Below are 108,807 nucleotides of genomic sequence, written 5' to 3' on the forward strand. Positions count from 1 at the left end.
CTCTCTCACACACACACACACACACACACACACACACACTTCCTTCTGGTTTCTCTGCAGAACCCTAATACAGGGTATGAGACCAAAACTTTTGGGAATCACTGCTTCATGAATATGAATTCTGATTTTTCTTAGATTCATACCTTTTCAATCTATTCCCTTTACAGAGTAAGAAACTCACCCACAGAGCATACCCAGCATTAGCCTGACAGCTGTAACAGAAACAGCAAGTGTACCCCCTTTGCTGAGACCCACAGATGAGCACATGTCCCCTGTGTGCATAGATACTTCCAACGGCTGGTTTTCAGAAAGATGGGGATGGGGTGGAAAAAGTAATCTTATTCCAGGGCCTGGAAGGCAGGAGTAAAAGTTGAGTTGCTGTTTTCCCTCCCATGCACCAACAATAAATTTGTTAACACTGTAGCTCAATAGGATGTCAGTGTTCTTCAGTCTCAAGTTGAGGAAACAGGAAGGCTGGGGTTATGGCCTTAGGGAGCTACACTGAGATTTTTCACTTTCCTTATTCAATAGGAAGCAACCCTCTGCACCAACACGCACATCCTTGCTGACCGCATCACATGAAAACACAGCGCTTCATCAGCAGTCACTTAAAGCAGACCCAAGGAGGCTTTTAATAAGTTAAAGGGCTCCTGACATGCAAGAAGCCGTTAAATGTAAGTCAGAGGTACCTCTTTTCTCTTTCTCTCTCTATAGAAAATATGTACTAAAAAATGTGTATAAAAAATATTTCCAGGGAAAACCAATTCCAATTCGATCCAAAAAAGTTATTTTACTCACAGCTTCTTTGTATGGCCCTGGTAAGGGACCTGGTTGGTCCGTCACCAGCATTGCTGCCAAGACTCAGCCCCTTCCCAGGATGCACCTGCTGACACTCACCACAGACACTGTTTCCTCCCAAACGTGATGACAGTGGCTACACCTAAGCATCTGCATCGCTGTCTTCGAGACTTTGGAGTTCTCAAAGGTACTTGTGGGAGGAGGGGTATACCAGCCACTTCATATTCAACTTCGGAAAGCTAGAGAAGTCAGTTAAATAAGAACCCCACACATGTTGACAAGGTTCTGTCGAGGACTCCAGGCTTTCTGTCATAGTAGGTCAATCTCATTTCAAAGGCGGCAGCAAAACCACACCTACTCCTAACAACAGCGGAGCACAGAACTGAATTAGGGATGCTGATTGTCAGCTAAAAGGTTCCGAGAGAAAGACTGAACCTGGGGTTTTCCTGACAACCCACTCATTTACTAAGCATCTCCTACAGCATACACGGACATAAGCCCCTTAAAATCAGAGTCCATGAGAATACTTTTCGTTAGAAAATAAATCCCATGATACATCAGTATAGAGTACATTGACTATACTTAGACACTTTAAGCTTCATCCTCATGTGGGACACTATGGAATTAGCTAAATCCATTCTTGAAGGTTAGTTTCCCTGTGGAAAAATGGTCTCTTCAGGGAAAAAAACTTGGGCGGAATACATTACTGAGATGTCACTGATTCAAAAAAAGTGAAGGGTACATGTGACGATATCAGATAAGGTAGCATAAAAATATCACTATGCCATGTTACATAATCTCGAAAGGATATACACACATCAGATCAATAAGGCTAAGTTAAAATATTGCCTTTATGATTAAGGTAACTTATCTCTACAAAACACACATCTCAAATAGGAAAATAAAGAAAAATGGATATGGTGAGATTTTAAAACTTCTTCATGTTATTTTTCTGACTCAAGGAAAGGGCAATGCTGCAGTGACTCCCAAAGGATGAGGCTCACCTGGGACGTGACAACGCACTAGGCTGTGGGGGCCTGCACGGGAGGCTACTGCCTGGGAAAGTCCAGGGCAACACGAAGTTGATGTCTCCCAGCACAAAAAACACCCTGAAGCACCCCCAAAATGTACTCATCCCAGTCCCAAGTGGAAGAATCCACACAAACCAGGAACTTTGCTCATGCTGAAGCCACGTGCTCTGGAATTGATTTGTGTTGACTGCCACAATTGATCCAAGTAAAACTGATTCACAACTTGAAGCAGAGGAAAAAAATAATGGCAGTGCCCCTTTCAAACAGCAGTGCCCACCACAACTGTTATTCCAAGCTCTAAAGTGTGCTGTGGAGGACCTGGAAGTGGGTTTTTTCCCCCTGAATCATGAAAATAGATGACATTTGTGGTGGCTTTCAGCACAGAAGTTCCTTTTGAATTGAACATAAGCATTTACCTCTGCTACCCGCAAAACCCAGTAAGACACGAAATGCTTTTTTAAAAAGGCATAGACCCACAAGAACAAAGTGGGAGAAAAGATACTAGTACCCATATTATAAAAGGGGAAATCAGAAAGAGCAGCCTCTGTCTCTGCATACTCAAGGAAAGCCAGACCCTGAGAGGGGGGGCAATCCCACAGGGAAAAACACATCCACCTGTCCCCAGGCCCCGGGGACAGAAGTGAGCAACACCAGCCATGCTGAGAACGGTGGTAAATAAGGGACAATCACTGAGAGTCTGTTGAAGAAGCAGTTTGACTCACTCATAATGAAATGCAAATTAAAACTACACTGAGATACCATTTCTCACCTATCAGATTGGCAAAAATCCAAAATCTCAATGACATACTCTGTTGGCCAAGCTGAGGGAAACAGGCTTCTCATGCATGGCTGATGAGAGGCAAAATGGTGCAACCTCTAGAGACAGGAACTAGGCAATTAGGCAAAAAAAATCACAAATCCACTCCCTTTCCTCTAGCAATCTCTTTCATGACTCTATCCCAGTTATATACCAGTGAAGGCCCGAGAAGAAATACGCACAAGGCTGTTCATTGTGGTACTATGGCAAAAGCAAAAGTGAAAACACCCAAAGTACTCTGCAAGGCACTGGTTAGATAAATTGCTTCATGCACAAAAGGGAGCACCAGGCTGCTGTGAAGAAATGAGAGCTCCATGTTATATTACAGGTTGAAGAGGTTTCCAGAATATATTAAGCTAAAAACTAAAAAGGTAAAATAAAATGTATCTGTTATGTTTCCATTTGTCTAAGAAAGGATGTTCGTATAATAGGCCTCACTCTGTGGCCCAGGCTGGAGTACAGTGGTACCATCATGGCTCGCTGCAGCCTCGACCTCCCGGGATCAACTGATCCTCCCACCTCAGCCTCCGAAGTAGCTGCGATTATAGGTGCGTACCACCACACCTGGCTAATTTTTGCATTTTTGTATTTTTTTGTAGAGATGGGTTTTGCCACGCTGCCCAGGCAGGTCTTGAGTTCCCGGCTTAAGTGATCCACTCGCCTCGTTCTCCCAAAGTGCAGGATTATAGCTGTGAGCCACTGTGCCTGGCTGGAGTACAGTGGCGCAATCTCAGCTCACTGCAACCTCCGCCTCCCAGGTTCTAAGTGATTCTCCTGCCTCAGCCTCCAGAGTAGCTGCGATTACAGGCATGCACCACCACGCCTGGCTAATTTTGTATTTTTAGTAGAGATGGGGTTTCACCATGTTGGCCAGGCTGGTCTTGAATTCCTGACCTCAGGTGATCTGCCCGCCTTGGCCTCCCATAGTCCTGGGATTACAGGTATGAGCAACTGCACCTGGCCAGCCTGCTTATTTTTTAATAGAATAGACCATACATTTTTAAAAAACATTACCTATTTTGGAAATTCAGAAATATGTATTATTTGAATATACCTTTATTAAAACTTGATGTTTGGTACTATGTAAATATAAAAATATAGCCATTTTTAAAACAATGCCACAAATTGGTGGTAAAACTAAACAAATATATCTGATTATGTATCCAGCTGGGGGCAGAACAGCCATACAGAAGAGCTGTGTTTGCACTCCCTAAGGGGATATACCCCTAAGGCCAACAAAATCTTAAACTGTTTCAAGAATCACATTGATGGTGGCAGTGTCTGCAATGTTACTCTTAGACTACAGTGAGTGTATTGCTGAACCGAATGAGTAATCACTTGGGTGTCACTGAGAACTCAGACTTTTGGCTCAGTTAAAAGGATACAAACAGCTAAGACCAATGAAGTTAAGTTAAAATTCTCAAGTCCTAAATTTGAACTGGAATGATCAGTATGAACTCACATGTTTATCCTAAAAAATTTTCATATAATTATCATAAAAATAATTCTATATGTATAATTGTATATATGTATACTTTTTAAAAGTACACTTCTATAATCTTCTAGCTCTGATTACTGAAAAGGCCTAGAAACAATGGTCAGCGACCAACCTGTTAGCAATAACACGCCTAGAGGTCAGATCATGGTCTCCAACTGCCATTTTCCACTCAAACAAACCATAAGTCCTCGGAGAAACAGTTGATTCTAGGCCTAGTGCACGAAATGTACAAGAGGAGCCTGGGGCTACTCAACACACCAGGAAGCAGGGAGGCTCCCAAAAACTGCTTGGGTCGTATTATCAGGCCTACAGCCCAAACTGAATGAGCTCTCACTGGCCAGAAAATACGGGCTCCAATAAGGACAATAACTACGATGGACTGAAACTCATCAAATGCCAATAATTTTAACAATTCTCATTCGTAGCTTTTTGAAGATGCTCACTATTTTTGAATACTGGTAAATAATTCCCCTTGTTTCCTATACAATCTATACAAAGAAGCAATCAAACCAAATATTCCAGCTGATAACAGAGAAATATAATACTCAGAGTATGACTTTTTGCAAACCTTTATGAATTAATAGATCTAGGTAATTATCATCGATAGCTAATAACATCACAAAAAGAGAGGCTATTGGATGGCAGTCACATCCTAAGGGAGGAGCCAATATTCCCGATGAGGAACCCTGTCAAACAAAACCAACCTGAATTTAATCAAATCGAGAACTACAAACTACGATAAAGATTTAACAACAACCCTCAGGAAAAACAGAGACAGAGTAATGTGTTAAATGATGCTGCAAGGATGCAACTAGCATCAAGGCAAGCCCACAGGACAAACACAAAAGTGTACAAAACAAGTACCAGCAATGTTTTAGAACGACAGAGTGGAATCCACAAGAAACATAAGACAGTATATAAACCTTATTTGGATCTCATTCAAGCTAGCAAACTGTAAGAACAGATATCTATCGACAAATTTGAGATATGGGATGATATTACACAATTTTTATCATAATTGCTTATTAACACCGTTAACATCTTATTTATACAACTGTTTTTAGATGTAATAACAGTACTGTGGCTGTATTTTTATTTGATATCTGAGACTTGCTTCAAAATCGGCCAGGGATGGGACAGTGGATGAGGGTAAAAATAAATCTGTCATGCAGCTGATAAATGTTCCACCATAATAAAATTAAGAGAAAGTAAAGATATAAACAGAGCCTCAGATCCCCATGCCCTCTCTGGTAGGCAACTAGAGATTTATTTTCCAGGGCATATGAGACAGAGGCTCTCTGAACTGAGGGTGCAGCACCATACTGAAAACAGGGGGTTAGTAAACACTGACAATGTTGAATAAGAACAGCCCGTACCTCTTTCCCCTCACTCTGGCACCCAGAATACTGGCTGCTAGGCCGACACTTCACCATGGAGGAGATTGGAACAAAAACAATCTGGCTAGCCCAAGAGAAAAGACCTAAAACTACCAACATGAAGCGTTTTCTGATTAAAAGATCTAACTAGGCTACCCTATTATGACCATATAGTTGACATGGTCAAGAGTTTCATTCTGCTTTTTAGTGCCCTGATCTTAAAAATGAGCAAAGATGACCAGATACTCAAGGAACGCCTCTAATACGAAACAGAGAGATCAGATAATACAAGCTGGGAAAAGAGAACATGGAAGCAACAAGACTACAACGGAAGTTCCAGGTGGAGAGAAAAAATAGAAGGCAAGACAGTGGTAAGGAAATCAGAGAAGTCATTTTTTAAAATTTCCTAGAATGCGGCCGGGCGCAGTGGCTCAAGCCTGTAATCCCAGCACTTTGGGAGGCCGAGACGGGTGGATCACGAGGTCAGGAGATCGAGACCATCCTGGCTGACACGGTGAAACCCCGTCTCTATTAAGAAATACAAAAAACTAGCCGGGCGAGGTGGCGGGTGCCTGTAGTCCCAGCTACTCGGGAGGCTGAGGCCGGAGAATGGCGGGAACCCGGGAGGCGGAGCTTGCAGTGAGCTGAGATCCGGCCACAGCACTCCAGCCTGGGCGACAGAGCGAGACTCTGTCTTAAAAAAAAAAAAAAAAAAAAAAAATTTCCTAGAATGCAAAGATGTGACAAACGGCACTGAGTAACACAAAGTGCACAATGTTGAAAAACAGAATCACCTCAGGGCACCTCCCAGGGAAATTCACATCAAGAAAAAGATTCTGAAAGTTCCAGATAAAGAGGTGGGGAAAAGATTAAGGATCAAAATGGCATTAAACTTCTCAGCTGTTGAAAGATAAAAGATAATAAAACAATGTCATCAAAAGTAAGAGGAAAAATTATTTCCAACCTAGAATTCTATACCCAGATAAACTAGCAAGCAAGTATAATAATAGCATTTTTTCATATTAAAGATTTCCCAAAATTAACTTTCCATACAACCCATTTCTCAGGAAGCAACTGGACCATGTGTGCCACCAAAACAAAGGAGTAAATCAAGAAGGAAAAAGAGATGCATCCAAGAAAGATAAACTAAGAGAAAAGCAACTTCCACTTCTGTTCAAGATGGAGTAACAAGGATTGCATTTAACTTCCCACTGTAACCAACTAGAAAAATGGACAAAACAGGGCCCAGCACAGTGGCTCATGCCTGTAATCCCAGCACTTTGGGAGGCCGAGGTGGGCGGATCACGAGATCAGGAGTTTGAGACCAGCCTGGCCAAGAGACCAGCCTGGCCAATATGGTGAAACCCTGTCTCTACTAAAAATACAAAAATTAGACGGGCATGGTGGCGGGCACCTATAATCCCAGCTGCTCGGGAGGCTAGGGCAGGAGAATTGCTTGAACCCAGGAGGTGGAGGTGGCAGTGAGATGAGATCATGCCACTGCCCTCCAGCCTGGGCGACAAAGCAAGACTCCAACTCAAAAAAGAAAGAAAAAAGAAAAATGCACAAAACAATTAAATAGCTGCTTTCAGACACTGGGTGCAAGCATGCAGGACTGTGAGCCCTGTGGTCACCCTGGCTTTCAACCAGAGGCATTTGTGGGCCATGAACACAGCGAGAGGGACCACAAACAAAGCCTAGAGGTCTCATTAACTTGAGGAGATGGCGACCCACGTTTGTGGGATGCTGAGGTGGCTGGAGCTGCAGGGCAGAGTCCCAGAAAGGAGAAAGCTGGGGAGAAAAAGGGCTGAAGAATCTGAAAAGGGGTAAGAGGCCATTATTGTGTAAAAGCTAGATTTTAGAAAAATAAAACAAAACTATCAGGAAGTTGTAAGACAAACAGTTCTGAGAACTCACAGAAATATGCAGTGGCTCGTGGCTGTAATCCCAGCACTTTGGGAGGCCAAGGCAGGTGGATCACCTGAGGTCAGGAGTTCAAGACCAGCCTGGCCAACATGGTGAAACCCTGTCTCTACCAAAAATACAAAAAATTAGCAGGGCGTAGTGGCACACGCCTGTAATCCCAGCTACTCGGGAGGCTGAGGCAGGAAAATTGCTCGAACTCAGTGGGTGGGGGTTGTGGTGAGCTGACATCGCATCACTGCACTCCAGCCTGGGTGACAGAGCGAGAGTCCATCTCAAAAAATAAAAATAAAGAATTCACAGAAATGTGAGAGACTCTAATCAGCCAGAGTAATGTCCTTAGTCATTCCGCAGGTCATTCAGCCAGGATCATAGAGGGTTCTCACCTCAGTAGTAGAGCTGAAGTTCTGGTAGAATAACGGCTGCTCTAGACCTGACAATTATGTTTAAAAACAGGCCTCAATACCACTTCACAAACACTGGGATAACTGTTATCAAAAACATAAAACAAAATCCCCAAAATAACAAGTGTTAGCAAGAATATGGAGAAATTTAAACCCCTGTGCACTGCTAGTGGGAATGTAAAATGGTACAGCCACTGTGGAAGAGTATGGCAGATCCTCGAAAAATTAAAAATAGAAATACCATATGATCCAGTAATTCTACCTCTGGATACATGCCCCCCAAATTTAAAGCACACCTCAAAGAGACACCGGGCCACCCATGTTCACTGCCACATTATTCACAATAGCCAGGGGGTGGAAACAAATCAAGTGTCCATGGATGGATGACTGGATTAACAAAATGTGGATTAGCCATACAATGAAATATTATTCAGCCCTAAAAAGGAAATGCTGACACATGCTACAGTAGATGAACCTTGAGGATGTTACACTGAGTGAAATAAGCCAGCCACAAAAGAACTGATATTTTATGATTCCCCTTATACAAGGTGCCTGGGGTAGTCAAATTCATGAAGACAGAAAGTAGAATGGTGGCTGCCAGGGGCTGGGGGAGGGAAGATGGGAGCTAGTGTTTAGGGCGACAGTTTCCGTTTCAGAAGACGAAAAAGTTCTGGAGATGGATGGTGGTGGTGGTGGTACAATAATGTGAATGTACTTAATGCCACTGAGCTGAAAGTGTAAAATAGTAAATTGTTATATATATTCTACCACATTTTAAAAATAAATACTTTTTATTAATACGAAAAAAGGGCCTCAAATGAACCAAATTGATTCATATGTAATGACCTGCCAAAACAAAGCCCAGAGCTGTTCAACAATGTAACATTCATAATGTTCTAATAAAAAATTACTAGAATTATCTACTTTCAAGATTTTTCCTCTTCACATCATGGTGAAGTAGCAAGGGACTGAATTTACCCTCCAGTTTTACCAAACAATAAACCACACAAATGAGTTTTCTGACATTGGATAACAGGCAGCAGGACTAAGGTTCCTGAGGGGACGAAACAAATGAGGTAGGTCCTACAGTCACATCAGGTACTCTCTGGAAGCAGTTTCTAGGCAGGGAGGAGAAACACAGGGTCTGGTGGCCTCATTGTGTTAAGAGAGAGACAGAATGGAGTTTGGGAAGGTCAAGAAAGCTAAAATCTACAGGGTAGTATACCCAAGAAAGGGAGCTAAGAAGAGAACCATTTAAAGATCTGCAGAGGGTTCACTTGAGTCTTTGGCTGAGTTATGAACTGTGCAAACAGGAGAGAAAGAACTCAAGACCAGGGAAAGAATAACCAGGCTGGTGTAGACAGAATAGTTCCTGGAGACCATACGGGGCTAAGAACAGTTTACATACTCACTAGTAAGACTAGAAGGACCTTGCAATGTATGGGAGAGTTGGCCAGTCTTTAGTACCAAGAAGGGTATTTCTTTCGTACCCAGAGGGTATTGCTTTAGTAGTAGGAATAAGCTAGTCTTAGAGTAAAGGTTGCTCTACACCGACACTAACAAAGCTTAAAAGTAATCCTCAGAAGGATCCAACTGATTCCAGGTAACTTAACCATATGCCAGAACAAACTCTAACACTGTTTAAAGGCATACAACAAAAGCCAGCAAATGATATAAAATGTATGCCATCCATCAACTATTCAAAAATCTATTCAAAAATGTCCACTAATTCAAAAATTACTAGAAACACACACACACACACACAAAGTAACCAATAGCTAGGAGAAACCAGAAAAGATACAGACCAGAAATGACTGAATGAATAGACAAGGACATTAAAACAGCTATTATAAATATGTAATATGTGGTTTTAAAAGGTAGAGGAAAAAAATGAACTTAATGAGGTGCTATTAAAATGACTCAAAAGTAGCTCCTGGGAATGAAAAATACACAAAGAGGAAAAAACTGGAAAGAAAAAAAAGAGCACAAAGAAGCCACGGAAAATACCAAGCAGGATAACACACGTGTAATTGGAGCTAGGAAAGGGGGAAGGTAAGGGAAAGGTTGTTGAAGAAAGAATGGTTGTAGATTTTTCAAATTTAATAACTAAAACCCAACACATTCAAGAATTCTAATGAAACCTAAGCAGAAGAAACATGAGGAGAACCACACCCAAATACATCATAATCAAATTGCTAAAAACCAGTGACAGGCTGGGAGCGTTAGCTCACGCCTATAATGTCAGCACTTTGGGAGACCGAGGCGGGTGGATCACTTGAGGTCAGGAGTTCAAGACCAGCCTGGACAACATGGTGAAACCCCATCTCTACTAAAAATACAAAAATTAGCTGGGCTTGGTGGTACATGCCTGTAATCCCAACTATTCAGGAGGCTGAGGCAGGAGAATTGCTTGAACCCGGAAGGCAGAGGTTGCAGTGAGCCAAGATCACACCACTGCACTCCAGCCTGGGATGACAGAGCAAAACTCCATCTCAAAACAAAACAAAACAAACGAAGAAACAAAAAGTGATAAAGAGATCATGAAGGCAGCCAGAGACACGAAGGTGGGACTGGCAGTAGGATGCTCATCAGTAATCAAACAAGCAACAGTAAAACATGCTTAAACTCCTGGGAGAAAAATATCAACCCAGGACTCTCTTTCTAGCAAAAATACCTCAGAAACCAACCTAGGCAAGATGGCAAACCCATCCTTTTTTTTGAGACAAAGTTTCGCTCTTGTCACTCAGGCTGGAGCGCAATAGGGCAATCTCGGCTCACTGCAACCTCTGCCTCCTGGGTTCAAGCGATTCTCCTGCCTCAGCCTCCTGAGTAGCTGGGATTACAGGTGCCCGCCACCACGCCCAGCTAATTTTTGTATTTTAGCAGAGACGGGGTTTCACCATGTTGACCAGGCTGGTCTTGAACTCCTGACCTCAGGTAATCCACCTGCCTTGGCCTCCCGAAGTGCTGGGATTACAGGCATGAGCCACCATGCCCGGCCAAAACCCCTGGCTTTACAAAAAAAAAGAAAAAACAAAAAAAAAGCCAGATGTGGTGGTACATGACAGTAGTTCCAGCTGCTTGGGAGGCTGAGGCAGGAGGACTACTTGAGCCCAGGAGGTCAAGGCTGCAGTGAGCCACGATTGCGCCTGGGTGACAGAGCAAGACACTGTCTCTAAAAAAATTTTTTAAACCTTCAAAAATGAAGGCAAAATACTCTTCCAGATAATCAAAAGCTGAGAAAACTCATAACTAGCAGATATATGCGACAAGAGATTATTAAAGAAAGCTCTTTAGAAGAAACAAAATGATACCATATGGAAATCTGAAACTGCACAAAGGAAAGAACATTGCCAGAAATAGTGAATATGTGGATAAACTTAAAAGACAATTTTCTCTTATGTTTAAATCTTTTAAAAAGTTAAATAACAGTTTAAAACAAAAATAATGACAATGAATTTTGGGAATAACATATGTAGATGTAAAATTTATGACAATGATAGCACAGTGAACAGAAGGAGAAATGGAGGTAACCTGCTAAGTTTGTGTGCAACTCATAAAGGGATACAATATATTTTGAAGGTAGATGAATTAGTTAATAGATGCAGGCCAGGCGCGGTGGCTCATTCCTGTAATCCCAGCACCTTGGGAGGCCGAGGTGGGCGAATCGTGAGGTCAGGAGTTCGAGACCAGCCTGGCCAAAATAGTGAAACCCCATCTCTACTAAAAATACAAAAAAATGAGCCAGGCATGGTGGCGGGCACCTGTAATCCCAGCTACTCAGGAGGCTGAGGCAGAAGAATTGCTTGAACCCAGGAGGCGGAGGTTGCAGTGAGCCGAGATCACACCATCGTACTCCAGCCCGGGCAACAGTGCGGGACTCCATCTCAAACAAAACAAAACAAAACAAAAAACCATAAAAACAATTTGACAAAATTTTAACACCAACTCACAGAAAAAAAAATTCTCAGAAATTTTTTTCTGAGGAATGGAAAAGGCACTTGGTCATCCTGATAAAATGTGTCTATAAACAACCTACAGTTCATTGAGCCGTGGAAGACTGAATGCTTTGCTATGGAGAACAGAACGAGGCAAGAGTGCCTGCTCACACCACTTTCAGTCTACGTTTTACTGCAGGTTCTCGCCGGCACCAAAAAGAAAAGCAATAAAAGCATCCAGACTGGAAAGGAAGATGTAAATGGCATTTATTTTTAGATAACCTGATCATCTGAGTAGAAATATGACAGTCTATAAATAAACTACCACAAGTCATAAATGAGCTTAGAAAAGCAGAATACAAAGTCAACATACAAAAAGAAACTGCCTTCCTCTATTCTAGTATGAACAATTAGAAGTTGAAAATTTTAAAATACTACCATTTACATCAGCTCCATAAAACACAAAATACGTAGGGATAAATTTAATAAAACATATGGAAGACCTATATCATGAAAATGACAAAATATTGAGAGAAACTAAACATCTGAAAAACTAGACCATGGTCATGGATCAGACCACTCGACACTGTTGAATGTCAATTCTCCCTCTGTCCGAGCAGCTTAGCAGCCCAGCCTCAAACCGTGTTTTAAACTTCTTTTTTCTTTTCCCTTTTCTCTCCCCCTTCCCAGTCTCAAGATACAACTGAGATAAACTGCATATGTGTTACCTTTCATCTTGAAATACAGCCTTGGAATGTGCTGTGAACCTCCACTCCCTTTCATTTTTATTTTGTGAAACAGTCTCGCTCTGTCGCCCAGGCTGGAGTACAGTGGTGCGATCTCCGCTCACTGCAACCCCCATCCCCTGGGTTCCAGTGATTCTCCTGCCTCAGACTCCCAAGCAGCTGGGATTACGGCGTGAGCCACCGACCCTGGACCCTCCACTCTTTCTTTTCCATTCTATGCTCCCATGCTGTACGCACATTTATTTACCCAGATGCTAGGTAAGCACACACCATGCTCTCTTAGGCCATTTATTTGCTTAGAAGCTTCAGGAGGCGGGTCCTAGAAGGGACTAGGCACCTCCAACAAAAGATTACTTCGAGGCCGGAACCCTCTCCTGGCTGAAGAGTGACTACAAGATTGACTGTGATTAATTTATAACCCAGTAGGATCCACAACGGCGCCAGCCCCTTCACCAAATGGGACAATAATTCAAGAAGGTCCACTGAAGCAAGTCACGCCACCTGGCACCTCTTAGTCCCCCCTGCCTCTTCTGCATTCCAAACCCTTTCTGTAAAAACCCCTGCGTTCCCTCCAAACTGAAGAGTGGAACTGCTCTTCCCCTTGCCTGCACAAATAATAAAGGAATATCACTGTCATCATAACTTATCATTTTGCCTTCTTTCCATAAGTGGCCGGACTCTTTTTGCGAGTTAATCCCCAACTTGATCTGTAAATTTAGTGTAATCACAATCAAAATTGTACTGCATGTCTTCTTCTGTAGAAATTGACAAACTGATTCTACAATGTATACGAAAAGGCAAAGAAGCTAGAAAAGCCAAAACCACACCAAAAAACAGCCAGCCAATTGGGGACTTGCAACTCACAATTTTAAGACACAGGTACAGCTCAAATAAAAAGGACCCTGGGAATTGGCGTGAGGATGGCCATAGCTCGGTGCACAGAACAGACTCCAGAAAGAGCCCACACACGCACAGCCAACTGCATCTTGACGAAGATGCAAGGTGATTTCACGGAGAAAGAAAGGGCGCAGGAACAAATGGATAATCATGTGGGGAAAAACAAAAACGACAAACTGAGCTTGGACTCCACATCCAAGATTCACTTAAAATGGATTACAGATCTAACCATAACAGCTAAAACATAAACTTACACAGCAGAGCTTCTCAACATCACACCATTGACCACTGGGCTGGAATGACTCATTGTTGCAAGGGCTGTCCTGTGCCTCCTACCTGAGGCATTTTGTGGAAACCCGGCCCACCAAGACACCTGTGCCACTGACAGAAAGGGGGGCAAACTCATGCCCAGCTGAGCCCTGCTGGTCTAGATGAAGGGCAGGTCCAGAGATGTGTCATGGAGTTCCTTGATAAAAATATTACTTTCTAATGGTGCAGGGACTACTAGATATCCATATGGCATAAAGAAAGAAATAAATATTTACCTCATACCATACATAAACATTAATTCAAAATGGACCACAGACCTAAACATAAGAGCAGAGCTTTTAGTTTCGATATGGAGATAACAAAAGCAGTCAGAGACACCAAGGTAGAAACAACTGTAAGATTCTCATCAGTTAACTATGCAAGCCAAAATAAAACATGTTATTTCACACAGGACAACAAATAAACATGGTTTTTTACATGTCTTTCTATATAGAACACAAAAAGCACAAACTACAGAGTATAATTGATAAACAGGACTTCTTCAAAATTAAAATTTCCTATTTAAGACACCATTTAAAAAAATCAAAATAGGGCTGGGTGCAATGGCTCACCCCTGTAATCCCAGCAGTGAGGTCAGCAGTTTGAGACCAGCCTGGTCAACGTGGTGAAACCCCATCTCTACTAAAAACACACACACACAAAAATTAGCCAGGCGTGGTGACATGCACCTGTAATCCCAGCGACTCGGGAGGCGGAGGCAGGAGAACTGAATGAACCCAGGAGGCAGAAGTTGCAGTGAGCCAAGATCGCGCCATTGCACTCCAGCCTGGGTGACAGAGCGAGACGCAGTCTCAAAAATAAAATATAAAATAAAATAAAATAAAATAAAAATAGGAACCACATACTATAATACCTAACCCTAATAAAAGACTTGTATCCAGAACAACTAAAGAAGGCTTAAAACGCAACAAGACAAACAATGCAATAATACAACAAAAACAGATGAGAGACTTGAGTTGGTATTTCGCCAACGCAGATACGTGAGTGAAGTGTGCAGCATCAGTCCTCAGGCAACGCAAAGTAAAGACACCACGAGTTACCACTACACACCCAACAGAATGAAGATAGAAACACTGAAATAACCACTGTAAGGGAGGATGTGGAGGAACTGATGGGAATATAAAATGTTACAGCTATGGAAAATAGTTTGTGACATTTGTTAAAAAGTTAAATGTAGATTTAACATATTAACCAGAACTTCCACTCCAAGAAACTGACCCAGTGAAACAAGCCCACACAGACTTGTATACACGAAGGTTCCCAGAAACTTTATCTGCAATAGCCAAACGACCATCAATAGGGATAAACAGCCAAAGGGGAATCAATAGGTGAAGGGTAAATAGCCAAACCACCACCAACAGGTGAACAGCCGAATGACCCTCACTAGGTGAATGGCTAAGTCACCACAGTGCGGATGAATCTCAAGACTGTGACACTGTGGGGCCAGGTCCCAGCAGCCGTAACAAACTTCAGAGGTTTGTGATGCATATTAAAGCTGAAAACCACTGATCTAGACAATCAGAATAATTTTTTTTTGTTTTTTTTTTTGAGACGGAGTTTTGCTCTGTAGCCCGGGCTGGAGTGCAGTGGCCAGATCTCAGCTCACTGCAAGCTCTGCCTCCTGGGTTTACGCCATTCTCCTGGCTCAGCCTTCGGAGTAGCTGGGACTACAGGCGCCACCACCTCGCCTGGCTAGTTTTTTATATTTTTAGTAGAGACAGGGTTTCACCGTGTTAGCCAGGATGGTCTCGATCTCCTGACCTCGTGATCCACCCGTCTCGGCCTCCCAAAGTGCTGGGATTGCAGGCTTGAGCCACCGCGCCCGGCCTTCAGAATAATTTAAATTACAATTATTGCTGTCTTTGGCCACCCAACATCTATTTATTTTTTTGTTCTGGGATCTCTCCCCTTGAGTCTTGGTGAGTGGTGAAGAATGTCTCCTGATGCAGGGAATATTTAAATGTTTAAAGTGGTATTTGCTTTCCCGGCCATGCGGCCAGGATTCTGCCAGTCTTTGGCTGAGGAGTGCCACAGCAGGGGTGGGGCCACCCGGCCCTATTTTAATTTTCTAAAATGGTGTCTCCCTACCTCTCTAGCTGGGTGCAGAAGTGACATTGGTGTTGGAACACTGCAGGCGAATTCTGAGAGCAGAAGTGCTAATTAAAATGTCAAGTGCCTGGTGGCAATCACAGGGATTCATCCTCAGACTAGCTGAGAGTTATGGCTTTCAACTGTCAAGACTGGCTCTCTAGTTCTCCCAAATACACTGGGGGCTTAAACAATGTAGGCTCAAGAATGTAGCTCAAAACCGTAGATCCTCACAGTCCAACAAGGCAGTGACAGCTCCATCCATCACAACCCCATTCCAGGCAGAATGTAGGAAAGGTAAAGATACACAGATAACTTTCAAGGTGCCCATGACAACTTCACTATTATCTTATTGGAAGCACCTGGACACATGCCCATATGTAGGTGCAAGCAATGCTGGTGAATGCGGTCTTTATTCTGGAAGGGCATGTACCCAGTGACAAAATCAGAGATAGTATTTCTGTGGAAAAAGAGGAGAATGAATAACAGGGGAGAGACCAGCCATCTCTCCCTCACATACTCAATCGCCAGTCTTAAATTTGCACAAATTCTTCCAAATAAATGACTTTATCAACACTGATAGAACTGTATTTCTGTTATCAATGTCATTCACTAATTCAGAATATGGTTTAGTCAGCCAAGATGTCTAGAAAGTAATTTTCAAAATTATCTGAATTAAGCTGTAGTATTATTCCACTCCCCACCTTCCATTTCTCAGATCCCTTGGCAAAACCTTACCCTGAATGCTCATAACTACAGTAAGTCGTCCACTTCTTGTACCGTCTTGGAGAAATACAGGCACAGAAACACTGGCATTTCTTTACTTTTTTGCCCAACAAGCATGAAATTTAAGCTGCACTAATTTCCAACCAACTATGAGGTGGTCCACGAGGACCCACAGGATTAACCGTGACACAGAATCTTGGACTGAGAGGGCCAGGAGCATGGGGCCATGAAACAATCAGCATCCACACGGTGGGCGAGAGGTCAGGGCAGCATAGGAGGCTGTCAGCACCACTGCTACCAGAACAGCTCTCAGAAAGAAAAGACCCGAGTAACCGTGGTTTGCCTTTAGGCTAAGCTACTTGGTGTCTGTGCTGCTCACGTTCACAGCCACAGGACCCATCTCAATACCCCACACAGCCAACATGAAGGTTGCACATAGAGACTGCTGTGGGCCCTGCCCCGTGCTCTCCACTCAGGGAACATGCTGGGAGTCCCTCCCTGGGACACCGCACCTCACTCCTGGCCATAAAGGTGGGCTTTAATATTTTCTTTTCTTTTTCTTTTTGAGACAGAGTCTTGCTTTGTCACCCAGGCTGGAGTGCAGTGACGCGATGTCAGCTCACTGCAACCTCTCCTTCCTGAGTAGCTGGGATTACAGGCATTCACCACCACACCTAGCTAATTTTGTATTTTCAGTAGAGACGGCGTTTCACCATGTTGTCTAGGCTGGTCTTGAACTCCTGACCTCAAGTGATCCACCTGCCTCAGCCTCCCAAAGTGCTGGGATTACAGGTGTGTGCCACCGCGCCCAGCCCCTAATACTTTCAAATAAACAAATGGATGTTGTCATTGCTTTATTACTCATAGTTTCCAAGCAATATTACATATATAAAAGTCATTTTAAAAACAACCAGGTTTGCTAGAAAAGTGTTTTTTCTTCGAATCATGGATTTCCACATCATTCATACCTGGAGTCCTTTATATTAAATATATTATTTACGCAGGCACTAGCAAAAATTGAAGAAGTTTTGAGTTCTCTACTCCATAACCTCCACCTTCCCACACTCCCACAAAAAAAAATCCCGCCCTTTTGCTATTATATGGGTTATTAACATTAAAAACAATAGGAAAATACACAGGAATTTCATTTGGAATCCCTTTTCCCTATTTTACATGTCTGGAGATGTTGGCTTGGTTATGAATTCAAAAGTTCTCCCAGAGTTCTTGATGATGATTCATAGAGAAATCTGAAACACAAATAAAGAAATATTTAGCTACAGAAAAAAAGTGACCAAATTATCCAAATGTACATTTTCAAAACTATAATCTAAATACGGTTTGCAGCCAGATGCATTTTAAAACAAAGTTGAAATAATCTATAAATGTTTCATTAATTGTTTCTCTTATGTAAAATGGAGTCAGAATCCCCACAGGAGTCAGGACACACGGCACTGGACCACAGGCTTGGGTTGACGGTGGACACCAAGCTCTGCCAGGCAATAAAACGTGCGCACTGGGCAGTGTGCCATGCTGGTGGGCAAAGAGGACATGGGCTCTTCCTTTCCAGCACCCACAGTTCTGAGCCTATTTCTCTATTATACAAGAAAACAAGACAAAAACTATGTGACCTACTAAGACACTCTACTACCATGACATGTACCTACTACCTCTAATAACCTGAGGCCTTTAGAAAAACCTCACTTTCCCACTCCCCTGCATCCCTGTCCCTCAAGGCGAGACTTTCTCCTCATGTCCTCCCCAGCCCCACCTAGGCCGCGGCTTTGGCTGAGATCACTGAGTACTTTCCCTGCCAGACGCTGTCCTCACTTCCCTGGCAGTGTGCCTATTTTAAGAATCACTATTAGACAGGTAGCATATCACTGTTCCTTAAATACACGTATTTACAAAGTGTGTGGCTCACCATGACTTCCCTTTTTTATTGTACCACAACTCCTACTTGGTTCCAATGCATGCTTGTTTGATTACAGTGCACTCCGAAGTAGTCTCCTCAGAGAAGGAATACAGAAAAGCTCATCTCCGAATTCCTCCTAGACACGAATATATCTACCCTCCACTCCAAATGATATCTCAGCGAGATTTAAAACTCTTACAATCCTATTGTCTTCCTGTGTCCAGCACTGCAAGTGAGACTCACGTCTACCTGGTCTTCCCCTTTGCAGACAGACTGCTGTCTACCACAGCGCCCTGTAATGTCAATGCAAGTCACATGCGTCATTTTACATTTTCCAGTAATCACATTGAAAGAGATCAAAGAGTACAATGGATCAAGACCTTGTTTTTACTTATTTTTTTAAGCAAAATTCATCTTCATATATTTTATTTAACCCAATATATCCAAAATGCTTCAACTTGTAATCCATATAAAATTACTTGTGACATAGTTCACATTCTCTTTTCCATACCGTCTTCAAAACCTGCATGCACTTTCTGTGAGGGACACACTCAGCTTAGACTCACCAGGTTTCAGGTGTTCAGCAGCCACTGTATTGGCCTGCATGAATCTAGAAAAATTTTAAGATTTTCTCTTTATTCCTGGAATTTAGGAATTTTATCCATAATTATTTAACTGTGATTTTTTTTTCGTCAATCCAGAATTTAGTGAAAGAAAAAAGGGAATCTGTATATCTTTCTTTAGCTCTGGGGAATTTTTTCCTATCACTGTTGAATCACTGTTTCTCCTTGATACTAGGTCTCTCAGGCCTTTTCCCCCTCTCATGAGGAGAGGTCACCATCCTCGTGACCTCTCCTCATGAGTACTTATGTTCTATGTTCTGAGACATCTCTCCAAATTGACCTTTCTGGAATTTGACTAGCAACAGCAGTGTGTCTGTGACACATTAGCTCTAGACTGTCCTTTTGGGGTTACAGTCGACTCTTCTTCAAAGACTCTTATTACTCTCCCACCACTATCACTCTGGAAGTGCCTGGGCCACCCTCGGTGTGGTTGTTTCTGCCTGCGTTGAACTAGGGGCGAGGGCACAGCTATGTGGAGGCCACCACACAGTGACACAGGAGACTCTGGGTGCCCCATAGCTCCTTCACTCTCCCAGCCTTGCTGGGCCTCTTCTAGACCTGCTGCCTCAGAGTCTCCTGCCCATTCCCTGAGTCCCCCAGGAGAAGAGAGTGCTCTCTGTCCACAGTCCAGGTTCTGCCCACCTGTCAGCTCAGCAACTGCTTGGCTCAGCAACAATGCAGCCAGAGTCCAGACAGAGAGGAACAGGGCCCAGGAAGCCATGAACCCTCCAAAATCTAAAATTAATTTTTTTTTTTTGAGAGAGGGTCGTGCTCTGTCACCCAGGCTGAAGTGCAGCAGTGAGATCACGGCTCACTGCAGCCTTGACCTCTCAGGCTCAAGCAATCCTCCCAGCTCACCCTCCCAAGTAGCTGGAACTATGGTGCACACCACCACACCCAGCTGATTTTTTTTGTAGAGATGGGGTTTCACCATGTTACCCAGTCTGGTCTTGAACTCAGTTCAAGCAATCTGCCTGCCTCAGCCTCCCAAAGTGTTGGGATTACAGACACCATACCTGGCCTAAAATTAGTTTTTAATTACTCAAAAATAATATTGTCTCCTTAAGTGAGCATGAATTTAAAAATACTTCAGAGAAAAATGTTAAAAGTACAGTTAACCCTCACTGTCTGTGGGAGATGTGTTCCAGGACCCCCCAGATACTAAAATCCACAGATGCTCAAGTCCCTGGTGTACTGTTTGCATATAGTCTACCCACATCCTCCTGTAAGCTTTAAATAATCTCTAGACTACTTACAACACCTAATACAAGGTAAATGCTATGGTAATAATTGTTATACTATATTGTCTATATACTATATTGTCTATATTGTTATACGATACTAATAGTTGTTATACTATATACTACATTGTTTATACTATATTGTTATGCTATATTAGGGAATAATGACAAGGAAAAGTCTGTTCATATTCAGTACAGGCACAACCATCCATTTTTGTCCCAAATATTGTCAAACTATGGTTGGCTGAATTTCCGAACGTGGAACCCATGGATACAGAAGGTCAAGTGTTCTCATTTACCAGGTAGTAAATAGCTACTCACACTGACCTAAGTCTAGACTGGCAACAAGAATGACTCTTTATCGTTCTCCTTTAATAGATAAGCTAACTGAGGCAGAAGTGTTAAAGCAAACTGCCCATGACTACTCAGCTGGGAAGGGCAGTTTGGGTTTAAACCCAGGTCATTTTTCTCCTGCTACTGGTACACTACTGCAACACTAAAAAGATATTCCACTATACTTCAAATGTACTCATTCTTCTGCTACCTGAAGAACTGAACACACTATGAAGACCAGAGAAATAAGACCTACTAAAGAACAAAAGGAAGGAATTTTAAAGTTGGAAGGGACAGTGACAAAAGCTTAGACAAAAAGCTCCCTGGGCCAGGTTTCTCCTTGCACACACAGACCAGACGATGTGCAAGTCCCCTCAGCACTAACGTCTGTCAAATGTGTCAAATACGAGGACTCGAAACTTTGCCACCTTTCCTTCCGTCTATGTCAGGTTAGGGTCACATGTTGGTGATCACAGCCACAAGAAATACAGGCAGAATCAATTTTCTGAGAAAAACAGTAAGATAAAAAGACAATGTATGTATTTATTAAAGGGTGGTTTTATATATAAATAGTTTTAAATTACCCACACCAAGTTCATTGGGTATGGATGATAGAAGCATACCATTAAATAAGCTATAAAAAGCATCCAGCCCCAAATTCGTTTTAAAAAAAGGACTGTTAAAATTAAAGCAGAATAAAATTAACTGGTATTCATTTATCAATACCTGATAACAAAAGTGAGGCCACTTTTTCAGGGAGTACTCTTTTCCTTCAAGGTTTAATGTTGGCACTTACATTACTGTACTATTAAAGTTGCCTGCAAGTACAGGCACAATTAATATTGGCAAGTAATTTGCTTGTAATATGATTAGTGGGGAAAATTCATGAGGTAACACAAACCTTAAGAAATATATTATTTATATTTGTAATTTATTTCAAATTATAAATTTATTACTATCTTGATACTATTTATGAAAGCAATAAACTTAACATACTTGACATTTAAATGCACCAGTGCACTGGCAAATGCACATTGTTTCTCCTCGGAAAATGTCCAGTTTACAGGACGCTATACGGGACGAGGCAATGAAAATGCAACGAGATGCCAATTTTTATTTAGCACCCAACAGACCAGTCAACAGAATACTAACCCTGAAAACTAGATTAGTTGTTAAGAAAATGTGCACTTTTAAATCAAGCTCCACTGCCTAAAATATTAATTGGAGCAAGGGGTTCCCAGACTCTTAAAGATGTTTACTTGCTTTAATGTCTCTAGTGCAACATTAAATCAATAATATTTTAAAATACAATCGTAAATCTTAATTGTTTATCTTCCATTAGATTGATTTTTCTTGTTTCATCAATTTGTCAGATTGATTTTTTTAGACACTGGTTTCTCTATAGTTTGCTTCTTGCATATTTAAGTAAGAGGCCAATATTTCACAGTCCCAACCTATTTATTTTCTAGGATGTTTCCTTCTTAAAGGGAGGAGCTCTTTTTTTCATCTGTGTATCAGCTTAGTAGAGAGGATGGCATGCAGGTGAAGAAATAACGGAGAAACAGCCGTGCGCGGTGGCTCAAGCCTGTAATCCCAGCACTTTGGGAGGCCGAGACGGGCGGATCACGAGGTCAGGAGATCGAGACCATCCTGGCTAACATGGTGAAACCCCGTCTCTACTAAAAAATACAAAAAACTAGCCGGTCGTGGTGGCGGCGCCTGTAGTCCCAGCTACTCGGGAGGCTGAGCCAGGAGAATGGTGTGAACCTGGGAGGCGGAGCTTGCAGTGAGCTGAGATCCGGCCACTGCTCTCCAGCCTGGGCAACAGAGCGAGACTCTGTCTCAAAAAAAAAAAAAAAGAAAAAAGAAAAAGGAATAACAGAGAAACAAAACACTCTGTCCCCAGTGTTCTGTTCATGTCCTTTTCCACATTGTAAGTTCTGAATTTCTCAGGTCTTCTCTTCTCTCAATGTAACTAACACAATTCAAGTAGCCTGAAACTAAGTATAAGTGGAAATGGATGGCATTCCTAACAAGAAACCAACCTTCCTCTTCCCTTTCATCTTCAGAATAGTGTACACTATTCTATATCCAAATAAGCCTTGCTTGGCAACATTATTTCTTTTTTTTTTCTTTTTCTTTTTTTTCTGAGACGGAGTTTCACTCTTATTGCCCAGGCTGGAGTGCAATGACTCCATCTCGGCTCACTGCAACCTCTGCCTCCCAGGTTCAAGTGATTCTCCTGCCTCAGCTTCCCAAGTAGCTGAGATGACAGACATGTGCCACCATACCCAGCTAATTTTTGTATTTTTAGTAGAGACGGAGTTTCTTCAGGTTGGTCAGGCTGGTCTTGAACTCCTGACCTCAGGTGATCCGCCCGCCTCAGCCTCCCAAAGTGCTGGGATTACAGGCATAAGCCACTGTGCCCGGCCAACATTATTTCTAATAAAGAAAAATGCTTGGACTTTTGAGGTTGTTACTACATCCTGTGAAAACAATTTAACATTCTTACAGTTGGTAATTCTGGTCATCTTGTTTAATCTTTGTGTCTAATGAAACATTTACATTGTCACTTATTTTCTGAAATGCACAAGTGCTCCTCTGTCATCCCCAAATCAGACCACTGCCCTAAAAACAAGCTCCTAAGACCAATAGTTTGTTTTCTTCTTCTTCTTCTTCTTTTTTTTTTTTTTTTTTTTTTGATACAGAGCCTTGCTCTGTCACCCAGGCTGGAGTGTAGTGGCACAATCTTGGCTCACTGCAAGCTCCGCCCCCCGGGTTCACGCCATTCTCCTGCCTCAGCCTCCCGAGTAGCTGGGACTACAGGTGCCTGCCACCACGCCCGGCTACTTTATTGTATTTTTAGTAGGGACGGGGTTTCACTGCATTAGCCAGGATGGTCTCCATCTCCTGACCTCGTGATCCACTCACCTCAGCCTCCCAAAGTGCTGGGAGGGTTTCTTCTTAAAATATATAGTTGCAAAGTCTAACCTGATTAAAACTAGCATAGTGGACACTCAATCATTTTTAGAATAAAGTCCATAATTGAATACATTTCATTCACTCAGTCACTAGAAGCCCAAACCTACCCACCTGCTTTAGTGCCCAGTTCAACGTCCCATTACCATGGGGTGCTGGAAAACCACTGGGGAAGGAGGGGACTTTCTCCAGGTTTCTGTAAGGCCCCCCTTTCTCCAGAGGACTCTGACAGCACAAGTAGCACACCAGACAACTATCCCCACAAGCCCCCACCTGATCCGAGCCATACACAGGAGCCTGCAGCACTCGAGTAGGCTTTCCAGCTCTGGCTCCAGCAGCTCCCCCAGCACCTCCCCTGGGATGGCTCCACATCCCCCCGGCCCGCCACCCACCCACATGAGTGGATGTCCTCAGGTCCCACCAAAGGCCACTAGCAATTTCTTCCATGTAGGAAGCCAGGTCTCCCTCTGGGGGTGGGGGCTCCTTCCTTGAGGGCGCTCACCTAGGGTTGGAGGTGTTCTCTTCATCTGCTACTCCAGTATTCTCTAGAGTTCTCTTTAACTCTCACTAGCCAATAACCCATCGTGCCAACTCCCTATAAAAATCCCTGACACTCAGCCGGGCACGGTGGCTCACCCCTATAATCCCAGCACTTTGGGAGGCCGAGGCGGGCAGATCACTTGAGGTCAAGAGTTCAAGACCAGCCTGGCCAACATGGTGAAACTCCGTCTCTACTAAAAATACAAAAATTAGCCGGGCATGGTGGCGCATGCCTGTAATCCCAGCTACTCAGGAGGCTGACGCACAAGAATTACTTGAAGCTGGGAGGCAAAGGCTGCAGTGAGCCAAGATCGCTCCACTGCACTACAGCCTGGATAACGGAGGGAGACTCTGTCTCAAAAACAAACAAAAAAATCCCTGACACTGAGCTTTCCCTATCCGAATCATTGCGTGGTTTTGGTCTCTTCCTGGAACCTGACAAACACACAGAAAAACATTGTTTTTTGTTTGTTTTTGAGACAAGTCTTGCTCTGTTGCAAGACTGGAGTGCAGTGGCACAATCTCAACTCACCGCAACCTCCGCCTCAAGCGATCCTCCCACCTCGGCTGCCCATGTAGCTGGGACTATAGGCACATGCCACCACACCTGTCAAATATTTGTAATTTTTGTAGAGATGAGGTCTTGCTGTGTTGCTCAAACCGGTCTTGAACCCCTGAGCTCAAGCCATCTGCCCACCTTAGCCTCCCACAGTGTTGGGATTACAGACGCGAGCCACCATGCCCAGCCAACATTGTTATCTCAGTACCCGACAAAGTGGACTAAAGACAGACCCTTTATTAAAATAAAAGGGTCAATTAATCAAGAACATGCAGCAGTTCTAAACTTATATGCACCTAATAACAGGACCATAAAATATGTAATGCAAAAGCAGTCCTAAATAGGACACTTGGACAAATCCACAAGCATAATGAGAAATTTAACCCAAGTCTCTGTAGAATAAGCAACAAAAAATCAGTAAATACATAGAAAAGTTGGGGTAACACAATTAACAAATGTAAATTGATCAGGTGGCACTCCACCTCTCTAAAACACACACTCCTATGCACAAGCACTCACAAATGCTGTATGTGACCACAGAGCCAGTCTCAAACGTACAATAAAAAAAGACAAAAAAGAAATGGTGTTAAAAGCCACAGTAAACATAAACATCATATCAGGTATAAAACCACACACACTTTGGTCTTCATCTGGACAACACCCAAAATTAGACTGAGGGTTGGGGTGGGCTGATACCTTCACACAGGGGGAGAGGGGCCATGTTCAGGAGGTGTATTCTTTGATTTAGGTAGTGACTGCATTTTTTTTTTTAAGACAGGATCTCACTCTGTCACCCAGGCTGGAATGCAGTGACGTAATCTCAGTTCACTGCAGCCTCAACCTCCTGGGCTCAAGTGATCCTCCCACCTCAGTCTCTTGAGTAGCTGGGACCACAGGCACATGCCACCATGCCCAGCTAATTTCTGTATTTTTTGTAGAGACAGGGTTTCGCCACATTGCCCAGGCTGGTTGCGAACTCCTAGACTCAAGCAATTCACCCGCCTTGGCCTCTCAAAATGCTGGGATTATAGACGTAAGCCACTGCACCTGGCCTGTGACTGCATTTTATGACAATTAATTCAGTGGTACACGTATTATTTACATTCTTTTCCATATGTATGTCTCAACGAGTAAATTCTATTCCATTAAAATTAATAAACAATGAATGAAAAATCACAAGCCATTTTGTTAATACATTTAAAAAACTAGATTAATGCAAGAAATTGTAAATTACCAAAATTTATTCAGGCAGTAATAGAAAATCAGGCCTGACTAATAACATAAAAGAAATAGGGAAAAGTCATCCCAGAATTCTGGGGGACATGTTGTTCCACAGCATCGGATGTGATTTAAAGGGTTCCACAACACTGAAAAGGGAAAAGTTACCTTCTAATGCTGACAGCAACTCACACTGAAAGCAAAACTGGCAGAGGTCCTACTAAAAATAACAAAACCAAAACTAGAGAACAACCAACAACCATAGAATCTTATCTGAAACCTAATGCAAACATTCTCAAATAAGATATTAGCAAACAGAATTCAAAAATGAGGCTGTTTTGATAGAACGAAATATCCAAGAACTGTGAGACAACTGTAAAAGGTGTTAACATGTATAATAGGAATTTCAGAAGGGAGAAAGGAAGAGAAGAAATATTTGAGACAATAATAACTGAGAATTTATCCAGGAAGCTCAGAGAATACTGAATAGAATAAATGCTTAAAAAAAAAAAAAAAAAAAAAGAGAAAGAAAATGACCCCTAGGCATATCATATTAAACCTACAGAAAATCAAAGAAAAAGTACTGAAAGAAACCAGACAGGGAAAAATACACCTTATCTACTGAGGAACAAAAAAGAATTATATCCTACTCCTCAGATACCACACGAGCCAAGAAGAGAGTACAGGGAAATGTTTAAAGTACAGAGAGTGGCCGGGCATGGGGGCTCACCCCTATAATCCCAGCAATTTGGGAGAATGGCCGGGCACGGGGGCTCACCCCTGTAATCCCACCAGTTTGGGAGGCTGAGGTGAGTACATCACTTGAGATCAAGAATTCGAGACCAGCCTGGGCAAACTGTCTCCACTAAAAAGTACAAAAATTAGCTGGGTGTGGTGGCGACATGCCTGTAATACCAGCTACTTGGCAGGCTGACGCACAAGAATCATTTGAACCCAGGAGGTGGAGGTTGCAGTGAGCTGAGATCACACTACTGCGTTCCACCCTAGGCAACAGAGCAAGACTCTGTCTCAAAAAATAATAATAAATTAAATAAAGTACAGAGAGAAAAAAATTCACCAACTAGAATTATAAACTACACAACATTATCCCTGCAAAGAAATAAAGAATAAAAGACTCCCTGACAAACCAAAATTAAGAGAATTCGTTGCCAGTAGACATGCCTTGAAAGAAGCATTAAAAGAAGTTCTCTGGAGGGAAGGAAAAGAATATAGGTGTCAGGATATTTGGATCAACACAAAGAAAAGAAAAGCATCAAAGAAGGAGTAAGTGAAGGTAAATACTTTTTTTTTTTTTATTCTTAAATGACCTAAGATGTAGTTTGTTCGAAATAATAATAGCAACAATATATTCAATTATATATGCTTGTCTGCTTATACCTAAGCAAAATGAATGACAGCAATGATACAAGGAATGAGAGGCAAGGATTAGGATTATTTTGTTATTATAGGGTACTCACCCTACCTGCAAAGTGGTATAGTGTCATCTGAAAGCAAACGTGGATTAGTTATAAATGAAAACTCCAACTCTAAAGCAACCACTAAGAAAGGTTAAAAAAAAAAAAGTACAATTGATATGCTAGTAAAGAAAATGGCATCATAAAATGTTCAGTTAAAACCACAAAAGACAACAAAGGAGTGGAAGACAGAGACAGGAACAAACAACAAGGGGAACAAATAGAAGACAATAACAAATCTAGTGGATATTAATCCAACTATATCATTAATCACTTTGAATATGGTATATATGCACCAATTTTAAGACAGATTGTCAGAGAAGATCAAAAAACATGACCCATTTATATACTGTCTATAAAAAAAAAACTTTAAAAATAAAGACACATATAGATTAAAATTAAATTAGCTGGGTCTGGTGGTGTGTGCCTGCAGTCTCAGCCAGTTGGGAGACTGAGGCAGAAGGACAGATTGAGCCCAGGAGTCCAGGAGTTAGAGCCCAGCCTGGGCAACATAGCGAGTCTTCATATCTTGAAAAAAAAGGAAATGAATGGAAAAAGATATACCATGCTTACTCTAATCAAAACAAAGCAGGAGTAGTAGTATTAATTTCAGGCAAAGGAGAATTCACAGTAAGAAGAATTATCAGAGATAAAGAAGAGCATTACATAAAGAAAAGATAGTTAACAATCATCAATGTGTGGACCCAACAACAGAGCATCAAACTATGTGAGGCAAAAACTGACAGAACTGCAAAGAGCAACAGAGAAGCCAATTATTATAGCTGGAGACTATAACACCCTCTGTCAGATCCAACAGGTAGAAAATTAGGAGGGACACAGTTCAACCCAACAACATTGTCAATTGGATATAATGGACATCTACAGACTACTTCATCCAACAACAGTAGAATACACATTCTCCTCATGCTCACACAGAACACTCACCAAGACAGAACACATTCTGAGCCATAAGACACACCTCCACGCATTTAAAAGATTAGAAATAATACAATGTCTGCTCTCAGGCTACAGGAATTAAAACAGAAATCAGTAACAGAAAGCTGGAAAAATCCCCAAACACTTGAAGATTAAACAACGCAACTAAATAGATCAAAGAGGAAATCACAAGAGAAATTTAAAATATTTTGAACTAAATAAAAATGACAGCACAGTTTATCAAAAATTTGTGGGATGAATAAAATGAAAGCAAGAATGATAGAAAGGCCAAACATGGTGGCTCACACTGGTAATCTCAGAACTTTAGGCCACAGGAGGATTGTTTGAGCCCAGGAGTTCAAGAACAGCTTGGGCAAACATAGTGAGACCCCACCTCTGCAAAAAATTTTTTTCATTAGCCGTGCCAGGCACGCTTCTGTAGTTCTAGCTACTTGGGAGGCTGAGATGGAAGGATCACTTGAGCCTGGGAGGTTAAAGCTGTGATCGTGCCACTACACTCCAGCCTGGGTGACAGAGCAAGACTCCGTCTCAAAACAAAACAAAACAAAACAAAACAAAACAAAAACTGATGGGAAGAAAAAGGACAAAAAGAGAAATAGAAAAAAAAATTTTAATGTGGGATGAAGCAGTGCTTAGAGGAAAATTTATAGCATTGAAAGTACATATTAGAAAAGAAGAAAAGTCTAAAATCAATCATCTAAACTTCCACCTTAGGAAAACAGAAAAAGAAAAGTACATTAAATCCCAAGTAAGAAAAACAGAAACAGTAAAACCTAGAGCATAAATCAATATACTTGAAAATAAGAAATCAACAGAAAAAAATAAACAAAACCAAAAGCTAGTTCTCTGAAAATATCAATAAAAATCGATAAACCTCTAGCCAGGCTAACTAAGCTCTTCAGCTTCCAGAGTAGCTGGGATTACAGAAGCGTGCCACCACACCTGGCTAATTATTTTATTTTTATTTTTTATTTTTATTTATTTATTTCAAGACGAATTCTTACTCTGTTGCCCAGGCTAGAGTGCAGTGGCGCAATCTCAGCTCACCTGCAACCTCCACCTCCCAGGTTCAAGCAATTCTTCTGCTTCAGCCTCTGAAGTAGATGGAATTACAGGCACCTGCCACCACGCCCAGCTAATTTTTGTATTTTTAGTAGAGACAGGTTTCACCATGTTGGCCAGGCTGGTCTTGAACTCCCGACCTCAGGTGATCCACCCACCTCGGCCTCCCAAAGTGCTGGGATTATAGGCCCAACGTTTTTGTTTTCAGTAGAGGTTTTACCATGTTGGCCAGGTTGGTCTCAAACTCCTAGCCTCGTGAGATCCACCCGCCTTGGCCTCCCAAAGTGCTGGGATTATAGGAATGAGTCACTGTGTCCAGCCTAATTTTTGTATTTTCAGTAGAGATGGGGTTTTACCATGTTGGCCAGGCTGGTCTTGAACTGCTGGATTACAGGCGTGAGTTACTGCGCCCAGCCTACAAACCAAACTTTCTAGTAAAGTGAGCATTAAGTGTATTGTGTCTATAGTACAAGCCGACAGTCTATAAAAAGCCACACTTTGGAAGTTTATTCACAAATTAGCAGTTTCTGATTTGGAAAACCTTTCTCCAGAGGAAGCAACTATGGAGAGTGGTTTATTTCCCAGGCAAAGGTGAATTTCCTAGTGCACAGCTTTACAACGCTTCACCTACTTAGCTCATAAAATAGCGAGAAAAAATTATTTGTGGTTGATCTAAAAGTCAAACACAATCCAAAACAGAGCCTACAGTAAAATGCAGAGTTAATAATTCAAACAGCAATTTTCACAGCAGCAGAAACCCCAGCCGAATCAACAGCCCTCAAGTAGTACACTGGTAGCCTGCAGCCCCAAGCAGTACACTGGTAGCCTGCAGCCCTGCGAGTACACTGGTAGCCTGCAGCCCTGCGAGTACACTGGTAGCCTGCAGTCCTGCGAGTACACTGGTAGCCTGCAGTCCTGCGAGTACACTGGTAGCCTGCAGGCTCTGCGCAGCAACGGGCTGGCCAGCAAGGCGGAAATTACACACATTCAGAGGCTCTGGAGGGACCGCCCATCACCATGTAGGTATTTGTCCGCGAGGTGTCTATCCCTGGGAAATGACCATGGTTTCCATAATGCAGCAACCACCAAAAATAATGTCTGATTTTAAAACCATATAAAATACGTTTGTATGCCCTCACTTTTCTACAGCAGAATTTTGCAAATGACAATTTCGTGTTGTTTTTGAAGACAGAATTAGCAAGTAAATTAAACATAAGCTAAAGGTCTTTGCCAACAGAAACGTTTTTCTCCTTACAGTCCCTAGTCTCCTAACCACCTGGTGTAAGCAGCAGAAATGAAAACACAACCTCATGCAGACTCAAAGAATAATGAGCAGTTCTAGATGATCACATCTGGTGAATATCTCTGCTTTACCTTTCAATGCTATCCTCTTCCAAAGTAATTTCCATGAATGTCTTTAGTTTTCTGTGAACAGTGGCTGCAACCTCCCTCACTTTTGAACTTTTATGTTTACCTGGAAAAATTATATTAAAAGACAGAAAAGATTTTAACATCACTACACAAAGACAAACACTCCGCTACACACGTGGTACAACTTCCCTAAGCTGGGCCTCCCTATCTTCCCTTTGAGGTAACCTACATACTGACCTGTGGAATAGTAATTCTCCCTTCTAAACAGATGTTGTAAAGATCAAACAAACATTTACTGGGAAGAATAGTTCAAATGGACCTCACCCCATGAAGCCATTAGAGAAAAGATTATGTCCATGCCAGTAAACCAATCCTGTTTCAGAGTCCTTCCCCTGTTTAACCATCGCAGGTAGTTAAGGATGTATTAAGGGCAAGGCACCTGGGAGCATCCAACATCCGTCCTCAACGTCCTCCTGGTGGTGATCTCAATGCAGGGGGAGTCCCTGAGGGAAGTCTTTGCTTATGCCCAACCTGGGTCAGACTAGTCAAGGAGTATTCTTACCAATCTGCAGATATTCTGTCCATTTAGGCTTACAGGGAGAGTTTGTTTCAATAGGAGCACTCCCTAGCTACAATGTGCCATCTTTGAAAATGATTTCAACATTAGTAAAACTGAGCAAATCACACAGAAAGGTAACGGCAGTCAGCCTGCAGGGATGTTACTACATTTTATACTGAGCTAAGCATCTTATATCTATCTCCAATTATTTTTCCAGTACTCTTTGAACTGCTAGGGATATTCAGAATAGGCAAGACTAAGGCTTACGAGAAATAGTAGATAGATCAAATATAAACACCAAAATATCCATCAACCAAAATAAATTCAGATTTTAAGATACAGGTAACACATCAAATCAATAGAAATTCAATGGTGAGGCACAGAGAGGAATACTTAAATGGGTCCAGTGGCAAAAGGTGAAAATGAACAGGACCTCCACCACTGAAGAGTGAGCAAGCCGATACAAAAACAGATGCAGGGTGGGCTAAGGAGAGGAAGCCAAGTGGACAGCACTGTGTCCAGCACATGAGAAGGCAGGGAGTGGAAAGGCTGGGGGACACCTGAGCTGGCCAGGAGTAGCCGAGTGCAGGGGCTGATCCCCAGCAGCCCATGACAGCACCTGTGAGGTACACCAGCCACCTTCCAGATGACGGGGGGGAATGTAACCAACCTGCATTAATAACCAGGATAATATGCACAGCAGCCGTGAGGCACACAATGCCTTCAATATCATCAGAGGCCACACACGCCTTTAATTCATCCAAAAATGACCTGCAAAACAATCAACAAACATCAAAATTACTGTATCGTATAGAACCTATTATAGCAAAATAAGTACCACCAAGGTTCAACCACAACCACAAACCCCAGTTTGCAGGGGACATGGGAAGCTGACTGAACTCGCCCCACGCTTTTCATGGAGAGTGTGCCAGATTGTGCAGTGAGACATTAAAACCAGAGGATGCTGCTGGGAACAGGGATACTGTGCTGAGTGAAAAAGGTTACTCTGTATACCCTCAATGCACACAGAAAAGATTTAGTATGTTGTTGAAAGATGACTCATAGCTGCTAAAGATGGTGCTTTTAAAAGTTTTCACTGAATGTATCTGCTATTAAAATTCGACAGGTACCAGACATCTGTAAAGCAACTCCCTCTGTAACCTGTTAGCCCTGCATGCACCACAGCAAACCCTGCAATTCTGATCAAGTGACATATGGACTAGAAAATGAGTAGCAGCTGCGTGTTCAACGAACATGGCACCGGTATTTAACCTTGTCAAGTGTTCTGAAAGCACACTTGGTAAGAAGTATTTTACTAAACATTAACATTCTATGTTCTCCCTTAACTGAATTTCAGTTATGAGAAGCATAACTAACCAGAGACTATTTAGACGAATATTCTTTACAGAAAGTTAGAATTTTTCTGTGTAAGTTTAATGTAAATATTTCTAATTACTGATAAAATGGAGAGAAAATTATATGAAACATTTTTCTCATAGAAAGGAGTGTAGCTTTGAAAAACTTGAGAGTAAAAGGAATAGAACAAAAGCTGCTGAGGGTTACAGCCACAATGAGAGTTTCAGGACAGTAAAGAGAAAGTGATTACCTGACCACATTTGAAGACTTTATTATTATTCCTATTAAACACCTTGAAAATGGTGGAAGATCAGAAAGATGCTCTGGAGGAGTAAGCTCTTCTGTGTCAGAAACCTAAAAAAGTTCCAAATCAGCAAGTTGTAAACAGAGACTAGGCTACTCACTTGTAAATTACCCTGCTTTGGGTTTTCTTCAACACCCAAGAAAAACGTGCCAGAAATTCAAAAGAATTATTTTTATTAACTGTTGGAATGTCTACAATAATTATGAATAATCTATTATTATAAACATAAGTGTGCTGGGCGTGGTGGTTCACACCTGTAATCCCAGCGCTCTGGAAGGCTGAGGCAAGAGGATTGCTTGAGGCCAGGAGTTCAAGATCAGGCTAGTCAACATGACAAGACCCTGCCTCTATAATAAAATTTTAAAATTAGCCAGGCATGGTGGTGCATACCTGTAGTCCCAGCTACTTGGGAGACTGAGGCAGGAGGATCACTTCAGCCCAGGAATTTGAGGCTGTAGTGAGCCATGTATCATGGCAGTCCAGCCTGGATGACAGAGATCCTGTCTCAATATGACAAAAAAAAAGATAAGCGAAGGTGCTTATTCAGTGAGACAAAAATAAAGAAAAACAGACATGCTACTCAATGAGCCTTTCATCAAAAAGTCTTTATCTTGTTATTGTCTACTGTAAATAATGTGCTTTTATGCTAAACACATTTAACCTTTTATCCTGTCTAAACTGGTGTTTCTCAGTCTCAGCACTACCGACCTGACCAGCTCGTTCTTTGGGGGATTGGGGGGCTGTGCTAGGTGCTGTTGGAGGCTGAGCAGTATCCCTGGCCTCCACCCACTCCATTCCAGGGGCACGTTGCCCACCCCCTCACCCAGTTGTGCCAAACAAAAATGTTCCTATACACTGTAGTGTCCCCTGCAGGGCAGAACCCCACAGTGAAGTACTGTAAGTTTAGAGCCACAAGGCCACCTGCCTGGACCTGTGCTCTTAATTATCAGCCTTGTGAGCTTCGATGAGCCTTTCACCATGGAGGAATGAATTCCACAAGCTCCTCAGAAAGTCCAGAATTCCTGCTCCAGGTGGAAACTTATGCCTTTGTTTTCCACCTGTAATAGCTGAGGCATGAATATGCCTATCCCACCCCTGTATCTCTCCACCACTGTGTTTGGCTTGATTCTTGGCTATCTTAGGAGATTTCATTTAGGGATGACTAGACAACACTGCTTTTTTTTTTTTAAGAGGCACAGTCTCACTCTGTTGCCCAGGCTGCAGAGCAGTGGCGCAATCACAAATCATAGCTCGCTGCAGCCTTGAACTCCTGCTTCAGTCTCCTGAGCAGCCGAAACTACAGGCATGTACAACCATGCCCAGCTAATTTTTAAACATTTTTTAATAGAGGCAGGGTCTCACCATGTTGCCTAGGGTGGCCTCGAACTCCTGGCCTCAAGCCATCCTGCTGCCTAGGCCTCCCAAAGTGTTGGGATTATGGTGTGAGCTACCATGCCTGGCCTAGACAGCACTTCCAGTAAGTCTTCCCACACTTCCTCTGCTAGTATCATAATACAAATTTGAAAATTTAAGTCAATCATCACTATATATCAAATAGCACTGTTTCTCATGAAACTATTTTACATCTTAAAGTGATTGCTGTAAATGCATTTCTTAAACAGTGAGACAAAAGACTATTGACAGATTAAAATAAAAATAACAACAGCATAAGGGATGGGAGAACACAACTGGAGATTCCTACCATGCAATAGACAAGCATAATTTCTGAAGGTACTGAGACAAGTTAAACATGCATGCTGAGATCTCTAGAGAAACCACTAAAAAAAAATTACACAAAAGATAATATAAAGTCAACAGAGATAAAATGGTGTAGTAAAAACACTTGATTCATCAAAAAAGTGACAGGAAAGAAAAAAAACCAGAAAGACTAACAGAACAGACAGACTGATAGAAAAGAAACAATTAACATTAACTTAAACCCAAACCTATCAATAAATTCATTAAAGTCAAATGGACTAAAAAAAAAAAAAAATAGAAGGGACTATAACCACGCCAAATAGAAGTCAGAGGTTGTTGGACCAGATTTTTTTAAAACCCCACCCAGGTGGGGTTTTAAAAGATATGCTATGCAAACACAAAGCACAAGAAAGCTGCTTTGGCTATGAAAATATCAAAGTAGACTTCATGAGGAGTCAGAGCCAGAGATATTTCACAGTAATAGGAGTCAATTCATCAAAAAGAAAAAGCTCGGCAAATGGGCACAGCTATGTTCCAATAAGACTTTATTGATAAAAAACAGATGGTGAGCCAGGCATGACCCATATGCCAAACATTTTTTAAAATCATTTTTAGCTACATAGCTCTCCGGAATAAACAAATCCTAGTTTTTATTCTATTGTGTAATCTAGTAATTACTTTCCAAACCAAAATGATCTCCCTTCAAGCTTTAAGGAAGGCTTTAAATTCTATTTGATGTTTTAGAATTTAGTTAACATCTTTTTATTAGTCATGATTTTATATTACAAAATTTATGATTCATGTAAATATTAAAAATGCATATAATTCAATGACCTTCCCTGTCAGATTTTATCTTTTCATACAGAGAAGGTCTTTTCTCTATATGAAAACGTGATTTTTTACTTTTCTTAAGAGGTGAAGAGGAAAAGAACACCCTGAATATTCCATGTGGGAAAACACCACTTTTCGTTTTGCCTTGAATTATCATCCTGATTATATCACTCTTTAACCAAATAGACTAATATCTTCTGTATTAATAATGATCTTCAATTCATCTACAGCTACTGGTAGGAAAATAAGATAGTAATAATGAATAAATTGTCTGTTTAAACTGATATTAGCTACATTTTTTTTTCTTTGAGACGGAGTCCTGCCCTGTTGCCCAGGCTGGAGTCCAATGGCATGATCTCAGCTCACTGCAACCTCCGCCTCCCGGGTTCAAGCAATTCTCCTGCCTCAGTGTCCCGAGCAGCTGGGGTTACAGGTGCGTGCCACCATGCCCGGCTAATTTTTTGTATCTTTAGTGGAGACAGGGTTTCACCATGTTGGCCAGGCTGGTTTCAAACTCCTGACCTCATGATCCACCTGCCTCGGCCTCCCAAAGTGCTGGGATTACAGCCATGAGCCACTGCGCCCAGCCTAAACTGACATTAGAAGGTTGACTATCCTAGCTTAGAAATGAAAAACAGGTGGGGGAGGCTAATAATATAACATGCAAAGATATGTAAACTATTCCACAAAAGCAGTCCCAGAGTAGTCTTGTATTCTACTCACCACTGATTACAACTACTTCTATCCTTTTAGGAGGGAGAATAATCTTAAGAAACTTATCAATTCATTTCAATCTCCTGAATGTAGCATAAAAGCATGTTCAAATGTAAGGACTACATTTCTGTTTTAATCAAGAGTGATAACATCCTTGGTACATGTTTCACAATAGTCACATGAGTCTAAAATACTAACTATCAAACTCTGAGGTGTAGCTGCTAGGAAAGTACACCACTCACTCAAGTTTGAAAATTCTTAAAAAATACTTTGAGAAACGTAGAGAATGTGCTGCTAGTAGAAACACCATCTTGTGTCATCAATAAGAGGCACAGCAGTTTCAGGATTAAAGCACTTCACCTTCCGTAGCTGGTGACTTATCTCAACCACAGGTCCAGCGATCAGAGTAGAAAGTACACCCCGGTGCACAGGGGTGTCCGTGTGCCAAGACTGAACAGCAGTGATGAACTCATGAAGAGGCCTCTGAACAGAATAAAGCAGCTACAAGAAAACACATACATCACTTTTAATGACTAAAAACCATGGTTTTGAAAAAAACAAAACGACACTTTAAAATAAGTATCTTACTATCCTCCCCCAGGACTCGAGGAGTCACTGATGTTGTTTGCCTGCTACCAATGCCCAAGACATTCCATTCCCAGGCTGACTCAAACCTCCCACGCACCACTGCCAGAAGATGATAGACGGGACCAAAGCCCACTGGGAACTTCCCCTAAAGCCAAGAACACCGCTCAGGAATAAGGAGGCAAAACATCAATGACATTAAAATAAGGCATCAGCTATGAGGCAACATATGCTAACTACAGCTACACAGGTTTGATGGGAAAACTAAAGGTTTTGGCACAAATTACATTACCTAAAAGATCACAGACACTTGAAACGAATTCATCAAACACAGGAACATTTCAAATTAATTCAAATTGAACTAGACTAGAAAAAGTATGGCCAACAACCTTCAATGACCTTTATCAGCAAAGGACACTGAGTCTTCAATATTTCATAAATAGCCTCCCATTTAAGCATTTTTAAAAGTCTTCATTAAAAAATAATAGTTCATTGATATTTTTAAGCTGCTACTTAGAAAAAGTAATGGCTCTCTCTGATAACAACATCATGTGGTACGAGAACTGAAACTGACATGACATTATTTTTAGGATGAAGCAAATCTGGCATACAGGTTTTTTATATGAAGTGCTTATACAATAATCTCACTTCACATCAGCTTTCAACCAGCAAAGGGAAGCCACGGGCCCCTTCAAGGTCTGTGACTCTCGTTTCCAACCTAGAGAAGGTTAACATAGGACGGGGAGGTAACTCATGATAGAAATTATCATTTCACCTGGCAAGATGTCTGTCACTCTACAAGTATCAAAATTCTTTTTCAAAAGAAAGGTATATTTTATTTGGAAAACTCTGTGATATAACAATTATGCACTCAGAACCTAGAGCAATCAGTCCTCTGCTTCCTGTCCTGCCGTCTGGTCAACCTGAACTCATGGGATCCTGTTCTAAGACCACTGAGTAGAATCTAACAGCTGGAGCTCCCGCCCTTCCTGCCTCCAGCCCATGCACAGGGGTCACCATCTCTCTCTCAGTGTATCCGCCACGGGGGACTCCCACGCCGACTCCATCTCTCTCAGCGCACCTCGCCACCAGGGACCTCCCACACACCACTGCACGTCACCCGAGCGTGAACAGCACAGCCAGGGCTCATGCATCTGTGTGGGTGTACCCAGCCCTGAAAAGTCCATCTAGCGAACCCGTCCTGGGGAGGCCTGAGTACCCGAAGGCCTTCTTCCGGTTGCTTCCTGAAGCTCCGTGCAATACATTCCAACATTTTCTGAAATACTTTCTGGACTGTGTCCAACAGTATTGCAACTTCTTCATCTGAATCTGTTTTCTGAATCAAGGAACTTCCAGTTATCTCTTTCAGAATGTCAAGAAGTAATGAAACATAAAAAAATCCCTTCACTAGAAAGAAAATTGGAATATATCAGTTTTCTAATCACACAAGTTTGTTGAAATCATTACACATTTCTCACTTAACACATGTATACAATGATAACAAAAAAGAGATTATTACACTTTGGTATTTGGTGAGCCAATACCAAAAGCCAGGCTGATCAGGTTAACCTAAATTCTAATCAAAATAAATAAGTAAGTATGACATTTGTCCAATTTATAAAACTGATACCTTCAATAACAGTAATAGTTATTAGACTTAGTCACTAAACTAAAAATTGTGTTCCTTGCACATGTGAACACACAGAAGTTCAGCAGTGTGGCTCCTTCAACACCGGAATTAGAGAACAGTTGTTGGTTCTGTTCTATTTTTAGAGAACAGATATACCTATATAATGAAACTGGCTACACTGGAGATCTAGAATTCTATGTATAATTAGCTCCTCCAAAAAGTAAATTTTATAAATAATAAAAGTAGACTCAGTCCTCATGGGAAAGTAATTCCTAAATGATAAGTGAAGTTTACAAAATAAATAATTTTGACTGTTTCAATCATTAAGCTTAAGTATAAAATGCTGTTTTCACAATAGAAGTGAATTATAAAGAATTAAACAGGCTGGGTATGGTGGCTCACGTCTGTAATCCCAGCACTTTGAAAGGCCAAGGTGGGCGGATCACTTGAGGTCGGGAGTTTGAGACGAGCCTGGCCAAGATGGTGAAACCTCACCTCTACTAAAAATACAAAAATTAGCTGGCCGCGGTGGTGGGTGCCTGCAATCCGAGCTACTCGGGAGGCTGAGGCATGAGAATTGCTTGAACCTAGAGGTGGAGGTTGCAGTGAGCCGAGGTCACGCCAGTGCACTCCACTCTAGCCTGGGCGACAAAGCAAGACTTGGTCTCGAAAAAAAAAAAAAAACATTAAACAAAAAAGCTAAAGCAAATAATATTGGTCTATTTGATATTTACTCTTAAGCTTTGGAGCTGTTAAACAAATGATGGATGATTTTGCTTATAATTAAAGATTAACTAAGACACTGCCCAGTACCCTGGCTCCAGTGTTCTCCTAGCATCTACTTTCAGTTGCAACGTCATAAAGAGAGATACACTGGGGGGATCCACACACACAGACCCCTCTAGAATCTGCCATGAAGATATAGGCTATGGGAAAGAGACTACAGATGGATCCACTAGAAATTGGACTACCAACTTAATCTAATTCTCAAAACTTAATGTTGAATTTACTAAATGTTATCATTTTCAATCTCTTCTAGCAAAATAACTAGGCTTAAAGAAATGTCTACATCAAATGTTGAGGCTTTTACAGATCTCAGTAAGAATCAAATGCAACACTGGGATATTGGGATACTCACTTAAAAACCATCCAGAAACTGGTTTACACAGCAGTCGGCTACACCACAGAAGCAGTGGGGTGGGAGGCTGGCCGTTAGGGGTTAAGGAGTAGGGGTTAAGTAGTAGGGGCTAAGAGCTAGGGGCTAGGGGTCAGGGGCCAGGGACCAGGATCCCAGCTCAGCAGTACTCCTCTTTACCAGACTGTGATCAGAAGGCCAAGGAGATATGGAATGGCCCCAGGTACACTCCCCCTGGGTTGGCCCCACACCCTTTCCCATCATCATCTGATGTGACTCGAAGGCTGTCCTCTCACTCACTGTTGCCATGGGTTACCCTGTGCTAATCCTTTCCTTGGGGTAACAGCAACTTCCAGGGGTCCTGGTGGGGTACCACTTAACAACTTCTGACTCACGCCCCCACCCACGGAGCACATGGCCAGAGCAGAGCCAAAAGGTGATGGTTTCCCACACAGATGCCAGGAAATAGCCACTAGCCCAATCCACAGGGAAAGTCGGCCTGGCAATGAAGCTGACCACAAGGAGAGGCAGAATCCCAAGGACCCTGTCACAAACTCTGGATGCAGTTATATCTGACCCAGAGACACCTTTGAATTTCCTGGCTGCATCACCCACAAAAATCCCTTTTTTGGTATACACTAGGTTGCATTATAATCAGTCACTTAAAAGTGAGAGTTCTGAGTTAACACAGTAAAGGAGGGAGGGAGGGAAGGACTGGTTCTGAGTATTTATTGCTCTAAAACAGCCCTGACTGTACCTGTTTGCATGATTCCAAGACTCCGCTGTAAAAGTTGCATCTGAAACTGATGGTCACCAAGGCCTACCATAACAACATCTTTACACACAGTCAGGTAGGTCTGTAAGAGACAGACACAACTTAGCAACAAAGGCCATTTAAAAAAAGGGAGTAAATCCAGCCTCACAAAGCTTCTCCTATCCATGTGCTAGTTATCTTACAAAGTAGATTTTTACAAAGACGTTTTATAAAGGAATTTTCATAAAGATACATTAATTCTTGCTGTTTTCATAATAAATCTAGAGACATATTTTATGTAATTCCACAAACATAATTGAACAGCTGTTACATGTAATGTGTAAAATTACACTAAAAGTATGAAGTTTATGCTTTGCGAAAAGATAAACCCTAGAAAGTTAGATAAATGTTACTGTAAGTTTTTAAGAATAACACTCATGTCTAAAATTACCACTCTAAAGTAGAAAACGAAATACTGAAACATAACAAACTTGGTAAAGAGAAAGGTTTCTGTGTCTTCAGACTTCTAACCTGGATAATTTGCTGATAAATGACCCTACGAAGCTTCAGATAGTCTTCTTCTTGATCTTGAATAAAAGATAAAATTTTGCTTTCTAACCAAAAGCCAGTGTCTTCCAAAATGGACAAATACACTTTTCCTTCTGAGCAGAACTGTCCAAAAACAAGAAGATAAATCAGTAACAAAAAGATCGCTGCATATCATCCTAGCAGAGGGCCAGGAACAGGCGCACCTTGTGTTGAAGATGGATGCTCAGCCGACAGTGGAGGCCAAAGGCTCGCAGGGCAGCCGCTTCACCGAAGCCACGAGGCTTCCCACCCGGTGTCTGCAGAAGTGACTCCAAATCTGCCTGGAACAGAAAAAACCCAAGGGCCACATGCTGACTGACAAGGCATCACCACACCCCAGACAGCAAGAACAATGGGAAGCACCTGATCTCAGGCGAGCTGGAAAGACCCCCGCTCTGGAGAAGCCCAGTCTCCGAGGACTCTGTGCCTGGACGTGAGGTGCTGGGTGGCGTAGGAAAATGTACAGCCAGGTGAGCGGGCTCAGCTCACCGTCCACAGCCCCTGCCCTGCACACAGCACCACCCGTCCCCTCCCTGCCTCGTAACCAGGCCCGTCCTCCCCATCTGCCTGGCTCTGCTCTGCTGAGGCTTTGCTTCTGGTACAGTCACACTTGAGGGCAATGTAACAGGGTGTTCAGAGGGCTGGCTTCTGGAGGAGAGGAAGAGATGACGGCCTTCGTGGGACAGCTGGGAACATGATGGGTTCCCAAGAAATGTTCTCCAAACATTCCCAGAAAAAACTGCCAAGGACTGCAGGGACTGAGTGTCCACATGAAAGGGTGTGTGACATGTCTCCTGCAGAGGGTGTGTTCTGAGAAACTCGGGCCATCCTCCTGAGTCCTAGCGCCCTAGCAGGTGCAACAGAAATGCAAGATTTCTAAACACATGTCAACTGGGACTTGACTCCCAACCTTGCCCCGGCCAGGCTCCATGCCTTGTACCAACTGAATGAGGTGACATGATCACTCTCAATTCTGTTGCAGCCAGAACACTTGTATAGCACTGGAAATATGAAACCTTCACATCTTGATTTGCCACCACCACTATCATAGAAGACCACTCAACTCTCAGGGCACAGAGTTACCTTTGACGTTTCAAGGGCTTTCAAAAGATGATTAAGTTTCTTCCGAGGAGCAGAGAGCAAGCACTCGCGATTCTTTGGATGAGTCAGCAGATACTCAATGTAGACCAAAGCCAATTCAGGTTTGACTGGGCGTGTGTCGTGGATCTGCACCCTACGTTTAGAAGCTGTGTTGCTCTGAAAGAAGAGAGACACTGATAATGAAAACACATGTCCCTAGAAAAGCATATCATTTCTAATGCACAGTTATCCTCACTCACCTAATTTTAAAGAAGCATGATGTTAACCTACCTTGGCCTGGGCATGCTCTGTGGGCAGCCAGTTGTCCACAAGCTCCAGAATGTGCCCCACTTGCCCCCAGGAGCAGAGGCAATCCAACAAAGTGCAGTAGCTCTTGTCCACAGCGCCCTCCTCCTGGCTTCTCAGCGTGGAAATCACACCACAGCTGACAAGGTCAGATGGAAAATCAGGTCGAGTATTTCAACAGAAACTCCCCCACTTTGTCAAAAGGTGAGGAAAACCAAGAAGCTAAAATCTGACGGTGCATAAGCCCTTGTTATTATATTAGCACTTTCATGCTCTCCAAGGTGGGAATAAATACAGTTTCTCACAGTTGCTACACAGCTGCATCCCACCACAAGACCTGAGATCAGCTCTGGACGCTGAAGGAGCAGGGCACAGCAGCCACACAAAGCCCTCATCCTTCTGTTTCTGTGCCATCTGTCACATTCTAGAGCAAGAGTTTCTACTCTTGAAGAACAATTTTTGTTTAGCATCAAAATACTCCTTTTTCTTCCATAAATATGAATAAACATAATTTTTACTGAGATAATCACCAACATTGTAGAGCTCTAATAAAAAATATTATGTGAGACACAAATGCAAGCCACAAATGTAATTAAAAATGTTCTAGGCCGGGCGCGGTGGCTCAAGCCTGTAATCCCAGCACTTTGGGAGGCCGAGACGGGCGGATCACGAGGTCAGGAGATCGAGACCATCCTGGCTAACACGGTGAAACCCCGTCTCTACTAAAAATACAAGAAAATTAGCCGGGCGAGGTGGTGGGCGCCTGTAGTCCCAGCTACTTGGGAGGCTGAGGCAGGAGAATGGCGTGAACCCGGGAGGGGGAGCGTGCAGTGAGCCGAGATCGCGCCACTGCACTCGGGCCAGGGGAAAAGAGCAAGACTCCGTCTCAAAAAAAAAAAAAAAAAAAAAGTTCTAGTACCCACATTTTAAAACACAAAGAAAAACAGGTGAAACTAATTTCAATAACATAATCTTATGTAATCCAATCTATCCAAAATCATTTTAACCTGTAATCAATATTTCACACTCTTCTTTTTGCACCAAGGCTGACTCCATGTGTATTTTGTACTCACAGCATATCTCAGCTCAGATGGCCAAAGCCCAGGTGCTCAGGGTCACATGTGACCAACGGTGGCCTTGTGCTCCAGAACCTCCCACACCAGGTGCTAAGAATAACCCCGACTTAAAGTGGAGTACCAGTTTCAGTTCCACATGTAGAGTCTCTTCTTTCATCAGTACCAACTGAGGGCCCTGATATTTTCCCTACCACAGGCAGAGGGAAGAAGCCACAATGAGCTGAAAGCTAAATGTTTTGGTCTGCTGACATGAAGTAATAACTCAGCACAACAATGGATAGGATTGCTACTTCACTACCGCACCGAAGAACAGAGCAAATACCTGAATGGAGGGACAGCAGAGGCCGGCATAAAGGACATTAGCATGAATAAAGGGATCTTGCAGCGATCATCCTAAGAGCAAAAGGAGAAAAACAAACCAAAGCACATGTGAACACTATAAATTCTGAAAGTGTCTCTACGTAAACTCTAATAACTTACTATCAAAGCTGCTCAAGAAGAACCATGGTAGTTCTTTCCATGTTCAAAGGGAAAACTTAAACCAGCCTCATGTTTGAGGGGCACAGAAAATTACTTGATAAGTGTTACAAAAGTTTTATATAACATTTTACTACTTTGCAAATATTTATTAAGCACTTGCTATGTACCCAGTGCCAATCTAGACCCTGGGAATATGCCAGTAAGCAGGATAAACAAAATCATATGCTGTCACGAATTGAATCTACTTTAAAAAACAACACTGATGAAACAAACAAAAAAATTAACTCTATGCACTTGGTATCCTGAACATAAATCTCAAGAGAAGGAAACTATTCAGAGAAAATGTTATAAAACAAAATCAGAATATCTTGAGGAAGACAGTATAGTTCAATGGAAAATGCAGCAGGGCATGGTCGCTCATGCCTGTAATCCCAACCCTTTGGGAGGCTGAGGTGGGAGGACTGTGTGAGGCCAAGTTACAGGCTACAGCAAGCATTCACTCCAGCCTGGGCAACAGGGCAAGATTACATCTATTTAAAAAAAAAAAAAATGTCCAGACACAGTCACTCACCCTGTAATCCCAGCACTTTGGGAGGCTGAGGCGGCTGGATCACCGGAGGTTAGGAGTTTGAGACCAGCCTGGCTAACACGGTGAAACCCCGTCTCTACTGAAAATTCAAAATTAGCCGGGCATGGTGGCAGGCGCCTGTAATCCCAGCTACTCGGAAGGCTGGGGTAGGAGAATAGCCTGAACCCACGAGGCAGAGGTTGCAGTGAGCCAAGATTGCGCCACTGCACTCCAGCCTGGGCAACAAGAGTAAGACTCCATCTCAAAAAAAAAAAAAAAAAAAAGTAAGCTTTAAGGCTACTGAGCCAAATCCAGACCCAATCAGATTCTGTAGCCCAACAGCCGACATAGCACAGAGGAGAGGAGTTAAGCTCTCAGAGTCAGTTTCTTCCTCCGCAAAACGAACACAGGACTGTTGGAAGAACCAAAGTGAACTACACCACACAGAACCACAGTATAATACTTAGAGTGTCCTCAGTGCTTAGTAAACTGCAGCTATATTATTATTACTGAAACAATAAGTAAAAGGGGGTCCATCTACCCTTCATCAAGAACACTCAATAAGAGATACTCTTGGCTGGGAGAATGAGGACATGGTGAATCCTAAAAAATAATAATAATTTTCCTGAAAATATATATGAAACAGAAACAGACCAAAATCAAAATTTGATTAGTAATTAATCTGCATTCACAGTGACCCCATCCTTACCCCCAACTAACAATAAGGGAAGAAAATATCTCGTTAATGTTACAAGTATACTAATAATGATGGCCAATTCTATCTGTGTGGCTCACCCATCATCTCTTTACTTAGAGAAGGAAGCAATTTTCCCTAGTGGTGGAGAGACCTCCTATAGACATACTAAGAATTAACTGAATCCCAAGACCCTCTAAGGGTTTCCAATACCCCAAGGCCACAACTGCCCTGTCCGCCAACCCACCTGGTGTCCTATATGGGCTTCTGTTCATATTCTGAAATAATGCTGGCTTCTCAGCCCCAGGTCATTATTTCAGCTTTCTTTCTTTCTTTTTTTTTTCTTTTTTTTTAAGAGGCAGGGTCTCACTCTGTTGCCAGAGCTGGAGTGAGTGCAGTAGTATGATCATGGTTCACTGTAGTCTCAAATTCTGGGCTCAAGCAATCCTGCCTCAGCCTCCTGCATAGCTGGGACCAAAAGGCGCAGGTCATCAGGTCCAACTAATTTTTAAATTTTTGTAGAGATGAGGTCTCACTGTGCTGCCCAGGCTAGTCTCAAACTCCTAGCCTAAAGCAATCCTCCTGCTTTGGCCTCGCAAAGTGCTGGGATTAGACGCGTGAGCCACCACGCACAGCTAACGAGCTTTACCATTTACTGGTAAATGATGGTTGGCTGTGTCCGCACCCAAATCTCCTCCTGAATTGCAGCTCCCATAATTCCCACGTGTTACGGGAGGGACCCGGTGGCTGATCACGGAATCGCAGGGGTGGTTTCTCCCACACTGTTCTTATGGCAGTGAGTCTCAAGAGAGCCGACGGTTCTGTCAGGGCTTTCCCTTTCTGCTTGGCTCTCATTTTCTCTACGCCGCCAGGTGAGCCATGCCTTTTGCCTGCTGTCACGATTGTGAGGCCTCCCTAGCCATACGGAACTGTGAGTCCATTAAATCTCTTTTTCTTTATAAATTACCCAGTCTCAGGTATGTCTTTATCAGCAGCATGAAAACAGACTAATACAATTTGGCAACGAATACAATTTGCTTTCATGGACAGGCCATGCTTTCACGTCAGAGGCAGAATGAAGCTCAGAGCCTTGAAAGGGTTAGAAAAACTACGTGGTCCAAAGTTACATAAGTTGGTAGAAGAAGAGGCAAGAGTAACATTTAGGAAGAGAAATGTGGTTCCTAAGACCTATGATCTTTCTATATTTAAACTACACTTTCTTCAGAGTTAAGAATATATTTGCATTTTTACATGTTGTTAGTCTATTTTTAAATTTAGTTTTGAAATATAAACTTCCTTCAGAAATAAAAAGTCAAGGAATGAGACGGTCCTGCATGCAAATAGAAATCACACACAAAGAAGAGTGGTGGGGGTGGGAAGGGTTAGCTAAAGGATTCAAAATTGCAGTTAGATCAGAGGAGTAAGTTCAAAAGATCTATCCTATAACATGGTGACTACAATTAATAACGATATAATATATTCTTGAAAATCACTGAGAGCAGATTTTAAGCGTTCTCCCCACAGAAATGGTAAGTACATGAGGTGATACTGATTGGCTCCATTTGGCCAGTCCACAATGTGCACATATTTCAAAACATCATGTTGAACACAATAAAGTATACACAATTTTTGTCAATTCAAAATAAATTTTTTTAAAAAAGAAATCACACACACAACTGTTTGCCCCAACACACACAACTCAAATACTTCAGGGACATATTTGTTTACTGGGTGGCTTCAGGTACCTAAGTAAAACTGCCCACAGAACTTCAGTACTACTGTACCTCCATGTTCACAAAATTCTTTCTTAAACCCCTGCAAATCAAATTAGATTCTAAAATAATGTCACTGACAATTGGAGGCAGAAGAATCAAGTGCTTACCCAAGACATTTCTCGGGTGCTTAGGATATGGAAGCAGACAGAGACACAAGGTCTCCACCCTCAAGAGGGGCGAGAGAAAGAAACTAAACTGCAAGGTAGACACTAGTCCAACCCTCTCATTTTACAGGTAAGAAAACAGATCCAGGGAGGTAAACGTGTTTGAGAACTTTTGCTAAATTCTAAACAAACATAACCTTAATATACCTTACTTACAAGCACAGTTCAATCAAGACTTACCTTAAATACTTTCAGATACTCTGGAAGCACAGAGGCAAACTTGTTAATGGTGTAAAGTTTGGCCTCTTTATTATTTTCCATACTTCTGTCAATACTTTTCCAGAGAATCACAATGATTTCTAGTAAACCTGCCATGCACGCAACATCGTTTACTGACAGTGTTTTGTCCAGAACCTAAGATAAAAATAATTGTATTGTGAGATAATCTAATCATAACAACTACTAAAAGATAACAGCATCTCAGAATTAGAGCTCTAAAGCAGAAATGTAAAGAATATCAGTCTTACTTTCATGTCTTTTACTCTCTACTTTAGAGAATCTCCTAGGGAGGTAAACTTATTTTTGAATGCCCACCCAGGATATAAATTCCAAACTAACCTTATATCCTTTAAAGAAACAGTTATATGAAGAAAACTCCTCTAAAAATGAAAATGTATGAACTATTGTCTCCATCTAGGAACATAACACCCCATTAAAAAACATGCCTTTTCTTTCACTGTATCTTCTGCTTTATTACAAGACATCACTTTTCACCACAAATCTCGATGCAGGGGGAGGGGAATGGTAAAGCCTACCTTCCTCCAAGGTGACTGCTACTGAAACTCAGCCGCCAAAACCCAGCCTATCACATCACAGAAAGGACACAGTCTCTTGTTGGCCAACCCCACCCTACAGGCAGGCAGAACACAGCCTGAGAGGCTGGAATAATGACTGACTATGATCGACTACCACTAGATCACGGGCTTCTTTAGTTTGTTTTTAAAAAAATAGACCTACTTACATTTTCCTGAACATATGCTGGTAGTGTGCAGTAATCACCTGAATGTTCACTTTAAACCACAAACGCACTCTAACAAATTCCTCTTCTACCCAGAGCCAGCAGTCCCACGCTGTCAACACTGCAAGCCACACACAAGTGCATTGTGGCTGCGTGCCAGTAAGTGGACATGCCCACTCACCAGCACAGACACACAGCCAGACCTGCCAACCATCCCTGCTGCGGAGGCCTGTCACGCAACTCTAACGTATACTGAGGGAAAAGCCCTGAGAGAAGAAACTCAAAACTCCACCAACACCAAGAGCAGAACCAGCTCTGAAGCTCTGAACACTGGCAGCGAGGGTGCAGTGAGCCCAGGGAGGTGGCCTGCCCAATGGCTGTGAAGACGGAAGCCGCCCTCACTCTCGCTGAACTCTTCTCTCTATTCCACATCTATTTCCTGTATGTTTTTGGTAAGTTCCTTCTGAACAATTTCAACCCAGCATAACTGACTGTGGGGCTGGGCTGGTGGCCCATCAGGGTATGGTGGGAGACGGAGGAGAAAGCACCCTGGGGCACGAGCAGAGCCTGGGTGAGCCATCTGCTGCCCCTGCTAGGAAGGCCACAATGGGGTCAGACCCGGAAGCACTTGGCTCAGGACCAGCTGTTAGGGGAGCACACCAGCACTGTGCCTCAGCACAGGGCAAACTGTTTTGTGATTTTCTTTTACAGTCCAGTTTCTTAATATAGTGGGCATTGCAAAATGACCCCAAAATCTTACTTTAGATGTCCACAAGCATAGAAGTTTAGAAGCTTAAGATAATGCTTATAAGTAACAAGTGTGTCTAAGTCTTAAACATTATTTTCTTCTAATATAATTGGTTACTTTGGATTCTGAAGAAACTGTCCCTTTAATAAATTATACTTTGAAAAATATGAGAGTACCCAGAATCCACTCCAGCTATGCTACACCCAGAGTTGCATTAAAACACACAGAGACATTTAAGGTAAGGAAAATCTGGGACAAGATGTGACTGGTAGGAATTTTTCTTCTGTATTAAGTCCTACCTGAGCTCCAAAATAAACTACAAAGGATACAAAGCAGTTCTTTCAAAAACATTATGACCTTCCAAAATAACTTGTTTAATTAACAATACTAAAGGAACAAAGAAAAAAGAGGAATATTCCTAACAAAACGGCCTGTGGGAGTGATGCCATTGATGCACTATCTGCCCGGCCTGGCCCTGCTCTACTCACAGTCGCGTTCTCCTTCTCCCGGCCGTCCTCCTCCTCCTCCTCCTCTGGAGGCTCGCTCACTGCCCTCTGGATACAGGCATTTAAGCAATGACGAATAACGTGAATCAGCTTTGCTGAAATGTTTAGGATAAACAAGAATTAACGGATGTGTTTCTTCTACAAAATTAACTATCTGATAGTGAAATTATAATCCCAATTAGTTAAAAGTACTATTTTAAGGGAAATTATTCAGAAATGCATTAAAGTATGAAGCTTATTCAATTGACAAATACTGAACTTTGTAATTTGTATTATGCTTTTGGGGGAAAACATAACAAGAACTGAGACACAACAGCGCTCCCTACCTATGTTGGTGCAGGCGGTGTGTTCGTGGGCGTACTGATAGAACCTCCTGGCAGCAGCGTGGTTCATCTGCACCAGGGTGACACAGCGCTCACACCAGACCTCCTCCGGCTGATTCACAGGCAGGAAAGAATTAAAGATGAGGCTCACCAGGCGCCGAGACACAGGTCGAGAATCAGTTTCCAGACGAACCAGAATGTGCTCCATGGGGCATATTTTCCAAAACTGTACAAAAACCACATAAGCAGAAGGAAATAATCAATTGTGCCTGTAACCCTGGAAACAGCTTAAAAAAATTTTCAAGCATAACCAAAAAAGGAAATATTTTTATATTCAAGAAAATTCACTTCAAATGACTATACCAGAATCTGTGACTTTCTGTAGAGAAATTAGAATAAATAAATCTGTATTTTAAAAGGTACTGTTATATAAGGCACCCAAGTATAAGGTTGCTGAAAGGCTTAATTAAAATTACTTAACACCATGATTAACACACAGGAAACTCTCCAATGATAGCTATGATTGTCAATTAATATTTTTTTAATTTCTTAAGTACCTTGGCCCATTAATGTGAAAAGTGAGTAAAAACATATATAACGTTTTTGACGTGGACACTCCGTCTCCTATCTAAGAGGCAGAGGCATCACTCCTGAACTCCTGGGGCTGTCTGTCCCATCCAGTGACTCCTTCTCTGACATAAGCCCGCCCAGATCATCATGGACCCCCACAGCCTAGTCTCATCTCCCCCAACCCATCTCACACACAGACAACCTGCAAAAATCAGAACTGATCATAGTGATAGCGTCCCTCTTCTCAAAAGCACCCGAAGCACCTACAGAAAGCAAGCACCAATCGTCTGCACAAGAAATTCATGACAAAGAAAAACGCAGAACAAGACAAAGCAAAATTGAATGGCACCACATCAAGCCCTGCCTCGGGCTCCTCACCTGCATGGTGGGCAAAACCCTCGACCTTGCATTTTTCTCAAGGACCTTGCTCCAAGGACCAATCCTTCTTTCCAGTATTTTCAATTGGATCTTTCTTCTTCACATCATCCCAACTCTTAGAACAAAAACCCACGCACAAAACTCAACCTGAGGTTCCCATCTCCCGGATGCCACCTTCCCTCTCCCTTGTCAGTCGACCTGCTCCTAAGCGTGCCTGCATCCCACCTCCACCTCCAGATCCCACTTCCCAACCCCGTCGACACTGCAGTCCACCCTCACTGAAGTTGTTCTTGCCAAGGTCATGATCTCATACGGCAAATTCAAATAGACATACGTACGCCCTCAACTCAGACAAAATCTGCAGCATCCGACACTGTTATTACCACCTCCTGAAGCGCCCTGGGGTACTTCCACTCAGGCACTTCTTGGTATTTCTGAAAAAGTTACTGTAGTAAAGACAATAATCCCAAATCCCACACTGGGCAGTTTACTCACATTCTAGTGTTGGAAAGACAGAGCAGTACCCCGCACAGGACAGTGGACAGGGCCAAGGTTCCCAGTTCTCACCTACAGCCACAGGGACAAGAATCTTCTGCCAAACCTGACTGAAGTCTTGGAAATTAAGGGCTGGAGACTTCTTACCTAAGAGTGAGAGGTTGTGCTGTCACGGTTTAAGAGAACAAGAGAAAAATACTAGGACTGATATTCTGACCAGAGAACAACTCTGTCCACCTCCATCCTGAACCCCTTCTGCCTGTCCCAACACATGAAAGCCTCCTGGCCACAGGCTCCAGCCCCAACAGGTGGTTACTTCTAAGAGTGAGGCATCAAGCCCTGAACACTGCACCAGCAGGAAACACCAGCAGGCCTGCAGGTGACAGTGCTGTTGGCAACCAACCTGTCTGGAAATGCCGGAGGACGTCAAGCACAGAACCAAGTGCCTGAGCCACGATTTACTGTATTTTTGCAACCACCCCCAGCATAGATATTAGTATCCCCACTTAACAGGTAAGAAGCAGGCTTAGAGCAATTAAGCACAAGATCATAGCACTTTCATCTAGTCTGCCACGCTGCCTTTCAACATCATACAAAAGCACGGATCAGAGCTGCACGGCCCACACACTGCTGTAGAAATAGAAGTAGACTCATTGGCTGGGCACAGTGGCTCCTGCCTGTAGTCCCAGCAACTCAGGAGACCAAGGCAGGAGGATCGCTTGAGGCCAGGAGTTTGAGGCCACCCTGGGCAACACAGTGAGACCCTGTCTCAAAAAAAAAAAAAATTAAAAAGAGGATGATGCATTGTAGGGAGAGTGTTGACACCTCCTGGCCCGCTGGGCTCAGCCCAGCAGCCCAGGCCTACCACAGCTAACAAAGGAAACAAAGAGAAGGTATAACTCTCATTCCTTCTAGAGCTGCATGTACAAGACCCTCCACTGGGCCAGCGCGCCCATTACTGAGGTGTGCACGCCAAGCCCGGCAGCCTGATCTCATGCTGCCAGGTCGTTCCTGCCCATAGACAATGCCCTCCAGTCAGCTCCAACAGCTGCCCTCTGGCCAGTCAGACTGCCTCTTGTACGCATGTCATTCTGTAACCTTAACTTTCAAGGGAAATTAGCTTGCATGCCTGTCACAAACCTTTCCAGAGACCTCACAACCAAATGGCTCTCTGCCTTGCACTTGCAGAGATAAGGACTAAAATGCAAACATGATGCCTTCTTTCTCTGCTCTGACACCCAAACTCCCTGGTGGGCCAGAGACCCTGTGTCCCTCTGCCTTCCTTACCCACTACAGTTTTTTGTTTTGTTTTACTGAAGAGTTATTCTTTTATTGTTTATAAAATAATGGTACAGTGGTTTTTAAGTGCTTATCTTTTAGAGATACATTCTGAAACACAAAGAAAACAATATGATGTCTGGAATTTAGTTCAACATAGTTTGGCAGTGTGCCTGGATATGGTTTAGATAAAGCAAGATTGGACACAGCAATAATGGTTAAAGCTGGGTGATGGGTATGTCTCATTCACTGTATTAGTCTCTCTGCTTTTAGATATGTTTGAAAATCCAAAATAAAAAATTAAAACAAAAAAAAATTCATAAAAAGTTGTTTTTCTCCAATAATTGCCTTAAAGTCTACTTTGTTTTCTGGGTTTTTTGGTCCAACTTTTATTTTAAGTTCAGGGGTACACATGCAGGATGTGCAGGTTTGTTAAATTCGTAAACGTGTGCCATGGTAGTTTGTTGCACAGATCATCCCATTACCTACATATCAAGCCCAGCATCCATTAGTGATTATTCCTGATGCTGTCCCTCCTCCTACCCTCCACCCTCCAACAGGCCCCAGTATGTGTTGTTCTCCACCATGTGTCCATGTGTTCTCATCATTTAGCTCTCACTTATAAGTGAGAACATGTGGTATTTGGTTTTCTGTTGCTGCATTAGTTTGCTGAGGATAATAGCTTCCAGCTCCATCCATTCCCTGCAAAGAACATGATCTCGTTCCTTTTTATGGCAGTATAATATTCCATAGTATATATGTACCACATTTTCTTTATCCAGTCTATCATTGAAGGGCATTTAGATTGGTTCCATGTCTTTGCTATTGTGAATAGTGCTGCAATGAACATAGGCAAACACGTATCTTTATAATAAAATGATTTATATTCCTTTAGGTATATACCCAGTAATGGGATTGCTGGGTCAAATGGTATTTCTGTCTCTAGGTCTTTGAAGAATTGCCACACTGTCTTCCACAATGGTTGAACTAATTTACACTCCCACCAACAGTGTAAAAGCACAGAACTACAGTTTTAACAGGCTGTTTCAAAAAACACCATCAAAATTGCAGCCAGTATTTTTATTAAAATTGACATGCTTGGCCAGGTGCAGTGGCTCACGCCTATAATCCCAGCACTTTGGGAGGCCAAGGCAGATGGATCACCTGAGGTCAGGAGTTTGAGACTAGCCTGGCCAACATGGTGAAACCCCATCTCTACTAAAATTTTTTAAAAAATTGCCAGGCATGGTGGCACACACCTGTAGTCCCAGCTACTCAGGAGGCTGAGTCAAGAGAATCACTTGAACCTGGGAGGCAGAGGTTGCAGTAAGGCAAGATTGTGCCATTGCACCCCAGCCTGGGTGACAGAGCAAGACTCTGTCTCAAAAAAAAAAAAAAAAAAAAAATGACATGCTTACTCTACATTCTTTTAAGAGATAAGGTCTCACTATGTTGCCCAAGCTGGTCTCACACTTCTGAGTTTAAGTGATCCTCCTACCTCAGCCTCTCAAAGTGCTAGGATTACAGGCATGAGCCACCACACCTGGCTATTACTCTAAAATTTACATGAAATGCAAAGGACCTAAAATAGCCAAAGAATTTTGAAAGAACAACAAAGCTTGAGAATGTACACTGCAAGACTTACCATAAGATCCACACAGAACAAATGGATCAACAAAACAGGACAGAGTCCAGAAAAAGACCACACATATGGTCAATGATTTTCAACAAAAGCATCAAAGTAACTCAACTGGATATGACACTGGGTGTTAATACCACATTGGTCACTCAAAATATCCTTTGTTTTCTTCTAACATAAAAAATTCACAGATCAAAACTCATAACACACAAAGTAATAGGTACTAAATGCAGTGACAAGATCCCCATCATTGGCTGGGCACGGTGGCTCACACCTGTAATCCCAGCACTTTGGGAGGCCAAGGTGGGCAGATTGCTTGAGCCCAGGAGTTTGAAAGCAGCCTGGGCAACATGGGGAAACACCATCTAGAAAAATTAGCCAGACACGGAGGCCACTCCTGCAGTCCCAGACACGGTGGCCACTCCTTCAGTCTCAGACACGGCGGCCACTCCTGCAGTCCCAGACACGGCGGCCACTCCTTCAGTCTCAGACACGGCGGCCACTCCTTCAGTCCCAGACACTGCGGCCACTCCTGCAGTCCCAGACACGGTGGCCACTCCTTCAGTCTCAGACATGGCGGCCACTCCTTCAGTCTCAGACACGGCGGCACACTCCTGCAGTCCCAGTCACTTGGGAGGCTGAGGAGGGATGATGACGTGAGGTTGCAGTGAACCGAGGTCACACCACTGCACTCTAGCCCGGGCATCAGAGTGGGACCCTGTCTCCCCCTCACCTCATCACCCCAAGCAACTGGCACTAAATTCTTGTTCTCTTCAAAGGATATTTTACCCATATCTGAGCAATATTTACATACACATTTGTCTCCGCTTTACTCAGCTGGTAGCACACCAGAACCACATCTACACTATACTTTTATACTTCTATATCTTAGAGGCCTTTCCAAGGAAGCCCCACAGAAAGTTCCTCCTTGTTCTTTTCATGGCCACATAGCACCACCTCTCTTAAGAACACACAAATCTGTCTGGCTGACCCTGCACTCTGGCATGTCAGGCTGTTTCTGGATCCTGTGCCATAACAGAACAGCACTCAACGTAAATTTCTGAGAACTACTGTGTGGAGAAAGAAAGCTCACAATGGTACCAAAATAATAATGAAGTCAAGAACATTATAAGCAACATTCTTAGCCAAAAGCCAAAAGCAGAACAGAACTAGAGCTGAAAAAGAATAATCACTTCAGTAGTTTATAAAACGTCAAAACGCACATCTCTCATAAAGTGGGTGTCTCCTTCCTTCATTCTGTGTGGGGGCGGGGGGTGAGGGGTTGGGGGTGGCTCATACTCGACACTCTCCAGAAGTGCTCACCAGGTGCCAAGCATCCAAATATTACACCAAATATCTCAGTGAAAACCTTCACACATGATAAAAATATAACGGAAGGCAGGGGGTGCTTACATTAATGTCTTTCAAAAAGAAAACACATTGATAATATTTCTAGAATCTTTGATAAAAAACACAAAACAACATTTGATGACAGAGATAACTGGTCAAATAATATGTTATCAGTTTAAAATGTGGAATTAAAACTACTTTCTTTCTGTTTGATGAACACAAGTCCCTATTTCATGTCTTAGGTAAAGAAGCCCTATTCATCGTACCTTAGCAGCCCTCACAGCTTTGATCTTCAACAGCATGTCCACAAAAGCCACCCTCACTTTCTCCGAATTGTCGTGGAGACTGTATCTGAGGGCTGGCAGGAGCTGCTCTAACAATGGGTGGCTCAGTTTGTTGTCCAAAATCATTGGCAGACACTGCAACACAGAGAAAGATAAACAGTTCAAAATCAGAACATGCCAATGAAAGGTTCAGGTAGGAAAACTTCATTAAAGAAAACATTCGGTTCCATCTTTACTAGAACTACTAGTGAAATAAATATACCTACGGAAAATAACACTTTTTCTAGAACTATTTCATATAAAAGGCATACTTTTAATGAACTAGTATAGGCCCAACCACTGCTATTTGATCCATTCATTGTTTTGTTCAAATAAGATTAAAGCAATTATAAAAGAAATCTTTAATGCTCTCTTCTTAGCTAAATTTTAGAGGATTTTTTAGTTGAAAGAAACACAGAATAACTACTGGTCATGTGGTCTCCAAAGGCACCAAGTCCAAGAACTCTGCATTTCCTGACTCGATACTGCATGAGGATTGGAGGGAACAGAGCCAGTGTGTGTGACTCAAACACACTCTCGGCTGACTACAGTGCCCATGTAGCAGGTGGTGCTCCTCCACAGGCCAAGGCTCAGCCTGGCCCCCAAGCTCCAGCACTGCTTAAGCTCTACGGCCTTCTCCATCTAGTTTCAGGAGAAACTATATATATATATGTATATATATATTTTTTTGAGACAGAGTCTCACTCTGTTGCCCAGGCTGGAGTCCAGGGGCACGATCTCGGCTCACTGCAACCTCTGCCTCCCAGGTTCACGCCATTCTCCTGCCTCAGCCTCTGGAGTAGCTGGGACTACAGGCACCTGCCACCACGCCTGGCTAAATTTTGTATTTTTAGTAGAGACAGGGTTTCACCTTGTTAGCCAGGATGGTCTCGATCTCCTGACTTCATGATCCACCCGCCTCGGCCTCCCAAAGAGCTGGGATTATAGGCATGAGCCACCGCACCTGGCCACATATATTTTAACGACGATCATTTTTTCAAAAAATTTCAGATATATACAGCTCTTCTTCCAAAGCACTAAAGGGCAGTCTGATTTGAATCATCTGCCCCACCTGTGTCCACAGCCGCCCCTTGATCCTGCCCTCCCACTGGACACTGGCCACCGGCCACCACCTACCTTGCCAGTTCCCCCCATCCCACAGCCCCTGTAGCCCCTCCTACAACACTGTGTTCTCCTAATTCTCCTTCAGCTTTTCTGGTCTTTCTTCTGTAGATTCTCTGCTGACTCTTCCTCTACTCCAGAGCCCACCCATCCCTCCTCACAGATGACTCATCTGGGCCTGGGAGGCATCTCAGAGTGGCCCTGCAAGGGTTTCCTCAGAAGCATGAAAGCACCAGACTGTGCTCAGAAGGTAGGACCGAGAGAAGACTGGCCAGGGAGCTGTGGCCACTTTGGGTGACAGCAACAGGAAGGAGCAGGTGAACCTCAGAGAACTCCAGGAAGGGAAAGACAGGACTTGGGTGAAGGAGGAAGAAGCAAGAAGAGCACACAAGTGAGTGACTCAGCAGATGACATCACCACTTCAAGGAGAAAAAGAGGAGCAAGGGGGAGAGAGGAAAACAAAGAAAACTCTTGGATGGCAGCAGGTTTGGAAAAGATGGTAATGACTCAGCAGTGGAGACAGGGTGGCAGCTGTAACATGCTGCCAAGGCCCCGTCAGAAATGAGGCACTCACCCCAGCTGTCCTGGGGCCGCTGAGCTGCCCTCACCATCAGCATGTGTGGGGACGGCCTCCTGAAGAAAATGCCTTCCTCCTGGGCAGCCAGTGTGCAATGGTGGATCAGTATGGGCCCAGTCTGAAGGGCTCTGCTGGCTCTAGAGCTGCCTGTGGGTCTGCACGAGGCTTTCCCAGGCTGTGTCGTGGTTTAACGTCCCTTCCCCTCCAGAGGTTGTGCACCCCAGGAGCACTTCCTAATCTGCAAGCTGTGGATAATCTTAATCGCAGAGCTACCTGTTGGTCACCTGAGCAGAGCTCTCAAGAAGACGCTTGTCTGTAAACTGGGACCAGCTGCAAGCAAACTGCAATCAGAGCAAGGTTGGAAACCAGATCGCCAGGGTGAGCCCATCACAGTGCAAGAAGCACATGGGTCCCTGACTCCTCAGCCAGCACTTAAAGAGTAAGAGCATTCAACCACAGACAAAGAGGAAGAAGAGGCACTGACGTTGTACAACATCCAGAAGCACAAGGGAATGGTGTGGGGATGAATTCTGCTCAGAGACCAAAAAAGTCTAGTGAAGTGGTCATGTGAAACTAACCTTGGCTAGGAATGCTTTACTGGAGTAGTGGACATAGAAGATGCTTTACAGTGGACTGGGGAATGGCAGGAAATGGAGATAGACTGTTTAGGTGATCACTAAACTAAGACTCTTTTGAGAGTAAGAAGGTTGTTCCTAACAATTACTGCAGAGCAACAGGCATGAGCCCAAAAGTCTGATCACTCCACAAACACAGACATGCTCCTCAGAATATCTTTCTGCAATGAGGAGAGATGGGGGAGCCTCTGCCTCAGATGGAGATGTGAACATGCTTACAAACCTATGGGAAGGATACTGCTGAGAGGGAGAGGCTGAACATGCAGAGAAAAAAAAAATTTTTTTTTGAGACAAGGTCTGGCTTATCACCCAACTGGAGTGCAGTGGCACAATCTTGGCTCACTGCAACCTCTGCTTCCCAGGCTCAACCCATCCTCCCACCTCAGCCTCTCAAGTAGCTGGGACTTACAGGTGCACACCACCATGCCCGGCTAATTTTTTTTGTACTTTTTGTAGAGACCAGGTTTCACCACTCTGCTCAGGCTGGTCTTGAGCTCATGAAACTCAAGCAATCCACCCGTCTTGGCCTCCCAACGTGCTGGGATTACAGGTGTGAGCCATTGCACCTAGTCCAGAAAACTTTTCAAATAGAGAAAATAAGCAAGCAGGTTCCTGAGAAGTGGGGAGGAAGATCCACAGGAGCCCCCACAGGGGCATGGCCGTGAGGCCCAAGAGCTGCTCTGAAAATGTCTGTTTTGCACATGAGGGAAGAGGAAGTCACCTGCTGTGCTCAGGGGAGTCAGAGCTTCTAAACAGTTGATTCCAGTAGCGGGAAAGTGAGATCAGTTCTTCTTAGGCCATCTCACAGGCCCTCAAGAAATTCTCTGAATTGGCCTCTCTGAGCGCTTTACAGATTTACAAACCCTCTCTCAGAGAGCATTTGTTATTGCAGACTGGGTAGCTCCCTCCCTCTGGTTCATTCCGCATTTTCCCACCAAAGCCAGGGGGAGAAAAGATCAGTGGCCACCCCACTACCATCCAACATACACATTACAATTTCTATAAACCTAAGACAGTTCAGGTTGCTTAGAAAATAAAATGTTAGCTTCTCTTGCAAGGTTTGAGCTATGATTGGCGTTGGTGATAGGTGGGAGATACTGAAAAATTACTTAAGTGAATCCAAATATATTCTATGTACCAGATTCTATGCAAAGTATATTTCTCCAAGACATCACACAAAGAGACAAAAGAGAATAAATTCAACAGTACTGGGACCCCTTCTCCCCTTACACTAAAAACAACTATTAGTTCAAGTAGTCATTTTTTGTAGAAAACACTTCTAATTTGGTTTTTAAAAAGCTTACTCTGGATATACGACAAGTCAAAAATGTTATCTCTGTGGAGTAGGATTACAGGTATTATTTTAATCTTCTTCTTTTTCTGTTTTTCTAATTATTCCACAAGAAATAAACATTACTTACATAATTTAAAACATCTTACCTTAAAGACAGAACAACGAACATCAGCTGAGCTCATGTCAAACGCCAGTTCCCCAGTCACCTTCTTCAGGAGGTCAATCAGGATGGTCGGGGGCATCATTTCCCAGTACTTAGAAGTTATTTTACAAACACCAAGGATCCCTGTGGAACGGACCATCGGATAAGGATCTTCTAAAAGGCTCTATAAGTAGGAGGGGAAAAAGGCTTAAAAACCTTGACTTAATTCCCGAAATCAACATCTGCTTCACACATGAGCACTTCAGGAATTCGTAACTTAGAGAAACTTTGAGCACAGAAACACTGGACACATATGGATTCCTAGACCTGAGACTACTTGCTATCACTTCTAAAGCAGAGTATTTAAGATCAAGCCAGAAACATGTGGTGCCTTATTTGCCACATCCCCTGACAGCAGTGCCTCAAAACCAGCTCTGTCATCCAGTGAGATCTGCACACTCAGCCGAGCACGGCAGGCGTTCAGATAAGGCATGGCCCATGTACACCACGCTTTTGAATTCTAAAATGCTGTAATGCATTTTAGAGCCAGGAATAAAATAATTCTACCTGTAATGAACTAATCCAGGCCATGATCGTCAGTGGTACTAAAAATTCAAAAGGAGACAATGAGGCAATAAGTACCCCGATGGGAGTACTCAACATCACCAGGGAAATAATCTCACGAAACAAAATCCCAAATACATGATTCGGATCAACTCTCTCATTTAACCACCAATTTACAGGAAACAGAAAGGGCAGAGGGACACACTAATGGCATCACAGGAATGGGTTCCATAAAATCCAGACTGCTGGGAACGTCATAGAATAATTTGCTTTCTTCAATGACAACAAAAATAGCAAGTTTTAAGAAAACAAAACACAGAAAGATTATAGCAAGAGAGCTCATGGTCCAGGAGACTTAAGCAACATGTCAGTTAGTCACAGCACATGGGCCTTAGCTAGAGAAACATTCAAACAAAATGAGAAAATGGCAGCAACGAATGGGTACCCAAAGACACTAAGGAATCATCGTTAATTTATCTTTAGCTGTGATCATGGCATGATTTAAAAAAAAAAAAAAGATTATCTTTTACCAATACCTTCTGACCCATTTAGAGCTGAAATGATATGATGTCCCAAATATGTTTCAAGACAGGGGAAGAAGAAATCGGATTGGGATTAGTCAGCAATGAGTAAAACTGTGTTGTGGGCACACAGGGGTTATTACTCCAGTCTCTTTTTTATTATGCATGACATTTTCTATTAGGAACGTTGAAAAACACAACAGAATTCTTACTACTTTAATTAGAAAAAAAAGACTTCAAGTTAATATTAAGCATTTACCCCATCTCCTCCCCCAAATTTGACCAAAATGATCAATTTCTATTAGCAATAATAGAAACAAAAAGACTGAGAAATTTCTATAAGAAAGGGAATAAGGAACAGATTCACGGAGAAAAGAGCATAAAAGGTTGTAACCTAGACATTCCTAGGTAAGGGTGCTCTAAAGACAGGAGGCTGTGACCTCAGAGAGCCCACATCAGCCCCGAACCCAGAGCCCAGGTTACAGAAAACAGAGTTCGTGACAAGGGCGGCAAACAACCCCTGGTGAGGCACACAGGCCAGCAGCAGTTCAGGAGCCAGGATGTGCCTCCAGGATAAAGTCTTACAAATGGTTTCTAAACCAAGTGTGTCATCTGCCAGGAAGAGTTCCTGAAAGAGATACTGGGCAACAGACAAAGAACAACAACAAAAAAAGAACCAGCAATAACTCTAAGCCTCCAGAAAGGCAAAAGAAGGAAAAGCAATGCCACCCAGAAGGAAAGGGCCCTTTGTACTTGGGTACCGAGGGGTCACCTGCCTGCCTGCTCTTCCTCCACAGAAACTAAGGGAAGCCCACCTGCTGTTGCACTCAGCCCATTTAGCAAACCTGAGGCACAACCCTACACAACTAGAGAAGAACACTTGCTAACTACCTTACCAACCCAATCCTTTATCCAAACTTAAGAATGGAAAAGATGACTAGTCTTTTAAGAAAAATCAAACAGGAAGAAAAAAAGATGATTAAAAAAAAAATAGAAAAGAACTTTAGGAATCTGAGGGCCTGTTCTTGGGATTCAGAAGTTTTTATACATTTTGTTGTCTATGAATTACTTTCAATAATAATCTTTAAAAATAATAAAAATATATTCTGGACAATCACCTTACAACCACATCCTCTCCCGGCTCAGTGTCCAGACCTGTTTGCAATTACACCATCACCAGATAAGCACTCAAAATGATAGCACATGACTTGCAATGCTGTTTCTGTCGCATCTCTTCATTTAAAAACATTCAAAGAGTCCTTTTCTTTTTTGAAACAGGGTCTTGCTCTGTCACCTAGGCTGGAGTATAGTGGTGCAATCTCAGCTCACTGCAGCCTTGACCTTCCAGCCTCAAGCGATCCTCCCATCTCAGCCTCCCGAGTAGCTGAGACTATAGGCACGCACCACAGTGCCCAGCTGATTTTTTTTTCTTTAATTGGTAGAGATGGGGTTTCACCATGTTGCCCAGGACTGCTCAAGCAATCCTTCTTCCTCGGCCTCTCAAAGTGTTGGGATTACAGGCATGAGCCACTGCACCTAGGCCCTTTTTTATTTAAAAAAAAAAAAAGGTTCTCCATATTACTCAGGTTTAAGAAATTCCAATAGAGCAAAAAGCATGAGAGAACAGTTAAGGTACACAGAGGATACAGGAAATAACCACTGCTCTTACTTATCTATCAGATCACCTCCTTTGTCCCCTCCTGAAAGAGCCTAATTTCCATCTAAAGGTTGAGTTAAAGCCTCAAGAGGTGCAGCACCAGGGACAGGAGCTCTCAGCCAGCTTTGGCGAACAATGCCGCAGGCCAGACCCAGCTGGTACCTGCTCCTACACAGCCCACAGTGCTAAGAATGGTTCATATTTCTTAATGGTCGGAAAAAATGAACAAATTATCATTTTATGGCATGTGAAAATTACATGAGATTAAAATTTTGTTTTCCACAAAGTTTTTTTCTTTTTTTTTTTTTTTTTTTTTTTTTTGTGAGACGGAGTCTCGCTCTGTCGCCCGGGCTGGAGTGCAGTGGCCGGATCTCAGCTCACTGCAAGCTCCGCCTCCCGGGTTTACGCCATTCTCCTGCCTCAGCCTCCCAAGTAACTGGGACTACAGGCGCCCGCCATCTCGCCCGGCTAGTTTTTTGTATTTTTTAGTAGAGACGGGGTTTCACCGTGTTCGCCAGGATGGTCTCGATCTTCTGACCTCGTGATCCACCCGTCTCGGCCTCCCAAAGTGCTGGGATTACAGGCTTGAGCCACCACGCCCGGCGTTTTTTTCTTTTTTTAAAATAAGAGTCAGGGTCTCGCTCTATCGCCCAGGCTGGAGTGCGGTAGTATAATCATGGTTCACTGTAGCCTTGACCTCCTGAGTTCAAGTGATCTTCCCGTTTGAGGCGGCAGTGAGTGACGATCACACCACTGGACTCCAGCCTGGGAGACAGAGCACAACTCTGTCTCTAAAAATAAAATAAAATAAAATAAAACTTGAAAATAAGGAATCTTAAAAAAAAAATTGTAGATAAATATACATAATGTACACAGCAAAATACTAATGACTTCATTTAGGGATGTGTGTGTGTGCATGAAGAAGTATACAGATACTTATTACGCTTTTTCTTTTTTTTCAGACAGGGTCTCACTCTGTCGCCCAGGCTGGGGTGTAGCTGTGTGATCATGGCTCACTGTAGACTTGACCTCCTGGGCTGAAGCCTCCCAAATAGCTGGGACCACAGGTGTGTGCCACCACACGGGGCTGTTTTTTGTTGTTGTTGTTGCTGTTGTTGTTGTTATTTTAACTTTTTGTAGAGACGAGGTCTCACTCTGTTGCCCAGGCTGGTCTCAAATTCCTGGCCTCAAATAGTCCTCCCACCTCGCCCTCCCAGTGTTGGGATTACAGGTGTAAGCCACTGTGCAGGCCTAATATACTATTACTTCAACTTTCTGCATGTCAGGTTTTCCATAAGTTAGAAAATAAAAAGAAAAACAAAAGGGAACATTTCAGAAGCACCACAGGCGACAGCATTACAATAGCAGTTTGCTGTCACTGTTTCCTAAAACTGTACCACTCAGGACAGTAGATAATACGCACTGCTTAAGTAAGCTGTGTTAGGAAATACAGACTAAGTAGATGAAAAGAATCCACAATACTCCTCGGAAATAAAGGCCGCATCTTAACATCTTAACACCTCACCTGAAAAGTCAACTGCCACAGGCGTTATTTGTAGGCTTGCCCTGAAATATAACCAGCGTTTGCTCATTATGCTACCCGACACCTTTATGATAGGCGATGTCACAAACACACTTACAGAGAAAGACACAGAGAAGTTAAGTGGCCTGCCCAAAGCCACATTCCTATTAAGGGAGAGTGGTGGAATCTGACCCCAGAGAGCAGGGGGCTGACACCACAGCATGTGCTTTACCCACTGTATGACGCCACCTCTCCACTGGGGAAACAACAGGCACATGCATAAAATGTTTAAAACCACACGCAGTAATAAATAATTAAACGTCCCCAAAGTAGAAAAAGACACCATGGGTCCATGCTGCTGCAGAAGGCCCCAGGGAGAAGTGGCCTCTCTCTGAAGAACAGTCCAGGTTTAGAAACCATGTCATGTGGGAGCAGAGCTCTGGCTGTTACAGGGGAGGTGGGGACACACACAAGCAGTACATGCCACAGCCTAGACAAAGCTGGTATCTGTAGGAAGCTTGACCACCGGAAGTACGTACATAGAGCTCTTCAAACTGTTTCTGAATTTCACTATCCATTTCAATAGCGTGAAGGTTTGGATCCCTAATAGGAAATGCTTCAACAAACAACAATGCAGCATTTGATCGAACTTCAGAGTTTCTGGCCTATAATAATAAAAGAAGAGTATCTCAGAATCCCAGAGTTAACATGCGAAGGCTTAAGTACCGTGTTCCCAAAGTAACAACTTAATTATCTTGATACAGATTATTTTCAAATTACAGATAATAATAACATTTAAATTGACCAAACATTACTCAGTTCAACGTCAACAGATACTATGAAAAGATCAAGCTTCCTCACTTCAGAGCCCACTGCATGTCACTAAGTGGTCACCCCACATCCTCACTAAAGATACCAGGTTGTCTGCACTAAAAGTCATTGTGTGTTTGTTAGATCTCAAGGACTTGGACAGCCCAGGACAGCACGGCAGACCACCCACAGCCTAAGCTGGTTTGCTTTACGGCATGTCTCTAATCTCCTTCCCTAAACATGGTTACTTAAAAATAACTGTGTAGTTAGCACTAAACCAATCCAGGTTTCCAGTTAAATGAAACCAAGAAATGCTTTTAATAAAAGAAAAAAACATTTGTTCAAAAATTTCACAAAGCATTCAGTCTCCAGCTTTATCTTTACTATTTTATTGTAATTTTGAATTAGAGTTTGCTAAATTCAAAAGCACAAGTAATACATTCTAAACACGGATAAACTATTTAAAATGTATACCTTTAATCCTCTCCAAAGGATGGGTTTATATAATCTATAAAGCATCTCCTCTACTCCCTGCCGGACTTTCTTTTGATGGTGAAAGTAACTCAGAACCTAAGGACCAAAAAAAAGGAAAAGGAAAGCATTAACAAAAAAATACATTAATTAAATTAAATTAAATTAAATGGCATTTGGAAAGAGCAACAGGGAGAATTGTTCTCTCTACCACAGTAGGTTCTGGCTGGCACCCACATGTCATGACAATTCTTTAGCAGGAGTAACTTCGATAGATGTAGGAGAGCAGTAAATGCAGTCAATCACAAGAAAGAAATCTATGGCTGAAATAAAAAGATTAACGGCTTGGGCGATAAAATGGTTTGGGTTCTAGTTTCTGCTATTCTGCCAACAGCTGCATAACCTCAAAAAACGACTCGTTTAAACCTCTGACTTTCAGGATAAAATGGAAAAGGGGAGCACGTAAAGGAGATTCCTGAATGGTTCTAAGAACTCATGCTTGTTCCAAAACACTAACTAAACCTCTTTATTATCAACACCTGGTAACTGTTTCATAACTTTGTAACAAGGAGGTGTCATACTTAATGACCTCTCACTGTACAAGATTAATTTAGGTATCAAGTTCCTCCCAAAACTTATGAAAAAATCAGAAAACGATCATTCTTGTAGCTTTCATTCTTCTTTTCCTACCCACTTCTTTTCCAGTCAGAATCTTCCCAAAATTCTTTGTAGACTCATGTGCCTAATAACAATCAATTTTGCCTTACTTCTCTAGTCACATCTTTTGGGGCTAAACTTTATTAATGAAACAAGAAAATTTTGAAAGATTAAACAGGCTATAAAAGAATAGCCTACACTTTAAGTGAGCTTGTATCAACTTTACCCTAGAAGAGCTACAGTATGGGGATTATTTTTTTCTGATTATTATTTTGGAGTTTTTATTGATGGTGATAAGTGACATTAGTCTATAGTTTGCTTTTTGTGTATAACACTATCAAATTTTGATATCAACAGTATACTTGCTTCATAGAAAAATTTTCTAAACAGCTTTAGAATTAATTCACATGCCACAAAATCCACTCTTTTAAAGTATACAATTCAGTTATATTTAGAGCTATGCTACCATTGTTACTATCTAATTCCAGAACATTTTCATCAACAATATTGAGATTTTTAATTTCAAATGACGTCTGAAGCACTGCCTGAAGCCTCTTTCAATATCAATAAAATGACTTATCATATAAAATTAATAGTTATCAAAAAAACAATTTGAGGAAAAAACTATAATGTGTTATAAGTTGTGACAAAAACAATTACTTGGAGTTGAGTAACACATTTCACTTGAGTGAAATCTAATATTCTCCCTTTAAATTCTTTTTGTGTATTTTTCCATAAATTTATCAAATAGTGATATCTATACTTACAATATCTTAATTACTCAGACTACCACAGCAGAAAGTAATATATGAAAATACACATGGTTTACATATAAACTACATATAGTTTACATAAACATAAATATAGTTTGCATAAATACATGTAGTTTATTATAATGCAAATCTACTAAATAAAATTTGAAACACCAAATCATTTATGTGAAATAAATAACCCAAACTGACTACAACTAAATAAAGCCACATTGGGATGGGGGTGGCAGGTGGGTAGGACAGGGAGGTCACTGAATGAATGTATTTATCCTAAATATATGCAATCACGATTTTTAAATCCTCTGGAAAACTCAGTAGTCTAGATAAATCTCTGGGTTCTTTATCCTTGTGTAACCGAAATTAAATCACCAATAATGCAAAGAAACGTTTTCTTATCCACTCAAAATTAATATAATTAGTATATTTACATTCTATAAATACAAGTAGTTTCACTATACAACAAAACAAAGAAATGGGTAGTCTTTATTCACTTGTTTTCTTGACATATGGTTGCCAAAACTAACAGCAAGCAAACAAGGCATCCCATGGGTTACAACACTGATCAACAGCAGCTGCTTAATTTAACCAAACACAGCAGACCAGATTTTCCCATTCCTCCTGCCAGGATCCTTATGATCCATCAAACACCTATCAGTGTAGTAATGACACTGATGATAGAACCTTACCTAGTCAGTCCATTTACAATTATTAATATAAAGGTAAAGTTAATATCTGAATTCTGAGATTACCTTTACAGAACAAAGTATCAAATAAACAATCAAAACATTTATTCATTTGGTTTGCAGAACAGCAAAATTGGAATTTAATAAGTAAAATAATAAAAATAATTTCAAATACCCTCTAAGATCTTTGGAAAAAATGATAGTGGCCATTAGAAACTAATAATTCTGGAAAATCTCAAGACAGAGAATTGAATTTAAAGTCATTCAAATATAATACTGACCATCTCAACAATACACCTTTGCTTTCCTCATTAAAACTTTGGTGGCAAGAATAAAACTGCCAGACATCAAATATCAAGGTTCTGAGAAATCCCCCTAATTGATGTCTGTGAAAGTTTAACTTAATTTTAAAATGTAACCAAAACAATTATCTGAAAACAAAACAAGAGGAAACATTATTTCAAAAACTGTTCACAATCTTACCTCCCGCACTTTGGAATGCACTGGAGACCTCCTCGGAAGGTGTATCCCATGGAACATGAAGTCCTGGATGCAATCATTTTCAATCGTCTGAAATAACAAATGCAATGCAAAGCACCTGGTGTGTGTGTGTCCTACTGACGACCTGACAAGCAGTGCAGCATTGGAGTACAAAAAAAGTCTAATCTGTCCATCTTACATTTCATGAGGAAAAAACCTGGATCATTTTGTCCAAGCTTTCTTATTTTAAGTCCATGCTTCTTAGAATTCCTTCGGTTTTCATATATTAAGGAGAACGCTTCACTTCTCTTTTATTTGATGAAATATCAAATCTGTGCCAAATGGCAAGGTAAGCTTCCACCTACCACTCAAGGGTAGTTCAAATCAGACAAATTTCAGAGACCGAGTGCATGGTGAGTGTGGAGTCCCCTCTTCTGACTCATCACTGACCTGGACAACCTTCAGAAGACTGGATTTGTTCCAACAGCCTCCACAGAACAAAAACAGAACTACCTCTACGGTGGAAACTGTAAATAAGATATTTCAGGGCCACTACTGAGAAGGGCTGAGCAAGGAAGGTGTGGGAAGCCCTTCATCAGCCCCATGCACTCATGGTACTCAGAGTGCAGCAACTGGGGAAAGGCCTAGCCTCTCACCGTAGCAAAAAACCCCAGTGGACCCTATAGTCTGTACCTGTACTCTGTGCCCACCCTCACACATGAGCGGGATTTCTATGGCTTTGGGGAAGGACCTAAGGAAACGCTCCTAGGGTTAATACTAATACAAACCAGAGTTTGTATTAGTATACAATACTTGAGCATCTGCAGATGCTCAAGTTCCTTTTCTCCATTATATTTGAAAATATTTCCTTCACCTGAAGTCACTTAGCATCACTTAATGTGGGACAACCACACGTTGTCTGACTTGCAATGAAAGATGAGATACACAGCACTACCTGGGAAGTTATTTGTGCCATAAAAGTTGAATCCAAATCTTTAGCGCTAACTACCAGAATGCTGACATTCTACAAGACAACTCGTTCAGTTTCCTCACATACCAATGGCATAGATTTAAAAAAAAAGAAAGGAGGGAGGAAGGCTCTAGAGTAAGTGATTTTAATGGTATAACAAGCAAATGCCATGTGGGCAACTTCTTTTTTTTTTTTTTTTTTTTTTTTTTTGAGACAGAGTCTCGCTCTGTCACCCAGGCTGGAGTGCAGTGGCTCGATCTCAGCTCACTGCAAGCTCCGCCTCCTGGGTTTACACCATTCTCCTGCCTCAGCCTCCCGAGTAGCTGGGACTACAGGCGCCTGCCACCTCGCCCGGCTAGTTTTTTGTATTTTTTAGTAGAGACGGGGTTTCACCGTGTTAGCCAGGATGGTCTCGATCTTCTGACCTCGTGATCCGCCCGTCTCGGCCTCCCAAAGAGCTGGGATTACAGGCTTGAGCCATTGCGCCCGGCCGTGGGCAACTTCTTGAGTCCTAATTCAAAAAAACTCTAACGAGACATTTTGAGATCACTGGAAAAATTTCAGTGTGGCTTGATTATTTTTAAAAATACCAAGGATTTACTGTGACATTTTTAGGTATTACAATGGCATTCCATAAGCACATTTTTGAGAGATGAATAAAGTAGTATGTAGAAATGAAATCTCATGTCTGGAATTTGCCTGAAAAACTTAAAGAGAGGGAGGGCAGAGAGGAATGGAGTGAGACTGAGAAATACACATTGTTGGTACCAATTTTGTATACATCTAGTCAAATAGTTTTTATTTTGTTTATTTTTTTGTAGAGACAGGGTCTCGCCATGTTGGCCAGGCTGGTCTCAAACTCCCGACCTCAGGTGACCCACCCGCCTCAGCCTCCCAAAGTACTGGGATTACAGGCGTGAGCTACCGCGCCCAGCCTACTTTTGGTTTTCTAGAAGTCAGTGATAAACCTTGGCAATACAAATCAAGTGTAAGTAGTGCAGAGGAGCAGAGAGGATGGAAGTAACTCCAGACATGGGGCAGCCTCTATGCATCCTGCAGGTTTCTCCCTCTGCCCTCAGTGCAGGGCCTGCCCTCCAAAGAGGAATGAAAAGTCTGGAGAGAACACAGGGTTGTGAGAGGCTCCTTTCTGACCTGGAGTAAAAATTTTATTCTCAGAGAAAAACAAAATGATTGAGAACCTAGTATAAGAAAAATATAAGTGAAAACAAAGATACTTTTTTTGTCCAAAAGGGTGCCTGGATGTTGAGTTGGGATTGTGAATTACATAGCCCTATCTTCATAACATAAATACTATGTATTCACCAGAGTTACCCATAATCAAAGAAAGTATCTTCAAATTCTCAAAAATAATGTAACTAAAAGAGGTGACTTGAAGTTCCTGAATGGCACTATCCAACAGAAATTGAATGCAAGCCACAGATGCAATTTTAAATTTTCTAGTGGCTGCATTAAAAACAGACAAAAGAAACAGGTAAAATTACTTTAATATTACACAGTCATCCCTTGGTATCCATGGGGGGTTGGTTCTAGGACCTCCCTCAGATACCAGAGTCTGCGGATGCTCAAACTCCTCATGTAAAGTGGAGTAGTATCTGCATATAACCTACACACCCTGTACCCTTTAAATCATCTCCAGATTACTTACAATACTTAATACAAAATGTTATATAAATAGCTGTGACACTGTATGTTTAGGGACTGATGACAAGAAAGAAAAAGTCTGCACATGTTAAATACAGATGGATTTTTTTCCCAAATATTTTTGATCCTTGGTTGACTGAATCCATGGATGTGAAACCCACGAAGAGCCAACTACCACATTTAGCCTAATACATCCAAACCACTATCATTTCAACATTCACTCAACATTTTTAAAAAGTACCAAGATATTTTATATTCTCCTTTTTCCATATGAAGTCTTTGAAATCTGGTATGTTTCTTAAACTTACAACACATCTCGATTCAGACTGGCCATATTCCAAATGCCCAGTGAGCACATGTGGCTAGAAAGACCAGGGTCAGAGCTCCCTCCCACCTGAAAGGGCACAGTCCTACCTCCCACAAACCACACATCTTAGCAAGTGACTGGATTGCCCATCAAACAAATTTTGATTATTTGGCTTTATTTTGACAGGGTGCATAAACATGGATCTTAAATAACCCTTCTTTGACTACTTATTTAGTAACTGAAATATAATAAAAATAAGTGTTAACATTTAAAAAAATGAAAATACCTCCAGTATTTTCCCTGAAGCCTTTTTCCAAGCTCTGAAATAAATTTCTGCAATGTATACCATCAAAGACCTATATTAAAAGATCAAAATAGTTATAATGCAAATTTAAAGAATTATACTTTCAACATGTATCATTTCAGTTACTTTCCAACCATAGTGAAGAAGAAACTCAGTTTTAACGAGTGTTTTGCAAATTATCTACAGAAATAGGTTATCTACCTGTAGCAAAAAGTAGAAAATGGAGAAGGTTTTGGGAAAGGAAACTGAAATGACAAACTATTTCCTCCTCAGTCAAAGCTTACCTAAAACTTTACTATTTTCTGTGAAACTATGAGTGCATAAGCCCAGAACCAAATTCTAAAGTCAAAAATATTTAAATATAAATAAATTGTCGACTTGGAGTCATGTTGGACTTTCCACGCTACCAATTCCTCAGGTACAAGAAGCCCTAAAATACCAGTACCAACTTAAGAATCATAAGCTTAGAAATCTATTAGTTCACTGGATGCAGTGGCTCACGCCTGTAATCCCAGCACTTTGGGAGGCTGAGGTGGGCGGATCACAAGGTCAGGAGATCAAGACCATCCTGGCTAACACGGTGAAACCCCGTCTCTACTAAAAATACAAAAAATTAGCCAGGTGCAGTGGCAGGCACCTGTAGTCCCAGCTACTCAAGAGGCTGAGGCAGGAGAATGGCGTGAACCCGGGAGGCGGAGCTTGCAGTGAGCCGAGATCGCGCCACTGCACTTCAGCCTGGGTGACAGAGCGAGACTCCGCCTCAAAATAAAAAAAAAACTATTAGTTCAACTCAGATATTCTGAAGATGAGGAAATATGAAAAAGCAATCTAGTATACAATAGGAGCTTTGCAATCAGAGATCCAGAATCAGACCCCAACTTGGTACTTACACAGTTGCCTGACACTGGGAAATTTAGAAACCAAAACCTACCTCAAAAAAGAGTTGTGAGGATTAAATTTTAAAATGCAGACTAAGTAGTCAGCACTGGAGCAAATGAAGTACTCTGCCTTGTGCCTGGCAAACAACAAGCATACACTTGACATCTCCATCATGTAGGGAGTGGCAGAGCATGACTGCAACATTCCCTGCTGCTCCTGCAGATTCCACAGGCTCTTCCGAGAAGCCATACCAGTCAGGCCACGTTCAACCAAAAAGCACACACTGTATTCAAAGTACCATGGACGTGGCTTTATTATGAGCAAGACTAAGGTTCAACTGGAAACTATTTTAACTATTTAAAGAACGACCACAAATTAAAACCTCAATGTCAGTGGTCAATACTGGAAAAGAATGATTTCCTATAAAAGGAAAAAGCGGCCGGGCGCGGTGGCTCAAGCCTGTAATCCCAGCACTTTGGGAGGCCGAGGCGGGTGGATCACAAGGTCAGGAGATCGAGACTATCCTGGCTAACATGGTGAAACCCCGTCTCTACTAAAAATACAAAAAACTAGCCGGCGCGGTAGCGGGCGCCTGTAGTCCCAGCTACTTGGGAGGCTGAGGCGGGAGAATGGCGTGAACCAGGGGGGGCGGAGCTTGCAGGGAGCCGAGACCCCGCCACTGCCCTCCAGTCGGGGAGAAACAGGGAGACCCCTTCTCAAAAAAAAAAAAAAAAAAAAAGGAAAAAGCTACCCAGTGATACAATGGTATATAATAAATGACATATTTCTAAAGCTTCTAATCCATTACTATAATTTTAAGAAGTCAGACCAAATAGAATCTTTCAAAGCCAGATTAAGCAGCACGAAATCTTAAGTACTTTTAACACTTACTTTTGTAATCCCTGTAATTGGTTTTTAATGGTCCCATGGATCATTCTGACAAAGTTTATATTCCAGTTGAAGAGAGAACTAAGAAATCTTCTTCCCTATAAATAAAAAAAGAGGATATAATGTTTAAATTGCAACCAAATAAAAAGTTCCAAATAACAAACAATTCTTTGAACGTCTAGTAAGCTAAACATTGCTATTGCTAAAAAGGAGGCACGTGTAATTATAACTAAGCACACGCAGGAGCTGAGCTGTCTGTGGGGCCTGCACAGCCAGGAGCCACACAAGCCTCCTTCCCCAGGGCCGAGCAGCCACTACACTGAGCGCCTCTGTCCTCAAGGACCACAGGTGCAGAGATGGAGACCACAGACAGTAACCATGGGTGCATAAACATCTCATTCTAGCTCTGTCATGGATGGCTACATAGTCTCAAATGAAAGAAAGCTTTAAGTCTAGCATAAGTGGGTGGGAATGGAATTGAATAACCCAGTTCATTTCACCTTCTCATTTGTAAATGAGAAAACTGAGGACTCATATAGTTAAAAGGTTAAGTGTCTGTCAAGTCAGAATTTCCAAATACACAGTCTTCAAGTCATAAATACATCATGTGATGATAATTTATATGTATGCTACTAGATTATATACCCGAACCTAAAATGCATACAATATGTATACTCTATTATAGAATGCACAAAATACATCTATCAAGAATTCTCTCAGTGAATACCACCTTTATCTCTTATCAGCACACCACTGCACAGAACTGGAATCCTACAGAAATGCAATACATTTTGATTCAAATGCAGGGTAACCATGCTTACAACAGGCAAGTTAAAAAAAAAAAAGAAAAAACAGCAATATTCACTAGAAGTAATCTGCCAGTACAGTACAAGATGTTTATGGTTTACCCAGAATGACTGGAAACTGACCTGACCAAATTAATGATTGATTAGGAAACTACGTTTAGATATCTTAAATTCAAAGGAGACATCAATTTTTTTAAAAGGGTAGGGGTTATAGCACATACATACATTTATGCCTGTTATATATCTGCACACATATATAAGTTAACAAGTACGATTCATCAACTCCTTATGTATAAGTCAACATAAAGTAGTTTATTGTTTGAATCCATCATTCATTTCTTCACTCTCCCCACATTTCGGGACAATCCTGGAGACGGGTATGGGGCACAGGCTGTGTCCAACATCTTTGTGATAATGACGGTGCTGACACAGCAAGGACGGCACAAGGCAGCCCTCCCCAAGGGTTCCTACCCTCCCCAAGGGTTCTTACCCACCAGAGTCTGGGCTGCAGTTTGATACATATCACCTCATCTGTTCCTCACAACAATCCTGTGAAAGAGTAACTGTTGCTCCTATTTTACAGAAGAAAACACTGAGGCTGAAAGGCCTGGCCAAGGTCACCACCTATACAGTGAACAAGGACCCTGGGAGCTGAAAGTCTCAGTCCTAATCACATGGCCCTTTGTCTAGCAGACCGCAGATGGCTCGCCAGGGTCCAGTTCTGTCTCTTCCGCTAAGCAGCTGTGAGACCTGGAGGAAACTTACTCTGTACCTCAGAGCTGGTCCTCCTCCTCCTCTGAAGCCCTTCTCCACCTCCTTCAGGGAGAAGGAATGACTTCCTCCTTCCGCCTCAGAGATGTGCCTGCTGTGCCATGAGCATCCAAAAGCAAAGGCTTGTTCTAGTCTCCACTGACCCCGCCGGAGCATGTAGTCGACGCTCAGTAAACAAATGCAGAAGACCCCTAACACAGAAGAACTATGCGAGCCTCTCTGCAATTCTTAATTCTCTAGTAGCCATATTAGCAAAAGTAGATTAATTTTAATAATATATTTCATGTAAAGCAATATATCTAAACTAGTGTCTATTATATTAAGTATATAACAAAAACTATTAATGAGCTATTTTATACTCATTTCTTTCACACTAAATCTTCAAATCCATGTGTATTTTATACTTATGGCCAATCTCAGTTCAGATGGGTCCCGTTTCAGGTGCTCAGTAGCCTCGTTTGGGAGTTGATCCCAGGACGGGCAGTGCAGCAACAGGCCAGAAGCCTCTCTGGATTTACAGGACGGGTAGAAAAAAGAAATGGAGGATATTATGGGATGATAGTTTTGAGTACATGGCAATGAAAATGGAATTAGGGCAGAAGGCCAGATCTCAATCATAGAGAAGTGCTTTCTCAACCTTATTTTTAATCATTCTTAATTTAAAATGCAAGTATGGCTCCCCAAGGATTCACACAGCCACCTGTTACCATCCAATTTAATGCTGAAATAAGCAAGGACTTGTAAAATGTTTTCTCTAGTACCGCCATGCAGTAAAAACGATGTGCGGTAAAAAGCTCCTGGTAGCTAAGCTGACCTTCATGGCACCACCACACATGGTGCAGACAGGAACCATGTGAACACAGGAGAAACATCTATTAAGAAGCAGCTCACAAACAGATCAAAAAACAAACGCCTATTTACCTCTTCTTTCTTGATATAATTAATACTTATGAAGCACTCAAGTAACATATCTTTAATTTCTCCACTTTCCTCCAAATCATAATCAAAGCAATATAAAGCTTGATGGATACGCCAAAGCCGACATATGTCTGCACCCTGGGAATGACACAAAAAATGTTATACTTTTTTTAATGAACAGTAAAGTCATATTTCAAATCAAGTATATTTTATATCAGAAATAATGGTAATTCTAGTTGATTCACCAAAGATTAAAAAATAATGACAAATAAAAACAGATTTTAAAATTTGCAAATGCCACCTGTAGCTCTACAGAACGTGTTTTTAAACACAGGGAAAATAATAAAAAATCTAGCAAGTTCAAGAACTTCCTCGATGAAGATTAAACTGTCCAGTGCAGGAGACACTAGCCACATTTCACTGCAGAGCTACTAAAATGCAACTAATGCAACTGAGGAACTGAATTTTTCATTATTTTTAACTTTAAATTTAAATAGCTTTCTGTGGCAAGTGGCTACTACATTGACTAGCACAGGTTTAGAATGTTAGGAAGACATTTAAAAATAAATGTCTAGGTGGTGCACTCCTGCAGTCCCAGCTACTCGAGAAGCTGAGGCAGGAGGACTGCTCGAGCCCAGGAGTTTGAGGCTGCAGTGAGCTATGATCATGCCACTGCACTCCAGCCTGGGCAAGAGAGAGAGACCCAGTCTTTAAAAAATAAAAAGTGAACACACTGTCTTAGTCTCCAGACTCCTCCTAAGCAACATGACAAAGGCTGTCTTTCCTGTGTCTTCCTTGGCAGGCAGGCCTTTCTCCCACCAGGTAACACACAAATCCTGAATAGAACTCTGTAGTTTTCGTTCAGACTCAGGTAATGCATATAAAATACCTAAAATACAGCACAGAAATTTTCCAATTAGTAAGGCAAATTCTTATTACTTCAGATTCAACAGTTTAGAGTATTGTGACTTTATATATTATTTAAAGCTTTGCTAAGTAAATAATATTAGTTTATGTTTAAAACTTGCCAAAGATTTATATACATTAATTATAAAATGCAAATAATGTTAATTAAAAAACTGTTTGACAATTGTTATAAAAAGACCCTCAACAGACATAATAGAAAAGAGATTTTTGGAACTGGAAGTCTCAGAGAAATCACATCACCAATTTTAGAAAGGCAGACGCTGAGGTTAACCAAACCTCAGTGTAACAACAACAATGGTATCTCTGTTAACACCAGAGCCAAGACCGGTCTATTAACCAATCAATAATCCACTACTGTCCCTCAATGTGCCAGCCTCAAATTTTGGCTCAGAGGTGAAAAATAGTCAAAGCAATTACCATAATGAATACAAAAACTGCAGTGCTTTTATTAACAGAAAAGCTCAATAATTAAATTAATAATACTAATGCTCATAATTGTAATCTGTAGGTATCTGAATGTCATTACACTAATATAACACTCCTGAATTAACTGGGAAGTTGATAGCAACTACAGTGTTAGCACTAATCATTTTACTAGTTACTTGCAGACCATACAAATAAACTGATAGTAAAATTCACAAAGCATTTGGGAGCTATTTTCATTATGATTAGGGGTGACTTTTTAATAAGACACTGTATTTTAACTTAAGAATTCAGAATAAAACAATGTACTATAAAACAGATACATAAATCCAAGTGATGTTAAGAATAAGAAGCTTGATGAGATACTTTATCACATGAAACTACACTTGCACAGTGAGGGATGAGGGTATGTGAAAAGTTTTCTTAAATATCATTAAGATATTTTTACATCTTTTGTAACTAAAATTTTATATATTTCATAATCAAATATTTTCATTAACTTAGACTACTGTACCTCCTAAATTAATAACCAGTTTTACCGTTTTGTTAAAACTTGAAAAGTACCATCATTCAAATTTCAATACAGTAAAACTCCCCTAGGAGTCAACAATTACTCCTCAGCTTATGTTCACAACATACTTAAAGAAAAAATTCAATGTCACAAATTCTTAGTTAAGTTGACACTATCTAGCAGTGGTAATCACATAATCAGGCATTTTCCTAGAAAGAAGTTCTTGATCACCGGTCCAGTAAGTCAGACTTCCCTGAAAAACCTGTAAACAACAGCAGTTATTTGCTGAGTACTGCCCATCTCACCATCTATAACATGTGAATGGAGCTTAAACTAATTAGGCCAGATGCAATGGCTAATGCCTGTAAGACCAGCACTTTGCCAGGGCAAGGTGGGAGGATCACTTGAGCCCAGGAGTTTGAGACCAGCCTGGGCAACACAGTTAGATCTTGTCTCTACCAAAAAGCAAAACAAAACAAAACAAAAAGCACGGGCTTGTGGTACCAGCTACTAAGGAGGCGGAGGTGAGAGGATAGCTACAGCCCCGGAGGTCAAGGCTACAGTGAGCTGGGATCATGTCACTGCACTCCAGCATAGGCAACAGAGAGATTCTGTCTCTAAAAAAAAATGATAAATATAAAATAAATAAACTAAGTATTCAAGACAGCCCTTAGGTAAGTATGCTCCTATTCTAACTGAAGAAAAAGAACTGGACTGCAAAGCTATACCTTTATACCACTTCTGCTACTAAATTCAACAATGCTCATGAAAACAACTAGTTTCCTTTTACAAAGTATCATTTCAGGCCAGCAGCAGTGGCTCATGCCTGTAATCCCAGCACTTTGGGAGGCCGAGGCGGGCAGATCACCTGAGATCGGGAGTTCAAGACTAGCCTGACCAACATGGAGAAATCCGGTCTCTACTAAAAATACAAAATTAGCCAGGTGTGGTGGCGAATGCCTGTAATCCCAGCTACTAGGGAGGCTGAGGCAGGAGAATCGCTTGAACCCGGGGGGCGGAGGTTGTGGTGAGCTGAGATCACGCCATTGCACTCTTGCCTAGGCAACAAGAGTGAAACTCCGTCTCACAAAATAAAAAATAAAAACAGAAACAAAAACAAGTATTTCAATGTCCACTTCTAAATATGCCATTTATAACAAAACCGACTCACCATTTAATATAATGACACACTCCAGTAGAGCTTCGTAGTTCTCACTTTCATTTATTACAGATACAGAAGCAAGAACCACAGATGTAATCGCATAAATTATGTCTATGCTTTTTCTCTGTAAATGAAAAATCAAAGCATGAGTGAATTAAAATCATCAACTTAAAATCAGTTTTTAGCAGAAATTTCACTTACAAATTTTCTAAAAATCAAGCCACAATTCTAGCTTACTCTAAAAAGAATTAAAGTTGAATAAAAGTTAATCATCCTAAAAGGACAGCAGTATCTAGTATTAGATTAGTAACAGTAGGGTTGAAAAGTGAATAAAACTACAACAGACTAAACTTCTAAAATTCTTGACTTCTAACTTCAAAATTTGTCTTAATGTAAAATTTAATGATACACAATGAACAGTTATTTTTTAACAAAAAAAGAGAAAAATGTTTCTTATTTTTGAAAAACAAATACTACCATTTTTGAGCCATGTTCTGTTTCCATATTATCTTCACCCTGGGCTTCCACTACCTGCCACCCATCCACCGGGCTTTCTAACAACACATCTGTCAATAAATTCTTCAGCCTTTGCCATAATTCTTCTTTCTGTTTCCTTGATAATTCATCTAGTAATTCATTTAGGCTGAAAGGATCAGAGGCCTCTTTCTGTAACATAAATAGCAAGTGTCACATTTCAAATACAAAAAATTAACCATATCCTTTTCATAATGTCATCAGAAGAAAAGTTTAAGTGTTAACTTCATTACAAGTTCAAGAATTTGGTTGCAGTATTCAAAATCCATTCCTAAAAGGGAAGAAGCAGGGGGATTCTCCACCTATTCTTTCCTAGTATCCTAATCTTCAGAGTTTTAAAAATTTCACCCACTTAGCAAAACCCTCCCTAAAAGGGACCCGAATGTCTACCATCTCCATACCTGAATTAGGTTACAAAAGTAGGCTAAAGTTCAATAACAATGGTGATAATCATACTGTGGCCACAGACTCCAGCCCCCCATGGGCCCTCAACACCACCTTCTACTCATCCCTCAATATCATTCTCTCCCACCAGCCAATGAGATGATTTCAGATCTCCCCCAACAACCCTCTAAACCCATTTCCTCTTATCTGAGATGACCTCACCTACTCTTTGATGGGGCAAATAGAGGCCCTCATCAAAAGGGCATAGAATCCAGTTAAAGGGACTCCCTCTAGCCAAATTTGGGACAATGTGAGCACCAAAACAGTGAGAGTGATTAATTATAACCAACTGAATAAAATAAGCATCAACGAGGCCAAGCCAGCCACTCTGGGAGGGCTGCAATGAGCTGTGATTGTACCATTGCACTACAGCCTGGGCAACATAGCAAGAGCCTGCCTCTAAAAAGAAAAAATCAATGACAGCATACTGATAATAAATATCAAATCATTACTTAATAGCACCTGCATGCTCTGGAATATCAGTGAGTAAATACAGATGCAATACAGGGTTAGGAAATCACTATTTTATAGCCGTCACAGTAATTACGGACTCTGGCAAGAATTATCAGAAGATGCTAAACAAGTGGGTGGAAGCCTGGTGAGTAGCAGGACATTACAGCGTCACCACTTTTCCAGAGGCAGGCTCCCGGAAGAGACCTGGAGGACACCCACCCCCACAGGGACGGAAAGACCACGCCATGCACTTCCTGTCTTGACAGCACCGAGGACCTAACACTGCTAAGCACTTCCTGCCAAAACGCACACTAAAATTTAATCAGATCCTCAACAGATGCAAATTGAAGGCTATGCCACAAAAGAGCCACTTGCAGTCTTCAAAACTGTCAGGGTCATAAAACACAGTAAGATGGAGAGTAAAGATACCTCATAAGCCCTCCATCCCTCCCTCTCCTCTCTTCCTGCTCTCCTAACTCCTCTCCTGCCCTGGCGTTTGTTTTCTCCTCTTTTTAGTGCTCCTCTATTTTCCATCTAGCTTTTTCCACCTCTGCTTGTTCATTTTTATCTCCTCTCTTTCCTCGTTTCCTTGACCCTCCTCCCCTTCATTTCTGCTCTCCATTTTCCTTAGGCCTTTGCCTGTCAATCACGTACACAGACCAGCTCTCCAATTTCTGACCTCAGACAGCATCATGATCTGCCTATAGACAAGACAGTCAATCGTGAACAGCTGAGTAATTCTTTATACCTCAATTATGCAGAAAAAATAAGTTAATGGCCCGTTTAGGTCCATTAATGGTAATTTTCCAGTACATTAACGGACAGTTTTGGTGCTGGGGTCCCTAGTCTGGGTAATGGACCACAGCCACTGTGTTCAAAGATTAAGATGTTCTATTCAGGGCAAACTCTGGTGACTGAAGGTGACCAGAGAAATGACTGGGCTGATTCATGATGCTTACATCAGGAAATATTAGTTGACTGATGGTTAGGGCACAGAGATGAATCAGGTCCCATCGTGTCCTGAGTTCAGTTCACAGTCTAGGGGCAAGAATAACACCCTCCAGATTATTAAAATCTATTAGAGGTGTATGCTGAAGGATATAGCCTGAAGGCGCCCATCCACCTATGTGACAAACTAGGATGGGCTGTTAACTCCTTCCTGAAAAATGAACCCTGAAGAAATGAGTGAGACAGGTTCCAGTAACAAACTACAGCAACAAAATGAGACACACACCCAGCGTCACTGAGGGCTGTTTGGAGCCAGGGATGTGAGAAATGAGTGCCTGTTGCCTAGGGCAGAGGAGAGCTGACTGGAAGGGCAAGGAAAGGATGAGGGACAAAAACTGTTCAAATATCAAGATGTTCTACCTCTCCCCAGCATGGTCTTGGGGTGGTCATTGCCTGGCATTGCCACAACATTAGCAGTGACAGCCCAGGCCTCTAGGGCCATGAGACACTGGGCAAAGGCAGGGCAGCACAAAAGCCCAGCAGTTAGGAAGCGCATGTGCAGACTGGCGAGCTGCCTGTGGGCATCCCTCCACAACCTTCTCCAGCCCCAGGATGCAGAAGCTGTGCAGCCATGCTGTACAGAGTGTACCAGGCTGAGGGGCCCGCGGGGTGGACATCCTGCAGGCCCTCTCCTCCCTGTGTGAGTGCCCTGGCCACCTGTGCCCCAGCAAGGGTGCCTTTTTGTAGTCTATATGCCCAGCGGGAGGTATTCTCTTGTGATTGGCACGATGTGTATGAAGCAGGGGAAGTCTTGTTGCGTAACAAAAAACTTGGTAGCATAAAGCAGCAGTTTTACTGCGTCTCATGAATCAGATGCTCACTCTTGGGGTCGCCTGTGCTTAAGGTGGCGGCTGGGGGTTGGATGTCTGGCACTTTGGTGCCCACTAGTGAGGTCTCCCTCTGCAGTCGCATCCTCCAGCCTTTGTGTGTGGTCTCTCTCTCCAGCAGAGGGTGATCCTGCACTTCTTACATGACAGCCAGGGGCTCCGAGAGGAAGCAGAAGCTGCCAAACTTTCTGAAGGCCACTTCCTCAATATTCCGTCCGTCAAAGCAGACACATGTCCAATCCAGATTCAAGAGGAGAGGACATAGGCTGCAGAGGGTTATTTCACAGGATTATCCACAATGTTAAATTTCCTGATTTTGAGAATTTTAATGTGGTTATATAACAGAATATCTTTATTTTAGAAAAATATGAACTGAAATGTTTAGAGATAAAAAGGCACAATGCCTACAACTGACTCAAATGATTCAGAAAAAATGTAAATACAAAGAATGATAAAGAAAATGTGGCAAGTGGTAACAACTGGTAAATCTGCATGTAGGGTATTCAGGATTCCTTTGAATTCCTCTTGCAACTTTTCTTTTAACTTAGCAATTATTTCAACAGGAAAGAAATTACTTCTCCACCCTAACCCTGCCACCCTCCTCCTCCTCAGTAAGTCCATACCCTTACCTTCCCAAATGTGCCCTGCCTCAGTGTCTCGGCCTTTTCCATTCCTTTTGTCTAGAATCTTCTTTTCCCAAATCTCTACATGGCCCATTTGGATCTCTGATCAAACAGTCATGCAATGCATAGTAATAGTTCAGTCAATGACAAACCACATCTATGAGAGTGGTCCCATAAGATGATAATGGAGCTGAAAAATTCCTATCACCTAGTGATGTCATGGCTGTCAAAACATCACAGTATAACAGATTAATCACATTTGTGGTAATGTTGGTGTAAACAAACTTACTTTTTATCATTGTTTTAGAGTATATTCCTTCTACATTTTTTTTAAGTTAATTGTAAACTAGCCTTACGCAGGTGCATCAAGAGAAATTCCAGGAGAAGGCAATGTTATCATAGAAGATGAGATGACAGCTGCATGTCTGTTATTGCCCCTGAAGACCTTCCACCGGGACAAGATGTTAAGGTGGAAGACAGTGATACTGATGATCCTGACTTGGTATAGGCCCAGGCTAACATGTGTATTTGTGTCTTAGTTTTTAACAAAAAGGTTTAAAAAGTAAAAATAGACGGCTGGGCGCAGTGGCTCACACCTGTAATCCCAGCTCTTTGGGAGGCCAAGGCCGGTGGATCACCTGAGGTCAGGAGTTCAAGACCAGCCTGGCCAACATGGAGAAACCCTGTCTACTAAAAATACAAAAATTAGCTGGTGTGGTGGCGTGTGCCTGTAATTCCAGCTACTCAGGAGGCTGAGGTAGGAGAATCGCTTGAACCCAGGAGGCGGAGGCTGCAGTGAGCCGAGATGGTACCACTGCACTCCAGCCTGGGCAACAGAGCAAGACTCCAACTCAAAAAAAAAAAAAAAGAAAAAAGAAAGTAAAAATAGAGAAAAGCTTATCAAATAGTGGTATAAAGAAAGTATTTTTAGCAAGGACATGAAATAAACCTAAATGCCCATCAATGATAGACTGGATAAAGAAAATGTGGTACATATACACCATGGAATACTATGCAGTCATAAAAAAAGAATGAGATCAAGTCCTTTGCAGGGACATGGATGGAGCTAGAGGCCATTATCCATAGCAAACTAACACACGAACAGAAAACCAAATACAGCATGTTCTCACTTATAAGTAGGAGCTAAATGATGAGAACACTTGGACACAGGGGGAACAACACACACTCACCTATTGGAGGGTAGAGGGTGGGAGGAGGGAGAGGATCAGGAAAAATAACTAATTAAATAACTAAAAATAACTAATAACTAGGCTTAATACCTCGGTGATGAAATAATCTGTACAATAAACCCCCGTGACACAAGCTGACCTATGTAACAAACCTGCACATGTATCCCCGAATATAAAAGTTAAAATAAAATAAAATGAAGAAAGATTTTTTGTAAAGTAAAATGAGTTTGTGTTTTAAGCTAAGTGTTATTATAAAGGATTTTAAAAGTTTAAAATTTTTTTAAAGTTTATCAAGTAAAACAGTTACAGTAAGCTAAGGTTAATTTATTATTGAAGAAAAATGTTTTTATAAATTTACTGTAGCCCAAGTGTAATGTGTTTATAGTTTACGGTAGTGTACAATGACATATTAGACCTTCACATTTACTCACCACTCAGTTATTCACCCAGAACAACTTCCAGTTGTGCAAGCTCCAGCTACAGTAAGTGCCCTATTCAGGTGTACCATTTTTTATGTTTTATACTGTATTTTTACTGTACTTTTTCAATGTTGAGATACACACTTACCATTGTGTTACAACACTGTACCTACAGTATTCAGTACAGTAACATGCCATACAGGTTTGTAGCCTAGGACAGTAGACTGTACCATCTAGCCCAGGTGTGTACTGCGCTGCTCCATTTGGGTGTATGTAAGCACACTTTAGGATGTTCACACAACAATGAAATTACCTAATGATGCATTTCTCAGAACCTATCTTCATCAAGAGTCATGTGACTGTACCAACTCTGTTAAAATATCACCTCCTCTGAGGGTTTCTTTAGTCACTCCATCATTCCCAACTTCCACTTCCACCTGCTTTATCAGTAGTAGTAGTTTTTTCGTGTTTGTTTGTTTGTTTGAGACAGGGTCTCACTTTGTCACCCAGGCTGGACTACAGTTGCACAATCATAGCCTCAAACTCCTGGGCTCAAGTAATTCTACTGCCTCAGCCTCCTGAGTAGTTGGGACCACAGGCACAAGCCACTACACTTGGCCAATTTTTTAACATTACTGTAGAGATGGGGTCTCACTATGTTACATCCCAGGCTGGTGTTATCCTGGCCTCAAACGATCCTCCTGCCTCAGCCTCCCAAAGCTCTGGAATTACAGAGGTCAGTCACTGTGTTCAGCCTCTACCTGCTTTATTATTTACATATGTGTCTTGTTTTTCTTCCTCCACTAGGACATAAACCCCCATTTGTGCAGAAACCTTTATGCTTATTATAACCCCAACTCTCAGTGCAGTGTCTGGCGTACAGAAGGCACTTAGGACATGTTTGTTAAATGATGGGATTCTCAGTGCTGTGTCCTCCTCCCCATCATTGATTCTGCAAGAAGGACAAGGGCATACGGTGTCATCAGCTCTGCTCTAGAACACTTGTTTGAAAATGAAAATTTGGGCCGGGCGCGGTGGCTCAAGCCTGTAATCCCAGCACTTTGGGAGGCCGAGGCAGCGGGTGGATCCACGAGGTCAGGAGATCGAGACCATCCTGGCTAACAGGTGAAACCCGTCTCTACCAAAAAAATACAAAAAACCCCAGCGAGGCAGGGTAAGGCCTGTAGTCCCAGCTACTCGGGAGGCTGAGGCAGGAGAATGGCGGAAACCTGGGAGGCCCGAGGCCACAGTGAGCTGAGATCCAGCCTAGCCTCCAGCCTAGGCGACAGAAGCGAGACTCCGTCTCAAAAAAAAAAAAAAAAAAAAAAGAAAATGAAAATTTGCTCCAACATTGTCAATACATCAAGGAACAATTTGACTGGTAATTTCTGTTTCTTTGAACAGAATCTCAGCTCTATACATGCAGGCTGGGTGCAGTGGCGGATCTGCGGCTCACTGCAAAGCTCCCGGCGTCCCGGTGCTGTAATTCTCCTCCAAACCGGCACAGCAGGACTTACAAACCTACCACCTAAGCCCGGCAGCCCCATTTTTAGTAGAGGCAGTTTCGCGATTGTTCGCCAGGATGGTCTCGATCTCTGACTATCCGCCGTCTCGGCCAGTCAGACCAAACTTAAACCCGTAAATTTCTCATTTTCTTGTAATGAAGTTTCATAGGCAAGAAATACCAGGTGAATGCAGAAAACTGCAGCCACTGACTGGAGCCAGCAGGATCCCACGAAACACATCTCAGACACCTAGCAGCTCAGTCCATTCACCCCTGGGCCACACACTGTGCCCCTCACCTGCTATGACCCAAAGGCCCCAACCCCACTTCACTGTGCCCTCCCCAGGCCCATTGTGCTCTCTAATGCTCCCTATTCCCCTCTGCCTAGCTTGCCTTTTTCTCCTCTGTTCTACCTCATTTTCTTCCTGTTACACACAGAGCGGCAGGTGTACCCTGTGAGCACAGGCACCCACTTCCAACTATAGAATTTAAATATTTTTCAAGGTAAAATGCCATGCTTACTATAGTATTTATGCATTTCTTAGTGATTTAACATATAAAATTATGCTAGTGTTTTATTAGGTTCCTGTTTTTGACACGTCACTGGCAAAATTTTTTAGTGTTATCCCCCTAACTCCATTCTCCCCTTAATCTCTCTGGGTTTTTTATTTTACTTTATTTTTTAACCAATTCTGCAGAGTGCAGTGACTGTTGGCAACGCACGTGTGGGATTACAGCAGAACTAATTGTGCTTGGAAAGATCTACCTGATAGGCCTCAAACTGATTTAAGTTCTTATCAAATTGAACTATGGGAAACCATCATTATTATATAAAATGGCATTTATGTCATTCAACTTGATGAAACCACGTGATGCACAATCCTACAAATTTTCGTTTTTACATTTAAGAGCTACATGGTGACTAGGTACTAAACTGAATTGTTAAGTGTTAATAAAGCTTATTATTGATAAACTAATAGAGTTAATGCCTCATTAGTATAAGGACTAATTCAGTATTCTCCTGAGATGTCTGCTGGCTGCCCAGCAACACTGCAAAGGCTGGTTGGCACACAACGGGTGGCTGGAACAATGCACCCCAGCAGGGTACCTGTCATTGTGGCCACCAGTGTGATTTTTAGTTGCTATTTTTACCTTTGATTTTCAATTTAGTTGGCTGTGATTTTGTTAACATTATGGTATGCACTTTGCAACAACAATCTTTTAGACTTTAAAATATGTAGGTATTGCATTTCCAATACAACCCATATACACTGCTACTGCTAAAGCAGACACTGATGTATTATCTAACTAACTTGCTCTTATAAACACTTCTATGGTGATGAGATGCCTGTTTGTGATCATTTTTAAGTTTACAGGATATCATTTTATAATACAAAAACATGTTTTAAGCTCATTTCTCTTATATAGAAAACCGATTTCTTAAATGTTGCTAGTAACAAATTCATTATTAGATTCCTAATTCTTTGTTGTCACTAATTTGATTTTCACCACATAAGAACAAGTGAGACAAGTGTGCTAAGGGTCTCCTGCCCCAAAGATACTTTCATATTTCAGAGTCAGTGCCTCCAATGCTGGCTTCCTCAGAGATGTGTCCTAGGCCCTTTTCTCTGAAACACTACAGAGATAACTGCAGGCATTCCCACAACTTAGGCTTCCATGCCCAACTTGTCGCTAGCCCAGCCCTTTCCCCTGGTATCCAGATGTGCATGTCTGACTACTGGCCATCTGCTGGTGCACATCCCACCAGCAGTCATCTGGCACCTCCAAAATGGAACCACCTTCTCCCTTGAACCTGCCCTCTTCCCATGTTCATGAGCTTGCTGAATGGTACTACACAGTCAGATGTCTGGGCCCTTCCCTACCATACCCATATCCAATCAGTCCAATAGTGCCATCACTCCACTACCAAGCAGCTTCCCATTTCCAGTTCCTAATTCAACCATCATTATGAAGGGCACTACCTTAGCCTTAAATATGTCCCTTTGACATATTTCTCACTTGTAGCCAGAGGAATATTTCCAAAAAGCAAACCATATTTTTATCCTTACCTCTATTTTGTCCACTAGTTCTCTCTCCTTCTCTTTTGTTCTCTTCCTCCCTTGCCTACAGCTCACTCCCTGATTCAAGCACCTACCATTCTCAAGATAAAGTCTCAATTCCTTAAAATAGTAAAGACCCACCTAGCCTAGCCCCTAGTCTCATCTTCTGCCTTCCTGCTGAACTTCAAGTTCAAACACAACAAACCTTCTCTAGTCTTCAGAGTGACCTTCTTGGTTAGATGGGTCCTTTCCCCCAACATCCCTCTTTGATTGGTTAACTTCTGTTTATCTTTTACATCTTAGCTTAGCCCACCAGCAGGTAGATTTGTGTATAAAGGGTTTTGTTTTCTTCTTTCAAATAAACATTGGTCACTAAGGATTCACTGAGATAACTATGTTTCGTTTGGGGACATAATGATTTTAGAACATATTTCTTATTCACAGTCAAAAATCACAACAAAACTAAAACTTGAAACTTACATCAAGTTGAACAAATTGCAAAAACTCTCCAACCAGCTCCTTAGATACGGCTTGTACAAATGTCTCACGTTTTTCCATGACAGATGGAACTGTTCAAATGGCATTTATTTTGTAACCCTAGTGGAAAACACAATCATACTGAAACACTGGCAAATATATATTTTCCTATAAGATTTAATTTGATATTAACATCCAAGAACTGCAAGAAAATCCCTGAACCACGTATGGCAGACAGTTTATAAAAATATTCTAACATAAAACAAGTTATAATATCTGAAAAACAATTTACTTATTTCCTTTACTGGGGATGTTAATAACATGATATTAATGATATTTTATCAACAACTGTTAATAAAATTACCAACTAAGGAGGGAGAAATCCAAATAGCCTTAGGAAGCTCACCACCATCTCTCCCTTTTTAGTACCTTAGCAAGATGCTGGCTCGGCAGATCGAGTTGGTTCAACAAAAGAACAATCTGATCCCAGCTGCAGATTCTGAAGATGCTCCCTTTCTAAAGGCCATTCCTCCATCAAAAAAAAATCCCACTGTTAGTGTCATCTTGTTATTCAAAGTGAGATGGAGAACAGTGGCCCTGGGGAGGGGGGCGGGGGTCACCTGGGATCTTGTTAGACTATCCTTTAGAAATGCGTAACCACAGCACTCTCCTCCCACCCCTTCGGGATAATGAGAGCTCAGGGGACTTTGTATACCTTCTATCCTGTCTGTGTTTTTCCAGGAAATTCTATTTCACATTCACAACACCTGGTGCTATTGGTGCCCTACTAAAAAGACATCAACCTAAAGATGAGGTAATAGCAAATGATGGAACATATTTGCAGTAGGAGCCCCCTGACTTTAAAAATAAATGAAAACCACCTGCACCATTATAAATAGAGCAATATGGAAAATTACTGCCAATAATTATGGGGATAGAGAGTCATCTTAAACATATAATACTAGATTTTAATGTCTAAATCAAACAAAGCAGAAAATAACCTCAGTTTAATGACTCCCCAAATAAGTTAACAGTGAAGTCTGGTCATCTCATTCCTCAACTCAAATGGCTGAACAATGAACCACAGTCATGGACCACATAACATTTCAGTCAACAACAGACCACATATATGACCGTGGTCCCATAAGATTATAATGCCATATTTTTACTGTGCCTTTTCTATACTTAGATATGTTTAGCGATGCAAATACTTACCATTGTTACAGTTGCCTACAGTACAGTAACACTCTAGCAGCAGTAGGCTACACCCTCTAGGTGTAGGCAAGTCCACTCTGTGATGTTCATTCAATGATGAACTTGCCTAACGACAACATTTCTCCCTCTTTAAATGAAGCATGACTGGCACACTTTTTACTGACAAAGAAAATGGGGAGGGAAGGGAGAGTGGCCAGCAACAAGCATAACGAATAGTGGCCAGGACAAATTCATGATTTTAGAAAAATAATCCAATAAGGTGCAGCAAACACATGGAATCATACATCTTCACCTGGCAAGTCTGTGAACTCTCCACTTTTTCATAGTTCTGGTCACTTTTCTTGTTTGCTCTATTTCCAAATGTACCTCTTTGGCATTTTAGTCCAACCTACAGTAATATACTTCCTCCAGACTACCAAACTTATTCCTATACTTCCCATTTTCCCTCTTATATTAGTGACTGTAATTTTTTAATGGTTAATTTTTCAGTCTATCTCCCAAAGTGGCAATATTCTATGTTTCTTGTAGTATATGTGCATAAGATCTCAGCCCTGCAGCCAGAATGCTACTTTCAAGGTAAGGAGTCATCTCACCACCCAGTTATCAGTCCAAAGAGCAGGCTACTCTTCGCACAGGAGGTCCGGTGCTGAATCAAGATGAGCATTAAAAAGAAGAAATCCCTGTAACCTTGTCACCACCCGTGACTTTCCACTCCATCCCCAAACTCCTTCCTCATGGACACAACAAGAGGCACCAAACCAGCAACAAGAGTTCAGGAGACTGATGCCTCTGAGGACAATGCCCATGTCCACGGCTGGGGACATACTCTCTGAGGGAAGTGCCTACATCCAGGGCTCAGGGGGACTCTCTCTAAGGGGACACTCTCTGAGGGCAGTGCCCATGCCCAGGACTGAGGGGGTGGCTCTCTGAGGGCAGTGCCCAGGCCCAGGACTGAGGGGATTTACTCTCTGAGGGCAGTGCCCATGCCCAGGACTGAGGGAGTCGCTCTCTGTGGGCAGTGCCCAGGCCCAGGACTGAGGGGACACTCTCTTGAGGGCAGTGCCGATGCTCAGGGCTGGGGGGTCGCTCTCTGAGGGCAGTGCCCATGCTCAGGGCTGGCGGGTCGCTCTCTGAGGACAGTGCCCGCGCCCGGGGCTGAGGGGACTCTCTCTGAGGGCAGTGCCCATGCTCAGGGTGGCGGGTCGCTCTCTGAGGGCAGTGTCCATGCCCAGGACGGAGGGGACTCTCTCTGAGGGCAGTGCCCATGCTCAGGGCTGGGGGGTCGCTCTCTGAGGGCAGTGCCCGCGCCCGGGGCTGGGATTTTCCTCCGACACGGACAGGAAGCACGGGCGTCGCCGAGCTGGGAAGGGGGGATGGCCCGGGGTCGCCTGTTCCGTCCGGTCCCGTCAGACGCGGCACTGCCCGCGCGCTGGTCGGCAGCCCACTTAGGGAAGTGGAGGCCGGGACCCCGACCAGCCGAGGAGGGGCTTCCGCCCGATCCCTGCTACCTCCCAGCCCCTGCTCTGAACCCAATCCCGGCTCCGCACCACAGCTCTCACCTGGGCTCGGGGACCCGCCGTTTCCCGCGCTCGGACCAGATTCAAACGCACCCGCCGGCGCCCCAGACGGGCCCCGCCCTCCCGGTCGTCACCCAGCGCCGCTCTCGCGAGAGCTGGGGCGCCGCGATCCTCGGGCCCCACCCACACGCCCGCTCCGCCCCGCCTCCGGATCATGCCCCGCCCACATGCCCGCCGGTCTTCCTCCTGTCTATGCCCCGCCTCTTGGGCGCTTAGCCCAGTGCCCTACCGGGCACCACGGAACGCGCACGCGCGGCGCCACAGCTGGGGAACCCATGCACTGTGCGCGCGCCGACGTCCACTGCGAGCTCGTGCGCGTCCTGGGGCCTCCGCGGAGGGAGTGCGCGGTCCAGGAGAGGGCGGGGCGCTGGGAGCGGGCGGTGTTGAGGGAAGGAGGAAGGAGAGGAAGGCAGAGACGGGGAGAGGAAGGAAAGGTTTGGAGCGGGGAGAGGCCACAGGGCCGTGTCTGGATCCCCGGGAGGACCCCACCCCGGCCTGGCCGGCTTCCGTGACCGCCCTCCCTGCCAAGGGGGCACCTGTCCGGGTGGTTCGCAGCCTGCACCCAGTAGGTGCGCCCTGGGCAGGTGCTTCCCCCGCAGAACTCCCACCCCCACACCCCCGGCAGGTAGGCTGCCCATAGGGTGGAGAGGGAGAGGCCTTAGCGGGGACCCTCGAAGGCACCCGTGTGAAGGAGGAGTAGCAATGTCATTCAATTCTTTGGACTTAAATGCCAAAGGCACATACTGATCTATCAGTGTCTTTTAATTTGTGTCAGCGAATAACTTCATTGGGCGTTCCCAATTTTTGTTGAAAGCAAATTCTTAGAAAATGGTGCTCTTTACCACCGAGCTCTGCATCCCTTCGTGAGGATTTGGCCTTCCCTGGTGCTATGTTCTTTCATGCTTGAGATGTCTAGAGTGGTATCTGTTTTCCTGGCTGAACTCAAAGCAGAGGTCTCGGCGAGACTGAAGTCGTTGCACTGTGAGAGCACAGCACCACCCAGTAGGAACATCATGGGAGCCACAGTGCAATTGTAAGTTTCTAGTGACCACATTAGAAAAATAAAAATAAATAGGTGACATTAATTTTTAAATATGTTTTATTTAGCCTAGTGTATCAAAAATATTTATATTACTTGTTGGAATATCGTTTCAACAAGCAATATAAAATTATAGCAGGGAGAAGAGTGGTTTACTGGGAAGCTTGCAACAGTGAAGCAAGGCAGGCTGCAGAGGGGAGGGAGAAGACCCACTCAGAGCATGCCGAGTCTCGGACCCTTGTCAACAGGTGGCCGATATCTAACATCGCCTATTTCATCCTGGAGCTCCAGCCACCTCTGACCTCTTCCCTCCATACACAGACATCTCCTTCCCTGCAGTTTCTTGAATTTTGGTGCCCCCACCTTCTTCTCACTGCTTTCTTCTTAGCAATTTCCTTCATATCCAAGGTGCAAACTGCCACCTTTGAGCAGTGACCTCTGCATCTGGATTTGCAAGACACGGTTATTTCTGAACTCCAGAATTTTCAACAGCTCACTGCCTATTCCCATGCGGGTGCTGACATGCATCCAAAACGGAAATCAATTTCCTCTCCCAACCCTGAATCCTGCCCCTTTCCTTATGCTGGTCCCTCCTCCAATCAGCCATCTGTTCCTGGTGGTTCTGCTTCCTGAATAGGAATAACGTAATAAGTTATACATGTGAGCTCTGAAGCTGTACCACTTGGGCTAACCTGGTTCTGTGCTCACTAGCTGGTGACCTTCGACAGGCCATGGATGACTAAGCCTTAGTTTCCTCATCTATCAGATGAGACCTACTTAAGTACTGAGCCTCCTCTAGGGAGTTATTATGAGGCCTAAATGTCTGTGTAGTGCAGTGGTCAGAGGCACGTGGGAGCAGGGCAGCAGGAGCGCTGACTGTGCCCCCAATGCACCTGCCCATGTAGCCGCTAATGTCATAGGATTCTTTCGGTATCGCTTCACCAGCTAGAAACCTCTGTGGCCAGCGGCGCCTCTGCTAGAGTTTTGCTCGAGCCCACTCGGCCCAGCAGGTTGTGCTCGGCTTGCACTACTGACCAGATCCCACGCCTGCCAAGGGTGAGCCAGGTGCAGAGCAGCAAGGGGTATGTGAGCAAGCGAGCATGAGGTCCAACCACTGCGCATACCCAGCTATGCAGCTGCTGTGGTGGGGCAGGCAGCTCCAGGTGCCTGCACAGCTGCCGGCTCCATGTGAGGCTGTGGCTGGACCACAAGTACCACAAGTGGCTTCCACTGCAGGCACCAGCATCTGGACAAGGAGAACGTGGTGGGGCTTACACCTGTAATCCCAACACTTTGGGAGGCCACGGTGGGCGGATCACCTGAGGTCTGGAATTCGAGACCAGCCTGACCAACATGGTGAAACCCTGTCTCTACTAAAAATACAAAAATTACCCAGGCATGGTGGCAGGCCCTTGTAATCCCAGCTACTTGGGAGGCTGAGACAGGAGAATCACTTGAATCCAGGAGACAGAGGTTGCAGTGAGCCGAGATCATGCCACTGCACTCCAGCCTGGGCAACAAGAGCAAAACTCCATCTCAGAAAAAAAAAAGAAAGAAGGAAAAAAAAGAAAAAAGAAATACCTGAGGCTGGGTAATTTATAAAGGAAAGAAGTTTAATTGAACCACCCGAAAGCTCAGAGATGTCAGGAACCACAGAGACCCAAAGGGGGGTTACAGTGTGTCACAGCCCTGGCTCGGGGAGCCCCAAGGTCTGGGCTCCCAGAAGGGCCACAGCTCTTCTGTCCTTCTTATCACCCACAGCGTGGCGAGTCGGGGGTCGTGTTTCCCAGGGGGCGTGTTTCAGCTCATTTGTGTTACAGCTCTTTTGGTCCTGCTGCCCCACACTGGTCCACGACTCCTTGGCTGACCCGGCCCCACCGCTGCTTCCCATGGCATGGGGTGGCCATTGGGTGCCAGCAGAGGGTGGGAGGGCTATAGCATTGTAGCTCTGGCTTGGGGAAACCCAAAGCCTGGGCCTCTAGAAGGGTCACCACTCTTCACTCCCTCAGTCCGGGAGTGTGTCACCACCGCAGATCAGCAAGCTAGCCAGGAACCTGTTACAGCCACTTTGGCTCCCACCTGCAACTTGGCAAGCTGGCCAGGAAAGTATGACAGCTCCTTTTGCTCTCCCCATTCAGCAGGTTCCAAGTTCTTGTCCCATGTCCAGGAAGAATGAGGTTAGGCAGACAACTGGAGGGTGAGCAAGGCAGAGAACAGCTGACCAAACAGCTCTCAGTAGAGAGGAGACTGGAAGTGGGTAGCTCCTATCAACAGGCAGGTATGGGCTCAGAATGGAGGAAGTACATGTTGATTGGTCCATAGACAGGAGGAAGTGTGTGCTGATTGGTCCACGGGCAGGCCTGGAAAAAGCACCACTTGATTGGCTGAAAGGCATCAAGTAGGTTCTCTCTCTGGATCTCTGACTTCACCCAGAACTGGCATCCTGGCCCGGGAGCTTCAGGCTGTCCCTGGCTTGAAAGTGGGGTTTCACCAGGGACCTGCCCCTTCCCACCTAGGAACCTGTCTGTCTCCCGCTGCCATCACCACTCACGGGGAATGTGCCCTTCCCCAGCAAATAAACCACTCTCCTCTAGAACTCAGCTCAAGCTTTGCCTTATAGGGGTTTATTTCCTGAACCCCATAACCCTCATTGTAATGCAATCTCTTAGCCCTCTACCACAGGCCTCATTAGCTCCTCCATGTCAAGCACTGCATCATCCTCAGTCCTATATCCGTGGCGTAAGACCTGGCACATTTTAGATGCTTGAAGAAAATATTATTTTTTTTTTTTTTTTTTTTTTTTTTGGCACGAGTTTCTCCTGCTCTGTTACTTCCAGGCTGGAGTGCAGGCCGGATCTCAGCTCACTGCAAGTCTGCCTCCCAGGTTCATGCCATTCTCCGCCTCAGCCTCCCGGTAGCTGGGACTCACAGGGGCCCGGCCACCACCGGCTAGTTTTTGTATTTTAATAGAGACGTGGGTTTCACTGTTGGGGCCAGGATGGTCTCACTCTCAACTTTGTGGATCCATCTGCCTTGGCTCAGTGCTGGGATTATATGCAGGTGCCATCAAGACCTAGCTAATTCTTTTGTATTTGGCAGAGATGGAGGCCGGGCGATGGGCTCAAGCCTGTAATCCCAGCATCTTGGGAGGCCTAGATGGGCTGGATCATGTCAGGAGATTGAGACCATCCTGGCTAACACGGTGAAACCCCCGCCTCTACTAAAAATACAAAACTAGCCATGCAGGTATGGCTGTAGTCCCAGCTACGGAGGCTGAGGCAGGAGAATGGCGTGTGAACCGGGAGGCGAGCTTGCAGTGAGCTGAGATCTGGCCACTGCACTCCAGCCCGGGCGACAGAGTGAGACTGGCCTCAAAAAAAAAAAAAAAAAAAAAAAAAAAAAAAAGTAGAGATGGGGTTTGACTATGTTGGCCAGCTGGTCTCAAACTCCTGGCCTCGTGATCTGCCCGCCTCGGCCTCCCAAAATGCTGGGATTACAGGCGCCCACCACCACGCCTGGCTAATTTTATTTTCTGTATTTTGTTTAGTAGAGATGGGGTTTCACCGTGTTAGCCAGGATGGTCTCGATCTCCTGACCTCATGATCCGCCCACCTCAGCCTCCCAGAGTGCTGGGATTACAGGCATGAGCCACCGCACCCGGCCAAAAATATAATATTTTTCATAGTGAGCCAAGCATAGGGTTTACAGGGTTTTTAAAGTTTAGTTTATTTTGAATTGCGCAAGTAACACAATCACATGGTTCAAACTCACATGGCAAGAAGAGGTATACAGAAGAGTCTTCTGACACCCCCTGGACACACAGCCCACTGCTCTAAAGGAAACCATTGTTATCAGCTTCTCAGAAACCCCTCCCCTGCCTATATAAGAAAATACAAGATTTATAATTTAATTATAATAATTGCAACATGGAAAATCAGCTAAACCAACAAGAAGTCATTAGCTAGGAACGTCATGGAGTCCTAGTTAAAATAACCATTTAAAAGCCAATCTGGGCAAAACCCCACAGTGCAGGGCAGCTATGAGGGCTCTGTCACACCAGCAGGGGGCCCAGAGGAGGGGTCTCCAGGGCCACACAGGGCCTGACCCAGCAGAGTGAGCCACTGGCTCCAAGAAGGAGAGGAGTCTCTTGGGCGCATAGGAAGCTGTATTAGTCTGTTCTCACACTGCTATCAGGAACACCTGAGGCCAGGCACAGTGGCTTCCACCTGTAATCCCAACACGTTGGGAGGCTGAGGTGGGCGGATCACCTGAGGTCTGGAATTCGAGACCAGCCTGACCAACATGGTGAAATCCTGTCTCTACTAAAAATACAAAAATTACCCGGGCACAGTGGCGCTCGCCTGTAATCCCAGCTACTCAGGAGGCTGAGACAGGAGAATCGCTTGAATCCGGGAGACAGAGGTTGCAGTGAGCCGAGATCGTGCCACTACACTCCAGCCTGGGCAACAAGAGCAAAACTCCATCTCAGGAAAAAAAAAGAAAGAAAGAAAAAAAAAGAAAAAAGAAAAAAGAAATACCTGAGGCTGGGTAATTTATAAAGGAAAGAAGTTTAATTGACTCACAGTTCTGCATGGCTGGGGAAGCCTCGGGAAACTTACAATCACGGCAGAAGTGGAAGCAAACACACCCTTCTTCACAAGGTGGTAGGAGACAGAAGTGCAAGGAGCAAAGGGGAAAGAGCCCCTCATAAAACCATCAGATCTCGTGAGAACTCACTCACTCTCATGAGAACAGCACGGAAGAAACCACTCCCATGATTCATTTACCTCCACCTGGTCTCTCCCTTGACACATGGGGATAGTGGGAATTATGGGGATGACAATTCAAGATGAGACTGTGGGTGTGGACACAGCCAACCACATCAGAAGCTGGTACAGAAACAGTTTTTTCCTTTTTGCGGTTTTTGTATTGTATTGTCTCTAAACGTTTGAACCTGGGAAAGGTGGATGTGGATGTTTGATCCCACAAGTACAGTAACTACAGAAGACTTGAAAGTGCTCGGCAGCTGGGAACCCACATTGCCCCTGCCTGGGTGCTGGGCCAGCAGCCCCGCAGCACCTCCTGCTAACCCAGGAGGCACAGCCACACTTAGGGAGAGCTTGGGAAGGGGTGGAGGGTGACAGCTGGGGGTGCTGAGACAGATACCACCACACCTGGTGTCCCCAACAGCGACGGGAGGGGAGTGGGGGGGCGAGCCGGGCTCTGCGGTGGCCTGTGTGGCCCGACGGCGAGGGGAGGGCAGTGGTGGGGCCAGTCGGGCTCTGCAGTGGCCTGTGTGGACCAGGGCCCTCTGGACTGCGTGGGAGCTCCTGTTCAAAGAAAGTGGTTTTCTTCCCCCTCTTAGGTTGTAATTCCTCTTTAACATGATCCCCGGTGTTTCAATAAAGGAATCTTCATACACAACCTGCAGTTGTGACCTAGGGAAGACTGCAGGGGCAAAGGTGAAGAGGAAGGTGAGCAGCCCGCCCCCATCCCCCTGGGGTCCTCGGGGAAGACAAGGCATGGGTCCAGGGATGCGGAGCTCAGGCATGGGGCGTGAGCTCAGGGGTATCTCCTTAGTGGTTACTCAAAGGAGAACAAGATAAACCGTCAAGGGCAAACGTTTTCAACCATGGCTGCCCATGAAAACTACTTGAGCTGCTTTAAAAATACTAAAGGCTAGGCTTCCTCCAGGCCAACTCAATCAAATCAATCAGTTCAACCAGGGGATACCCTGGGCGTTCATATTTTTTAATCTTCCCAAGTGATCTTAATGCACAGGTTAGAAGAAACTGATCTCAGAAAACATGTAAAAAGAGGAAACGTGAATGACTCAAGTATAAAATCAATAAAGCTGGCCGGGCGCGGTGGCTCAAGCCTGTAATCCCAGCACTTTGGGAGGCCGAGACGGGTGGATCACGAGGTCAGGAGATCGAGACCATCCTGCCTAACACAGTGAAACCCCGTCTCTAGTAAAAAATACAAAAAAACTAGCTGGGTGAGTTGACGGATGCCTGTAATCCCAGCTACTCGGGAGGCTGAGGCAGGAGAATGGCGTAAACCCAGGAGGCGGAGCTTGCAGTGAGCTGAGACCCGGCCACTGCACTCCAGCCCGGGAGACAGAGCGAGACTCCGTCTCAAAAAGAAAAAAACAAAAAAAAATCAATAAAGCTGAGGTTCCTGCCCCAGGCAGAACCTGAAACAGAATCAGACTGCGGGATGAGGAGCTCCTCAGCACCTGCCCAAGCCAGAAGTCAACGCAGGACAATCACTGTCCTCTTAAAGCTCACAGCATGACTGAGAAAGTGGACACAACCCAAGTGTCCATCAACAGACAAATGGACAAATGCAGTACGATCTATCCTCACAATAGAATATGACTCAGCTGTAGACGGAATGAAGTTCTGACACCCCTACAGTGCAGACAGCCCTTCAAACATCATGCTCGGTGAGAGAAGCCAGACACAGAGGTCACGGACTGTACGACTCCATGTATATGGAATGTCCAGATGCCTCTAAAATCCACAGAGGCAGGAAGCAGATTAGGTGTTGCCAGAGACTGAGGAGAGCAGATGGGGAGTGATTACTAATGGCTGTGGTTTTGGGGTGACAAAAATTATCTAAAATTAGATAGTGGTGATGGCTGCACAACCTTGTGGGTATACTAAAACCACACAATTGTATGTTTAAAAGGGTAAATGTTATGGTATAAAACTGTATCTCAATAAAGCTGTTATTAAAAATCCACGGCCGGGCGCGGTGGCTCACACCTGTAATCCCAGAACTTTGTGAGGCCGAGGTGGGCGGATCACGAGGTCAGGAGATCGAGACCATCCTGGCTAACATGGTGAAACCCCGTCTTTACCAAAAATACAAAAAAATTAGCCAGCCATGGTGGCGGGCGCCTGTAGTCCCAGCTACTCGGGAGGCTGAGGCAGGAGAATGGCATGAACCTGGGAGGCAGAACTTGCAGTGAGCCAAGATTGTGCCACTGCACTCCAGCCTGGGAGACAGAGCGAGACTCTGTCTCAAAAAAAAAAAAAAAAATTCATGACCAGGCATGGTAGCTCAGGCCTGTGGATGGATCACCTGAGGTCAGGAGTTCGAGACCAGCCTTGCCAACATGGCAAAACCCCGTCTCTACTAAAATACAAAAATTAGCCAGGTGTGGTGGTGGGCACCTGTAATCCCAGCTCTTCGGGAGGCTGAGGCAGGAGAATCGCTTGAACCTGGGAGGCAGAGGTGGCGGTGAGCCAAGATCATGCCATTACATTCCAGCCTGGGCGACAGAGCGAGACTCCATCTCAAAAAAATAAATTACTTTATTAAAAATAAATAAATGAAAATTCACCAGCATGAGGATGAATAGAGAGGAGCCAAGGTGGGGACTGGGACCTGGTGAACTGAGAGGGAGGGGGTGCAGTGCTGGTGGCACTGGGCACACTCACGCCTGTATCCATCGGTCTGGCCTCGGGGACAGAGCCAGAGTCCTGGGTGGTGCCACAGGGCGGAAAGATGTCATAAAGCCTTCCTGAGGGTCGTGGTATCTAAACAGACGTGAGAACAGTCACTGTCAACCCTGAACAGAACTTAAACTCACTGAGTTCTTAAAACCAAAACGCCTAGCCCTCCCCAGACCAGTTAAGTCAGAATCTCTGGCGGTGGGCTGGACAGACGGATTCCATCGTGTAGCCAGAGTGTACGTTTCAATCTGCCGGGGGCTTGAAGCTGGAAGGGAGAGGGGCCTGCCAGGCCGAGGGCGGCATGTGAGTGCCAGGCAAATGCGGGCATCACATAGATCACCAGCATAGACTGGCAAGGGGTGAAACATGCTGGAAATAGAAACTGCCACTGGGGTTCACACCAGGAAGCTGGGGTTTATTCAATGGGTGGTGGAATCTCTCTGAAGTATTTTAAGAACAAGTGTGACGTGTCTCTGAGAAATCCCTGGGGGCAATGGAAAGCCACACTGGCCCAGGTAGGTGCTGGTGGGAGGGACCCAGCCAGGCGGCCATGGGTGACAGGCGTGACTCCCAGCCAGGAAGGTCCTTCCTTGGAGGCTGCACTGAGGAGTGAACTCTGGCTGCTGCCTCCACCTCACAGCAGGCAGGGGCTTCACAGCCACTGCACGCCCAAGACTGCCCAGGCCAACAAACTAAAATGCCAATCTTTAAAATGCCTGAAGGGGGCCAGGCTTGGTGGCTCACACCTGTAATCCCAGCACTTTCGAAGGCCAAGGCGAGTGGATCACTTGAGGCCAGGAGGTCAAGACCAGCCTGGCCAACATGGTGAAACCCCGTCTCTACTAAAAATACAAAAAATGAGCCGAGTGTGGTGGCGTGTGCCTGTAATCCCAGCTACTTGGGAGACTGAGGCAGGAGAATCGCTTGAACCCAAGAGGCAGGGATTGCAGTGAGCTGAGATTGCACCATTGCACTCCAGCCTGGACAACAAGAGCAAAACTCTGTCTCAATTTAAAAAAAAAGGCCGGGCGCGGTGGCTCAAGCCTGTAATCCCAGCACTTTGGGAGGCCGAGATGGGTGGATCACGAGGTCAGGAGATCGAGACCATCCTGGCTAACACGGTGAAACCCCGTCTCCACTAAAAAATACAAAAAACTAGCTGGGCGAGGTGGCGGGCGCCTGTAGTCCCAGCTACTTGGGAGGCTGAGGCAGGAGAATGGCGTGAACCTGGGAGGCGGAGCTTGCAGTGAGCTGAGATCCGCCACGGCACTCCAGCCTGGCGACAGAGCAAGACCTCGGCCTCAAAAAAAAAAAAAAAAAAAAAAAAAGACTGGGTGCAGTGGCTCATGCCTGTAATCCCAAGCACTTTGGGAGGCCAAGGTGGGCGGATCACAAGGTCAGGAGATCGAGACCATCCTGGCCAACATGGTGAAACCCCGTCTCTACTAAAATACAAAAAAGGTTAGTCAGGTGTGGTGGCACGCGCTTGTAGTCCCAGTTACTTGGGAGGCTAAGGCAGGGGAATCGCTTGAACCCAGGAGACAGAGGTTGCAGTGAGATCGTGCCACTGCACTCCAGCCTGGTGACAGAGTGAGATTCCATCTCAAAAAAAAAAGAAAAAAAAAAAAGATTGATAGTATACACTAAGCAATGATAAGAATTAATTAAGATAAATCCATACCTATGTAAGTTACAATGGAATTGTAGAACATTAAGCTATTTTTAAAAGCCTAAAACCTTTCAGACAGAAAAGACAGATTGCTTAAAGAGGTGTGAATGATTTAATAATTATTGGGTGTGAAGATTATTACAAACAACAATCATCAACAGTAAATACCAGAAGGCAAGTGCTGGAGAAAAGTAACTGCCAACTCAGAATTTTATAACCAGCCAACTAGTTATTCAAGGAAAAGGGCAAATAAAGACATTTTCAGTCCTTAAAAGACCAAGGGAATCAGTACCCAGAGACTCTCTGTAAAGAATTATTAAAGAAGAAAAGTCAACTCAAGGAAGGGTATGGAATCCAGGAAATAAAAACAAGCACAGAAATCGCTGATTTGCACCCTGAGATATTATTAACAATAACTATAAAGTGATGATGACATTTTGCCTTGAAAAAGATTGGAACTAAAACTCCGGAAGAACACACACTGAGTTGTAGTGTCTACAGTCCTTTGTGTTTAGAAGGACAGATATTGAAAGACTTCAACCAATCAAATAATATAACCTGAAGCTTCCAAACAGCAAAGGAAAAAAATATATCAAACGCTATCAACCCAAAGGTAGGAAAGAAGAGCAAAGAAGCAAAAGAAAAGGTAAAAATAAAACATCAAGTAAGATCATAGAAATAAGTGTAAATATGCCACTAATCATAACTAATGTAAAAATATGAAATTCTTAATTTTAAAAAGAGATTAAATCAGATAACATAAATTCCAGCTATGTGTATCTTATTCAAGATATAATTAAAACAAAGCTGCACAGAAAGGTTGAAAATAAAGGTGTGAAAAAATACCATTTAAGTACTAATTAATGGAATGCTGGTATGGCAATATTAATATTAAACAATATAGAATCCTAGGCAAAACTATCTATAGAAAATAATGAAGGGATAATAGGTAATAAATGAAAAAAATCCATCAGGAAGATAAATTAATCATGAATCTTTAATCATGCCCTTTACAACCAAACCTTAAAAATATGAAATAAAAAATGAAAAACTCACAAGGAGAAATAGATGAATTCTCAATCATCACAGCACCTTTTAACATATTGCAATCAGAAACTGAACTATGAAGCTACAAAAGATTAGTAAAGCTAAGGAAAAGATGAGTAACACAATTAGCTCAATTTAAAAAAAATTTATAGGCCGTGTGAGGTGGCTCATGCCTGTAGTCCCAGGACTTTGGGGGGCCGAGATGGGTGGATCATTTGAGGTCAAGAGTTTGAGACCAGCCAGGCCAACATGGTAAAACCCTGTCTCTATGAAAAATACAAAAAAATTAGCTGGGCGTGGTGGTGCGTGCCTGTAATCCCAGCTACTCAGGAGGGTGAGGCAGAAGAAACGCTTGGACCCAGGTGGCAGAGGTTGCAGTGAGCTGAGATCACGCCATTGCACTCCAGTCTGGGTGACAGAGTGAGACTCTGTCTCAAAAACAAAAACAACAACAACAAAAAAACTGTAGCCTCTAGCAAGGCCAACTAAGAATAAAAGAAAGGAGACACAAATTACTAATATCAGAAATCAAAGAGGGAACATCACTACAGATCCCATGGACATTAAAAGGAAAACCAGGAACAATGTTATGGTTACAAATTTGATAACTTAGATAAAACAGACCAATCTATTGAAAGATATAATCTTCCAAAACTGCAAAATAAACAGACAATCTGAGTAAGTCTATAATCTAGCAAAGAAATTGAATCAACTAATAACCTTCCAAAATAGAAAGCACCAGGCCAGATGAGTTCATTGGCAAATTCTGCCAAATATTTCAGGAAGAAATTGTACAATTCTCTACAATCTCTTTCAGAGTAGAAGCAGAGGGATGACTTTCTAGCTTATTCTATGAGACTAGCATTACCCCAACACAAAAACCAGGCAAAGACATTACAAAAAAAAGAAAACTATAGACCAATATCTGTCATGAACATAAATGCAAAAATCCTTAACAAAACATTACCAAATCTAATTCAATCTTGTATTAAAAATTATACACCATGCCCAAGTGATATATATATATTTTTGAGTCTTTCTCTATTGCCCCGGCTGGAGTGCAGTGGTGCAATTTGGGCTCACCACAACCTCTGCCTCCCGGGTACAAGTGATTCTCCTACCTCAGCCTCCTGAGTAGCTGGGATTACAGGCGTGAGCCAACACGCCCGGCTAATTTTTGCATTTTTAGTAGAGACTGGTTTTCACCATGTTGGCCAGGCTGGTCTCAAACTCCTGACCTCATGATCCACCCACCTCGGCCTCCCAAAGTGTTGGGATTACAGGTGTGAGCCACCGTGCCTGGCCCCAAGTGGGATTTATATCAAGTAAGCAAGGCTGACTCAACATATGAAGATCAATTAATGTAATCTACCACATCAATAGGCTAATGGAGAAAAATCACAGGATTATATCAATAGATGCAGAAAAAAGCAACTGACATTCATTCATAATAATAATTTTTTAAAACTCTCAGTAAACTAGTAATAAAAGAAACTTTCTTTTGACTGGGTGTGGTGGCTCATGCCTGTAATCCCAGCACTTTGGGAGGCCAAGGTGGGCAGATGACGAGGTCAGGAGATCGAGACCATCCTGGCTAACACGGTGAAACCCCATCTCTACTAAAAATACAAAAAATTAGCTGGGCATGGTGACACGCACCTGTAGTCCCAGCTACTTGGGAGGCTGAGGCAGGAGAACTGCTTGAACCCCGGGAAGCGGAGGTTGCAGTGAGCTTGCAGTGAGCCGATATCGTGCCATGGCACTCCAGCCTGGGCAACAAAGTGAGACTCCATCTCAAAAGAAAAGAAAAAAGAAAAAGAAACTTCCTCTTATCCAGAGATGGTGGCACATATCTGTAGTCCCAGCTAGTCAAGAGGCTGAGGCAGGAGAATTGCTTGAACCTGAGAGGCAGAAGTTGCAGTGAGCTGAGATCACGCTACTGCACTCCAGCCTGGGTGACAGAGCAAGACTCCATCTCAAAAAAAAAAATTTTTTTTTAAACATTAGGCATGGCAGTGTGTAACTGTAGTCCCAGCTACTCGAGAGGCTTAGGCAAGAGGATCCCTTGAGCCCAGGAAGTTAAGACTACATGAAACTATGTTTGTGCCATTGCACTTCAGCCTGGGTAACAGAGCAAGACCTTGTCTCAAAAAAAAAGAAAAAAAAATCCATAGGAAATAAACGACAAAACTCTGATGACTGAAATCAAAGAAGAACTAACTAAATGGAGAGACAGGATTGATGCTACCATCTTCAAGTATTACTATAAAGCTATAGTAGTCGCAGTGTAGTACTGGTAAATGAAAAGATAAATAAATTAATGCAACAGAACAGAGCCCGTAAACAGACCCAAATAAATACAACCGACTAAACTTTGACAAAAGAGCAAAGGCAATACAGTACGATGGATGAACGATAGTTTTTACAACAAATGGTGCTGGAACAACTAGACATCCACAGGCAAAAAGTGAATCTAGACACAGATCTTACCCCTCACAAAAATTAACTCAAAATGGATCATAGACCTAAATGTAAAATGCAAAACGATAGAACTCCTAGAAGCTAACATAGGAGAAAACCTAGATGACCTTGCGTGTGGCAACAATCCAACAGAGGCATAATCCATAAAAGAAATCGTTTATACACTGGACTTCATTAAAATTTAAAACTTCTGCTCTGTGAAGGACAATATCAAGAGAAAGAGAAAACAAGGCACAGAGCAGGAGAAGATATTTGTTTTTTTTGTTTTTTTTTTTTTTTTTGAGACGGAGTCTCGCTCTGTCGCCCAGGCTGGAGTGCAGTGGCCGGATCTCAGCTCACTGCAAGCTCCGCCTCCGGTTCACGCCCATTCTCCTGCCTCAGCCTCCCCGAAAGTAGCTGGGACTACAGGCTTCTGCCACCTCGCCTCGCTAGTTTTTGTATTTTTAGTAGAGACGGGTTTCACCGTCAGCCAGGATGGTCTCGGATCTCCTGACCTCGCGGATCCGCCTGCCTCGGCCTCCCAAAGTGCTGGAGCCACAGTTTGAGCCACGCTACCGCCAGGAGAAGATATTTGTAAAAGGCACATCTCATACAGGACTATTATCCAAAATATACAAAAAACTCTGAAAACTTAACAATAAGAACACAAACAATCCAAACAAAAAATGAGCTAAAGATCTTAACAGGCCCCACACCAAAGAAGAGATACGGATGGCAAACACACATATGAAAAGATGCTCCACATCATTATGTGTTCAGGAAAACAAATAAAAACAACGATGTTATACCACTGCACACCAACTACGATGTCCAGTTCAGAACGCTGACACCACCAAATGCTGGCAAGGAAGTGGAGCAACAGGAACTCTCCTTCACTGCTGGTGGAAATGCAAAATGGTGCAGCCACTGTAGAGAACAGTTTCCTCCTCCTCCTCCTCCTCTTCCTTCATTCTTCTCCTCCTCCTCCTCCTCCCTCTTTTTCCTTCTTCTCCTTCTCCTCCTTCTCCTCCTCCTTCTTCTTTTTTTTGAAGGTCACTCTGTCACCAAGGCTGGAGTGCAGTGGCACTCCACTCAATATTGTCATAGCTCACTGCAGCCTCAACCTCCTCACTGGGCTCAAGCAATCCTCCTGACTCAGTCTCCTGAGTAGCTGAAGGCATGCCCCACCATGCCTGGCTAATTTTTAAATTTTCTGCAGAGACAGGTTCTCAATATGTTGCCCAGCGTTTCTCACTCCTGGCCTCAAGTGATCCTCCTGCTTCCTTCAGCCTCTCAAATAGCTGGGATTACAGTCGTGAGCCACCACGTTTGGCCCAGTCGGTGGTTTCTTACCTAATGAAATATATTCTTTTTTTTTTTTTCCCCAGACAAGGTCTTGGTCTGTTGCCCAGGCTGGAATGCAGTGGTACAAACATAGCTCACTGCAGCCTCAACCTCCTGGGCTCAAGTGATCTTCCCACCTCAGCCTCCCAAACTTCTGGGATTATAGGTGTGAGCCACTATGACCAGCTCAAAATATACTCTTACCATATCATCCAACAATTGTGCTCCTTAGTATTTAACCAAAAGAGTTGAAAACTATGGCCACACAGAAAACTTGCACAGGAAGGTTTATAGCAGCTTTATTTATCATTGCCCAAACTTGGAAGCAGATGAGCTGCCCTTTAGTAGGTGAGGCGGATAAGTAAACTGTGGCACATTCAGACAATGGAATACGATTCAGAACTAAAAAGAAATGAGCTATTAAGCTATGAAAAGACATGAACTGTAAATGCATATTGCTAAGTGGAAGAAGTCGATCTGAAAACACCATACACTGTGTGATTCCAACTATATGACATTTTGGAAAAGGCAAAACTATAAAAACAATAAAAAGATCACCCACGATGCACAGCCTCCCACTCACACACATGAGCACAGACGCACGCACACATGCACATACAAATGTATTTGGCCCGTGAAGACAGAGCTCCCCCGGCACTGTCGTGCAAACCGCCTTGTACATAGTAGGTGCGTGTTTCAAATGTTGCTGAATGAATGGAGAGCACTAAACAGTGTTTTGGTTCTATTTTATATTTTGAGAAAGTCAGTGAGGTGCTTCACAGGTTGACATTCTCAAAGCAAGGGAATATGAGTGTAGAACAAAAACTTCCTAGCCAACACAGTGGCACATGCCTGTAATTTCAGCACTTTGGGAGGCCATGACAGGACGTTGCTTGAGGCCAGGAGTTTGAGACCAGCCTGCACACATAGTGAAACACCTGTCTCTACAAAAACTAAAAAAGTAGCTAGGCATGGTGGCGTGCACCTGTGGTCCCAGCTACTTGGGAGGCTGAGGTGGGAGGATCACTGGAGCCCAGGAGTTTGAGGCTGCAGTGAGCTGGAATTCTGCCATTGCTTTACAACCTGGGCGATAGAGGGAGATCTTGTCTCAAAACAACAACAACAACAACAAAATAACAATTCCCCAAAGCTGTTTCCTACACTTGACCAGAAAGAATGAAAAGACTTTACATAGCTGTTCTGCCTTACAAAACATATTTTGTTAGCAACTGATGCTAGTATCTACATATTTAGAGAATTATGAGGAGACACATCCAGTGCACTATCTCCGGGCAAATTTTTGGAAGAATTATTGCATAATAAATGATCCAAGAAGCTTATGCTATTATGTTTTAAGTTAAAATATTCATCTAGAGATGGACGTGGTAATGCACAAACAACTACAGTTTCAGCCACGCTTCCTTTCGGCCGGAACCGCTGTCTTCCAGTAATTCGCCAAAATGACAAACAGGAGGGGAAAGGTGAGAGGCTCCCGATAGATGTTCTCTAGGCCTTTTAGAAAACATGGAGTTGTTCCTTTGGCCACGTATATGCGAATCTATAAGAAAGGTGATACTGTAGACATCAAGGGAATAGATATTGTTCGAAAAGGAAGCCCCACAGGTGTGACCGCGGCAAAGCTGGGAGAGTCTACAGGGTTCCCCAGCATACTGCGGGCAGTGTTGTAAACAAGTGAAGGGCGAGATTCCTGCCAACAGAATTATGTGCGTATTAAGCGCTCTACGAGCCGAGATGGCTTCCTGAAACGTGTGAACGAAAATGATCAGAAAAAGAAAGAAGCCTAAGAGAAAGGTACCTGGTTCAACTGAAGCTCCAGCCTGCTCCACCCAGGGAAGCACAGGGTGTGGGAACCAGTGGGAAGGAGCCTGAGCTGCTGAAGCTATTCCCTGTGAATTCATGACATCATAGGTGTTAAAATAAAATAAAATCAAAGACCTCTGGACTGTAAAAATGTTTGTCTTCATTGAGTAGAAGTGTGGCGTCCTCTCCCCTACAGAAATACTTAAACCAAATTTTAATTGTGTCCTAATTATGTAATATCTTTACTATTCAAATTTAATAGATTAAAATCTACTCTTGAAAGTTGTGAGGTGACTTATTGTGCAACGAATTACTCAATTGGTTAGAAAACGGCCAGATATTATTTATGAAATATTTGTACTGGTTTGAAGATAGTCCCTCTAAATCATTATGGAAGGAATTAAATAATTTACAAAAACATATATATATATAGTTCCAGCTACTTGGGAGGCAGAGGTGGGAGGACAGCTTCAGCCCAGAAGCTTGAGGCTGTAGTGAATTATGACCGTGCCTGTGAATAGCCATCACATCTCTTAAAAAAAAACATAGATAAAAAGCTTTCACCTTTCAACTGAGGGTTGAAGAAGCTTGGAGAACCATGGACAAGCGAAAGGGAATCTTGAGCCAAAGGGGTTGTTTAATAGTCAGCATTGTCAGAAAGGTTGCAGAGAAGCAGAGCACCCATCCACTGACGGGGGCTGCCTGCAGGGAACAGGGGGCCCCGAGAGCTGTACCTTTAGTTTGTTTAACTAGAGAAATGGTCATCAACAGTTGTCTTTCAGTGTAGAGACTGGAGTTGGACTTTGTAGGCCCTGACTGTGTCCGTGTGGGCCACGGTGATCCTATGCACTTCTCTGTAAGACAGTTAGCCCCGAGGCAGCGCCATCATCCAGAACCCAGGCCATCGGCCTGTGCTCTCCACTCAGGTGAGATTTAGATTCTAGGAAGCTGTGAGCATGTGCTGTGTGCATGTGTGTGCACTGTGTTGCGTGTTATACTGTTGTGTGTGTGTTGTGTTGTGTGTCCTGTCATCATTGTATTGTATGTATATTGTGTTGTCTGTGTGTAGTGTCTTGTGTGTTGTGTATATATGGTATGATGTTGTATTGTTTTGTTGTATTTGTGTGGTAGTGTGCTGTTATATGTTGTTTTTTGAATGTGTGGTATGTGAATTGTGTATTGTGTGTAGGTATGTTGTGTGTATATTGTCCACAAAATGCAGGCAGTGGTGTGCGCTCCCCAGTGTTGTCCGGGTGTGAACGTGCTGCGTGATGTGCATTTTGTTTGTGTGCATTGCCTTAGGTATTGTGCTGCCATGCGCTACGGTGTATATATCGCTTCAGGCTTGTGTGTCGTGTCTGTAAGAATACATGTGTTGTGTGTTGTGTGCATATTGTGTGGGGTTGTCCAGGAACCTCTGATCTAAACCTCCCGGGATGTCGAGACATGCTAAGACTACAAGCACACGTAACCGAAACTTAAAGGTCACAACA

The 108,807-nt window shown here is 43.1% G+C and overlaps 1 protein-coding gene across 4 annotated transcripts; it reads right to left on the reverse strand.

The window, feature by feature from the left end:
- Nucleotides 1–17,411: 17,411 nt before the first annotated feature.
- NCAPG2 (non-SMC condensin II complex subunit G2) lies at nucleotides 17,412–90,561 on the reverse strand. Of its 4 annotated transcripts, none has more exons than XM_021936487.2 (29): nucleotides 90,454–90,531; nucleotides 88,109–88,208; nucleotides 87,683–87,799; nucleotides 78,618–78,806; nucleotides 78,150–78,264; nucleotides 75,852–76,006; nucleotides 75,121–75,255; nucleotides 72,626–72,720; nucleotides 70,838–70,907; nucleotides 67,616–67,702; nucleotides 65,026–65,121; nucleotides 64,281–64,406; nucleotides 59,482–59,661; nucleotides 55,651–55,803; nucleotides 49,678–49,900; nucleotides 49,334–49,446; nucleotides 47,320–47,493; nucleotides 43,781–43,851; nucleotides 42,368–42,521; nucleotides 42,080–42,253; nucleotides 41,161–41,277; nucleotides 40,940–41,080; nucleotides 40,412–40,511; nucleotides 38,109–38,296; nucleotides 36,665–36,805; nucleotides 33,008–33,111; nucleotides 32,072–32,172; nucleotides 30,846–30,945; nucleotides 17,412–17,819 (listed from the first exon to the last, which is right to left on the reverse strand). In XM_021936487.2, the coding sequence occupies exons 3-29, from the start codon at nucleotides 87,758–87,760 to the stop codon at nucleotides 17,768–17,770; spliced, it is 3,432 nt and encodes a 1,143-aa protein (XP_021792179.2). In that variant the 5' UTR covers nucleotides 87,761–87,799; nucleotides 88,109–88,208; nucleotides 90,454–90,531; the 3' UTR covers nucleotides 17,412–17,767. The 4 variants fall into 4 exon arrangements, with proteins under 4 accessions (XP_021792179.2, XP_021792180.2, XP_003896983.2 ...); XM_021936488.2 differs by lacking the exon at nucleotides 90,454–90,531 and adding an exon at nucleotides 88,395–88,467; XM_003896934.3 differs by lacking the exon at nucleotides 88,109–88,208 and having other exon boundaries at nucleotides 90,454–90,561.
- Nucleotides 90,562–108,807: the final 18,246 nt, after the last annotated feature.

Source organism: Papio anubis, chromosome 4, assembly GCF_008728515.1.
Source record: "Papio anubis isolate 15944 chromosome 4, Panubis1.0, whole genome shotgun sequence".
NCBI classification, from domain to species: Eukaryota; Metazoa; Chordata; class Mammalia; order Primates; family Cercopithecidae; genus Papio; species Papio anubis.

What these genes read in the sequence shown, in the direction of transcription:
- NCAPG2 (XM_003896934.3), bottom strand. Translation starts at nt 87,760, where the DNA reads ATGGAAAAACGTGAGACATTTGTACAAGCCGTATCTAAGGAGCTGGTT. An exon ending in GGAGTCTGGAGACTAAGACA is followed by an intron (nt 75,256 to 75,851) that starts GTGTGTTCACTT and finishes TGTCATTCCCAG; the next exon opens with GGTGCAGACATATGTCGGCT. An exon ending in GAAGAGGATAGCATTGAAAG is followed by an intron (nt 17,820 to 30,845) that starts GTAAAGCAGAGA and finishes TTTGTGTTTCAG; the next exon opens with ATTTCTCTATGAATCATCAT.